This window comes from Leptidea sinapis, chromosome 26 (assembly GCF_905404315.1).
Source record: "Leptidea sinapis chromosome 26, ilLepSina1.1, whole genome shotgun sequence".
Taxonomy (NCBI): Eukaryota; Metazoa; Arthropoda; class Insecta; order Lepidoptera; family Pieridae; genus Leptidea; species Leptidea sinapis.
This window is the reverse complement of record NC_066290.1, coordinates 12975598-13077637: the sequence shown is the minus strand read 5'-3', so window position 1 is coordinate 13077637 and position 102040 is coordinate 12975598. Positions and strand designations below refer to the sequence as shown.

General features: G+C 35.0%; 3 protein-coding genes and 1 long non-coding RNA gene across 9 annotated transcripts; 2 read left to right on the top strand and 2 right to left on the bottom strand.

Annotated features, from left to right (window-relative positions):
* The first annotated feature begins 8636 nt into the window (after positions 1 to 8636).
* LOC126972458 (dipeptidase 1-like) lies at positions 8637 to 61327 on the top strand. Its single transcript, XM_050819242.1, has 2 exons — positions 8637 to 8898; positions 59665 to 61327. The coding sequence occupies exons 1-2, from the start codon at positions 8740 to 8742 to the stop codon at positions 61006 to 61008; spliced, it is 1503 nt and encodes a 500-aa protein (XP_050675199.1). The 5' UTR covers positions 8637 to 8739; the 3' UTR covers positions 61009 to 61327.
* Positions 61328 to 64455: 3128 nt separating this feature from the next.
* On the bottom strand, positions 64456 to 65668 carry LOC126972519 (uncharacterized). Its single transcript, XR_007731151.1, has 3 exons — positions 65626 to 65668; positions 65108 to 65278; positions 64456 to 64557 (listed from the first exon to the last, which is right to left on the bottom strand). It is a non-coding gene; the product is annotated as an uncharacterized LOC126972519 (long non-coding RNA).
* Positions 65669 to 66036: 368 nt separating this feature from the next.
* LOC126972486 (uncharacterized) lies at positions 66037 to 94955 on the top strand. 5 transcript variants are annotated; one of them, XM_050819287.1, is made up of 7 exons: positions 66037 to 66328; positions 66411 to 66440; positions 67416 to 67867; positions 70231 to 70386; positions 71831 to 71924; positions 75565 to 75649; positions 77994 to 78173. In XM_050819287.1, the coding sequence occupies exons 2-7, from the start codon at positions 66425 to 66427 to the stop codon at positions 78028 to 78030; spliced, it is 840 nt and encodes a 279-aa protein (XP_050675244.1). In that variant the 5' UTR covers positions 66037 to 66328; positions 66411 to 66424; the 3' UTR covers positions 78031 to 78173. The 5 variants fall into 5 exon arrangements, with proteins under 5 accessions (XP_050675244.1, XP_050675248.1, XP_050675247.1 ...); XM_050819291.1 differs by lacking the exons at positions 75565 to 75649; positions 77994 to 78173 and adding an exon at positions 94910 to 94955 and having other exon boundaries at positions 66039 to 66328; XM_050819290.1 differs by lacking the exons at positions 75565 to 75649; positions 77994 to 78173 and adding an exon at positions 89961 to 90770 and having other exon boundaries at positions 66039 to 66328.
* LOC126972460 (sodium/potassium-transporting ATPase subunit alpha-B-like) lies at positions 85509 to 101003 on the bottom strand. Of its 2 annotated transcripts, none has more exons than XM_050819244.1 (9): positions 100943 to 101003; positions 100402 to 100550; positions 99343 to 99544; positions 98595 to 98749; positions 95943 to 96129; positions 94634 to 94873; positions 94288 to 94476; positions 92829 to 92946; positions 85509 to 85838 (listed from the first exon to the last, which is right to left on the bottom strand). In XM_050819244.1, exons 2-9 carry the CDS (start codon positions 100429 to 100431, stop codon positions 85706 to 85708), a joined length of 1254 nt encoding a protein of 417 aa, XP_050675201.1. In that variant the 5' UTR covers positions 100432 to 100550; positions 100943 to 101003; the 3' UTR covers positions 85509 to 85705. The 2 variants fall into 2 exon arrangements, with proteins under 2 accessions (XP_050675201.1, XP_050675202.1); XM_050819245.1 differs by lacking the exon at positions 100943 to 101003 and adding an exon at positions 100635 to 100726.
* Between the last annotated feature and the right edge of the window lie 1037 nt (positions 101004 to 102040).

Genomic DNA, 102040 nt, shown 5'->3' with positions numbered 1-102040 from the left:
TCGCATCGTAGCACGGGTATTGCAATAGCCGACATCCACGGGACAAACAGTGTAATTTATATGCAGCTTTGCAGAAATTACTGGCGACACATACGAAGACGCTTGCTCAAAGCATTGAGAATGCCAAATGTCTGGCGTACTATCAACCGTGAACCACACATTCACATTATATTACATAATCCGACTGTTTTAACTATTTAATTCTTGTTAAAAACAGGAAAACTAAATAACATGTAAATGAACTGACCGATACGATAAATGGAATAAATAAAAATTAAATAAAGATTTTAGTAAACTACTTTTTTAAGTATTGAAACGCGTGTAAATTTAACTGTATTTGTTTTATTATTAGGTATTTAAGTTTAGTTCGAATACAAATTTCCGTCTGCTATGTTTGTGATCATTTTTTTTATCAGTTTCTTTGATAAAAGTTCCTAGTTGTTATGAATTTTTAATGAAAATAAGGGACTAGCCGAGCAAGACGTTCAGCTGATGGTAATTGATACACCCTGCCCATTATAATGCAGTGCCGTTCAGGATTCTAGAAAAATCCCAAAAATTCTGAGGGGCACATCTCATTTTTAACATAATATTATGTCTTAGTATATATATGCTCATATTAATACTTTTATATAAATTTTGTGTGTGTTGACGCCGCCACTGTCAAACCTACCTTTAATATTAATAAAATACTATTATTTGTATGTGCCAACTATTGATAGGTTTGAAGTCGGTGCCGAGCCAAATGTAATAGTAGGTACCTACACTTGCCACGCGTAGCTTTGAGCGGGATAGCTTCATCTAGAACAAAACAACCCAAGTGGGCAGACGTCGTTGATAATTACAGTAAGTAAGCTGTTTATAATATTAAGTTTTAGTTTGTATAGGGCTCGGCATCGACTTAAAATCTGTCAATAGGTGGCACATACAAATTGTGTGTGTGTATCTAGTTGGAGCGCACCGCAGACCAATCCAAAATCTAAGGCTTTATATTAAAATGTGTAAGCACCCGCCGTGCTCGACAAAATTCTTTAAAAGGAATCAAACGTATGATTAATTCGATCGCCCACAAGCTGTTCAATAATAAGTTTAATTGTACGATATTACATTGTAATCATATTTTTTATTTAAAAAAAAGAAGCCTGTTGAGTTTGGTCTAAGGCGTACCTTTTCGAATTGGTGGTAGTTCTTGACTTTCTATAAGTGATATCATATCCCATTTTGAATATAAATATTTGATTATTTTTTATGGAATAGGAGGACAAACGAGCGTACGGGTCACCTGTTGTTAAGTGATCACCGCCGCCCACAATCTCTTGCAACATCAGAGGAATCACAGGAGCGTTGCCGGCCTTTAAGGAAGGTGTACGCTTTTTTTGAAGGTACCCATGTCGTATCGTCCCGGAAACACCGCACAAGGAAGTTCATTCTACAGCTTTGTAGTACGTGGAAGAAAGCTCCTTGAAAACCGCACTGTGGAGGACCGCCACACATCCAGATGCTGGGGATGATATCCTAACTTGTGGCGTGTCGTGCGAAGGTGGAATTCGGCGGCAGGAATCAGGTTCAACAGCTCTTTGGAACACTCCCCGTGATAAATGCGGTAGAAGACACACAATGAAGCGACGTCTCTACGCAACGCCAAGTGATCCAGCCGTTCACAGAGCACTGGGTCCCCGACAATTAGAACTGCTCTGCGTTGCACGCGGTCAAATGGATCGAGCTGATACTCGGGTGCGCCAGACCAGAGATGACAGCAATACTCCATGTGTGGCCGGACCTGCGCTTTGTAGAGCGCTAGAATGTGGGCCGGCTTGAAGTATTGCCGTGCTCTATTAATGACGCCCAGTTTCTTTGAAGCCAATTTGGGTAAGAATTGAATAAATATCTCTGTTAGAGATATTTCTCGCAAGCTTTCTTTGTCAATACGTAAGTATATTGTAGCTAAAAAAGAATAATTACCTACCTACATAGTTATTTTAACCAAAGCGATTTCATCATTATTTCTTATTTGAGATCTCTTTGTCGCTTTGTAAAAGTGGAAGTAAGAATGAAATTGGTCGGTTCCATTCTATTCCAAAACATGATTGTACCACCTTGATAGGAATCTCTTGTGGATGTTGGGGACGGCTTTGCATGCCTGGAGTTTGCCAAACTCTAACCCTGATAGAGTCTCCCAGGGTAAAAAGAGCTACTTAATATAGAATTGGAGAAAATGTTGATAAAGTGAGTGCATGATGCACATACTTTTGATTTCTTTTAAATAATTTTGTCGAGCACGGGGTGTGCTTACACGTTTTAATATAAAGCCTTAGATTATGGATTGGTCTCCGGTGCGCTCCAACTAGATACCGCACATCTAAGAACAATAGCTTTCTTATTACGGCAACTATTAGATGCTTCAGTGCGTGGCATCTTGAGACTCAATGGCATCTATCAATTTTTGGAACATACGCTTCGTGTTATTTTACATATTTTATATTGGATACAGCACCTTACTAATTTAGCCATTGTAAAATACTCTATTTGATTGAAAAGAGTGGCCGTTGAGATTCTTGTATGTTCTTCTAACGAGCTCAACTTTTTCCGAACATATGTTATTTAATAGAAATATTTATAGTGACGATTCAAAAGTGCTTCGTTCAAGACTTATTGAATAAAGTTTATTTGATTTTGACAATCAACTAAGGCGCCTATTTCTGCCATGTAGCAGTAATGTGTAAACATAACTGTGTTTTGGTGTGAAGGGCGCCGTAGGTAGTGAGAGCTAGTTTGGGTTTTTCAAGAATCCTGAGCGGCACTGCATTGTAATGGTTAGGACTTATCAATTACCATCAGTAGAACGTCCTGCTCGTTCCGTCCCTTATTTTCATAAAAAAAAAGAAAGAACACTTCATTTGGCCGAAAATTACACTTATGGATGTCAAAATTATAACATTTTGAAACATAAGTTTCTTGTTTGAGATCTCTTTGTCGCTTTGTAAAAGTGTAATTAAAAATGAAATTGGTCGGTTCCATTCCATTCCAAAACATGATTGTACCACCTTGATAGGAATGCACCTTGATGTGGATGTTGGGGATGGCTTTGCTTGCCTGGAGTTTGCCAAACTCTTACCCTGATAGAGTCTCAATAACCGACTTCAAAAAACACTATTCCAAAACAACAGATAATATGCACTAAAAAGTATTAAAAATGATTGTGTATTTTATACAATCTAATTAATTAATCTAGGTAATTCTTGTTACGATTATTGTTATTTTTGGAATCGGTGTCCTTCCGCCGCGACCCACTCTCGCCTCTCGCCTCTCGCCTCCTCACGACTCAAACACATCTCATCTATAACTCAATTCAATTTCAATTTCAAATATTCTTTATTACAAATAAGATTAATTACAGACTTATTAGCTAGTATGTGTAACCTAGTTAATAAATATAATGATATTTTTGAAATACATATTTTTTAAAAGTGCCAAGACTCATTTAAAATTTATAAGATGTACCTATAACTATGTACATGGGTAATACTAAAAATTTTTAGAAATGGCCAGTTAGTAACAGTACAAATGAAAACTTTTTTTGAATTTAAATTGTAGTCTTCTTTGGTAACCTAATGTAGTATATTGCATTCATTCAATCTAAAACTCTTGTTACACGTGAAAATGAACCTAACGCAAGAAAATTGTCGGTCAATGATTTATTATGATTTTCGTTGTGAGCTTACTCAATAACAAAGCTATGATAGGCTGCGATTAGCATTTCTTAATGAAGCCCCATCTCGTGCCACTATTTACAATTGGTTTAACGAGTTTAAGCGTGGACGTGGACAATCTCTATGGTGATCCACGTGAGGTACGTCCTTTAACAGCGACTACTGAAGATAACAACAAAACAAGAACGAAGATAAGAGAGTGACCTATCAGCAGATACGGGCAAGCCTAGGCATTGGTACGAGTCCAGTTCAAAAAATATTACAAGAACATTAAGGCGCCAGGAAGCATTGTACCAGATGGATTCCCCATACTTTAATCGACGACCAGAAACACCTACGCATGGACCGGTGTCGCCAAATGTTAGGTAAGTTCAACGGCGGTGACTCAAATGCTGTATTTGACATCGTCACAGGTGATGAAAGCTGGACATATTGCTACGAACCCGAAACCAAAAGACAATCTGCTCGGTGGGTGTTTCCTTTCGAGGATCGGCCAACTAAGGTAAAGAAAGGAAGAAGTCAAGGAAAAAAGATGATTCTTTGGTCGGAAAGGTCATTTCGCGACAGTTTTGCTAGAAGATGTAAGGACAGTTACTGCAGACTGGTATATCCATCGCTGTTTGCCTGTTGTCTTGAAAAGGATCTTTTTGTAAAAGCATATGCACAATGTACATCGCCCCACAAAAGGCTTACTAACTCGACTTAACCGAGTAGTCATAACAAGTTTAAAATATATTTGTTCCTGATGTTAAAATTATGATAATCACAGTTTCTAGTAAATTCACTAATTTAAAAGTAAAAATCGAAAAATCAACTTGGTTTTCACCAGGTTTGATGTTGATTATTCTTAAAAGTCAAAGTCAAATAAACTTTATTCTAAACTAAGCGCATTTAACAATTAATTTAAACTTTATCGTCACTATAAATATTTCTTTTAAATTACTGAATCTACCATATGTTCCAAAAAGTAGAGCCCGTGAGAAACTCAACTCTTTTCAATCAGATAGAGTATTTTACAATGGCTGTAATATAAATAACAAATTAGTTTGTTAGGTGCTGCATCCAATATATGAATGGTGTTTAAATAATATCAAATATTTCATAAAATGTTATAAAGAATTATCGTATGTTGGAAGCATCAACCTTTAGAGCTTGAACTCATTGTTTGTGTAAGGATGCTTCGTGAACATGATGGTCGTGATTACTGTCATAATTATTAGTAATCGCATACAACAAATACAATAATTTATTAACTATCATTGGACATAGTTCCTGAAAAGCGGACCAAACCATAAACATCACATTTTAAGGAATTCGTTTTTAAAGTTGAATAAATATTAGTGTATTCCATATATGTGGGTTGGGCTACTAAGTCATGGTTTCATTTAAAGAGTAACAGTAGGGCTGCCATTTTGTCAGTCCGTTAATATGAGTCACGTGACCAGTTTTGTGTTCTTAACTCAATTTCGTCATGATTAGAATTACGTCCAATTATTTTTTAAGATACGTATGTTATATCGACGCGGAAACAATGCACAGATAATTCCACTGCTTAAGGCGTTAATACAATCCAGTGACCTTGCTCATAAGGCGAGGGCGGGTGACAAGGACGTACGATTATATATATATATATAGGTTGAAATAATTATTAATTAATAATAATTGATGAATGGCGACCACGTACTGTAAGACGCAGTGTTGGCAGGCCCCTCACAAGATGGACCGACGATCTGGTCAAGATCGCTGGAATACGTTGGATAAGGGCAGCGCAGGACCGATCGTCGTGGAAATCTTTAGGGGAGGCGTTTGTCCAGCAGTGGACGTCTTCCGGCTGATGATGATGATGATGACTAAAAATAATTAAGATAACCAATCACCCGATGTTCTTTTCTTTCTGCATTTATAGAAACGAAAAATAACTTATTTGATGGCCACATGAACGTTTAGGCTTAAACTAAATATTCCCAGGTCAATTTATGATTTTTTAGTTACAACCTTAAATAATTTATAAGTCTAGATAGACAGTGAAAGCTGTGAACATGTCGAAAAAAATATCGCAGAACTGGTAGCCTTTATTTCCAGCAACACACACACATTGACACAAACTGACTGACGTATCTCGAGTGTAGACGTAGCTGTCATGAACACTAAAGTAATAAATCTGGCCCGTTGTTATGTGTTGCGTTATAGCTAGAGGCTCTACAAATTAAATTTGTTACTAAAAGTTCCGTCTAAGCGCTCTTACCAACTGAGCCAACCGTTCGAACGGTTTTACAAATATAATTTGTATAATAAATCCCATATGTGAGGAATATCACATTAAAAGACTAATTGTTTAGGTAGAGGCTCTATCTAAAAAGGCATTAATGGCACAAAAGGCATTTATTTTCTCAAAATTGATTCCTTTGGATTTGTTTTGGATGTCATTTCTAACATACTAGATACTACTACCGCTTCGGAAACAAATGGCGCTCTGAGAGAGAAGAAGCGGCGCAAGAAACTCTACCAGCATTCTTTTTTGCGCTCTTTTTAATAAAATATACAATATTGTACAGTCATTGCTACTGCTATAAAATAATCATAATCTAGTCCCAGGCTGTCCGATCACTTATTATATTCAGCTGTGGAGTAATAGGATTTACGACAGAGCCATTTTTTAATAAAACATTTAAATTTATATATAGATAATGCCTGAACAGTGGCTGGGACTTTATTATAAAAGTGTATACATTTATCCTTAAAGCTATTATGTATATTTTGAAGCCTACTAGAATTAGCTACAAGCGATCCCTCATTTCTAGTGTTATAATAATTACACAACACTATTAAGAGCAAAAAGGTGACGATTTTTGTGAACGTTTATTAAATTATCATAAATGTACTGACAATACAACAGTCATAATATTTATTTTTCTAATTTTTTCTTTGTAAGACTGTCTATAACCAAGCTGACAAATAGCACGATAACACTAAGATTTTTAGTTACAACATATGATTTGAAAAAATAAAAAGTACAACAACCATCTAACATAATATTATATTATTCACTATACTATATTAAATATAGTGTATATATTTATAACTGGTAGAGATATTAGAGAAAAACGGCGTCTAACTACAGTGGATTTTCAGTATTTTCAATTCAGGCCTAAAATGTACGCGGAAGAATGACCTTGAAACCCGTATTGTGTAGCAACGCCACAGATCTAAACAAAACTGATTGTTACCAGATCAAACAGTACCTCGGAATATTTCCGGATATTCATTCAACCTCTTTGCACATTGGAGAATAAATCTAACATAAAAAATTAAAGTAAAACTCAATTTTAATATGCACTTGTTGAATTCAAGTAATATTTCCCCAAATCCTTGTCATTTAGCTGTATTTATAATATGTGCTTTAGTCGCTTAAGTATTGTGATAAATACGAAACTGTAAATAAAGATCTGGTTACTTCCATTCTTCTACTTCAATCTTTCCATTAAGTTAATTCTATACTGGGGAATTTGTTTATGCATATCGATTTATCTGTTAAGTGTAAATGCATGTATATTTTTACATGGCTTATAGATAATTGTTTTTTATTCCATAAATGAAAGGTTGACACATAAGATTAAAATATCCGGACGACCGAGCCTTGCTCGGATTTTTAGGAATGTACAAAACTTGAACAAAAAAAAACTAATTGGACATCTCGATTCGAACCGGGGTCTTCTGCTTTCCGGATCACCCAATGAGCTTTTATAGTCTTGTATCTAGTAGCGAAATTCACCTTTGTATTGTAATGTTATTGTAGCTGTTTCTCATTAAAACACGGATAAAACTACATTTTTTTAAATTGAAACCTAGTTAGATCGATTTCTCGCCCCCGAAACTACCTCTATACCAAATTTTATTAAAATCGTTGGAGCCGTTTCCGAGATTCCGAGAAGAACTGCTCATTTAAAGATATTAGATAAATTGACTTTAGAAAAATATATCAATTCTAGTTTTTAAATAATGACATCTAATAATCTATATATATATGAGATTTCCACGTATGTAGTCACTCATCGCGATATCTCTGGAACCATTAGAGCTAAAGACTTGAAATTTGCTAGGAATATTCTTTACATCGAGTAGAGGTCAGCTAAGAACGGATTTTCCAAAATTCCATCCGCAAGAGTTTTTTTTTATTATGAACAGAACAACGTCTGTCAGGTCAGCAACATACATATAATTAAAATTGACCCAAGTGCTTAAAATATAGAGATTCTTAATGTTAAATCAATTATAATAATAACTAGAATTTTGTAATGAAATTAAAAATGAATTAATACTTATTAATAATTTTGCACGCCAGAAAGGGATTACATTGATTATTAAATTATGTACACCCATTGTTACATGTTTTCTGGCAAAATAAAGGATTTATTTATTATTTATGAGACATTTAATGTGTATATTTAATATCATTCGAATTTCAGACACATTTTCTAACAAACTGCATTAAAACTGAAGCAACGAATAACTTACAGCACTCCAGAGACATATTTTTGCGGAGATAAAGTGAAATTTATGAACATTTCGCGAAACATGTTTTAAAAGTTACCTTTCATTTACCGAGATAGAGTTTCGCGTTGTATTCTATTCGCAATAATTGTAGCTAGCTATCACGGTTTCGAAATCTGGGCTTTATTTTCGGTTGGTAGTAGTTGTAGGTCAATTTTGTTGGATGGATTGGTTACCTGCACAGATTAGATGCTATGTTTAACGATTGTGCATCTGAGTGATTGTCCGGTGGCCGGGTCGCGGGGCGCGGGGCTACAAGCGCCGCGCGGGGGTCGTCACGTGGAGCTCGGGGCGCCGGCGCGGCCGGGTCGCCCGGGCGCTAGGGCTCGTCGCTGTCGGCCGCGGCATTCTTGCGGCGGCAGCATGAGCCACGTCGCTGCCTGTCGGGGCCGGGCGCGCGAGTCGGCCGCCGCGAGCCCGGAGCCCGAGGGGCCCGCGCGCCCGGGGCCCCGCTAGCAGCGCGGGTGCCCCCGCCCCCATGGAGCCACCCTGGGAGATCGAGCTGGAGCTGCGGAGGCACATCGAGAGCTGCGCCTGCACCTGCGACCACATGGGCTACGGCAACTACATGGACTACCAGGTGGCAGCCCCCGCACACGCCTGCATCTGCCGCGCGATCACCTCCCCCCACGCGCACGTACGTCCCACCAAACACCACTAATAATAATAAGACTTTATTTATTTCCCTGCATAGTACATATTAAATGATAACAATTGGTAAATTATAACGCTTAGATTAATCAAATTTCTAGTTATAAACTCATTTTGTAATTAGTTTTATTATTATAAAACTAACACCACTACCTAGCCTCTTACATCAACGAGAAAAACACATTTAAAAAAATAACGTGAATAATTAAATAACCTCTTAATTGGCACATAAAAACACTATATATATATATTGTTTTTGATGAAAAAAAAGCCCGCTGAGTTTGTTGCGCCCGTTCTTCTCAGGTCTGAGGCCTTCGTTTTGGAATGGGTGGTAGTTTTTTGACTTTCAATAAGTGATGTTACATCCTATTTTGAATAAAAATATTTGAATTTGAATATAAAACAATTAAAAACCAGCGACCCCTGACTCGCTGGTGACCATACAGGCTGTTGTGCACGCGAAACGTCGAATAAACATTAACTTCCGCAATGACTATGTTATTCAAAAACAGTCATTAGACATTATTAATCCTTAACATAATACTTAAAATAGTTTTTTACTTAAATGTGTTACTTACCTATGTTGATTTTAGAAAATATTGATAGCATGATTTTTATTTTTGATTAAACAAAATAGTTTTTACAATATCCTTACGTGTTGCTGCGTTTGTACACCATTCCTTTTCACTTGTACTGTACTCGCGCTCCCTAAAGTTCAATTTGCTTTGGTGTAGCTTTGTGTTACACTTTCAGTTTCTATGTTTTGATTTGTCTAATGGATACACAATTATATGCCGTATTGATAACTTGTATGACAACCAATTTGAAGATACTATTGAATTTTGAAACTTATACATAACAAATATACAAGTAAGTATTTACTTTCATAAAATACGCTTTTTTCTCTCATTGTACTTTCCGTACTTTTATGTTCCTACAAGTAGATGTGTGTTTTTTGTTTTTTTTTTTTTTTCAATTTTCATCTGGATGTGTGGTGGTCCTCCACAGTTCGGTTTTCAAGGAGCTTTCTTCCACGTAATCTTTACGCGCGATTGAAATTTATTGCTTATCTGAAAACTCATAGACAAAATATGTTATTTTCGTTTGCCCATGTTTGTCCCACCTATTCTAGGACATCCAGTATATAACAAATATTCTTAAAAAGTTGAAAGACAAGAAGATTTAATATATACCATTAATTATATACTTAAGAACATTAATTAAAGCCGTGTTATTAATAAATAATTGAATAAAAATAATTCAATTATTAATATCACATAGATCAATATAACGTTGTTATTGAATATTAAACGAATATGGCTGTATGGGCTCGGACCTTTTGCCTGTCCGATGGACGAAGAAAAATTAACTAATGTCGCAAACGTCAGACTGAGATCTTTTATTTATTATTTATTACAAAGTAGTCATAAATGAACAAATACACTTGGAGATTTTCATAAAATATTACTGGGCAAATTGACCATTAAATTATATTGGTAAAAAATTGTTTCAATTGACTTTTTTCTGCCGGAAGTACTAACGTTATTTCCGTCAGAGATATATTCTGAGATACCCCAAAGTCACGCCTAAAGAAGTTTTACTTCAAATATATAGCTTTTTAAAAATGTACATAAAATGATACTCTTTTTTTGAGGCACGTATTTAGCTTCTTTGATATCAGATTACTCTATTTCTTCTAATAAAATTTGGCATCCCTTATTGTTTCATGCTTCAGCTAACATAACCTCTTCTAACTCATTATGTCTACTGAACCACAACCAGTGGAAGAGAATTAAATAAATATCAATATATATCAAAAGATAACAATATTCTGTCACGGTAGTTATATATTATTGACGTGTTGAGATTTCATCAATATTCAAATGAATATCTTAAATTATTTATTTATAATTTTACAGCGATACAATTGGAATAAGTGTAAAAAAAACATTGTAGATAATATGGCCAAATACACGGTACCAAATATTCAAATACACACTTCCACTAAACTAGTTTTAACCGGATATTTTTCGGAACAATACTAATTGATAAATCTATACTTATAATATATTCAAACGAATATCTTAATTTATTTATTTATAATTTTACAGCGATACAATTGGAATAAGTGTAAAAAAAAACATTGTTGAAACAATATGGCCAAATACCCGGTTCCAAATATTCAAATACACAATTCCACTAAACTAGTTTTAACCGGATATTTTTGGGATCAATACTAATTGATATATCTATACTAATAATATATTCAAACGAATATTTTTGTATATTTATTTATAATTTTACAGCTATACAATTGGAATAAATATAAAAAAAAATAGATAATATGGCCAAATATCCGTTACCAAATATTCAAATTCACACTTAGATCAAACTAGTTGTAACCAGATATTTTTCGAATCAATTGATAAATGTATACTAATAAATTAAAAAGACGTCAAGTTTGTGAGGTTGTAAGGGGTATATGGTATCACCAATAGAAAGCCACATTATTTGCGAATGTCCATAGACTATATATTATCCCGAAAAGTGAAAAGACTTTTTCGTGGTAGTCGGTTTTGCGATGTAAGTCAAAAAAACAGTCGAATGGAAATGTTTCTTACGAACGCTGCCTTTCAAATTCAAATTAAAAAAAAATATTCAAAAAACGATATAAAATCACTGAAAATCAAAAACTACCACCCATTCCAAAAGGTATGCCTCAGACCTGAGAAGAACGGGCGCAACAAACTCAGCGGATCTTGTTTTTTTTTATAAAAATTTGGTTACAATGTAAAATCGTACAATCTTAATTTACCATGAGAGATATATTATTGTTTTATATAACACCAGCTAATATTGGTATTGCGGACAAATCAAATCAAATGAAAAATATTTTATTTCGTAGGTAAATTGCATCACACTTAAAATATGTCATTATAAAGTGAAACTTTTGTTACATCGTCTTAAAGTTTTTCGTCTGTGTGTTGCATGTCGTGTGACGGTCGAGCGGCGCCTATAGTTCGCAGCAGCTGACCGTGTAGTGTATAGACTATTACTCATTTGTGCATTTCAAATTTCATCATTTTTAATCCTTTTCAATCAATATTTTTAACCAGGCGTAAGACAGTTAAGAGGGTCAACAAAAATATTAGTTGGAGACTTAGTCTACTTTTATTATTTCCCATTATCATTCCAATTTTCCAAGTATAAAATTAAGATTGATAAAGCGATTTTTATACCCTTAATGGAATTTTATTCCAAAATTTTTTAGTTAAATGTCTATAATGTGAAAAAAAGTTTCACTTTTACCATGGTTTCATAAAACCTCACAATTCTTTTATTTTCATACAGCTCGTTAGGAAGGCAGATATCCTTAGACAAGAACGAGCAAGAAACTCTAAGGTTGCTCTTTTCAAAACAGAATGGTATCACAAGTTCTTATTTTCAATTAAATTTACAAATAATTTCAATTACAATATATGCAAAGTGATGCAACAAAATACACAAACGTCAATTACTAAATGCCTTACACGAGTAAGTCAAAAAAATGTAAATTAATAAGTAAAAACATAGTTATACTTATTGAGTACATACTTAAAGTACAGTAGATGTATCAATCCACACATACCGTAAATAAAATAAAGGCATTATGCGAATTAAAAGAACGACCCAATGCATTATTTTTACGTGTTAGAAATTCGCTTTCTTTTCGGTCATAATGCGAGCGAACACGACATACTCAAGTTACACATAAAAGCAATTTCGGCCTGTATTAACACTAGCAAATATCTTATTAAGACAGATAGACGACTTTGATGTATCACTCATAATAGATCTGTCGACCACTTAAGTCTATTTTCGCTTGGCAGGTATAGTTAAGTACACTTATATCTACAGGTTCTATGAACGCGAAAGAGATCGTGAATTTTTAAAGCAAAACTGCTTTGTTGGAGTCGGCTCGTCGCCAGTCATGTTTTGAAAGCTCTACAAGATTTTTCACTGTTTTCTAGGATATGTCTTTAGCTTGTTTTGATGGATGTAACCTTTTTTGCTTGGATTATTTTACTTTTAAGCTAATTCACTCTCAATCTTTATTTCTTAATTACATCGTTGGAATATATTGTTTGTTGATTTAATATGAATGGCTCGAAAGAATGTTGTTTGATAAGTACTTTGTCGGGCCATAAATACTCTTACAATTAAAAATAAACAAAACATTAGATTTGAATTTGGAATCTGTCATTTTTATATGATTGTTCATTGCACAGAATAGGTAAAAGACATCTAATGTCTTTTTAAACTGTACTGTGGTTCATTGAGTATTGTCATATGTCGCTAATACATTGTACAATATTTTGCGATATTAAAATGGAGTGTGGTGATAAAGAGAACCGAATCGCTGTGATTGCATTACATAAAGTAGGTATGGAGCCAAATGCAATTTTTAAAACTCTCCATACGCTTGGTATTAGTAAAATGTTTGTGTACCGGGCTATAAGTACAATGTGACCTCCTCTGTTTGTGACAGAAAAACATCTGGCCGTCCACGTAGTTCGTTCGAAAAAGTTGGTCAAAGCAGTAAGGGAAAGAATTCGAAAGCACAAGAATTTATCTCGGGAGATGAAGATAGCACTTAGATCCATGTCACGTATTTTAAAAGATGACTTAGGACTTGCAGCTTATAAGAGACATACTAGTCATTTGTTAACTGATAATTTAAAAAAGAATAGGGTGGTAAAATCGAAACAACTACTGAAGCGGTACGCAAAGAGAGGTCACATAAAAATTTTGTTTACGGATGTGAATTTTTTACAACTGAGCAACATTTTAAAAAACAAAATGACCTTATTTATGCTCAAAGCTCTAAGGAAGCTTCCCAATTAGTCCACAGAGTACATCGTGGGCACTATCCGACTTCAGTGATGGTTTTGTGGGGTATTAGCTACGAAGGAGTGACTGAGCCATGCTTTGGTAAAAAAAGTATCAAAACATCGGCACAAGTGTATCAAGATACCATTCTCTAGAAGGTAGCGAAGCCCTATGACAACACCATGTTCAATAACCAAGATGATCCTTCCAGCAAGACTCGGCGCTGGGTCATAGAGCTCGGTCTTGGTTGGAAACTAACGTTTCGGACTTCAACAGAGCTGAAGACTGGCCGTCGTCTAGTCTCGATCTTAATCCGCTGGATTATGATTGGTCAGTCTTAGAGAGTACGGCTTGCTCTTAACGCCATGATAATTTGGAGTCCCTAAAACAATCCGTACGATTGGCAGTACAGAATTTTCTCATGGAAATAGTGCGTGCTGCTATTGATAACTGGCCTTAATGTTTAAAGGACTGTATGGAGACAACTTTGAATAAGTTTTTACATTTTAAATCGTAATAAATATTTATGTATTAAACTAACACAGAAGCAGAAATAGGCGCCGTTGTGGTACCCATAATCTAGCCGGCATCCTGTGTATTGAAGCCTCCCACTGGTAACTGTTAAAATATCTAAAAGCCCCGTGTAGTAATTTTTATCCAAATCATTCGACCCAAATCTGAAATCAGTAATAAACATAATATATATATATATATATATATAAGATAATAATTAAATATTCTCCAATCAACTACGCGCCTTCATATTTTTCGTTGGCGTCGCCGTTGAAAAAATTAAAAAACTCGATATTTTCACATTGCACAAAAATATTTGCAATAAACTTTTCGCCCGCTCTTAGTTAACACACGCTTTGTATGAAAACAATACATCGCTGTGGCTGCACTGCCCTATATTAAAACCCGTATTGTATGACCCCCGAGATCTTTATTGTTACAACTATGATAATGTGTAAAACTGTATGAAACGAAGGTCAGTTCAAGGTCATTGGGTTTTGAGATCGAATAAGGTTCCATAAGATGGAACGAATTAAAAGCACATATAAATCTTATCCACAAGTTAGGATATCATCCCTACCATCTGGATGTGAGGCGGTCCTCCACAGTGCGGTTTTCAAGGAGCTTTCTTCCACGTACTAAAAAGCCGTGGAATGAGCTTCCTTGTGCGGAGATTCCGGGACGATACGACATGGGTACCTTCAAAAAAAGCGCATACACCTTCCTTAAAGGCCGGCAACGCTCTTGTGATTCCTCTGGTGTTGCAAGAGAATGTACACACTTGTGTGATCACTTAACACCAGGTGACCCGTACGCTCGTTTGTCCTCCTATTCCATAAAAAAAATGTATTGGTGGTGCAATAGATACAACCGTTGACTTTCACCGCTGGGCCCCGGTTCGATTCCTGCTCGCCACGTAGCAATGTGCTTTCTGGATATAGCGAAGATCGTGTATGCCACAAAGCACTTCTCTCAAAACTTCCATCATGTGAGTGTCCCGATTACATATATACGTTCGTATTTTATAGTGTCCGTGTATACAAAATGCCGGGGACAAATATATGTATGTATCCAGTAATTACTCAATTTAATTCAAACAAAACAAATCTTATAACTATATTTACCTACAATACTAAGACTACATAAAATTAAAACTATCATTACGTGGAAGCGTTCCTAAAATGCCACATTTCCGCGCTGGATAGCTAGGCTGATCCGTTGACCGAGATAGCTGCCAGCGCTTGGGTTTCCAGTAGCCTTATTGAGCCGCGAAGATAGTATTTTGAACATTCTCCGCGCCTCTGAGCCCCACGGGCCAAGTGTCTCGACATCAAAGGGCATAAAGATGTATGACTCACTGAGATCGACATATTTGCGACGCTTGCCATCTTCGGCAGGAAGCAGCAGCCCCAGCACCAACTGACGTAACTTGGACATGAGAAGGAGCCAGAGTATCGACGCAAGTCGCGTCCCACACCAGCGCCCTTCCCCGTGCCCAAGCCACCAGCGTTATTCCATCAGGACGCTTGCCATCGCGGCGGATAATACCATTTGGCTCTAAAACAGCTGGTATATTAAGAGCGGCAAAAGAGTAATGTATACATTATATACTTAGGTACTATAACAATAATATGCCTCAACCTCTTTAAACCTCCATAACTTTTGTCCATCGCTGCTGAGCCCTTTTTAATTTATGTTCTAGAGAATATCTACTTTTAAGAGGCTCCTTTGCACAGAATGCCGGCTAGATTATGGGTACCACAACGGCGCCTATTTCTGCCGTGAAGCAGTAATGTGTAAGCTTTACTGTGTTTCTGTCTGAAGGGCGCCGTAACTATTTTATTAAATTACTGGGCAAATGAGACTGAGAAAATATCATCGTATGTCTTAAGGTGACGAGCGCAATTGTGCGCTCTGAATTTTTGGGCTTTTCAAGAATCCTGGAGGCACTGCATTGTAATAGACAGGGCGTATCGGTCACCATCAGCTGAACGTCCTGCTCGTATGGTCCCGTATTTTTATAAATATAAAAATACATTTTATGTCCATCTCCTTTGAATAATTAAAAAAAAGAAATCAGAAGTTCTTAATTTGGCCATTAATATTTATGGCCAGACTAAATATACATATTATATATTGTAAAAAAAGTAGTTGTATTTCGTGGGTATATTTAACCTAGCCTTGATGAAAGTTTCAATTTTGTCGTGTCGTTTTAAGAACCGTTTTTAAACTTATAACTAATTAAAACATACCTCAGTATCGTACCAAACTAAAAATTATGTTGGGTACGGTACCTGTTTACCCTGCCCAACTAACTTTTGCTACTATCTCCGTATTCTCTTAATAATAAAGGACCTTGTGAAAAAGCAGAAATCACCTAAAAACTTAAGCGCTTAAAAAATAAAGCGATCTGATGGAAATCTTGTAAAATCCTGTGTTGTAGCTTCTGTCTCACTCACACGAGAAAAAGAAAAACTTATGCGAGTCTTATGTAAAGAAATGAGAACGAGTGATTAGAATTTTTGTTTCGCCATGCGTGCCGGTTTTTTCAAGGCCAGCACACCCGGTGTGCTAAACAAACTTGACAGCGCTGCACAGAAAACTTGTGAAACGTGTGAAATATCCACTATTTACTCAACATCAGTGACAATTTTAAGTAGAATCGAAGGAAATATGGTGCGATGTTGTGTTTTACGATGTAAAAGTTGACGACCTGTATAGCCGAGTGGTTAGCGATCCTACCTACTAAGCTAGATGTCCCGGGATCAAATCCCGGTAGGTGCAAGCATTTATATGATGAATATGGATGTTTGTTTCCGAGTCATGAATGTTTAAATGTATTTATGTATGTTTATATGAATTTATGAATGTTTAAGTAAGTATATTGTATTAAATATATCATTGTCTTGTAACCCATAACACAGGCTATAGATGCTTAACTTGGGGCAAGATAATTTGTGTAAAAAGTGTGTCAAGTGTGTCAAAAGTGATAGTGAAAGAACACTTGTGTTTTATTATGTACCTATTGTATCTATATATACATATAGGATATTATCTGTCTCATGTTGGCCACGCCATACCGATGTCTAATTACTATACTTAGTCTATGTTTTCTCCGTTATATCAAACTAATAGAAACATATATTGAATAGCTGCTTATGATAAAGTTTGTAAATATGTGAGCGAAATCCTTTGGCCGTGTCAGTAACGTGTACATAATGAGGGGACGCTTAATCAAGGCGAGAGAATGTTCATTGTTCATTCTTTAACGATGAGCAGTTAGGGTTCAATAAATGCTGTCTATTAAAAGATATTGTTATTTCATGTATGTGCGAGTTTTGTTCTAACAGGCTGTGTTGTTTTTGAAGTGAAAAACCGCGTCGCGTTGGACTCTTTTTGGTAGAAAAATTTATGGGTTCGCGCTACCGACATGATCATAACTGGCGCACGTTATAAATAAAAAATAATTATATGTATAGTTTGACACTTATTGGATGGGTGAAATCTTATAGCAGTATATCTGTAGCTATACAGCTGACGTATTGTGCAACATTGGTGCTGGGTATATATTTTAAGTGAAATTGAATGGATTTAGTGAAAAGTTCAATGTATTCAATTATTTTAACAATGAACAGTATATATACTGTGCATTGTTAAAATAATGTTATTTTGTTTGATTAATATATAACCTAAAATAGGGTTTAAAAATAAATTTGTTTTTAACATTAAAAAATTTAAATTTTTTATACTAAAAGTTTTAAGTTTTCACTGCTATCGACAGTCTACAACTGCTATGAAAGACATTACTATCACCGCTACGATATTTATATTCTCCTAGCGTCTATGTAGTGACGTCAGAATATATTAAGGTATGCTCGCGTCATACATAAGACAATCTCCTCTTTAACTATGATCGCCTGGTATCAAACTGTATACTGTATAATACTTCCTATCTCATTCTCTCGCCAGCTGAATCCTATACATGTGCCTGTTTGTGTCTCTATTGTCTCGTTTTTTCGTTACATCGAGTTTTAAATCACAGAGATTGTAAAGAAGTTTTACTTCAAAAATCTGCTGTATACCAAAAATCGATAGAGTAGAGGAGTCCAATATATTTTTAACCTTATATACTTATTTATCTACTTAGTAGGAGTGCTGTACATACAATTTTAATACATGTTTGTTATTTGTGTTTTTAATAGAATTCAAGAGTTTTTTTATGACATTGAGGGACGAGACGATCAGGATGTTCAGCTGATGGTAATTGATACGCTCTGCCCATTAAGTATAATGCAGTGCCACTCAAGATTCTCGAAAAATCGAAAAAATTCTTCAATTTTACAATAGAATACCAGCGGGTGGCTAACTAAAACACAAAAATCTAATGGAAAAACAAAGTTACAATTTCATGGGTCTTAAACCCTTTAAAAGTGTTTTATTTATTTTAAAATGTGTAACACTCGCATTGATCAAAGAAAATACTATAATATTATTTATTTATATTAATTATGCCTACTTTTTATACCATCCATTGTACAAAAAGGATATACTTTATTTCACGCCCATAGACAACAAAATACCACCATTTGTATAAAATATTGTATAGCACCTCTGACAATAAGTAGTTAAATTAACTAAAACGGCGATTCACTCGATTGTGTGAACCTTGCAGTCATTGATAGATTGACAGATGACGGCTATAATCTTGTAAGAAAACGGAGATAGCCGAAATCCAATACTATTTAGGAACTGTTCGCTTTTAAACTTAGCCGGATTATACTTCGTCGCCAATAGCCATATAGATAGTTTAGTATGAAACGTGCAGTTCAATTTCAATATTTACTTATGCAGTCCCACCTCTTATGACGTATCTACATCCTCTTTGCAAACTATGGCATCGAATTTCTATGAATCTGTCGCGAGCATACAAATGGAAATAAGGTTATATAAGCAATTAATTCACTGTAGGTTCAGTTAAGTAAAATGGAGACAGTTTGAAAGATAAACATTTTAACATAAAGTGAAATGTTCGAACAATTATCAATATTTACTTACTTGAACTAGTTTTTGTTTGTAGAATGAAGTTTAACTTATTTTGTGTGGAGTTCTGGTGTTTTAACCAATCTATCTTATTTTATTTCGCGGTACAATACCATAATATCATTAGCTTAGATTAAGGATTGGTCCCCGCTGCTCTCCAACTAGATACCGCAGGCGTAGTCGCAAAATGCGGCAACTAATAATACGCCCAAGTGGGCGTACTCGAGGAAGCCTCGAACAATGTGTGACGTTGACGTTGACATATGGCACATGTGCTGTTAAACTTAGCTAATAATAATTGATACTAAAATGGGCGGGTTGCGTAGTAAAACTTTGTAAAAATAATACTAAAAGAAATAAGAAAGACACTGGGATCACATTTCATCAGTAAGAATTTCGTATCTTATTAATTTCAATGTAAAATTACACGAAGCGTATGTTACAACATTTTAAAGATGCCACACGTACAAGCATCTAATAGTTGCCGTAATAAAAAGCTATTGTTCTTATGTAGTGCGGTATCTAGTTGGAGCGCAGCGGAGACTAATCCTTAATCAAAGATCACAATTTTAGGGTTATGTTCGGTAAAGCGGCTTTAGTACAGTTCAGTACAGCCCTGTTTTCATTGTGACCAATGTGATCTATTGTGATAGCCACTGCTAATGTGATATTGATTCTTTTCATGAATCTTATTATATTTTTGCAGTGAGGTGACGTATCTCAATAAATTGAAGAATTGGTCTTCCCAAAGAGATGATTCGCTTATGACAAAAAACCACATTCAGAGAGGATGTGTAACGGGGTTTTATCTGCACTATTAATTATCACAGGCTTACCAAATGTAATTTTTACTAATGATTTTCTTATTTTTCACTTTGGAATGGGGCGACCGCCTCTAGGCTATATAATTAATAAATTTAAGAAATAGAGTTCTCAATTCTGAAGCATATCGTCTTTTCGATTATAAAATCCTATTTTGATAGCGTTTGAGATTAAGGCAATAAATGGATAAATATCCGTTTTCTATTGAATTGAAAACTTCATAAGCATCGTTGTGATTTGAAAGTCGATGAAACGAAAAAGCGAGACAGTAAAAGGAGACAGACATATAAATTCATAAGATTATATAAGTGATAAGTGTTTTGGTACTAGGTGAATCAAAAATTTTTGAAGGTGACTACCACGTGTGACTTGCACACATGTTACTTAATTTTCAATTGACAATCCATTAAAAGTGTATACATTTCCTATACTTCATCTAAAACACACTTAAATTATTTGTAACTATATTCATACCATTTCTCAATCACCATAGTAACACTAAATTAATTTGTACCTCTCATAATGGGAGAGCTTTTAGCTTGTATCGTCGTCTTTGAAGCGTATGTTCTTCCTCTTAGCACTACCCACTACCACATCGTATCAAATTGATTTGAATTTGGAGACCTACATATTGTTCAAATGTTAATTAAATAGAAATTACAAAATATTAAACCGGTTGTTTTTAGAGTAACTTTATACTTTTAAATATTGCGAGGTTTTTTCTTTATGAAAATAAGGGACGAGATGAACAGGACGTTCAGCTACTTAGCTTAGGTAATTGATACGATCTACCCATTATAATGCAGTGCCGCTCAAGATTCTTGAAAATCCCCTAAAATTAAGATGTTAAGTCTCATTTGCCCAGTAATTTCACTAGCTACGGCGTCCTTCAGACCGAAACACAGCAATGCTTACACATTACTGCTTCACGGCAGAAATAGTCGCCGCTGTGGTACCCATAATCTAGCCGACATGCCGTGCAAAGGAGCCTCCCACTGGTAAATTGTATCACTTTATTTTTTATATTGTAATGATGATTTAAAAGAGTGGCAATGAGTTTTATGCCACTTCTTCTCATTAAAGCTCAACCTTTTCCGAAGCGGTAGTAAATTGAAAAAGAAAAAAAACTTATATTAATGAGTGTCACTTTCTCGACGATGAATAAACTGATCTAATTTGACGTATTTTTTTTTATATAATTTATTATTAGCCACTCAACGCGGCTAAATAAGTATTAAATTAACATAGATGAAATTTTTATGTTTTAAAATCTAGATTTATGTTCAAAAAATACTTTTTTTTATTAAAAAGGCATTTATTTTCTCAAAATTGATCCCTTAGAATTATTTAGACCCATCTTGTGAGGGGCCTGCCAACACTGCGTCTTACAGTACGTGGTCGCCATTCATCAATTATTATTAATTAATAATTATTTCAACCTATATATATATATATATATATAATCGTACGTCCTTGTCACCCGCCCTCGCCTTATGAGCAAGGTCACTGGATTGTATTAACGCCTTAAGCAGTGGAATTATCTGTGCATTGTTTCCGCGTCGATATAACATACGCATCTTAAAAAATAATTGGACGTAATTCTAATCATGACGAAATTGAGTTAAGAACACAAAAATGGTCACGTGATTCATATTAACGGACTGACAAAAAATGGCAGCCCTACTGTCACTCTTTAAATGATATCATGACTTAGTAGGCCAACCCACAAGTACGAAATATACTAATATTTAGTAAACTTTAAAAACGAATTCCTTAAAATGTGATGTTGAATGATGTGATGAACTACGTCCATTTTCGATGTCATTTCTAATACTACAGCTTCGGAAACAAATGGCATGGCGCTCTGAGAGAGAAGACGGCGCAAGAAACTCTCCGAGCATTCTTTTTTTGCGCTCTTTTTAATAAAACATACAATATTGTACTGTCATTGTTACTGCTATAAAATAATGATAATCTAGTGCCAAACTGTCACTTACGTATGCAGCTGTGGAGTAATAGGATTTACGAAAGAGCCATTTTTTTAATAAAATATTTAAATTAATTTATAGATACTGCCTGAACAGTGGCTGGGACTTTATTATAAAAGTGTACACATTTGCCCTTAAAGCTATTATGTATCTTATGAAGCCTACTAGAATTAGTAACCAGTGATTTGTGTTTTTTTTTATGAAAATAAGGGACGAGACGAGCAGGACGTTCAGCTGATGGTAATTGATACGCCCTACCCATTACAATGCAGTGCCGCTCAGGATTCTTGATAAACCCAAAAAATCTGAGCGGAACTACAATTACGCTCGTCACCTTATATATTGAGACATAAGATGTTAAGTATCGTTTGCCCAGTAATTTCACTAGCAACGGCGCACATTACTGCTTCACGGCAGAAATAGGCGCCGTTGGGGTACCCATAATCTAGCCGGCATCCTGTGCAAAGGAGCCTCCACAACGGTGCCAATCACATTACTGGGTTTCGGTCTGAAGGGCACCGTAGCTAGTGAAATTACTGGGCAAATGAAACTTAATATCTTATGTCTCAAGGTGACGAGCGCAATTGTAGTGCCGCTCAGAATTATTGGGTTTCTTAAGAATCCTGAGCGGCAATGCATTGTAATGGGCATAAGGCGTATCAATTACCATCAGCTGAACGTCCTGCTCGCCTCGTCCCTTATTTTAATAAAAAAATACATATACCCTTAAAGCTATTATGTATCTTATGAAGCCTACTAGAAGTAGTTACAAGAAATCCAATATTTCTAGTGTTATAATAATGACAATCACTATTAAGAGCAAAAAGGTGACGATTTTTGTGAACGTATATTAAATTTACATAAATGTACTGTACAATACAACAGTCATAATATTTATTTTTGTTATTCTTTTTTTTTATGGAATAGGAGGACAAACGAGCGTACGGGTCACCTGTTGTTAAGTGATCACCGCCGCCCACAATCTCTTGCAACACCTGAGGAATTACAGGAGCGTTGCCGGCCTTTAAGGAATGTGTACGCGCTTATTTTGAAGATACCCATGTCGTATCGTCCTGGAAACACCGCACAAGGAAGTTCATTCCACAGCTTTGTAGTACGTGGAAGAAAGCTCCTTGCAAACCGCAATGTAGAGGACCGCTACACATCCAGATGGTGGGGATGATATCCTAACTTGTGGCGTGTCGTGCGAAGGTGGAATTCGGCAGGAATCAGGAAACTGTCTCCTTTTTTTTGGATCGGATGGACAAGGGCTGACTTCCATGAGTCAGGAACTACGCCTTTTGAATAAGAGTGAGAGAGTCGTCTGCATAGCAATGTATATTGGAGGTGTCCAACATATCATTGATATGCGGAAGAAACAGCGTGGGAGATAGCACACAGCCTTGGGGCACTCCAGCAATCACGGGCTTCGGGGTCGAGCAATATCCGTCGACAACGACCTGAATGCTGCGCCCAGAGAGGAAGCTGGAGGTCCACTTACAAAAGCTCTCGGGAAGCCCAAATGATGTAAGTTTTGAGAGGAGTGCCTTGTGCCATACACGATCATAGGCCTTCGCTATATCCAGGCTAACTGCCAGGCCTTCCCCCTTGCTTTCAATAGCCACCGCCCATCTATGTGGTAGGTATACCAGAAGATCACCTGCCGAAATCAGTACTGTCGGTCGTTGCTCAACTGGTGACCATCATATTAAGAATTATTGTAAGATAATAAGATTCTTAAAATACAATTATTCACGCGTAACAGTATGCAAAAGATTTACATGGTCAGCGCATTTGATAGAATATAACAATTAAAATAATAAATAATTTCGTCTTTGTACTGCGCAATTTGCGGATTTGAGAATCTGAATGAGAGGCTTGCAAGCTTCATCATTGTTAAGCACATTGAGCTGTTTCATAACCGGGTCATTACGACAGAGACATTCGAATATACTTGTGCTTAAAAGCTACGGATATTACTCGAGTATTCATTCATTTTTATTGTAATTACTTTTTAATTTTATGCTAATGTATTTAGCGACTGTTTGTAACATTATGTTTTCTGTGTGGTTTCAACTAAAGACTTGATGTTATGTAGGAACGTTAAAATATATTGTGACTATAACTTTCGTTTGGGATTTTAATCTGGAGGCACCGTAGTGCCCACGCCGAGTCGTTTTCTCGAATGCAGCTCAAGCCATTTTTGAACCTCTAAAACTTCGTTATTGATAAAACTAGAAGCCTGAAACAATGTAATTTAATGTAATATGTATTACCTGTGAGATACATTGTGTTTTCAATGAAAATAAAAGATACGTCGTGTTTTCATGCGATGGCCAAGACAATCTATTTATTTAAAAACAAAAAAATTTCTATATATTTATTCAAACAAAAGAAATCTTATAATTATATTTACAATACTGTGATTACATTAAAATAAAACTATCATTACGGGGAAGCGTAGCAAGAATACTGGCAGCATTTCCGCGTTGGATAGCAAGGCTGATCCGTTGAGCGAAATAGCTGCCAGCGCTTGGGTTTCCAGTAGCCCTATTGAGGCCAGAATATAGTACTTTGAACATTCTCCTCGAATTTGAGCCCCACGGGTCAAGTGTCTCGACACCAAACGGCACAAAGATGTATGAGTCACTGAGACCAACATATTTGCGACGCTTGCTGTCTTCGGCGGTCAAAGCAGCAGCCCCAGCATCAACTGACGTAGCTTGGACATAAGAAGGAGCCCGAGTGTCGACGCAAGTCGCGTCCCACATCAGCGCCATTCTCCGTGCCCAAGCCACCAGTGACATTAAAAAAAACATAAAATATTTTAATATTGATAATATTTTCACTAATAAGATTTTGTTAGGTTAGCTAACTATAACCTAATACATAAGGACCCTTAATTAGGAAAAGAATAAATTGACCAACTTGGTATTTTTTACAAGTTATAATTTTGATGGCTGCTACTGTTAAGGGTAGAAGTAGAGTTACCTGTACTTCTGTCTGTCAGTGACCTGTATTAGAAAACGCAATAATAAGACAGCTATATTTTTTTGCCTTTATGTAAATGTTATTATTGTCGTAAATACATATTGTATTTTTAATTTGCATATATATAATATAGCTTGTATTTGTTGTGCTTTTTGTGTTGAGTATAGCTTGCTTGCTTCGAGAAACTGTGTATAAACACAGTTTCTCGAAGTAAAATTCAAGGAAATAAATATTATGATTGTTCATTGTCAGTAAATTTACGAAAATTTAATAAACGTTCACAAAAATCGTCACCTTTTTGCTCTAAATAGTTATTTTTATTATTATAACACTATAAATTTGGGTATTGTAATTCCTACCTATCGTAAATCCTACTACTCCATAGCTGAATATCTAAGTTATTATCTAAATAGCTATTCTTTTACTATACATATAACACTTTTCTCGCTAGTTGAGGTGAAAAGTTGTATATTTCACACAAGAGCAAATTTTTTTTGTCTCGTGCCTTTAAATCACTCACTACCTCAGTAGTCTATATTAGAATCACTCGCTACGCTCGTGATTCAATTCTAGACTACTTCGCCAATTCGTGATTTAAAGTCAGCACTCACAGCAAAAAACAACTTTGCTCACTTGTTGAACCAATAACTATAATGCCTTTTTATGTTGTTATACGATATAAAGAAAAATGCACATCTCCCCAACATTCATAGATAATTTAAACGATTTAGATCGATTGTGACAGCTGTGAACCAGTGTAAAAATAATAGCAGCGAATTGTAAGCCTCTATGTTTACCAACGCACGCACACAACAAAAAAAGTGACCCACATATCACGAGTGTAAAACTTAGCTCTTTCTATAAACATAAACGGGGCTTTTGTTTGATCCAGAATATTTAAAATGGTTTAGATATTCTTATATAGAATATACAAATTTATTATTCAAACAAAACAAATCTTATAACTATATTTACAATACTATGACTACATAAAATTACAACTATCATTACGTGGAAGCGTACCAAGAATACTGGCAGCATTACCGCGTTGGATAGCAAGGCTGATCCGTTGACCGAAATAGCTGCCAGCGCTTGGGTTTCCAGTAGCCTTATTGAGGCGCGAATATAGTATTTTGAACATTCTCCGCGTCTCGACACCAAACGGCACAAAGATGTATGACTCACTGAGACCAACATATTTGCGACGCTTCCTGTCTTCGGCAGTCAAAGCAGTGGGGGGCCTACCAACACTGCGTCTTCCGGTACGTGGTCGCCATTCGAGGCCAGATGGCCAGTGGGGCAGAAAAGGGGCACAGAAAGGGCTTAGACAGATGTCTAAGCTAACTTTCTGTGCCCGAATTATCGGCTTGCTGTTTCAAATTTTTGTGTATACAAAATACACAAAGCAGAGTAGAGAAAAAATATTGAAATCAGTTTATTTTTGTTTTTATACAAATAGTTTGAAACACTTATCTGAAAGAGCGGATGCTGGCAGATTGCCTGTGAACACGCCCTATTATTAAGAAGGGAATAATGTATAGAACTCTCGATTATGTCCAATATGTTAAGAATTTTTGTATAACTAATGTGTAATTGTTATCTTTTGTTGTCCTTTGTAGGTAGGTGACGTAATTATCATATACGTAGGGTAGGTGACGATTATGTTGAAGTTACCAATACGCTACCCATTTTTAGCTGTTATGTACATACAATCTCTGAAAAACTTTAATATATTATATTGTATTTTCTTTGATTAACGCGAGTATGACACATTTACATAAATTACTTTTTTTTTATAGTATTTTATAGCACGCGTTTTGATCTTTAAAAAGTAATTAATCTATGTATTGTAGTTTAAAAGAAGACAGGCTTCAAAAAATAGAAATGACTTTAAATATGTAGAGTTATAAAACATGTATATTTTTAGGTTTTGAAGCTATAAATATTTTAATAGTATTTAAAACATAGATATATATTTATCATATTGACAATCGTGGTATTGTATTGTATGCTGATGACACATCTTTACTTTTTCAAGTTTCGTAGGCAATTGTGTTATATTATTGTGTAAACGATTTGAAAGAGCGAAGTTAGGAACGTTAAATTAACGTTTATGCAAAAAGGGGCCCAGAATTGATCCCTGGGGCACTAGCGACTACTGAACCCTCTGCTTTCACACATTTGACATCAACACTCTGTACCTAACACTCTACAACTCAAATATGATTTTAAATGATCCAGAGCTTCACCTCTAACATCATAATGTTATAATTACCAAACAGACATCATGGTGAATACAGTAAAATGCTTTAGATAAGTCGCAAAAGACCCCAAGCGCATTTTGCGAATCCTCCCAAGCTTCAGCATCGATAGTGGAACGACCCCTTGTGAAGCCGTACTGTTTATCGGAAAGTAGCTTATTTTCACTAACATGTTGTAGCATTTGTTTCATTATAATTTTTTCAAAAATTTTAATAAATAATACACGTATATACAATCCTTTTCACTCCATCAAACGACATATTCAATTCAATTGTAGGTGACCAAAAACCCAGCCTCACAGGTAGAGGTTACTAAAACATTAATGACTTTCTTAATTATACCACAGATGGATATTACATTCTTACCAAATTTTTATGCAAAAAAAAGAAGAATTCGAATTGGTGGTAGTTTTTGACTCTCAATAAGTGATATCATATCCTATTCCGGATAAAAATATTTCGTTAAATACTGTAAATAATAATATAATAAAAAAAATACTGACATACTCTTATACAAATTATCTTGCCCCAAACTAGGTATAGCCTGTACTATGAGTACAAGACAACGATATATTTAATACAATATACACACTTAAACATACATAAATACATATAAACATCCATGACTCATAAAACAAACACTCACTTTCATTATTTAAACGTTTGCACCTACCGGGGTTCGAACCCGGGATCTCTAGCTCAGTAGGGTCACTTACCACTGGGCTATAGGTGTCATATTTGAATTTGATCTAGATAGATCGCAGCAATATCGTTTCTTTAGCCGTACATACAGATTGGCGAAAATTTTATTTCAAAGTCGTTTTTTTATAATTTTTAATTAAAAAAAGTTTCAAGGAAAACAGTTTACGTTTCGGATAATGAGGCCAGCCCTGTGATATCTCCCCTTAATCACGGCAGGTAAATGCTTATCCCAGTCCTCCTTAATATAAAATATTCCCTCAGGCATTATATTGCTTCCTTTACTGCCGATGCTTGAGCGTAAAGGATTACTTACTTCAGAGTTGTTTGTTTTGGAAGAACGCCGTTTACTAAACACTTTTCACATATGTAGGGAATGAAGCTTTATTCGAAACTTCAAAAAGTTTTATTAATTTTGTTAAATTTCAAAGGGGAGAATCTTGTCTCGACCTTTGATTAGTTAATTTATTAATTTATCTAGTCAACTAATCGAAATATTTCTTATTTTGATAAAGATCAAGTTCGCATGGGACTAGTAATGGCTAAATAGGAGAGATTTTAAGGTTTTGTTAGACCAAATTTGTATCACCCTATTAAATGGCAAATAAATGAATGAATATTGAATATTGAAAGTCGTCTAAATAATTAAATATATTATAGCAGCAATGTTTTTTTCATTAATTATTCAAATTCAAAATAGGACTTAAAATCACTTGGCTTAAAATATTTTTTTCAAAAATTTGTCGGCATCACCGAAAAAGATCTACAGTTTTTCGGGTCAGAAGTATGTGGAAATAGGCCATGTTCAATACAGCTATTAAAAACTATTGATAGTCTTTTTTCATCATAGATCTTTTTTCATTTGTAGAAATCTGAAAGTTTTTATTATTTCTGCTGGGCTAAGAGAATTTAAATTCAAATTTTGTTTAAATTCTTGAACATTGTCCACAAGAAGTGAATCAGTAACAATGGTGGAGGAGACAAAGTGCTTGTGATTGAAAATGGAATGTCAGTTTAAGTATTGTTTATTATTAATTAGATTATATTCAAAATTGCAGTCATTCACTCTTCCAGATTCCCAGATTATAACTTACCAAGTCATTTTTCACACTGTCGTCTCATATTGGTCATTTGTCATAATGCCAAGGTATTATGATCTATGTATATTATAAAATCAATGATCCTAAAGAATCATTGAGAGCAAAATTCAAAGAAATTAACATCTTGACTGTTGCTACTCAATATATTCTTGATAATGTAATGTATGTTAGGCACATAAGTGAATTTGATAAAAACAGTCATAACCATAATGTTAACACCAGGAACAGACAAAATCTTGTAATGCCTACTTCTCGGCTAAGTCGAGTTAATAAGTAACTTTTGTGGGGCGATGTATATGCTTTTACAAGAAGATCCCACAAAATGTTCAAAACAAAAGTATTATTTTATTCGTTATTCAAAAGAATTATTAAAGAACGTTTCTGTGGTATAGGTTACTATAACATAAATGACTTTTTTAATGATACAATAGATTGGGAATGGAGCGACCGCCCTCAGCCCATAAATAATAAGTTAACTTGTATTATTGTATTGTTACAATATTACTTTTTATCATATTTTTTCGATGAAAAAAAAGCACGCTGAATTTGTTGCGCCCATTCTTCTTAGGTCTGAGGCATTCATTTAGGAATGGGTGGCAGTTTGTGACTTTCAATATGTGATGTCACTTCCTATTTTGAATAAAAATATTTGAATTTGAATTTATGTTTATTACCCAATTAATCACTAATAAGGTACGACGATGAGTTCAACGGAATGAGTACTTGACGTTGAGTATTTTTGTTGCATAACTTTACATAATAAATTCTTATAAAAATAATTTATAAAAAGACGAAGCTGTAAATGTTGATTTAAAATAGTGGCAATGTGTTTATTGCAACTTCTTCTCATCAAAGTTCAACCTTTTCCGAAGTGGTGGTAAATGGTAAAAAAAAATAAACTTTTGACAATCATAAGTGTCATTTCTTTGACCTAGACTTTATATATATATATTATTTAAACAAAACAAATCTAATAACTATATAATAATAATAATAATCAGAAAATAAACAGCTTCAATAATAATAGTAAAAAAAAACATAAAATATACCCCATTTATTATGATAAAAAAAAACTTTTATAACTCCCATTAAATTCAATCTAGTTTAGTTTATTCTCTGTTTGTAATATTTGTAGACGGTCACTTTTAAGACCTATAAATAAAGGAACCGTGTTGTCTACGGCTGCTGTCAACAGGTTCACTTGGTAGGTACCTACTGAAAATCAGTGTTGGAATTGGGGTGATCCTTATTTCAATTCCAAAAAATGCTGAGTGGGTGAACTTTTCGTGACGCCGTATTTTTAAATTTGTTACATTTTCTATGTATATAATATTTGTGTTGTCATGAATAAATGAATACTTAACTTTACTTTACTTTACTATATTTTCAATACTATGACTACATAAAATTAAAACTATTATTACGTGGAAGCGTACCAAGAATACTGGCAGCATTTCCGCGTTGGATAGCTAGGCTGATCCGTTGACCGAGCTAGGTAGCTGTCAGTGCTTGGGTTTCCAGTAGCCATATTGAGGCGCGAAGACAGTATTTTGAACATTCTACTCGCCTCTGGGCCCCACGGGCCAAGCGTCTCGACACCAAACGGCACAAAGATATATTTACATTTTGTTTTGAATCTGGGCACCGATCAATACCATAATCACTTGTAAATTCGTTAACACCGATGAAATGACTCACTCTGAGCTTGTTGGTTAACTGAAACGTGACATTGGTGAGTTGTGGTGCCCCTTCCACAGAAGCAACTAGAAAGAATAGAATAGATTAATATAATATATTCTAGGAAAAGTTGTTGACTGATAATGATTATCTGTGGATTCTATAATCCTAATAATGTAGAATGCAAAACAACGGCACTGAAAGTACCTAAATAAAGACACCAATTCGTTGTTTGTCTAAAATAAACTGCAGCGTGCTTATAAGCTCCAGTTGCCACCTAATTTTAAAACATGGCCTATTTAAAAATGCGGTCATCCAAAAACGGGCCTGACATCAACAGTGCCCCGATGTAAATAACTGTCGCTTGCTCAGCATATTGTGTTAAAACGATATTTTAACAGTTAACCATTGACGTAAATTATTATCATTACTTAACTTACTTAACGTAATAAGTAACATTGTACGTCAATGCAATTAACAGATATATTACTTATCCCAAGTTATATTGAGTTGGGGTTCATTTTGAAATGACAACTCACATTATTTTGCGGGTGTTAATGCTGTTTCGCTCCATTGGGTAGAGACGGCTCTATATATCTACCCCCTTATTAATAATAGTCTGCTAACTTAAAGCATTGCTAATTCTCACCCTATCTTCTTCTATTGACCTAAGTCAGAATGAGAAAAAAACACTCCTAAGCGGCTGTTTAAAGTTAGCGGACCATTATGAATAAGGGGGCTAATATATAAAATTCTCGTGTCATAGTGTACGTAATTGAACTCCTCCGAAACGGCTCGACTGATTTTCGCAAGTCTTAGCGTGCATATCGGCTAGGGTGAGGAATCGGACAATATCAATTTTTCATCCCCCTAAATTTTATTTTTGTTTTTTTGGACCTAATTTGTTGTTTTTATTTTTTTATGATTCAGCATTGAAAAATAGACACAACTTAAAATTTTCGCCTTTCTACGATCTACAACTACTTTTTATCGCGATTTTTATCATATTCTGTTCCATCCACATATTCGCTATAGGGTTGCAAGATGGCAATCGAGTACAATAATAATTGTAGTACGATAATTTTGGTAGGTCTGAGAATCGGTTGCATCTACTTTTTACACCCTAAAAAATTTTAATTACTTTATATATAAAATTCTTGTGTCACGGTGTACGTAATTGAACTCTTCCGAAACGGCTCGACGGATTCTCGTGAAACTAAGCGTGCATATCGGGTAGGTCTGAGAATCGGCCAACATCTATTTTTCATACCTCTAAATAAGAGATAAGGGTGACCAATCCCATAAGTTTATTTTTTATTTTTTTGACAATTTATTTTATTTTATTATGATTAAGCATTTAAAAATACATACAACATCAAATTTTAATCTGTCTACGATCAATACCTGTTTTTGTATTGCGATTTTTATATTATTCTGTTCCATCCACAGATCCGCAATAGGGTTGCAAGATGGCAGTCGTTTATAATGATTATTGTAGTACGATAAATTTTATGTACGATCTATTTGGTAGGTTTGAGAATTGTTTACTTTTTAATACCCCAAAAATTTTAATTTATTTTATTACTTTATATATATATTCGACGACCCATATAGCCGAATGGTTAGTGACCCTGACTACTAAGCTAGAGGTCCCGGGTTCGAATCCCGGTAGGTGCAATCATTTATATGATTGTAAAATTAGGATGTTTGTTTCCGAGTCATGGATGTTTATATGTATTTATGTATAATTAAGTAAGTATATTGTATTAAATATATCGTTGTCTTGTACCCATAGTACAAGCTATGCCTAGTTTGGGGCAAGATAATTTGTGTAAAACTGTGTCAATATTAATTTGGCAATACAACGTTTGCTGGGTCTTAAAGGCCGGCAAATGCTCCTGTGATTGCTCTGGTGGGCGGCAATGATCACTTAACATTAGGTGACCCGTACGCTCGTTTGTCCTCATCTTCCATAAAAAAACATAGTTGTGCGTGCATATAAACAATAAACAATCATTTTTAATTCGAGCAAACATCTTAGGCTTATTTCTTAAAGCCCCACATTAAAATTCTACACAATACACTTCATACAAAAAGCGATATTTTCATAAACAAGCCTAGAATGTTCGAATGCAATGAAAGAAATCTCGGAGCATGAATCGTAACCTCTCTACATCCTTGAAAGGGGCCGGGTTTCGTCTTGCTGAGCGAATTCTTACCTTATTTCCTTCAATAGAACATCTTGAAGCGATGAAAACATTGTAATCCTACAGGCACCCATTGCAACGTTCGGGTTTTTTCCTCCATTCAAATTATGATAGTGAGCAGATTGTCAGTTAGAGTTAAGTAAATTATAGAAATACTAGATTTAACTCGCGACTTCGTCCGCATTGAATAGTCTACTTTGGGCAATTTTTTTTTATCTTTTAGGATACTTTTCAAATAATACACATACAAATTTCCAAGCGCATATCCCTTGTAACTGTGGACAATCTCTTTAATAGTATTTCCTTTAACTTCCTATTCCATCCCCGTGTAGGTCAAACTTTCAAAAATGCTCGAACAAATGCTTATATATTATTTCTTATCAAGTGCCAAAATACACAGTTTCATGTCCTTCGATAATGACGGTTTTCTATTCAAACTGCCATCCCCTATTTCAACCCCTCCACTTATTTATTTTTACAATAAAACGTAGTATGGCCTTTTTGAAGCTCTAGTCTCTCTCTTTACAATTTTTTTTCGAAATCGGTTCATTGGTTTACGAGTGAAAGCGTAACAAACAAACTTACATTACATGATAAAGTATATTATGTATTATACATTCTCTTAGTTGTTAATAAATATTTGATAAATAAAATCGTACATGATTTATAGGTTTAGAGAGAATGTGGCAACTGTGAACATGTCGAATAAAAGAGCGGTGAACTATTACCCTCTATTTTCAATCACGCACGCACTCTAAATCATACATACGGGACGCTCGACAGAAGTGATTTTGAACTTAAACTAATCTTAAGTTGAACTATAATATTGAAATTGTTTAACTTGATAAAAGCTTAGGTTTTTACTTAATAAAATCTTTTATTGATTAAAAAATATATTTTATTCTCAGTTACAAGTCTTGAATTTTGTGTATGTACATTATTAGTATCATTGTTTATTCCCTTAAAAGTAACAATTGGTTAGAGTGAGAGAGGAAGAGCCTGCCTACCGCTGCCGTATGCGTGAGAGAAAGGGAAGCCAGACAGACTGGCGTCGTTACGCGTTTCGTTACGAAGCGGTTTACGCTCCCATAAGAAGTTATCACCATAAAAATAAAATTAATTACTAGAGTACTACTCTATTAACGCAGCCGGATCTTGTACTATTACATCGACAACCAGTTCAATCATGTTAATTTTTTTTAGATTTATAGTACAGCGTAAGATGTAGTTAGTGACCTCATTCGCCAGAACAAATTAATGATAATTTTTGTTGATAGTATGGATATATCATAATCAATATTTTATGATATATTTAGCTACCAGTTGACCCGACAGACGTTGGTATGTATATAATAAATAAAATAATGTTTTTATATGAATTAGTCAATAATATATCATAACATCAAAAATTACTTCGTAAAATATGCACCCTGCTGTCGTAATGAAATTGTTTCACTGCAGAACTGTCAAACCGTGCGTCAATAAATTCCCTCACAGAAATAATGTATGGACACATCAAAGGAAAAACAAATTTGATGTTTTTTCGAAGAAGCTGGGCGACATAAATAGAGCACGGCAATATTTCGAATTAAGCCCACATTCTAGCGCTCTACAAAGCGCAAGTCCGACCACATATGGAGTATTGCTGTCATCTTTGGTCTGGCGCACCCCAGCATCAGCTCGATCTATTTGACCACGAGCAATGCAGAGCAGCTCGAATTTTCGGGGATCCAGTGCTCTGTGAACGGCTGGATCATTTGGCGTTGCTTAGAGACGTCGCTTCATTGTGTGTCTTCAACCGCATAAATCACAGGGAATGTTCCGAAGAGCTATTTCACCTAATTCCTGCCGCCGAATTCCACCTTCGCTCAACACGCCACAAGTTAGGATATCATCCTCACTATATGGCGGTATCCCACAGTGCGGTTTTCAAGTAGCTATCTCCCACATACTACAAAGCTGTGGAATGAGCTTCCTTGTGCGGTGTTTCCGGGACGACACGAGATGGGTACCTTACCAAAGAAATACACCTCGTACACCTTCCTTAAAGGCCGGCAACTTTCCTGTGATTCCTCTGGTACTGCAAGTGAATGTGGACTGCGGTGATCACTTAACACCAGGTGACCCGTACGCTCGTTTGTCCCACTTTTCCATAGTCAAAAATATCAGTGATTCTTTGTAATTTGTAGCAACACTCGTATTTTTATATTAAATTGTCTTTAGAGTGTACAATATTAAAATTGTAAAACAAGCCACGGCTGAAGGGACATAAAGGTTCTATAAAAGAGTGATCCGCTTGGATGGATGGTTCCGTGGCTCCACGGCTTGTGGGCGACAATGGGAGCGCAAATTTCACGCAACATTATCACTTTTATTTATTCGGTGACATAATACTTATAGTGAAAGCTACGAGCTGAAGCGGGTTAAATATATTGTTTTTTTTTATAATATTTTTTTTTATGGCGCTATATAAAAATATAAAGGCGTTAAGGCATTAAGCCAGTTACCTTGCTCATAGTGCAACTCTCCTTCCCACAAGCACACAGCCGGTCCGAGGTTCGAGTCTCCTTAGGAAACGCTACGCGACTGTTGTTGCGTAGTATTTGCGGCCTCCACGGCCCATGTCCTATATCGCTGTAAAAGCCAGGGCTAACAGCATAGAGGAGGTTTTAGTCGGTATGGGGTGTCCACTTACGCGGACACTTGAGTCCGACATATTACGCCCCGCTCCGGGGCGTAAATACGTAACTGTATTTCCTCCTCTAAAAAAAAAGAAAAATCATAGGGCAAGGGTGAGTTACTAGGGCGTACGAGCATATAATATACAGGTTAAAATAATTGTTTTAACTTATTAGAAAAATCCATCGCCAGTAGGTATTTAAATTCAGATCTCTGTTCAATATGTTATGTTTTTAAAGTGATAACCATCACTTCTAGGTTAAGATTAAGTGCGAAATCTCAAGTCAATTTCCTAATATGCAAATATTGGTGTTGAGCAGGTTATCAACTGTAAAGTAGATCCTGTAGATGAACCCACAACCTGAGAGTTGAACAAAGCATACAATATTTTTTAGCGAAACGTTACTCGAACGGCTAGCTCAGTTGGTTAGAGCACCGGCAGGGAACGCCGGAGTTCGTGGGTTCGAGTACCGCATCGTTCTTAAAATTTTATTTTTCAAATTTTATCTCTGTTCCAATCATATGATTTATCCAATATTTTCTTAGAACCTACAAGAGTAATCGAAAGTTGTATTGATAATATATCAGGGCGGACAGACACACAGACGAATCTATAAGAGTTCCGTTTTTTACCATTTAGCTATGGAAATGTGAAAAACATAACGACGAATTGAGAACCTCCTTTTTTTGAAGTCGGTTAAAAATAAAACCGTTTTTAGTTAACTCTAATGAATTTTCCGTATTAAAAGTCAAAGGCCTTAAGATATAAGATATATCTTAAGGCATTTGACTTTTAACACACAGCGACAAAATTTGTTTCTATGAAGTTAGTCGTATAATCTATATATATATATAAAAATGAATTGCTGTTCGTTAGTCTCGCTAAAATTCGAGAACGGCTGGACCGATTTGACTAATTTTGGTCTTGAATTATTTGTGGAAGTCAAGAGAATGTTTAAAAAGAGTTGAATAAATATGAAAATACTCGGTATTAAATAATACCAACAATTTTGTTTTTCCTTTGATGTGTCCTCCGACGTTCAGAAATCAAACTGAAAGAATAGTTTCGAATAGGTGCAACCGGTAGCAATCGAATATAATAATAATTATTGTAGTACGATATATTTTATGTTCAATTTAACATTTGGAAGACATCTGAGAATCGGTCGCCATCTATTTTATACACCCCAAAAAATTAAATTATTATTTTTTTTCTTGTAAGTACTTTATATAGCAATACAACGTTTGCTGAGTCAGCTAGTCTAATATATAAAATTCTCATGTCGCGGTGTTTGTAGTTAAACTGCTTCAAAGCGGCTTTACCGATTCTCATGAAATTTTGAGTGCATATTGGGTAGGTCTGAAATCGGACAACATCTATTTTTCATCCCCTAAATGTTAAGGGTGGTCCGAAAAATTTTTTTTACATTTTTTTTAAATTTGTTTGATTATGAGTCAGCATTAAAAAATACATACAACTTCAAATTTTCACCCATCTACGATCAACAGTTACTTTTGTATCGCGATTTTAATATCGGCAATACAACGTTTGCTGGGTCAGCTAGTATCCCCATAATACATAATACAGTTTGGAGTGATATTTATATTCAAATAGTTATTTAGATAGATAGATGTAATAATAGTAAACGTATATACTTTTATAATATAGTCCCAGCCACTGTTCAGGCATTATCTATAAATAAATTTAATTGTTTAATTAAAAAATGTCTCAGTTGTAAATCATACTACTCAACAGCTGAATATCTAAGTGATCCGACAGCCTGGGACTAGATTATGATTATTTTATAGCAAAACACCAATGACAGTACAATATTGTATATTTTATAAAAAAGACCGCAAAAAAAGAATGCTGGGAGAGTTTCTTGCGCCGCTTCTTCTCTCTCGGAGCGCCATTTGTTTCCGAAGCGGTGGTAGTATCTATTATATTAGAACTGATATCAAAAGAATTCTAAAGGAATCAATTTTAAGGCGAACAGTAAGCAGAAAACACGCAAACATGGTGCTTTTAGACAAGTGCAAATAAAGATGATTTGATTTGATTTGAAGTTTTGTGGTGAAAGTATAGCATTTGGAGCTATGAACACTACTTAATCCTGTTACACACATCCTTAAGTCTTATTTGTAGGTTGCTAATGCTTGCTGTTGGTTATAGTTAATACTGCCGAGCCTTTTTGAACTACCACTTTTCTTTGAAGTTAAACAAGTTTTTTGGCATGTGTTGACGCATTTTTTTGGTACTTCTCTCATAAAAGTTATTCTTATAGCTTGTACTTTTTTGTGTAGGTTCATTTATTCAGATTAGTAGTGAATAACGAGGATTGCAAGCATATAAACTGTTTTCCACGCAAGCATTTTGAAAATATTGGCTTTGTTACATAGATGGCGGGCCGGCAGCGGTGAACTCATATCGCTCAAGGTCGCTGGCATTTAGTGTCGCCTTAAGGAAATAAATTATTTTTATGCCTTTTAATGGAATGAACAGAAATTTCTTAATTCAAATAGATACAATTTGTACACGAATGAGAGTCAATTTTTCATGCCATTGATTCAAGAGACCTTATGATACATTTTCTCATGAATGAGTGACCAGTTTTATGAAGTCTGAAAGTTAGTTAGTGGGAGGCTCCTTTTGCACAGGATGCCGGCTAGATTATGGGTACCACAACGGCGCCTATTTCTGCCGTGAAGCAGTAATGTGTAAGCATAACTGTGTTTCGGTTTGAAGGACGCTGTAGCTAGTGAAATTACTGGACTAATGAGACTTAACATCTTATGTCCCAAGGTGTCGAGCGCAATTGTGGTGCCGCTCAGAATTTTTGTGTTTTATCAAGAATCCTGAGCGGCACTGCATTGTAATAATAGTAATAATATTGACACACTTTTTACACAAATTATCTTGCCCCAAGTTAAGCATATATATTCATATATATACATAAATTCATATAACATATATATAACATATATATAAACATACATAAATACATTTACATAATACATCCGGGCAATGTAATGCGCAGGGCGTATCAGTTACCATCAGCTGAACGTCCTGCTCGTCTCGTTCTTTATTTTCATAAAAAAAAGACCTTGTTCTGAGAAGAACCGACGAGAAACTCACCAAGTTTTATCCTTCCTTTACAGTTTTCAGAGTTATCGTCTATATATTCCTGAACTTTATAATACGCTTTCTTCATTAAAATTTCCTTAATATAAAGCTTAAATCTATATAACGGAAGTTTATTTACATGATACTCGTATGTGAGTTTATTATTCACTAGCTGACCCAGTAATACAGCGTGTATTGCCATATAAAGTAATAAGAAAAATAAACAATATTTAAAATTTTTTGGGGTAAATTAGAAATAGATGACGACTTAGGATTAAAACTTAAGATTTATCCATCTACATAAAAATAATCTGATGGATAGTTAACAACTTTAGTTAATCTACCAACTATAGGGAGCTAAAATTAAGCATGTTTTTTACCTCGTGAGAAAGTTAGAAAGATATAAAGATTCTAATTAGTTATTCATTTTAAACTATTCTTTTATGTTGATTTCTGAACGACGGGGGACACATAAAAGGGAAAAAAAATTGTTTTTATTAAATTCCGAGCATTATTCTATTTATTCACCTTTTAAGCCTTCTCTGGAATTCCACAAATAATTCAAGACCAAAATTAGACATATCGGCTTTGTACAATTCTCGAGTTTTAACCAGACTAACGAACAGTAATTCATTTATATATATATAGATTTGTATACATTTTACTTTGACTTTTGAGTTGCCAGTGATGACATACGGAATGCAGACGTGGTCGCTAACTATGGGCCTTATGAGGATACTCGTTGTCGGTCAGAGGGCTATGCTTGGAGTTTCCCTATGAGATCGAATCAGAAATGAGGAGATACGATATGAGTAGATATGAGTAAAGCCAAAGTCACCGATATCGCGCAGATGGTTGCGAAACTGAAGTGTCATTGAGCGGGCACATAATAGATGGCCGGTGGGGCAGTAAAGTCCTTGATTGGCGACCACGTATCCATCTTGTGGGGCCCTACCAACACACGTAGTGTTCGACGATCTGGTCTAGATCAGCGGAACACATTGGATGAGGGCTGATGGATCTTTGGGGGAGACCTTTGTCCAGCAGTGGACGTCTTTCGGCTGAAATGATGATTATGTTCCTTTTTCAATTTCCAATTTTCAAGTCTGAAAGTTGGAATAATAGCAACTCTAATTTTCTTGTGTTTATATTGTGATAATCACTTTCTAAACTGTTTGTATTTTTCTATGTAATGTTTATTCAAAATAGGATGTGACATCACTTATTGAAAGTCAAAAACTACCACCCATTCCAAAACGAATGCCTCATCCGAGAAGAATGAGAAACAAACTCAGCGGGCTTTTTTTTATCAAAAAATATGTTTACAAAGCAATATTGTACAATTAAACTTATTATTTAATAGCCTGAGGGTGGTCGCTTCATTCCCAATCTGTGGTATCATTAAAAAAGTCATTTATGTTATTGTAACGTTTACCACACAAACGATTTTATCAATTCTATTGAATTGAACTTTTGTTTTGAACATTTTCTGGGATGTTGTTGTAAAAGCATATACATCGCCTCACAAAATGCTTACTAACTCGACTTCATCGAGTAGTAGGCATTATAAGTTTGTGTCTGATCCTGGCGTTAACGTGTTTATGACAGTTTTTATCAAATTCACTTATGTGCCTATAAACATACATTACATAATCGAGAATATAAAATTCTTTCTCCGCGTCTAATGTCGACTCTTAGCCGACCGGAAAACACCGAGTATCAAATCTTTCATTTAATTCGTTAAACAATGTTTAATGAGACATTCTTATTTTAAATCACTTAAATATACTTCTTACAGATTGTAATCATTAAGTGTGACTTTATTTCTGTGACTATTACAGATATCTATACATCTATACATATAAATAAAATTTTAGTGTCTGTTTGTAATACTGAAATAACTGTTTTGTACTATATGTATATAAATATATATACACCAAAATAACATTTTTTACCATTTTTGTCTGTCTGTAGGTCTGTTTGTTCCGGCTAATCTCTGAAATGGCTGGACCGATTTTGACGGGACTTTTATTGGCAGGTAGCTGATGTAATAGAGAGTAACTTAGGCTACGTTTATTTTAGAGAAATAAAATAATGTTGCCATGTCCAAGAAACGGTCTAACTCTAAAAATAATTTATATGACAAAACAACGTTTGGCGGGTCAGCTAGTTATGAATAAACTTTAAGCTGACATCGAAAGTACATTACCTAATCAGAAAAATGGCGTCAATAACTTTTTAAAAACCAAACGAGATGTATCCAAAATTTTGATATTCAATACTCCCATCATAGATTAAGGATCTGGTATCCGCTGCGCTCCAACTAGATACCGCACTACCTATGAACAATAGCTTCTTTATTACGCCAACTATTAGATGCTTGTGTGCGTGAAATCTTGACACTCAATGGCATCTTTCAAATTTTGTGACATACTCTTCGTGTTATTTTACATTGAAATTCATAAAATACAAAATATTTACTGATGATATGACGTGATCCCAGTGTCTTTCTTATTTCTTGTAGTATATTATTTAAAAAAAGTTTTACTACGCAATCCGGCCTTTTAATTTCAATTATTAGCAAAGTATAATAGAACATGTGGCACGTCAACGGCACACATTGTTCGAGACTGGCTCGAGTACGCCCACTTGGGTGTAGTATTAGTTGCCGCTCTTTGCGACTACGCCTGCGGTATCTAGTTGGAGAGCAGCGGGGACCAATCCTTAATCTGAGCTTATGATATTATGTCACTGCAACGCGAAATAAAATAAGATAGATTGGTTAAAACACCAAAACTCCACACAAAATAAGTTAAACTTCATTCTACAAACAAAAACTAGTTAGTACGCCCACATGGACGTAGCATTAGTTGCCGCACTTTGCGACTACGCCTGCGGTGTCTAGATGGAGCGCAGCGGAGACCAATCCTTAATTTAGACTCCCATACATGTAATAGTTATTAAATAATCACCTAATGACACTTAACGGTAACACCCTGTATATTTTGATAGCCACTCTCGTTAAATATTTTTGTTTCATAATTTATGTATTGTTTGAAAGTAATAATAATAATATTGACACACTTTTTACACAAATTATCTTGCCCCAAATTAAGCATATACAGCCTGTGTTATGGGTTACAAGACAATGATATATTTAATACAATATACTTACTTAAACATACATAAATACATATAAACATACATAAATACATTTAAACATCCATGACTCGGAAACAAACATCCATATTCATCATATAAATGCTTGCACCTACCGGGATTCTAACCCGGGACCTCTAGCTTTGTTGGTAGGATCGCTAACCACTCGGCTATACAGGTCGTCACTCGGCTATACAGGTCGTCACTATATCGTCGTCAATTGTATATTAATATTTTTTCCTATATTTTAAATATTTCTAAAGTGCATAAGCTTCGTATACTAGCGTAGGTAATAGACGAGCCTTGTGTGAGAGTGAGATAACTATCTAACCTAGGTGTGACAAAGACACGGAATAGATGGACCGTGAAACCGTTTCGAAATAATTTAGTGTCCATTAGTCTCCTGTCAAATTGGACCGCATTTTAATTTTAGTGTTTATATCGTAATTGTTCTGTTTTTAAACGGATATTAAAAAATATATAAATATGTCGAGTTCAAATTCAAATTCAAATTCAAAAACACTTTATTCATGTAGGTCACAAAAATGACACTTATGAATGTCAAAAAATTTATATAAATATTGTTTCTTATTGAATTTACCGCTACTTCGTAAAGGGTTAAGCTAATGAGAAGAAGTAGCAAGAAACTCATTGCCACTCTTTTAAGTCAAGATTTACATTTTAGTTGTTTTACAAATCATTTCAATTACAATATATGCAAAGTGACGCAACAAAAATACTCAAAAGTCAAAAACTGAAAGGCTTACATGAGTAAGTCAAAAAAAGAAAAAAAAAAGTAAATTAATACTTATAAACACAAGAGTTATTGAGTATAGTAGATGCATCAATCCACACATACCGTGAATAAATAGAGGCATTATGAGAGCATTTCATAAAATAAAATATATAATAACTTTAACTTTAAAGGAAATAATAATAATAAAAAAAAACACATCAAGCAGACCTCCCGGTAACAAGATCATCCAGCCCCCACGAGTAGCACCCGTTCACGAGCATGACGCATGGACCAGCCATCGCCTCCCTCGACCATATTTTAGGGAAGGGAACGACCCGCCCCACGTCGCCACCGTTCTGTGTTAGATTGTGTTCTTATCAACAATGCAAATAAAGAAACATTTCACAGATAAATTCTGATTACGTGGTGCTTATTTTCGTAGAACATATTCAATAAAATATTTTGTATTACATTTTATATGTACAGTAAATACTATATTTTGTAAATATAACATTAATTAAAAAAAAATGTGTTAGAATATTGTACATATGACACCGTTTATCAATATTTGTCATAGGAATTGTCCAAAAGCAAAATACTACACACTTCACTAACTCACTCACACATCTATAAAACTAGCACACATTTTTAACTGACTTCAAAAAGGAGGTTATCAAATTCGATCGGTATTTTTTTTATGTATGCACATCGATTATTCTGAGATTTATCATCCGATTCACTTAATTAATCCTTTTGTTTGATGTGAAATAGATGCCATTTGGCCAACAAAAATTTTTACATAGTTTGGCCCAGTAGTTTTCATTTTATAAACTTTTATATGAAAATTTTCGTCTACCTGGATGACATAATTGTTTCTGTGTATGGCTTTTTTTTTGGAATTTTCATTCAGGTTGATTATATTATTATTACGTAAAAAATATAAAAAATACTACGTTTAAAAAAACCAACTTCAAAAACTGAAAAGTGTCAAATAACTATTATTTGTATGTGCTACATATTTATAGTTTTGAAGTCGATGCCGAGCCAAATTTTTTTCCGAGCCATTTTTTTTTAATTTAGTCTCGCCGTAAGGAGAGTGTTTAATAATAGCTAGTAAAATGCTTACATAATGCCTTTATTTTATTTACGGTATGTGTGGATTGATACATCTACTGAATTGTACATTAAGTATGTACTCAATAACTATGTTTTTACTTATTAATTTACATTTTTTTGAGTTACTCGTGTAAGGCTTGTTTGTAATTGTAAATTTAATTGAAAATAAGAACCTGTAATACCATTCTGTTTTGAAAAGAGCAACCTTAAGAGTTTCTTGCTCGATCTTCTCTAAGGAAATCTGCCTTCAAAGTCAAAGTCAAAAATATTTTATTGACATAAAATCAAAAGATTGCTCAATGTCAATCACAAAAAATAAAATTCATATACATATATATTAATTACACAAAAGTTAAAACAACACAAGGCTGAACCATAAAATCCATAAAAAAAAACTATAATACTATTCAATTCCATATTGTAATATCGTTTACGTAATCTTCAATACTGTAATAAGCCTTCGACATAAGTCTGCGTTTAATAAAAGATTTAAAATTATTTATTGATAATTCTGATAAACGTTTTGGTAATTTTTTGTAAAATTTAATACCATCGCATGGAAAAGAATTTTTTACAGAGCCTAGTAGGGGGCACTATAAGCTTGTAGTTATTTCTAGTGTTCAAATTATGTTTGTCGCTTATTTTACTGTATAAATTATAATGTTTATGTACGTGCAGGAGATTGCTATAAATATATTGGCCGTACATGGTCATAATATGAATATCTTTAAATTTTTCCCTTAGAGATTCTCCTCGGCTCATATGGGCTTCCGAACGAGCTATAGGAAAAAATGAAATATTTCGAGTGTAATGCAATTTACCTACGAAATAAAATATTTTTTTTGTTGTTTGTCTATTACGCTAGTATACTTACGGCCGTTCCCAATATTCAGTCTATCTCTTACCTGAGATAAAAACAATAAACTTATTGACGGTAACTTACCTTATTCGTACACGCTGTCTGTCAATGGGACGACGCGGACGTATAGCTTACCAGCGATAGAAGTTTGTATGGAAATTGCAATTCACGCGTCCCAATATAAGGCGATAAGAATGACTTATCGGGTATATTGGGACAGCTTCAGAGTTTTGACAGCTACTTACTGACAGTAGAAGGTAGTAATTTATCTCTCGATAGTATATTGGGAACGGCCGTTAGTTTATGGTAAAGTGCCACTCTATAGATATATTATCAAATAGCCATATCAGTTTGTATCTACCCCAATAGGTAACGATATTCTCTCGATGTAGGCTGCAGCCGTGAACCGGGCGACCCGGTATCTCACTTACAGCGAATCGATGCAGCTGTCCCCGTTTGTGTCATAAAAATAATCTCGAATGCAATCCCGTTTCCATTCCTTTCACTTGTTAAGAAAGTTCGATAGGGATACTACATTATAGTGTAACGGCCTTACAAATAAAATTGGCATAAACTTATAACTAATCATAAAAAAAGAAAATGTAAAATTTTTACAAAAAGACATTTTGTTTACGATTGGTTAATTCGGACGTATGTATAACGTTTCCCGCGTTTATTTGCAAGGCAGCTTGTCATTCGGAAAACTTCTTATCATTGGATTGACAGTGTTGTCAACGATATTGTGAACATTTTGCATATTCTTTGTTTATGCTTAGTTTTAACTTTATACCAAGTTTATTTGTGAGGCCGTAAGTGTTAAAACTCTAAATCATTGTGTAATCACAACCATCATGTTCACGAAGCATTCTTACACAATTAATTCAAGCTCTAAAGGTTGATGCATCCAATATACGAAAATTTATATTTATACAGTTTATTTTATTACTTTTTATGAATATATGATAGTTTAAACGATTTTTAGCTTGAGCATGATCAATATATACCTTACAAACTAATTCGTTATGTATGTAAGTATATCACAACTAGTGTAAAATAATCTATTTGTTTTAAAAGAGTTCTTGTTGAATTTATTGTATGTTATTCTTCGAGCTCTACTTTTTCCGAACTAGGTATGGTATTGCAATTAGATTAAGCCGTTTTGAATAAAGTTTATTTGAGTTTGAATTAGAAATAAAATTATTTAAAGGATTAAATCTGGATTAAAAACATTGTTTAATTATCCCGATTTACCTTAGCTTTACTATATAGTCAATATGTGTCGGGATAAATGCCTGCTTTTAATTACTTTTTAACAAAAATTTTATGTCGAAAATTATGCATTTTAGTCATAGCTATGGAATACAATACCGGGGAACCGAATTATCGGTATTCTGCAAAATTTTTGCGCTACTAATCTCGGTTGAAAAATTTTGTGGGATAACACCAGCTTACTGAAACTCTAAAGAAAAAAGTTGATTGTATGAGACGTGCAGTCATTGATAGATTGACAGATGACGGCTATAATCTTGTAAAAAACGGAGATAGCCAAAATCCGCTACGTTATAAGCAACTGTTCGCTTTCAAACTTAGCCAGTATATGCTTCGTCGCCATAATATTGCAATTACTAATTCAAACTTATGTCAAATGACTGCACGTTTTATACAAAACTAAATTTCAAACTTTAATTTGGCAGTCCCGCCTGTTATTACGTAGTATTTACATACTCTTTGCAACACGGCGTTAAGCGTTTTCGCTAATTAGGCGCGAAAATTTGAAAAGTAAAGTTTGAATGCATTTTTAGGGTACATATTGATTTTGCAGATTCTATGGTTAATATAGGATCTAATTGAGACATTTTTCAAAAATAGGTCTAAGTATTAGTTAATTTCTTCTACTAATAAAATGATCATTTGCTTACTCGATGTATGTAAATTATATCATTCCCATCTGGATACAAATATATTTACAGTGAAGCTATTGACATTGATGAGCGAAGCAGTTTTAATAGGCCATATTTACTGGATTTCATTTGGGAAGTACATACTTTAGAAAATTAAAACATCTGGAGATGAAACAAGATTAACAGATAATATATTACTTGCTGACCCAGCAAACGTTGTATTGCCATACACAGTAATAAAAAAAATCAATAATTAGAATTTTTGGGGGTATATAGAAATAGATGACGACCGATTCTCAGACCTACCAATTATATCGTACATAAAATTTATCGTACTACAATAATCATTATATTCGATTGCCATCTTGCAACTCTATTGCGTGTCTGTGGATGGAATAGAATAATATTAAAATCGCGATACAAAAATAGGAGTTGATCGTAGAAGGTTGAAAATTTAGGGTTGTATGTATTTTTTAATGTTATATCAAAAAAAAATATCTAAAAATTAGGTGTGAACTACCCTTAACATTTTGGGGGATGAAAAATAGATGTTGTTCGATTCTCATACCTATGTTTATGCACACAAAATTTCTTGTGAATCGGTCAAGCCATTTCGGAGGAGTTTAACTACAAACACCGCGACACGAGAGTTTTATATATTGGATCTATGGTATACAGTGTGCTTTAGTTTTTCTAAATAGTATAAAAGTATCGTACGATATGAAATATTACAAGTACCTTCACAAATTACATAACAGTTATTCGTTTAGTTACCACATAAACACATCTCAGCTAACTCCAAGGGTTCGTAACCCCTTGTTAGCTTAGTTATTCACACAACTTAACACAATATATATTACTTAAGTTGTTACGTTTACGCGCAGATGGAGGCTTAATCCGTCCGTATTCTTGCCTGGGAATGTCTACACTGCTGTCTCTTAATATTAGATTTTCATTTTAGGTGATTCTCAGAAAATAAAAAAAAAGTGTGTGCATGTAAGCTTTATGCGTGATTGAAGTAAAACTTAATAATAATTAACTTTTGGAATAATTAACAGATACATAAATACATAATAATTATATACATTTTTTTTTTATGGAATAGGAGGACAAACGAGCGTACGGGTTACCTGGTGTTAAGTGATCACCGCCGCCCACATTCTCTTGCAACACCAGAGGAATCACAAGAGCGTTGCCGGCCTTTAAGGAAGGTGTACGCGCTTTTTCTGAAGGTACCCATGTCGTATCGTCCCGGAAACACCGCACAAGGAAGCTCATTCCACAGCTTTGTAGTACGAGGGAGAAAGCTTCTTGAAAACCGCACTGTGGAGGACCGCCACACATCCAGATGGTGGGGATGATATCCTAACTTGTGGCGTGTCGTGCGATGGTGAAATTCGACGATGGTGAGTGCGATGGTACAATTATTAAAGCCGTTTTACCAACTAACCGCTCACGTATTGCTCAAGAGCGAGGAGCATTGTTAGATTTTTTCTCTCTAAACGCTAAGATATAATAAATAAAAAATATGCCTTTATTGCTGTTACTAATAATAACAGTTTTTAAATATATATCCTCATCTAATTCCCAGAAAATGTTCAAAACAAAAGTATTACGTTATTCAAAAGAATTGTTAAAAAACGTTTGCGTGGTAAAGGTTACTATAACATAAATGTCTTTCTTAATGATACCACAGATTGGGAATGGAGCGACCGCCCTCAGGCTATTAAATAATAAGTTTAATTGTACAATGTTACTTTGTAAATGTTACTTTAATTGTAAAACATATTTTTGATGAAAAAAAAAAGCCCGCTGAGTTTGTTGCGTCCATTCTTCTCAGGCCTGAGGCATTCACTTTGGAATGGGTGGTAGTTTTTTTGACTTTCAATAAGTGATTTCACATCCTATATTAAATAAAAATATTTGAATTTGAATAATTGCTTACGATTTTTTTAACAGCTTGTCCTTCAACATAGACCTCCTCCAAAGACTTCCTTCTTTCTCTCTCTCTCGCCATTCTTATCCATTCTGGGCCAGCCACTCTCTTAAGGACATCCTCCTATCGTTTTATTTATCGCCCTTTGCTCCTTTTGCATTCTCATGGATACCACTCCGATATGACTTTTGTCCATTTTTCGCTTTTGTCACGTAGCATATGTCCCGCTCATTTCCACTTTAATGATTTGCACACAGTTTTGACATCTTTGAATTTAGTTGTACTCTTAATTTTTGTTTGTTTTTTTTTAAACGCTAACATATATAACTTCATCTCTTGAGAAAATTTATTGCATAGGTTTAAAGATATTTATTTCTCATTAAAAACATAATATTGTCACTAACATGAGAACATAAAATGATTTAATAATTTATCTGCCGTTCTTTGCATGTTCAATTCATACTATATCTAGGTACTTAGTATTTACACTTCACAAAATTTATAATTACACACTTATACAGGTCACTGTCACATAACAAACTATGTATTTCAGACATGTTTTTTTATAAAAACTATGAAATAATGTGGTCTGATTTCATTCTCTACCTAGAATAAAAAAAAAAATCTTTAAAATTATATTATTTTAACAAGTTAGTGATCACCGCCTTCCACAATCACAGGAGCGTTGTCGTTGATGACCTTTCAAAAATGTACCCATTTTGAAGTTACCCATATACGATATGGTAAAGTATCGGAAACATTCGATCAACAACAAAACTTTCGTTGATCGCTTTGTAAAACAGCTACATAACCTTATACCGGTTTTTATTAATTTATTTATTTGGCACTTCAGCAGAATACATATTAATACCATGGACTAGTAAAAAAATAAGGACTCCGCGTCACCTAACATAACAGTGTAGCACCAAAACAAGCCGATTAACGTGTAAATACATAGCCCCACGTACACACTTACACTACTACTGGCTGATAGGCGGCCATTATGAGAATTGTCATCGTCTGTGACAGATCAGTTTGCGTCTCAATAAAATATTTTAAAAATGCCGTCGTGCATTGTGAAAAAGTGTAAAAACGATACAATATAAGTATTAGTGGCCATATATGATTACTTAAAGGAGAAAAAAATGTGTAACTAGTATCCCCCGTAACTGCACACACACTAGCATAACGGTGCTTCACTTGCTAATATCACGGCGCGGAGTCCTTCTTTTTTATTCATCCGTGATTAATACAATAATTACAAACATAAATATGTTATATGGCATCACATACAATTATCTTACTACTCACGTGCCCCATATCCACACGGTCCTTTTTATGGTCCTAAATTAGATTTTATAAGCGGTCTGCTTGGTCTGGTTTTTAACATTGAAACATCCGTGGTTCTCCACGGCGAAATATTTTAACTCGTCATTGTGTGGTAACATCACGGTAAAAGTGAAGCTGTTTTTCATATTATAGACATTTAACTAAAAATTTGGAATAATATTCTATTAAGGGTATAAAAATCGCTTTATCAATCTTACTTTGCACAAAAGTTTCACTTTAATAATAATTAAATAATTAAATTCGCTTTCCTTATTGTATAGATTTGAACAAAATGTGTTCAGAGAAACGTTGAAAGTGCACGTTGAATAGGGTAACTAGCGTTTTCCAGCCAGTTTCGGTTTCTCTCACTGCAGCTCTGTTTGTAAAGTCTTAATTCAGTAAGCGCTTTTACGAACTTCAATCGCACTATTTATGTGATGTATACAGTAATACTAATTTCAACTATTATGAGCTCCAAGTTTATATTATTACCGAGTAATTTGTGGAAATTAAAATTATATTTTGTAAAATACAACCGGTTGAGTGATATATATAAAGTTTTGCGAGCTAGGGGTGCGTTTTTGGTCCAGTTCTGGGTACATCTGAGATAGACAAATAAATACAGATTTATGAAAAATCCAGCGAACCAATGTTCAGTATAAATAAATTTGATATGTCTGTGTATAACATAAAAATAAAATTTTGGTACCTCAAAACATACAACATATAAAAAGACGCGTGTAAAGCATACTTGTCACTGAGGATTTTTTAATTACTTGTAATAAGCCTTTCCGAATTTTAACACCATTTTCTACTTTACTATTAACTAAATAAAAAAAAAATACGATGATGTATATTATGGCAGGTAATAAAATTATATTACTACTATTTTCCAAAACTCTTCCATTACTAAGGTATTAATAGTTCAAGAGCCAAATAAAAAAAAAACTTACTGATTAATACTTTCAAATACCTTTACTAATACTAAACATCATAGTTAATTATTTCTTTTTTGTGTTTTAATAATTGTTTATTGAAACACAAAATTAATTATTAATGTGTATAACACTTTTTCTATGTATTTAGCATTGTATACCTCAAAGTTTTACATAGTAAGATGTGGATAGCGTATCTGACTACAATTTTATTAGTTTTATATGTAATTTCTTTATGTTGTACTTTGTATGTTATAGATGTTGCTTTTCCTAATAAAGAATAAAATAAACGAATAAAAATGAGATACTACCAAAAGAGTACACAATTTAATTTGTACCAAAATTTATCAACAAACATACTAAATATATGGATCATGTATTTTAGCGGTGAAAAAAAGTCTCTAGAGATACAAACAAAGCACAAATGAGTCCCAAAACATTGTCAGAAACCACCAATTGACCTATAGGCTCATCGGATGAATCAAAATATTCCGACAAGATCCTTCAAATCTTCATATTCTATAAAATAAAATCCATAGTAGATGTACAAGAACTACGGAAAGTAGAACGACTTGATGGAGTCTCGTTATTAATAATTGCTGATATAAAATTTTACTAGTACATTGTTTTACCCAGTGCTCTAGGAGTTTAGTTAGTGGTTTATCTAATCGGAACGATTTACCGGCTGGATGGACACTGATTTTATCTGAAGCATTGAAAGCATCATGTCATTCTTGCTAGGAGCACGCTTGTACGATGTTATCTAAGCCCTTCTACAATTTCTTGCTTCATTTAATTTAATTTAAACCCGATCTGCGTGAAATAAATTCAGTTTATTCGTAAAACATTCGCTGTACAAGGATTAAAATGCGGATTTGAGAGTTTTAACCTAGAACACTTCACCCACTCGGCTTGCGCGACTGAGTGCTTTCCCAATGAGCTATCGTTAAATTTATGCAAATTCCAGTTCAATAACGGTATAAAATGTACGCACTGTTGTGTGGATTTATTGGAATTAGCCGACCGTATCAGTGATTTCGTTTAATAACACAACGTTAATTAAATTTAAATATTCGATTCAATCCATTTCCATGCTTTAACGTATGTTCGTGCATACTTTTGCATAATTTTGAGTCCGCTTAAAATATCACTATTATCTTATTACCAATTGGATTGCAAAGAATATTTCTGTATTTACAATCTTTGCTTTTATTCTTTTAATGATTGTTTTAAATTGTTTATTGTCAATTGTTTTAAAGTAGCACAATAACTTTAAATATCATGTCACAAATTTTTTGAAGACAATAGCAACACATTATTATCTACTTATAGTAGAAGCATTTACAACAAAAGTAGATGTATTACTAGTAAATTACCCAAAATTCTGGATTGATTCAAATTCAAATTGTAAGAAACACCTAAGCTTAATCGTTTTTACCAGGTCGTCAATGAATACAATATTTGTCTAATGTTTACTGCGTTGAAATCCCGGCTAGAGGGAGGCTTTCACGCCTGTTCTCTGTGTAAGTGGGTCAGAGGCTATTCAGGCCCCCAGCCACCCCATATTATGTGTGCCCCTTGCATAATTGAACCTGCGGCGAATTATTGTCATTCTGTTGAAACCTACAGATGCAGCACTTGAAATCTATTACCTTGTCCCCGAAGCCAAGTGGATTGCTTACGCATATTTTAAATTTTATGTTCCAAATCGAATTTGAATAATTGTTATTACTAAGCGATAACAATGGACAGCCATATTTACAATTGTCTGAATGGCGACGAGGATATGCGATTAATGAATTGGTTTTAGTAAGAAAGTTTTAGTAAACTTAGAATTGTTTCTGGTGTTATAGAGCGGATATATTTAAGATATGAATGCCGGTTATAGATACATCAAAGATTCTATCCCAGTCTCAGAACGACGAGCGCTGTGCCATGTGATTGGGATAGCATCAAAATTCAAATAGATACAAAAAAAAGTCTCATGATTACAATTTTTGAGTACTAGCACTGATTTGTAATTTTTTTTTATGGAATAGGAGGACAATCGAGCGTACGGGTCACCTGTTGTTAAGTGATCACCGCCGCCCACAATCCATTTGCAACACCAGAGGAATCACAGGAGCGTTGCCGGCCTTTAAGAAAGGTGTAAGCGCTTTTTTTGAAGGTACCCATGTCGTATCATGTAATGCTGATTTTGTAAATAAACATCGAAACTCCGTCGATAAACTGAACAATTCCTCTTTTAAATATTATAAGTAAAACAATAGCAGTGAATGAAACAAGATGTCGCTCTTGCAAATCTTAACAATTTGTTATGTTTTTTAAACTGATAAACCTCACTTCTAGGATTAATACACAAATAAAATCTGAAAACAAAGTTATTATTTATTAAATAAAGAATTAACTGTACAAATATTAGCTAAAGTTTATTGAATGCATCAACCTTTACACCTTGAATTCATAATTATTAATCGCATCCAACAAATACAATGATTTAACAATAACAAAATTTTAATTAAACAAACAGCAACGTTGTGTTGGAAGTCAGTAGTCGAGAGAGTCACAATTTATATTTTTAACCGACTTCTAAAAGGAGGAGGTCTTCAATTCGATTGGTATTTTACTTATGAATCAATTTACATGATTCTTCTTTACTTTCATGCGGAATAGTTGCCTATTGGTCTCATAAAAATTTCACATAGTTTGGCCCCGAATAATTTTATGAATTGAAAAATGAATTCATGTTTACGTGGATGATATCATTTTATTTTGTGTAGGGGAGACCGAGGTGAGTCGAAACAATTTACACATTTTCTTTCTTATACCAAATACTATATTGAAATCATATTATATTAGTACCACTCGATAGGTTATTCTTAACTCTTGTGAATGACTAACATAAAGAAATTGTAAATAATGTGGTGAAGAAACGACGTCACCGTAACAGGTCAACTTGTTTCAACTTCCCTCATACCGTGGTAAGAATAGAGTTGAAAGATATGATTTTTTTTTATTTAATTTTAAATTAAATAAGTACACTTTTAACTTATTGATATATCTTGCCAAACTTTAACAGTTTCTTGGCAAGTTAATGCGCTTAAAAAAAAATTAAATATGTGTACATACTTAACTACTACTTACTTTAAACTAAACTATTAGGACTTACAACTAAACATTATTAGAATTATTAAAATTAGACACAAGAAAACATTTACTAAATCTATATACTAAATTAGCATATAGCATTGTTGAATAACATTGAACAACATTCAGTGGGAGTTATTCAATGCTATTCAACAGCGCATTTTTCATCTTAAATTTAACTGCATTTTTATTTAGTTTGGGAACACTCCTCAGCCACGCTATCTCGTTGTATATGACTGGCACCACATATTCATTCAATCTTTTGCCTTAGTAATTTTTAATCTTTGGAACCATTAACTTTCCCTCCCTCACGCTTCTGGAGTTATATTTATTTTGTATAGGAACTTTCAAACTATCATTAAAATAAAAATCTCCTCCAAATTTGGAGGTATTTATTAAAAGTAAACTTTTCAAGTACGAATCACACTTTGTTCAGGTAGTAACTGTAAGCCGCGTCACGAACACTTTTATAATCGCAAAGCTACTTCTTCTGCTGTGAGCTCATCGCGAATTTCGTGAATCGTCATACCTCTGTCAGTCATACTTTTGTAATCAGTACGCTATCTCAAACATAATAAACAAAATTAAATCACCAAAAAAGTTGAAACAGCCTGTTTCAAATATCCTCAGTAAGAAAAAACCTCCCAATTTTTATTTCATCCTTAATAAAGAAAGAAATTGTCTTGAAGAAAAGAAAAATAAAAAAAAAATCAAGGCCTTTGTCCAGCAGTGGACGTTTTCCGGCTGATGATGATGATGATGACGAAAGAAAGAAATAAACAGAAATCAATTCTAACAAAAATGAATAATAAATCTTCAGTTAATGAGATTTGGAAACATATTATACAACTTAAACCAAAATACAGAACCCGTAGCGAAATATAGGCATCGTAAAAAATCGATAAAAAATTGCTTTCCACGATTTTTGTCACATGGCACGCAGAATTCCACAACCACGCGACTTACTCCACCGACGGGAATTGACATGTCAGCCCGCCGAGGGAAGTCATTGAAAAGCGACGTTACCAACTCGATATTTAAGTTCCCGGAAATGGGTACTTTTCAAATCACCTTTATTTAATCCCCTGGGTCCCCCTACAGCTCTTTTAGAAGTTTTCGTTTAGGTTTAGTATAATATTATTAGCCCGTGTCCCAAAATGTGGGACTTACCTGTCATTCATAGTTAACAATCGTTTATCACGATATTTATGGAACTATCTCACAAGAACGTGAAAAAGAGTATCAAACAGCATTTTTTCGCAGTCGATATATTTTTCAAGCAATAACGGCAGATGTCTAACTGTGCCGAACTTAGAACAATGATAGCAAATCTAGCAGTGAAACAGCGGACTCATGAATTAATCTTCACCATTATTGCTCCATGATAACGTGAGACCTCATACAGCACGAGAAACCGTTTTAACTCTAGAAGAACTGCAATTAGAAACCATTCGTCACCCTCCGTATTCGCCAGACCTTGCTACAACGGACTACCATTTTTTTCGTGATTTGTACAATTTTCTACGTGACAAAAAGTTTTCTTTTCAGGAGGCAGTACAAAATGCTTTCACACAGTTTGCCGAATCTAGATTACCACAATTCTGTCGCAAAGGCATAAATGACCTTCCTATTAGATGGCAGCAATGTAAAGATAATAATAGGTATTATTTTGAAATCGGCAATTTCCTACTTTAACCCCTAAAAGACATATATTAATTTGTGCAGATTGAATCCAAGAAGTAAAGAAAGCAAATGACTTTAAATAACAAATTGTTTAGATTTAAAAGAACAGCATCTCAAGTCAATTTCCTATTATGCAATTATTGGATTTGGGCAAGTAATCAATTTTAAAGTAGATTTTTGTACGCTGTAGATGGTGCCATAACCCAAGAGCCACAACGTACCAAGATTTTCGGATCATGCGTCATTCTTACACCTGGCTTAGTTGGTAATAGCACTGGGGAGAATCCCGAGAGGCCCGAATTCAAATTTCACATTGTCCATTAAATTTTGGTACAAATTGAATCTAAATAATACATATGTATATGATAAAAAGCTGTAGAAAAGATCGAGAATTATAATTGTTATTAAAGCAAGCGGCTTGAAAGGACCAACGCGTTCTCCGTTAGTAAATAATAAACATTTGTTCAGCGAGACAATGAGTTTAATTACTACCTCCCACATATTACTCGACTCATTAATATTGTATGAAGTGTTTTAAACAAACAGCTTTTGTTTTTCTGCGGGCTTTTATTGCCTAGGTATAAGTAATCACTAATGGTATTAAATGAACAAAGTTATTCAGTTAACTTTGTGTTTGTAAGGTGGTACTTTTTTAATCTTATATATAAAATTCTCGTGTCCCGGTGTCTGTTACCAAACTCCAACGAGACGGCTTAACCGATTTATATGAAATTTTGTGTGCATATCTGATAGGTCTGAGTATTGGCCAGCATCTATTTTTCATACCCCTAAATGATAGACCCACCCCTAAATATATATTTATTATTTTCCACGATTTTTATATTATTCTGTTCTATCCACAAATCCACTATAGGGTTGTATGATGGCATTCGAATACAAAAATTGTATTACGATATATTTGGTAGGTCTGAGAATCGGTTGCATCTCATCATATTTTTATACCCCAAAAAGTTTAATTATTGATTTTTTTTAAATTAATTTATATGGCAATACAACGTTTGCTGGGACAGCTAGTGATATATGTAAATATATATTAATATATAGTAAGGCTTGCATAATGCCTTTATTTATTACCGGTTTGTGTGGATTCATGAATCTGCTGTACTCAATAACTCTTGTGTTTTTAATAATTAATACACTGTCTTTTTTTGTCTTACTCGTGTAAGCTATTAAGTATTTGACGTTTGAGTATTTCTGTTGCATCACTTTGCATGTATTGTAATTGAAGTTAAAACTTCTACTACCTAATCCGTTTTGAAAAGAGCCTTAGAGTTTCTTGCTCGTTCTTCTCTAAGGAAATATGCCTTCCGAAGAGCTGTATGAAAAAAAATACATATTTCAAGTATAATATGATATAACCTATGAAATAAAATATTTTTGATTTGATTCACATATTCTTCTAATTAACTAGATAGATCTGTTGTCTCTCGCCTGTCTCCTTTTTTTATGACAGATAGGGACGAGATGAGCAGGACGTTCAGCTGATAACACTGATGTAGTGATCGCCGGCAACCGTTCTCTGCCCCTGCCGCACCACCTCTCTGCACTTGTGACACGGAGATCTATAAGCAAAACTTATATATTATTTACTTAAATTCAAATATTTTTATTCAACATCACTTATTGAACGTCAAAAATTACCACCCATTCAAAATAGACTGCCTCAGACCTGAGAAGAACGGCCGCAAGAAACTCAGCGGGCTTTTTTCTTTATAAAAATATGGATTACAATGTAATATCGTAGAATAAATATTTATAATTAAAGAGTCTGAGGGTGTTCGCTTTGTTCATTCTGTGGTATCATTAAGAAAATCGTTAGTGCTATAGTAACTTTCAACACACAAATGTTTTTTAACAATTCTTTCAAATTTCGTAACACATTTGTTTTGTACTTTTTCTGGAATCATATTGTACAAGCATATACATGGCCCAATACAAGACTTACTAATCGATTTAACCGAGTAGTAGGCATAACAAGTTCATGTTTGTTCCTCGTGTTAACATTATGGTTGTCACAGTTTCTAGCAAATTCCTCAATGGGCTTATGAACATAATATAGAACATTATCAAGAATATATTGAGAAGCAACAGTCAAAATGTTTATTTCTTTAAATTTTTCTCTTAATGATTCTTTAGGACCTAGGTTATAAATAATAGCGAATAGCCCTCTTCTGGAGCCCGAAGATGGTATTAATATCAGTCGCACTGCCCCATAACAATATACCATAGGACATAATGCTATGAAAATAACTAAAGTAGGTACTAATCCCGCCTTACCTATGTCAGTTAATTGTCTAATTTTTTTAACCTCAAATGCTGCAGAACTAAGCCTTTTCGCAAATCCTTCAATATGGGGCATTGCAATTTGGAATCGAGAGTAATGCCAAGAAAAATAGCAGATTCCACTGGTTATACCACCTCTTCGATATTTTCGACATAATTGGCGCGGTTAATTTAATATATTTAGTTTTATGATTATTTAAAAATAAGCGCCAAACCAGTAGGTACACGATGTCAGATAGAGCATTGTTTACTTCGTCATATAAGACTTGGCTTCTTTTCACTTTGAATATGAGTGAAGTGTCACCCTCAAACAATACCACTTACCATACAAAACAAAACCATTTAAAAGAAATTTAAAATTGGATCATCACTAAAATTTTATATAAAACTAGCTATGAACACCTGCTCCGCTGGGTCATTTTTGATTGTACCTATACAATTACTTACTTCACAATTTTTTCATTTAAATAAATTTCTAGATCATTCTAAAATTTTTCTAAAACATTTGCTTTTGATTAGCATAAGGGCTTTCATTTGAAAACATTCCAAATAATTCTAGAAATCTATAGATTATTCTAGAGTTCTCTAGAACAATCAAAAACATTTTAGATTAATGATGATCACACATTTTTAGAAATCACATGTTTCACCACCATATTTTCTATACCCTTACAGCCTATAGGTATCTTCTTGCAACCACCATAGTGCACGATGGTAGCCTTGTACCTATTGGGACATTATGAACACTATGCGTCTGCGACGTGCAGTTTAACTGCAAAGTGAAAAAAATATAATATGTACACACAACTCTCTCTATATATATATATATATATAGAGTTGTGTGTATATATATATATATATATATATATATATATATATATATATATATATATATATAGCTGACCCAGCAAACGATGTGTTGCCAGTTAAAGTCATAAATATATAATATAATATCGTACATAAAATTTAACGTACTGCAATTATTGTATTCGATTGCCATCTGTGGTTGGAACAGAATAATATAAAAATCGTAATTAAAAAACAGGTGCTGATCGTAGAAGGGAAAAATTTGAATTGTATGTATTTTTCAATGCAGAATCATAATAAAATAAATATAAAAAATTGTAAAATAAATAAAAAAAAACCTATTTAAGGTGGGGACCCTTATCATTTAGGGATATGAATAGATGTTGGCCGATTCTCAGACCTATCCGATATGCACACAAAATTTTATATAAATCGGTTTAGCGGTCTCTGAAGAGTTTGGTGACAAACACCGCGACACGAGTATTTTATATATTAGATAGATATATAGATTATAACATAAGACGGATTACGGATTACTCGTAGATACTTTCTCGGTACATATGCCAAAAATATCAAACCATTGAAAATAATACAACATTGTGTTGGTACAAGATATTAAACCATGCTCTATAATATTTAATATGTGATCATCTCATATTTAAGCAACAAATATAATAAAACTAATTGGAATCGTAAGTCGTGACCTAGTCGTCGCCCCATTGAGGCTAACAGATCTTAACGAAATTGTCAACATTCAAATAAATTGGCAATAACTGCAATAATATGGCATACTTGTATTAAGTTTAATGTAATATCTATATACAAGTAATAGTAAGAGCAGTATTGACATATTTTTTGTTTTATTTTCAGGCTGCAGTACCAGAGGGCATGACATTCCCGGGGTCGATCCCGGACGTTGCGGAGCGGTGTGGTCGCTGGGCGCCGGACTCTCTCTCGGCATCGGCGTCAGGGAGCTCTGACGAAAAGCCAATGCCTAGGCGGCCACGCTGGCGGATCGCTCTCGCCGGCCTGGTGGTCTTGGCCGGCCTCGGAGCTGCTCTCGCCTTGCCCCTGGCCCTCGGAGGCGGCGGCCGAGCCACGCCCGATCAGCGTCTCACTACTATACGAAGAATGTTACGTGACTCCCCACTCGTCGATGGCCACAATGATTTGGCGTGGAACGTTCGAAAGTTCTTACATAATAAAATAAGTGACTTTAACCTAAGTGCCGGCTTACATGAAATCGAACCGTGGGCTCGTTCGCGCTGGTCGCATACTGACATCCCGCGGCTCCGACTCGGCCAAGTCGGCGCTCAGTTCTGGTCAGCTTACGTGCCGTGCGGGGCGCGGGACAAGGACGCCGTGCAGCTGGCTCTCGAACAGATTGACGTGATCAAGAGGATAGTGGACATGAACGCCGCACACTTAGCTTTAGTTACTGACGCTTCAGAGTTATTAGAAGCGCACCGCGAGGGTCGGATCGCGTCGCTCATCGGAGTCGAAGGCGGGCACGCCCTGGGCGATTCCCTTGCGGTGCTGCGTGCTTTCTATCAACTAGGTGCTAGATATCTTACAGTTACGCACACATGTGATACGAAATGGGCGCGGGCCGCTGGCACCTCGGGTGGGCTCTCAGAGTTCGGACGCGCCGTCGTTCGCGAAATGAATCGTCTCGGCATGCTAGTGGACTTGTCTCATGCCAGTGAAGAAACAGCCCGAGACGCACTTGAAACATCTCAAGCTCCAGTTGTATTCTCTCATTCCGGTGCTGCATCGATATGCAATTCATCCCGTAATGTCCCAGATTATCTCTTGAGAATGGTAGCTGCGAATGGAGGTGTGGTAATGATTAACTTCTATGCGAAGTTGGTAACGTGTGGCGACCGGGCGACTGTGGAAGATGTGGTGGCACACATTAACCATGTTCGGGAAGTTGCTGGGGTGGAGCATGTGGGTCTGGGCGCCGGGTACGACGGTATCGATGCTCCTCCCGAGGGACTGGAAGACGTGTCACGCTACCCGCACCTACTGGCGGAGCTGCTGCGCGATCCGGACTGGAGCGAGGAAGACGTCCGAAAGCTGGCAGGGATGAACGTGGTGCGGGTGATACAGGAGGTGGAACGCGTGCGAGACCAGTGGCGGCGCGCGGCCGTGCTCCCGGGGGAGGAGTCTGCCGGCGTCCGTCGCGGCGACTGCGTGTACGGGCCCGCGTGACGCAGGCTGAGAGCCGCGCACTCCCGCGGCCCTGGCCCTCCTCATACTGCTCAATATTGACATTTGTTGAACGTAGTTATATATGTATATTAGTGTCCAAATGTGATTTAGAAAATAAAGTAATCTCAACCTGACCTCGATGCACAAATTGTTTAGCTAAGGAGCCGCCCGCGCTGGGCGTTTCGTTTCGGTGTCGGCGAGCAGTCCCGTGACCCTTCGTAACTAAGGTACCTGACACTCCATCCACGCACACGACTTCGTAGACGAAAGCCCAATGCGTTTCGGATTTATAAGATGATGAGCCAATGTGAAGATATAAAAGAGAATAATGTGTTTATAGAAAAATAAATATTCTTTATTTATATATGTCTGTCATTTAACATTTCCTTCTCCAGCAATGCTATTTAGGCTCCATTTTGAATTGTATATCGTTACATCTAACGAGCGACGCACTTTGAAGAGAAGACCAAATTGGCATCTTAAGAACTAGTACTCAGTTATGCAAGAAAATACGTCAATTCAAGCCAGCGCCTGCAACTATATAAGGCACAAATTCAAACTTATGAGGCTGGAGCACTGATCTCCCGTCAGGGTGGGCATCAGTGGGCCCAGTATCAGCCTGCATACAACTGAGAGCGTCTCAAATTATCTTCGATCAAGTTACTCATGGCTTGATAATTTGGCGTTGCTGATATGCATCTTCTACCGCATATATCACGGGGAGTGCTCAAAGGTTCTTCCGGTTAACACTATCAGTAGAATTTTAAGAGGGGACGCTAGCAGCGTTATTCCATACAAACGTATACCCCTTTTTTCTCCCTGGATAATGCTTCTAGAGAGGAGATTTTTTGTCAAAAAATTTAGATATGCTGTGTCTGTACGTTTTGTTTTTTTCAATCAACTAACTACGAAAGAAAATATGACTCTTCAAACATCGTAGAAAATGCCATTTTTTACCGCCCTGTTCAGGCGAATACGTAACAATTTTGAAAGGTTTTTAAGAAAAAAAGAAAACGTACGGACATAGCCTCATTCTTCCTGAAAATATTGTATCAAAATTATTTTTGAAAGGTTCAATATTCTAGAGGAAAACAGGGGAATACGAAACCTCTATTTAGTCAAAATTTTGTAGGTAAAATCGGTCTGAGCTGTATTTCGCTAGGCTGGAATGCAAAATAATCACGTTGATATCTGGCATTCCTTATAGAATTGAAGTAGGTACCTTAAATAATAATAATAACTTTATTTCTCAAATATAACAAGAAATAATAGTATTAGAAGTTCAAAATATTATATTTCTAAATTATATTATTAACTACTTACATACAATACAGGCAGCAAAGACAGCTAAACTAGAATGAACTGTGTTTCACCTGCCAGTGACTTCTCGTTACCAGACCTACTTACCTACATAGTCAAATCAAATTATCAAAATCAGATAAATTAAAAAATACTGAAATACCTACTTTAATTAAAAAATGCAATAAAATAGGCGACCGACTACCCATATAGCCTAGTGCTTAGTGACCCTGACTACTAAGCTAGAGGTCCCGAGTTCTAATCCCGGTAGATGCAATCATTCATATGATGAATATGGATGTTTGTTTCCGAGTCACGGATGTTTATATTGTATTAAATATATCGTTGTCTTGTACCCATAGTGCAGTCTATGCCTAGTTTGGGGCAAGATAATTTGTGTAAAAGTGTGTCAATATTATTATTATTATAAAAAATATTAATTATTATTCACAACAATACAATGTTTATAACATGGACTGATTACACGAAGTAACTTTGGATAGCTACGCTGATCCATTGGGCAAATTAACTGTATGCGCTTGGTTCTCCTGTAGCCATATTAACATACTCCGCGCCCCTGGGACCCACGGGGCCAAGTGTCTCGACACCAAACGGCACAAAGATGTAAGTATTAACTAACTGATACCGATAGGTTTGCTGTCTTTGGCAGTAGAAGCAAAAGGAAAAAAAATTAACAAAAAAACAACCGACTTAAGAAACACTATTCCAAAACAAAAGATATATAATATGCACTAAAAAGTTTAAAAATAATTGCGTATTTTTTGCGCAAAAAAAGAATTATCAAAATCGGTTCACTCAGTCGAAAGTTCTGAGGTAACAAACATAAAAAGAAAAGAATCCCCTCCTTTTTTGAAGTCGGTTAAAATACTAAACTAAACTAAAGAAAATAATCAATTGTTATAAAAATGTAAATAATAGAATCCTTTTATACTTTGTACTACTTTTTGTATACATTTTTTTTATGAAATTCAATTCTAATTCTAATATTGTTATTCAAAAAATAATAATGATATAATATCACTTATTGACAGTACTACTACTAGTAGTAACTACCTACCACCCATTCGAAAAAATACGCCTCAGACCTGAGAAGAACGGGCGCATGAAACTCAGCGGGATTTTTCATAAAAAATTTGGTTACAATTTAATATCGTACAATAAAATTTAATCCCTAATAGCCCGAGAGCGGTTGCCCCAATCCCTCTGTGGTATTATTACAAAAGTCATTTATGCTATAGTAGTAACCGTTACCACACAAACGTTATATAACAATTATTACAAATTCCGTAATACATATTTTGGACATTTTCTCGGATCTTGTTTTAAAAGCAAATACTTCGTCCTCAAAAGACTTGCTAACTCGACGTAGCCAGTAGTAGGAATAATAAGTATTTTTTTATAAAAATAAGGGACGAGACGAGCAGGACGTTCAGCTGATGGTAATTGATACGCGCTGTCCATTACAATGCAGTGCCGCTCAGGCTTCTTGAAAAACCCAAATCAAAAGCCAAACAAACAAAGGAAGAACATGGAGCAAAAATATATATAAATAGTTTTTTCACAATAAAATAATATGTATAATAAAGTTTCGAAATATTTTTATAAAGTACTTAAGCCCACATTTTTTAATCTTAATTAATTTTATCGATAGTGTGAAAAGCTTAGCAACAAAAACTAGTTAAAAAACTAGTACAAAATATATTCGTATTTGTTTATATTTTCATTCGAATCCTATGGATACAGATTATTTATGTGATAACAATTGATTATTTTTTCTATGTATTAATGTCTAAGACTTAAGGGATAATTCTAAAATATTGCATTATAAGTAAAATAAATATTTGAAGTCGTACTCAAGTGTGAAATGTGTTATTCTGAAGGTTTTCTTTCATTGATGAGTTACATCCAGGTACAGCGCACTTAACCATTTCCAACCACTTCCATCTAATCTTTTAATACTACGGAATCTTTCCACGAAAGCGAGATTTGTTTTGCTAACAACAAACATCAGGCCATTACAGGCCGATAGCGTGTACGGAAATGGTCTCGTCAGTCTATCTCGCTCGCATTCTTATACTATATGCTGACTCTTTCGCATTGCTAATCTTTGGTATAATACATCTATGGGCGGAAGACACGAATCTCTTGACATTGTTGGTTAATCTACAAGCTTTCTTTGTGAGTCTTACTCTTGAGAATTATTTTATTTCTGGCTAACTTTGAAGATTCCTGCAATTTAAAAACAGTTAATAGGTACCTACCTACGTAGGTACGAAAAATATATATTTATGTTAGTCGTTTACTAATAAATTAAATTGATTCAATATCAGAATAACAAAAAAATCTATAATTTTGGTTGTCGTTTTCGGGTAATCTCCGAACGATACAACAATCAATTTTCACGAGACATTCCGATGAAATAATAACTAAACTGTAATAAAGAAAATATATAAAAAAAAAATCGATTAGACAGAAATGGTAGCGTTTATTTTCAACAGGGTAACAAGAGCTCTTAAAATGGATCTTATTTTGTATTAAACTTTTCGCATATAAGTAGGATAACTTTAGAATATGGTCAGCACAATATATTCTCTACAAAGAACTTTTGTTCTCTTGCCCTAAAAATAAGAATTTGAAACAAAATGCTTTGAGCTATGCCGAGAATGTTTTGAAGGCTTCCATTTTTTTTGTATAGAGCCGTCATTCAGATATCTTTAAACTTTTGAAACGCTGGGAACCGATATTGATAATTCTATTTTATTTGAAAGCTGGTGCTTACCGTGTGACCTCACGGGAAGTGATTTGGTCCAGATCTGCGACCTGATCAGATCATCCAAGATAGGTTTGTTACTACATAGTTATAGGTGAGATCTGCTTGAGTCGTGGAGGCGAGAGGCGAGAGCAGGTCGCGGCGTAAGGACACCAATTCCAAAAATAACAATAATCGTAACTAGAATTAGATTAATTAATTAGATTATATAAAAATACGCAATTATTTATATACTTTTTAGTGCACATTATACATATTGTTTGGAATAGTGTTTTTGAAGTCGGTTGTTTTTTTGTTAATTGATTTCAAGCCAAGTCATATTTACTGCATACTACGATGTTCATCGTATCGATAACAAAATTGCCCAACTCTACGAAACCGATATTTAGCGTATTTTTCTAAAATAATGGTTTTGATTTGAGTTTATATATTTAAATAGGAAAATATCAAACATAAGTGTTTCACAAAGTTAATTTAAAATCCCATATTTTATAACACATAAATCAAAAATAGCTCAAAACACTAACCTGTGAAATGACGAACTACCGTCCTCATCTGATTTGTCACTGCTACAGCCATAACCAACGCAAGCAATGTAATTTTTTATAAAATTCGTTTTCGAAACGAACAATATAAACAAAAATATACTTTTTTTCGCTTTAAAACAGTATTTAGTGGTCACCAGACTGGTGATCAAAATGAAATAAAATAGCTTAAAGTTATTGTTTTGTATTTCAAGAGAGACAAGATGATGTCTGTCTCTTTTTAGTACATTGCGTTTCGCTTTCGTTAGAATAGTCAAGCCAGTGCTGTACTGCTAAACTTATTGTTACTCCTCTGGGCTGGCACGTCGTTTTGACAGTTTCCTCATTGATATTATGAATTGTCAATGTCAATATTCAATACTCAATACTCAATTCTGTAAAATTTTGTTGTTCAACATAAATCTAAAATCATACCTATTTCTTAATTTTTTTTATTCAATTTTTTATCACTTATCCTGTTGGGAAATAACCAGTGTTCTTTTTATACTAATAAATATTGTCGAATTGTTTTACTTTTATTTGTACTGAAACAATAGTATTTGAAGCAGTATATGCAAACTATTATTTAAAAACCAATGAATTGTGTCCTTAGAAGTTTCAAGATTTTTCTCAACTATGCTTAATCATTACTTTAATTGATAATGTTCCGTTCCACCAAATAAATCTCGTGGAAAATTTCCACTCGGTAAGTACACCAAATTTAATTATTATAATATTTGAGATTGCACATCAACATTATAAAAGAATAAAACCTTTCTTGCATGCAGCCTTGTGTTATAGGATGGATCCCAAACAAGGTTTGTTTTATAAATAAAAATACCAGGAATGTTCTTTACCACCTGAATAGTTACACTACTTCTTGTAGGTAATATTAACCACTTGTTTTAGTTGTGATTGTTTAAATGTATGTTAATTAGTTGACCAAATCATAGATCCATTATGTTTCCTTGTTAAAGTACTGCTTCTTCATATAAAAACAAAGCATATTATTAGTAAATACCTATATATAATTAGCTAGGAAATGTAATACAAAACTGTATAGGCAAAATACAAAAAAAAATCTTAAATTCTTAAATAACTTTAGAAAGACTTAAAACTGATATAGCAAAGAGAGAAAACTAGTAATATATAAGGTGTCCTGTCCATCAAGGAAAACAAATATATCTGTATGACAGGCGTTTTTACCTATGGGTATTAACGGCACACTTTTTGTCAATCAAAGTTTTACAGCACACTAGTAAAAATAGAGGCGGGTAGAGGGTTCCGTACAGTATACCCATAATATGTATAACATAAAGGATAGCAGAGGCTTATTAATAGAGTCTTGTTGACACCTTTAAGTACGAAACCCCAAAAAGAAATGTAAACAAAAATATATGGTTACAAATTAAATCTTCATTTTTTTTATGTAATTCAAATCACACACATCAATCGTCAGTTTTTTTTCTTCTACTTTCTCATTAAAATAGCTATTCCTGATTTCAATGCAGCAATTGCGGTACACCTGAAAATATATGCGGCATACTGGTTGAAAATGTCTGCCCTAGCATCTTGTAATAAACCTATGAGATATGTATACTTAATGTGTTTTTGCGTTAGAACTGTAAATATTATAGGCGTCATTAATGCATTATAGTAGTTTTAGCTGTATTGCAAACAATTAACCCCATATTGTTTGATATTTTATATGCGAGTGACTCTTTTATGATTAGTTTTGTAAGCACAAATTGTATACAAAAACAGTTTATTTAATTAATTGTTGTATTTCACAGATACATTTAATGAGACAGTCTCTACATTATTAGAACGCAAGGTTCGTGGTTGGCTAAGTGGTGTTATTGACGACATGCGCCGTAGCAGTCCTGTACAGCAGTGGTTAGATTCATTGCCAGAATCAGGACCACCTGAATCTGAAATTGTTGAAAGTGAGAATGTGGAAACTGAAAAATTAGAAATTGGATCAACATCAAAAACAAAAACAAATGAAAAGGCAGATGATTCAATTACCGAAAATACTGTCATAGAAATTGCTAATGATATTTTACAAGATGACAAGATTTTGGAGGTTCCGGAACAAAATGAATGGAAAAGAAAATCTTTGGAAAGTGGTGTACTTAATACAAAGAAGAATGCTCAAACGAAATTGCAAAGAGACTTCTCAGTTCAATCGGAGGGATGTAGTCCTAGGTTAAAGAATCCTTTACTAAGAGACCATTCACTTCAGGTAAATTGCTTTTCACCTTCCAAAATTGGCAGTGCCCCAGGTCATTACATTTTTCAGATACACCAAAACCGAGAGTGTGTATGGCACACTATTCCCTCACCAAGCTCTGCCTTTTTTTATAAGATGTTTTATTTTGCATGGTCTTATAGCTTGTATCTTTTAGATACATTCAAATCATCCTAATTATAAGCACTCTATTAATACACGTAAAATAATACACATTGACAGAACGCTTCCCGCGCGCCATAATCACGCTAATCTCAGCCGTACCACGCGCGATCAGTCAGAGAGAACGGAAAGGTTAATAGGCATCCAATTAATTAATCCCCTTTAAATTTACTAAGCTTACCATCAATTTGACACATAATCAACTTGAGATGTCACTCTATACTCTTGGAATATCTATGAGTTTATGGTATAATGTTATGGACGATGATAAAAAAAACCCAAGCCCGGTGCAAACAAAATTTCACCCATATTAAAGTTATAAATGAGTAAGTAAATACTACATAGGGGGCATCATAGAAATTGATGGCTAAGAATATATTGCTATTCGAATTTTGACTGGGTCAGTATTCAATGTACTCACTAGTAATTTACACATTTTGCCATCGATTTCGATGATGCCCCCTATGCAGTATTTATTTACTCATTTATACCTTTAATATGAGTAACATTTCGTTTGCACCGGGCCTGGGTTTTTTTCCCATACAATTTGAGCATTGTCCTTTATATATTAATTCCAATAGTCAGGGAGACCACTTAAAATTGTTTATCAGTTACGAACCTCACAAATTACATAAATAATTCGTTATATTATAACACTAGCTGACCCGGCAAACGTTGTTTTGCCATATAAAATATAATTCACGCGATAGTTTTATAAGTAATAAAATATTGCCTATATTATAGCCTGTACATCATTTTGTTCTATTGTCAATAGTTTTTGCAGCGCACGCAAAAATAGGTTTTCGATTTTACACCTTGTGTTACAAAATAGCAATTTTATTACGGATCCCTAATTTTGAAAAAAAAACATGCCTATAGCCGTCGTCGATAAATGGACTACCCAACACTGAAAGAATCATTCAAATCGGACCAGTAGTACCAGAGATTAGCGCGTTCAAACAAACAAACAAACACTGCAGCTTTATAATATTATAGTATAGATAAATGGTAAGAGGTACTGGACCTTTACAAAGTTGTGTTATACAAGAGTTTGACTCCATCCATTCTTAAAGGTTGCCATCATTTTGGTGATTCTGCAGGTTACGAGAGAGCATTTGTGGTGGTGGTCACTTACTATCAGGTGAACAGCTTCTTCGTTTGTCATATTCATGGTTTAAATTAGTAATAATATAATTACAGAAATTAAATTTGAAAAAAAACTTTATGAACGGTGTGGTACTCGAACCCGTCATCGTCATCTCGCGTTACGTGCAAGCACTCTTCCACTGAGCCACCCGTTCGAGTGACGTAAAGTTCATAAATATTGATGTAATTGTGCAACTTTCAGATTGTGGCTTCATTTACTAGTCTACTTTACAATATTGATATCCTGCTTAACCCCAATATAAACATATTAAGAAATTGACTTGAGATGTCACTCTTTCAAATCTAAACAATTAAGAGACTGAGCCAACCGTTCGAGTGACATAATGTTCATAAATTTTGATAATTTGTCTTTGTTAAAATTTCAAATTCAAATACACTTTATTCATATAGGTCACGGAAATGACACTTATGAATGTCAAAAAAATAATAAAAATATTGTTTATTGTTGAATTTACCGCTACTTCGTAAAGGGTTGAGCTAATGAGAAGAAGTAGCAAGAAACTCATTGCCACTCTTTTAAGTCAAGATTTACATTTTAATTGTTTTACAAATCATTTCAATTACAATATTATATGCAAAGTGATGCAACAAAAATACTCAAATGTCAAAAACTGAAATCTTACACATGCAAATCAAAAAAAAGGAAATAAAAGTAAGTTAATACTTATAAACACAAGAGTTATTGAGTATAGTAGATGCATCAATCCACACATACCGTAAATAAATAGAGGCATTATGTGAGCATTTCATAAAATAAATAATAACTTTAACTTGACAGGAAATAATAATATAATAATAATAATAATAAAAAACACATCAAGCAGACCTCCCGGTTACAATATAATCCAGCCACCACAAGTAGCACCCGTTCCTGAGCATGACACATGGACCAGCAATCGCCTCCCTCAACGTTCAACTCTTATCTTTAATTTGTGTAAATAATCTCAGAAGTGAGGGTTATCACTTTAAAAATAACAAATTGTTAATAATATGATTACTAGCTATTTAAAATCTTTTAAAAATTTCAGTCAGATGGAAGTGGTTCAAGCGGAAGTTCGATACTGAATGTTCTAGGAGCAAGGAGAGTGGATGCAGAATCTGTGCTTCTAGCATTAGGATTTGGACCAAGTGAAAAGCAGCAAAAATTGCAGAGAATACCTGATAGATTTTTAAGGCCATCAAAAGTACGTAAGATAGATTTTCCTGTGTATTCAACATTGTTTAATTCATCAATGTGCATTATTATTGTAACTGTTTATATGATACTTGATTTTGGACCATCAAATTCTTAGAAATGCTTTAAACTAGGAGCCAGCCACATAATTATCGATTGCATGGTAATGATGGAATGGTTTGAGCACCTTATCTTTTATTTTATTGATTTAATTTTATATTGTAATAATCTAAATACTGTAATAACATATAAAATTTAGAATGACTCTTACTGATAACACATTTTTTTTTGGTATCAGGTCTTTGCAGTATTAATATCACAATATCCGGACGACCGAGCCTTGCTCGGATTTTTAAGAACAAAACTTGAACAAAAAAAAACTAATAGGACATCTGGATTCGAACCGGGGTCTTCTGCTTTCCGGATCACCCAATGTCCCATCTGAGCTATAATAGTCTTGTATATAGTGGCGAAATTTACCTTTGTATTCTAATGTTATTGTAGCTGTTTCTCATTCAAAAATGGATAAAACCATTTTTTTTAATTGAAACCTAGCTAGATCGATTTATCACCCCCGAAATCCCCTGCATACTTAAATTTATGAAAATCGTTAGAGCCGTTTCCGAGATTCAGATTATATATATACAAGAATTGCTCGTTTAAAGATATAAGATATATATTTTCAAGAAATAGTTCTTCTGATTACATCTCTTTTGCTCCCATATATGCTTATAATATACTAGCTGACTCGACACACGTTGTACCGTACATAATAAATAAAATAATGTTTTTTATGAATTGTCAATAATATTTCAAAACATCAAGTATATTTCGTAAAATATGCTCCCTGTTGTTATAATGAAATTGTCTCACAGCACAACTGTAAAACCGTGCGTCAATAAATTTTCTCATAGAAAGAATGTCCATACAAAACAAATATTGAAAATAGATCTATCTCTCAAGTTGGACTAAACTGCACTCCATGAAGATTACTTCACCCCCATTAAAATCCGTTCATTAGTTTAGGAGTCCATCGCGGACAAACAACGTGTCACGTAATTTATATATATTAAAATTATAACGCCTCTCGTCACAGTTTTTTTTCAATACAAGGACACTTTCCGAGGTGTACTTAAAGAATATTAAAGCTAGCATAATTGTGCTTCGATCTGAAGCTGTAGCTTGTGAAATGACTGGGCAAATGAGACTTAACATCTTATGTCTCAAGGTGACGAGCGCAATTATAGTGAAGCTCAGTATTTTTGGGGTTTTTCAAGAATCTTGTGCGGCACTGCAATGTAATGTAATGCATAGGACGTATCAAATCCCATCAGCTGAATGTCCTGCTCGTCTCGAGCCTTTGTCATAAAAAAAAATGTAGTTTCACCAATTTGATACTACTTAATAATCCATAAATATGTATATATATAAATTATATTGTTTATTATTTTCAGCTGAAGGGAATAAGCACAGAACAATTTATCAAGCATGAACAACATTCGATGAGAATGCATGACTGTGGAGTATTTGGATATAGAGGCCTTACAGGTAAGTGTATATAGTTACAATAAGAGTTCAAAGCTTAAACACTAACCGCGTTATTTGTAACAAAAGGCTTATCGAAGTAGTATTGTTTGCGGACGGCACTTCACTGATTTTCAAAGTGAAAAGAAACCAAGCTATGTATGACGAAGTGAACGATATTTTATCTGACATCGTGTACTGGTTTAGCGCTAATAACCTATTGTTAAATAGCAAGAAAACTAAATACATTAAATTTACCGTACCAAATGTCAAAAATGTAAATGCAAATGTTTTGTTAAACGGTGAGGTGATAGAAACGGTGGAATCTGCTATATTTCTTGGCATAACTCTAGATTCCAAATTACAATGGGGCCCCCATATTGAAGGATTGGTGAACAGACTTAGTTCTGCAGCATACGCGGTTAAAAAGATTAGACAATTAACTGACATAGATACGGCACGACTAGTATACTTTAGTTATTTCCATAGTATTATGTCCTATGGTATATTGCTATGGGGCAACGCTGCCGATGTTAATACTGTGTTTGTGCTGCAGAAGAGGGCTATTCGCGCTATTTATAACCTAGGTCCTAAAGAATCATTGAGAGCAAAATTTAAAGAAATTAACATCTTGACTGTTGCTTCTCAATATATTCTTGATAATGTAATGTATGTTCATAGGCACATAAGTGAATTTGCCAGAAAATGTCATAACCATAATGTTAACACCAGGAACAGACAAAAAATTATGATGCCTACTACTCGGCTAAGTCGAGTTAGTAAGTCTTTTGTGGGGCGATGTATATGCTTTTACAACAATATCCCAGAAAATGTTCAAAACAAAAGTATAACGTTATTCAAAAGAATTGTTAAAAAACGTTTGTGTGGTAAAGGTTACTATAACATAAATGACTTTCTTAATGATACCACAGATTGGGAATGGAGTGACCGCCCTCAGGCTATTAAAAGTTTAATTGTACAATATTACTTTGTAAACATATTTATTCGATGAAAAAAAAAAGCCCGCTGAGTTTGTTGCGCCCATTCTTCTCAGGTCTGAGGCATTCATTTTGGAATGGGTGGTAGTTTTTGACTTTCAATAAGTGATGTCACATCCTATTTTGAATAAAAATATTTGAATTTGAAGGTATAAACTTATATTAGTTAAAACGTGTTTTAAGCCTATCGAATGTTCGAAAAAGTTCCTTATTGATAAATGTTAATAAATCTCCGATAACTAATACGTCTGTTTAGTACGCAATGTTGCCATTTGTACAAAATAACATGATTCTAACAGATTTAACGAGGAACTGTCTTTGGAAATAGACATGTTTTCAATGTCCATGGTTTGTCAGTTGTTATAAGTCCATGTCGGAATAAGCTTAAACTTCAAAAATCAAAGTTCTGAGTAGTGAGCCTAGTCTGTAGGCACCTGTATTTAAATAAGTGTTAAGTTTTTGCATGCCTTTAATATAAGCACACTTTGTAATATTTAAGATCTGGGCATACAATATTCGAAAGCAAATAAATAATTTCATTTCATTTCAAATATAATATTAAATGTCATATGTCATTATTAAATCAAAACTGTATAAATTATTAACTTATTAGCAATATTTTATAACATAAATTGTCTTATAATTAATTGTTGAGTCCACATTAAACTTATTAAATATTGACCGAAGAGCGCTCGAAATTCGGCCATTTATGAAAATATAAGTTTTTGATTGAAATGAAATGTTTATCTCCCATTTATACACTCTTAAAGAGAGATATGTGAATGAGAGGGGCAATCATCACCAATTAATGCTAACTGAAATATCTGACAACTATCTAATGCAGGGTTTTCACTATCTGAGTTAACTCTTATTGTGATTTATACACATTAATTCATTCAATTTTAAAATAAAATGTTGCGTACACTGTTACTAATAGAACCGCGTCCTAGTCTACTCTGATTGGTTGTCGTTGTATGAATCAGGTGGGAGCAAGTTTTTATTCTTAGGATAGTGAAAACCCGGCTTAATTGATTTAGCCACTGAGAGAATCGTAATAATCACACAAATTAACAAAAGCTGAACATATAATCGTTAAAAATGCTAATTGTAATAAATATAGTAGAGCTGTTTCTATAAATAATTATCTATATATAAATATAATATCCGGACGACCGAGCCTTGCTCGGATTTTTAAGAATGTACAAAACTTGAACAAAAAAAAAACTAATAGGACATCTGGATTCGAACCGGGGTCTGCTTTCCGGATCACCCAATGTCCCATCTGAGCTATAATAGTCTTGTATATAGTGGCGAAATTTACCTTTGTATTCTAATGTTATTGTAGCTGTTTCTCAGTCAAACATGGATAAAACCATTTTTTTTTAATTGAAACCTAGCTAGATCGATTTATCACCCCCGAAATCCCCTGCATACTTAATTTTATGAAAATCGTTGGAGCCGTTTCCGAGATTCAGATTATATATATATACAAGAATTGCTCGTTTAAAGATATAAGATATATAAGAGATTTCCACGTATATAGACTCATCACGATATCTCTGGAACCATAAGCCGTAGAGACTTGAAATTTGGTAGGAATATTCCATTCGCCGAGTAGAGGCCAGCCGGATTTTACGAAATTCCACCCGCAAGAGTTTTTTTTTATTATGAACAGAATAACGTCTGTCGGGTCTAATTTATTATGTACATAACAATGTGGTTATCTATGTACTTAAACCAAGCTTTAAGCTTATCTAAGAAGGAAGGAAATATTATGTATGACTAACAAAACCTAATATAACTACATAATAATAACTATTCATAAATGTCATGAATACTGTACCGACAGTAAAATAATATTATTTGAAGCAGTTATAGCATTTAGACTGGGTTAGTAAGAACAAGCTCTTCTAGAATTCCTCAGTATATGAAATTTAATAACCTAAGCTTAACAATTAATTGTTGTAATAATTACTTTAATTTTTAATATATTCTTGATAATGTAATGGATGTTTATAGGCACATAAGTGAATTTGCTAGAAACTGTCATAACCATAATGCTAACACCAGGAACAGGTCCATAAACTTATAATGCCTACTTATAATACCTTAATATAATACATAGACACCAGGAGAACATAAATATGGTATTGGTGATAGTAATGTCTCTCATAGCGGTTGAAATCATAACGTGTTGAAATCCTAGCAACACATACCAGGAGTTTATATACAGTTCAATTCTGACATATGTACTTTGTACGCACGCAATTTTTTTTTTATATTAATAATTATTAAGTTTTATTATTGATTTATTTATTATAAAAATACAAGGCTTCAATGCAATAAAAACCACTGCAGTTTATACTATTGCTGCTTTAGTTTACAGACTCACAAGAACTAATGAATAAATTAAAATGAATGAAATCTAAGTTAATACTTAATATATAACATTAATTAATTCAATTCAATTCAAATATTTTTATTCAAAATAGGATGTGACATCACTTATTGAAAGTCAAAAACTACATGGTTGCCTGGGCTTATGAGAATAGGAACGAAATATTATTTAAATGTAAATCATTTATTTATATATTGGGAAAAGGGCTGTTTGTGTAACATAATATATTGCTTAATAATTACTAATACCACTAACAAATTACTAACAGCGAACTGCACGCCTGTGTGTCGTTTCATGAAACCGGTTACGTCCGGTTATCACCGAACATATGAAGTGCCACAAATAGCTGTGCAGTAAGTACTTATTATATCTATTATGGAGCTTCTAGACGATCAATATTTCAGTTGCAATGTGTGGCTGCAGACAATGCACTAACGGCCGTTCCCAGTATTCAGTCTATCTCTTACTTGAGATAAAAATCGTAACAATCGTTGACTTTTCTGTCCCAATAAACTTATCGACGGTAACCATATCCATACACGCTTTCTGTCAATAGGACGCCGTATAGTTTACCAGCTATAGTTTATATGGAAATTGCAATTCACGCGTCCCAATATAAGGCGATAAGAATGTCTTATCGGGTATATTAGGACAGCTTCAGGTTATTGACAGCTAAATACTGACAGTAGAAGGTAGAAATTTATCTCTATCTGTGGATAGTATATTGGGAACGGCCGTAAAGCAATTATGGCTAATTTCAGAGTTGGGTATCGAAAACACTGCGGTATATTGACTGACAGTTTCTATGTTGTTTCAGCCATCTCTTTTAATCTTAGATCGTTTATACGTCTAGATAGACTATGATAGCTGTAAAAACGTCGAAAAATATTGTGTTTTGGACTAACCTCTATTAAGACCAATTCACGCACACTAAACTAATATTCCTGGCCTGTTTTTGTCGGTTGTCTAACAGCATGAGACTATCTAGACATATTAATTGTCTAAGCTTGTTATTATATTCTGTGATATTTAAGATATAGTCTTAAATTTCTGTCGATTACAAGTCTGACGACTGAAAAATATTGGCCGTTTAGAAGACCCTTTACTAATAATTTTTATATGTAACATACACAAGGTTATAATGGTCTTTTTGATGTATTTTTTGATGTATTTAAATAGAAAATATATAAATAAATAAAAAAATAAAAAATAAATCAATGGGTTTTTAAGGAAAACTGAATTGCCCATTGTCATTTTCATTTTCAAACTACTTTAAAACCTTGGGATCAACTGCATGTTCCTATATCGTGCTATCAACATCTTAATAATATATATAAATCCAGTGTCCTGATGTTCCAGTGAACTCTTAAACTAATGAACGGATTTTAATGGGGATTACTTCATGGAGTGCAGTTTAGTCGCAACTTGAGAGATAGGATAGTTTTATTTCGGTTTGAGACCCATAATTATTATGTAATTCCAATATTTGTTTTGTATGGACATATTTTCTGTAAGAGAATTTATTGACGCACGGTTTGACAGTTCTGCTGTGAAACAATTTAATTATACAGGGAGCATATTATTTTAACGAAATAATTCTCGATGTTATGAAATATTATTTACAAATTCATGCAAAACAGTGTTTAGTTTATTATGTACAGAACAACGTCTGTCGGGTCGATGTACCAGTACTTCCGCTGTCAGAGACCATAGATTGTTAGGATGGCCTGTTAGACTACTAATGATTCTTTTTATGGATGGATAACAAAAATAAGAAACAGGTGATCAAAGAAGAATTGCCGGCCTTTTAAAAAAAAATACGGGTTTTTTTTAAGGTACCTATGTAGTATCGCTCTAGAAACACTGCAAAAGGAAGCTCATTCTATGATTATTTGTTCGTGGAAGAAAACTTTATTGAATACTGCAATGTAGAAGAACGGCAGATGGTGGAGATGATATCCAAGTTTAAGTGGAATTCGGAACAGAATTGCAATTATGAGAACATATTACTTATTATTAAAAAATGGAAAATGTCAAACAATTGTTCTTTTTTTTATAATACTGACACACTTTTAAACAAATTATCTTGCCCCAAATTAAGCATGTGTTATGGGTTACAAGACAACGATATATTTAATACAATATACTTACTTAAACATACAATATCCGGACGACCGAGCCTTGCTCGGATTTTTAAGAATGTACAAGACTTGAACAAAAAAAAACTAATAGGACATCTGGATTCGAACCGGGGTCTTCTGCTTTCCGGATCACCCAATGTCCCATCTGAGCTATAATAGTCTTGTATATAGTGGCGAAATTTACCTTTGTATTCTAATGTTATTGTAGCTGTTTCTCATTCAAACATGGATAAAACCATTTTTTTTAAATTGAAACCTAGCTAGATCAATTTATCACCCCCGAAATCCCCTGCATACTTAATTTTATGAAAATCGTTGGAGCCGTTTCCGAGATATATATATACAAGAATTGCTCGTTTAAAGATATAAGAGATAAACATATAAACATCCATGACTCGGAAACAAACATCAATATTCATCATATAAATGCTTGCACCTACCGGGATTCGAACCCGGGACCTCTATATTAGTAGGTAGGATCGCCAACCACTCGGCTATACAGGTCGTCTAAAAAGTCGTCTTTAAAGAAGTGTCTTAAAGTTGTTTCATTTTACAGGGAATCCCCATGTACCACCATCGACAATTGTAGCTAAGATTATAGATTGTCTTTTACAAGATGAAGTCTGCCGCGAAGAAGCGCTGATGAAGACCAGACATTCGATCGCGGACATGAGGAGTGCGCCCGCGATCCACGCACATATCCTCGCCAGACTTAGAAGTACATAATATATCTAAAAAGTATCAAAACTATATTCTGAATCAAACAAAGTATCAACCATGTTTCTTGCAAATTCTTGAAGTCATACTTCTTTTAGGAAGGTTAGGGAAAAATTATCATAGTGAATTTTTACGATGTGTCAACTAGACCATTTGTATCATACTTAATAATTATTTGTTGTAATAATAATTTCATTAGTTTTATGTATTACTTCTTTTACAATATTGTTCTTTCTACAAATCTAAAATAGCACGAGAAATTAAATTTTTAAGGGGTTTTTACGACAAAGAAGGATAACTTCTTTCGTGCGTACATAATTGCATACACTTTTTTTTTTTCGAAAATAAGCAAACAAATTTTCGTATTCTGGCCGAATGCTTGATAAGCAAGACCCATATGTCGGACTCATATCGATATCCATTTCCGACTTAAAACTTCCTCTACGCTGTTGGCTTATAGCTTTTTTAGCGATATCTTTGTAAGTTTTATTATCGGGCTTAAATATACGGATCAGTCTTATAAAAATTATGTACTTAATCAATGTACTGACACGAATACAATTTAAATGCTGAATCTCAAAAATGTACTTACTATATAATATATATAAAAAATGTACGAAAGCTTAGTACATTATCGTATTAGCACTACAATACAAAAATGGTTACTTAAATAAACGTAGGTAGAGCTATTTAACCTTAACCATAATGTATAAGCCAGTGGCTCGTATTATACTGCCTTTCTGGTACTTATTTTGAATAAAAGTTTAAAAAGATATGCAGGCGGGGGCGACTTCTCTGTATGTCTATAAAACGTGACCAATCCCCGTGGTATAAAGTAATCGCACAGCACAACACTTAAGTTACTAATTAGTAATTATATTGAGGCGGTTCTGCCAATGCCAATCTAATCGTGCGCGTTCGTGTCGGCAGCAGTTTCTAGCGGTTTTGTTTTATAATACAGCTGACGCGAAGTGGTTCCCATTCTTCCCATCTACCCCAGGTGAAGCGCGGTTACGCTTAAGATTAGGCATTTTAAGTAAATGGCGCGTGCACATAAAAAAAACGTAAATCACCTAAATAAAACAATTTTCCATAATATAATTTCAGAACAAGTGTAAGTAATCTAGTAGCCGCGCGAACGTAGGCACTGATACCTACTTGTCCCACGCCGCACCATAGCCGTTCATAACTCGTAGATGATTAATATTTTTTCATTTAAGTATGTTTTAAAGCAGTCAGGGTAAATAAAAAAAAATCCCAAATCACTTTATGTAACAGATTTTACAATTACAACTTTCAAATGGTAATATTTTAACACTGCAGAATAATTATTAATGTAATCCCGAGTAACACATTTATATACCTTACGCCATCCCCACTCATCTACTCGCCTCAAACTTCACATCGCTACACTAGCGCCTCCTCTCCGCCACTCGCTCCTCACTTCACTTTACTCGTTACGACGTCTAATTATTTTGTTTGAAAACTTCAATTATTGATTTTATAGATTTTTTATGATTACGGTTAAGTAGTTCTACTTGTGTATTTACAAATGAACGTGGCGCTGCATTTATCTGTCGCCTTTGTAGCGTCACGCTGTATATATTATATTACTATTAGCCATAGAAATGCCACTTTTGCGTGTTGGCTAAAATATTGCTTCCATGGCACTGTATAAATACCACTGGACAGGCTGTTCCATATGTTTGACGGTAATTTATTTGTATCTCTTTGAAGCGCCACCCGCGAGCGTCCAGAGAACTAGTTTTGACCTATAATACAAATGGCTGCGAGAGAAGCGTACTATACTCTGAAGTATTTTTGCATTTTGAAATAATTTCGGTCGTTTTCCTTGTTATTTATACTTCAGGAGTAAACATAATAATGTACACAATTTTTTTGTAAATAGTTTATCACAATCTGTCGATGTTTGCTGAGGTTGTCATCACTAGTTTTAGTTTCGCAGACTCTCGCTACATGGCCAGCAGCGCCAAAATGGCGAATATCAAACAGGAACAAAATCACTTTGACAGCCGCCAGTCCAGTGGTAAATAGTAGGGGTCAGTGTTCCATAATGTCTGTGTAGTTTTATCGAGTTTTTGGCTCGCACGTTCCATTAATTCTTGAGTTGAGCATTTCATGTATGTTAAACCAGATTTAAATAGAATTTTTTACTGATGTTACAAATCTCGTTAAATGTCATATTTTGGCCATGTTTTTGTTTGAATGTTAGTTTTTATTTTAAATGCTTTAGATTTTTTAGCAGTTAAGTAGTTAATTAAAGTTCAATGTTAATGTTTTTAACTAATGTATATTTTGTGTCAATTTGTTAAATTTACGTGCACGCTTGCTCATTCTTATTGATCAAGCTGTTAAAATACTTGATTCCATATAAACGACTAAGAAATATTTTGTTTAGGCGCTTTAAGTCTTAAATTCCAATCGCTTGTATTGGTTTCAAAATGAATGTCAGTTAACCGCGAACTTCAAGTTCATAGTGTATGTTTTCTAGTGAAGAATATCATGAAATTTTGATTTTAACCTCGTCAATAAATAGGTAAAAAATATTTATTTAAATCGGCTTTACTTACGATTTATCTGTACAGACAATTTTCGGATCAGCTTCGAGCAAGTTGCGGCTTGACAGATCAGGGGGGCGCAGTACGAGCGCATACCTGTAGTGCGAGACGGGGCGTAACCGCGAACTCACTGCATAAACCCTGATGCAGGACGCCCGAATGGTTCGAAACTAGTCGCTACTAACTCCGATGAATCATGTCGATTTAAATAAATAGAGTTATTAAATTCCCGCGGCAGTTATAACAATTTTAAGATAATATTTTGGATACGACGTATAGTCTCCGAAATATTAAGCTGTTCAGACTTTGACGTCACTACGCTACATTAAATCACAGCGGTGCGTGATATTATGACGTCAGAGAATTTTTGCAGCGCATATAAATAATATAACGGCAGTACTACGCGTTACCACACAGGCTTAGTGATATTCAGCATTGTGGGCCGAAGACTTATGTAACAAATTATGTCGTAAAATTAGTATATCATATCACTGTCACTTTTTGTCGAATGCGACAACCAATCCCTTTTCAGTACCGCATTAATGGTAAGCTCATAAGTAGACGAAATTCAATGAAAGACCTGGGTGTGACATTTGACCAAAAGCTTACCTTTCACGACCATATAATAACAGTCACTCAAGAGTCCTTTATGAGACTGGGTTTCGTATTAAGGAAAGCGCGCGATTTCCACAGCGTCAATATTATACAACTGCTTTACAGTACCCTTGTGCGTAGTAAGCTTGAAGCGAGCTCGTGCGTATGGAATCCCTACGAAGTAACCTACTCCCTTATGCTGGAGAAAGTACAAAACGCATTTTTGCGTTTCCTGTATAAGCGGAAACTAGGTACCCGTACTTGTACCCGACGGCGTATCTCGTCGGTTGCCTTGGATACAACACTCTGGAAACCAGACGGGCTCTCGACCAGGCAACTACCTTGCTGAAAGTTAGCCGTGGCTTAATAGATGCCCCTGATATTCATAACTAGCTGACCCGGCAAACGTTGTTATGCCATTTAAAGAATAATTCACGCGATAGTTTTATAAGTAATAATAAGTAAGTAATTATAGCCTGTACATCATTTTGTTCTATTGTCAATAGTTTTTGCAGCGCACGCAAAAATAGGTTTTAGATTTTACACCTTGTGTTACAAAATAGCAATTTTATTACGGACCCCTAATTTTGAAAAAAAAAACAGTCTATAGCCTTCCTCGATAAATGGACTACCCAACACTGAAAGAATCATTCAATTCGGACCAGTAGTACCAGAGATTAGCGCGTTCAAACAAACAAACACTGCAGCTTTATAATATTAAGTATAGATGAGCTGATTCGATTGTATACACCTGACAATTATATTCGTTGTAGAAATCACCGTCTGCTGGCGGTAACCGCGTGTCGCACGGTAGCACGCACTGCAGCGCCCGTGCCGCGAGTCTTGAAATTGTTTAATCACCTCGTAGAAGCCCGCCCTGATTGTGATCTATTTACTAATAGACTTGAAGTGTTAATGAACTCGCATAATAGCGTCTAACAATTATAGTTTAATGTACTTGATTATTGTAATTGGTGTTGTAACCGTTTTAATCAAAATAAATAAATAAAAATGGTTTGATCAGCCAATGGCCAGGCCTGTATTGATACATATTTAAAATCTGTCTCTCCCAATAGTTTAAAATATTAGACAAAAAGTTGCATATGGGTAGAAGGTAAGTAGCACATAAATTATCGCAAATCGTGCGTAAATCATAATATTATCGTAATATTTTTGTTGTGTAAGTTTAACGTTAATTATAAATGTTTACGCAATCTCAAATTTAAAATAAGTATGGGTAGGTAATTAAGCTAAAATCAATATTTTTCCTCTTATCAATTAAAACAATTTTGAATGAATAATATAGTTAAATAAAATATTTAGTATTTAAATGTATACACAGCAAAATGATAATTAAATTTAGTTGTATGAATTTATATCAGACATATTATGTTGGCATGATTTATTTATTTTCTTGTTTTATATTTTCTATTTTCGTATTTATATTGGCTATGACTATGGCTGAAGGAACGCATCATGAAGCGGGGGAGGAGTATTGCCGATATTGCGCGCTCGCTCACTCTTACCATACGAATAGGCATGCACGGTTTAATTCCGGATTATAGAAATCAAAGTTCATCAAATAAAAAATGAAGTATTTATTATGTTTAATGTTATTTATTTAAACTTTTCATTTTATATACTATATTAGATTTTTTATGGTAGTAAGGGACGACACGAGCAGGACGTTCAGCTGATGGTAATTGATACGCCCTGCCTATTACAATGCAGTGCCGCTCTGGATTCTTAAAAAAACCCAAAAATTCTGAGCGGCACTACTATTATTGCGCTCGTCACCTTGAGAGATAAGATGTTAAGTCTCGTTCGTAAGTAATTTCACCAGCTACGGCGCCTAGTTATAATAAATAAAGTGATTTATCTAACCATTGAAATAGAATATACCAAACCTATCATAACTCTCTTGTCGCTTTGTAAAGTCGCCAATTTTGGTACTTAAATATTGTTTTTTATAACTTAATTAGGTATAGGTACTTAGAAATTGTCCCTTAATACCGTTGAATGCTTAATGTATAAGTAACTTTAAAAAAATGATTCTATTTCACTTGACGATGTTTAAAACTGTCTATATCTTATAAATAGTAACCAGTAATGTGCTCTGTAAATACCGAATTTTTACATATATAATATATAGGTATACATTGTCATACATATAGATAATCTTAACCCTAGAATTAAACGTTTTAATATCATTTACAACAGACGCCATATGTATTCCATTAATTTAAAACATGTTACTTATAACTTTGGTAAAATAGTTATACGATATTATTATAAATAATGCAGATAAGCAAGTGATATAATCATTATGTTTTCTTGGTGTAAATTCATTTTATTTCAAGCAATATTACGTTATAACATATATGGCATTTGTAAGAAAATCACCAAAATTCTCGTTCGCTGTGAAGTTGTCACACGCACCTGTTGCAGCCTAGGATGAAGTATGAACTGAATCTGTCATGTGTGTACAGTCGTAAAATAAATATATATAAATAACCCTTTAACCCTGACAGATCAAAAAGTACCACATGGTATGGACAAGCTTGGTTTCCGAGGTTGATAATTTGAACTTTCTTCTAATGAGTTAATATACTGGTGATAATAATCAATAGACAAATTATTTTAAATGAAAATGTGGAATTATTTATTACACATTAATTCTTTTTTTTATATTCCCAGAAATGTTGTATGTTTTTATCGTTCATGCATAGTATTGTTCGTTTGTCACATCCAGATATATGCTTCATCGTAGGCACATCCCGCATTAGACCCTTCCAGGCCGTTTTTTATTACTACACAACAATTAACAGCAAATTCGCAGCAAACTACACGATTCTGATGTAATTTTTTAAAAGTACAGAATAAATGTTTACGCAATCTCAAATTTTAAATAAGTATGGGTAGGTAATTAAACTAGAATCAATAATTTTTCTCTTATCAATTAAAACGATTTTGAATGAATAATGTAATTAAATAAAATATTTAGTATTTAAATGTATACACAGCAAAATGATGATTAAATTTTATTGTATGAAGTTATGTCAGACATATTATGTTGGCATGATTACTTTATTTTCTTGTTTTATATTTTGGTGTTAAATGCAATTTTATTGCGAGTATTTGACATTAGTATAAAGTATACCATTTTGTGTAAACGTAAACAAATATTTAACAATGTGGTACATTAGATTAAATTTGTAACCAAAATTTATGAACAATGCGGGACTCGAACCTCTCGGGTTCCGTCCGAGATCGTGGGTTCGATCCGCATCGTTCACAAATTTTGATTACAAATTTAATATAATTAATCCCAGAAGTAAGGATATCACTTTAGAAATTACAAATTGTTTGTGACTGAGTCCAAACAATAAAAGTTTACTATTCATTATTACCTATATGTTCTCTGTGCCTTATCTTTGTAAATACCTATTTTGGTGTACTCGTTGTAAGCAATGCGTCTTAATGTTATCATTGATTCCTCATAATATTATACTTAAATTATAAATTCTATCACTGGGTCAAATAAAATTTATTGTTAGTTAAAGTGCAATATTTTAAGTGTTGTGAAAATAAATTCATTTCCTTAAATATTTCTGTATTTTTATTTTTATCATTTGTAAGCCACAATTGAAGCAATGAGTAGAAGTCTTAACAGCTTCACTTTCTAAATAATCGTAGAGTATCTAAATTAACTATTTAGCATTTATTGAGCCTTGTTCTCTTCGCCAACTCAAGGTAGCCCCATTAAAATTCAAATATTTTTATTCAAAATATATATATATATATATATATATATATATAATATATTCATATGAAATCACTTATTTAAAGCCAAAAACTACCACCCATTCGAAAAAGTATGCCTTAGATCTGAGTAGAACGGGCAAAAACGCAGCGGGATAGTAAGTTAATATTATTTATTATAATATGTTATATAAATCATAAGACCATATTATTATCAACTCTGTAATAATAAAAGTATTAGTATCTACATGATTCTTGCTTAGTAAAATAGAAGTTTATTAAACCAGCCATTAAACTTTTCTTTTCGGATACAGTATTTTCTGAACTCATCAAAAGCTAGCATAAGAACGGAAAATGGAACCGCCAGGAACCACCTGCAAAATATAATGTTTTTTTATTGTAACTGCTCTAAAACAAGTCATGTCTATTCTATTTCTTATAATTCTTCAAAACTACACTTAATGAAGGCATCTTGTATTTCTAATTTATTAATATTATTTGAGTTGCTTAAGAAATTGATATCCGAATCACTCTGATCTCGGTTTACGGCCGTTTTCAATAACCTATCTATCCTTAGTTTAACTTACTAGAGGTAGACAAATCTATCCTTTTACCCTTACTTACATTTCAATAACCTATCGCCATAAAGCATTGGACTATTACTATATTGGACATAACTATGGATAGATAAGATCTTGTCATTAAACGGTGACAGCAATGTATCCGTAGCTAGAGATATGTAGCTGTACCTACAACCAATAATATCAATTAACACAAATGTCTAATACCTAACTTGTAACGTAGCATTATAGATCGTAGAAATAGTAATCGTGCATAATAACAGTTATTATGCACGATTTATAAGCGTAATTAATAAGCGTATGCCGAAAGATTCGTTCTGATAAGAACATTTTATTGTATATAACGTAATATTAGCTCTGATAAGAACATTTTATTTTATATAACGTAATATTAGCTCTGATAAGAACCATTTCATAATGCTGTACATCAACTCATAGAATGATACAGATCACCAGTAGTCATCTCAGTGAAGTTTCAAGCATCGTACTTTCTCTCGACGATCGCAGATATATCACGTGATCAGTCATATGCTCCGCGTTATACAACCGAACAGCAAGGCCGAGCGGACTCGACTGACGAGTGAAGCGTCGGGGGTCGATCGCTATTCATGCAATTTTAATCAATGAGCAACAACGTAGGTGCGGAATGCTCATTGACATCGTATGATCGAGGTTCGACGCGAGTTTACACAAACTGCGATAGCATTAGTTTTAGAGCGAGATAGAACATATAATATTATTCTCAATTCTTATTGAATGAAACGTTTTACTATTGGTTAAAATGTAAGCTTTAATATTGGTGTGTATTTTCTGAACTTGTAAATATTTTTTAAGTAACGATTGTAATAACAGAAACTTCTTTATCATCGTTGTGATTTGAAAGTCGATGAAACGAAAAAGCGACAGTAAAAAGAGCAGTCACATCAATTCATAATATTTAACATGGAAGCATAATACAATGTTTTGGTACCAGGCGATCATAGTTAAAGAAGAGATTGTCTTAAGTATGGCGCGAGTATACCTTAATATATTCTGACTCCAAGACGCACGACGTATTACTACATAGACACCAGGAGAACATAATATTATATATATTAGTGGTGGTAGGAATTTCTTTCATAGCGGTTGAAATCATGTGTCATCCTAGCAACACGTACCATGAATTCATATGCAGTTTAGAGGTTCATGCACCATGCAGGTTTCACTTCTGACATGTGTACTTTGTATGCACGCAATGTTTTTGTTGCGCTGTGTGTGAGCGGATACGGAAACATTTTTATAGGGAGTAAGAAAGAGAGAACAATTGGTTCTAATAGCGGTGCAAAACAAACTGTGGTGATCATATTACAAGAAAAAGTACGAACTATTTATAGAAAAAGTGCAGAAGGCCTTCCTAAGATACCTGTACAAACGTTGCTATGGATATTATCCTTTTATGTATCCAAGCAAATTTCTCTTAGGTTGTTTAGGTTTCAATTCCCTGGAGGTCAGGCGGACTTGCGACCAGCTAAAAATTATGTGTCGAGTTTTACGAGGAGAGGTTCCAGATCTTCATGAGCAATTGTATCGTATACGTGTCCCTAAATTCAATAATCTTCGCCCACGAAATAATAATCTTTCCGTGGTCCCGCTAAATGGCACCGTTGCGCGAGCTATGGCAACTATACCGCGTTCATTAGCGTCTTCCAACGCGCTCTGGGACAAAAATGCTCAACGGGATCCATTCAATGATGGGTGGACTTCCCTAGTTTCTGAAATACTAAGGTACGCGGAGAGTATTGATATTGTATAATTAATTCAATTATTCTTTAATATTCCCCTTTTTGTTTGTAATTTTTCCTTTTAGTGTTTCGTCTAATTAGTGTAAGTGGCACTGCCGTGCTAATTGTACAATAAATAAATAAATATTGAGCACATCGCAGCTACATTCGGCGCCTGTAGACAAGTGGCAAGCTCTCCAAGATTTCAGCAGGAACAATTGTATTGGATAAATTGAGTATTGAAGAGAGATGGTAGTCCCATCTCATCATCCTTTCTACCTACTCTAGTACAAGTCATGTCTTCTATTAGTAACCGTCGGAAATATATTTGTGGTGATTGCATCCACATTAAGTGGCAACCCAGTATTGTTTGGAGTGACAACTGAGCACATAAGAGAGAGGGAGAAAGATATAGACCCCAGATACTTGACAAGAAAGGACGCGAGTCGCGAAGACAGATGCTAACTTTTTCCCCGCGAGTGTCATAGTCTTTAACTTGCATTATATAAATTATAATTAATAAGTCACGTAGAAAAACTTACTTCTTTTATTATTCACGAGTGCAAACGCAATAAACAAAAGTAAGGATCGAGTCGGTGATTTAATTTACAAGCTATTTTCAATATTTATGTGGTTATTTTTAATAACCTACCAGTCTACTCTTATCATCAAGTATCAAACCTAAATACAAATCAAAGCCTTTATTGCGACAAAATTGGTAGTATGCGTTTAGAAAATGATCAATGGAAATTGATAATATATTATGAAATGGATGGCAAGGCATTGAACTATTAAATGAATACATCAGACACCTCGATAGCTCATGTTTCAATCAACGTAATGATAACAATAACTTAAAGGTTATATCACAGTGTGACGTTGTCCTACTCCAATTACATCACGGATTCGCCGAGCTTGAGCACTACAATGGAATCCTGCTCGGTCAGCAACTCACACGGCGCGGCACGCAACTGCGCCGCGGTTTTATCAACGGGGTCGGTTCTATCGCAAACACTTTATTTGGTGTCCTTGACGAAAGCTTCGCCGAACAATATGAAAGAGATATACAAAATGTAAGGGATAATCAAAAACATTTGGCCTTACTATGGAAAAATCAAACTTCCGTCGTAGAAGCGGAGTTCAACTTGATCAAAAGAGTCGAAACAGCCATTGTATCCATTGATAAGCAGCATAAAAGTTTTAACCAGCACATTAACGCCCTGGAACGTGAGATGAAAGAACGCGCAACAGCTCTACAGTATGGAATAAAGACGAGTGACTTTATTTTATGATCTGTTATCGCTAACGGTGTACTATCAAGCCTGAAAAGCATTCAAGAGACGTTAGTCGATTCTATTACCGACATTTACCTTGGAAAGTTTAACTTCCACCTCCTTACGCCTGATCAGTTAAGGAATGGGTTAAATATCATTACCGGACTATTATCAAAAGATCTGAGTTTGCCCTTGAATAATATTCAGTCCGACCTATCAAAAATCTACCATCTGCTTACCGTTAAAGCGAGAGCCTTAAAGAATTTTATCATTTTTGAAGTTAATATCTCTTCAGTTAAAAGAGACAATTATGATATTTATAAACTGATTTCCATCCCACTTAAAGCCAATAAAAATATGATTCAATTAGTTCCAATATCAAGTTACGTAGCGATAAATATACAGAAAGATTCCTACGTACCTATGCCAGAAAGAGACAGACAAGCATGAGTTAAATACGATACTGATACATACACGTGCCCTTTGAAACAACCTATTTATCAGATGAGAATTTGTGTTTGAGAAATCAGTTAACAAATCGATGCGAAACAACAAATTCTATTAGTCGCAATTCTTGGACAGAATTAAGTAATTTAAATACTTATTTATTTTTCTTTTGCGATCAATGTACTATACGAATCATATGGTAGAGTCATGTTACCGCCGAGCAACTTATGATGGCTGGAATTATTACACTAAGCGATGATTGCATCAAGGGTGATTCCTTCACATTGTTTCCACACAGAAAATTATCAAATATAGTTCATCAGTCAACTGATGTTATAAAAATAGATATTCCACCTATCAATGACATCATGAACATCTCGATACCATCATCAGCTATCGAGACAATAAATATCACGAACCCTGTAGAGGTCGACTTAGAGCGAATAAGTCAACAAATAAAAGACATGAAGGAGTCCGCTTCTGAGGGAGTCCTCCTCCTCGCGTCGGTTTCCTCAGTGCTGAGGGTCGTGATCATCTCGACAGAGTCCTTTTTTGCGTATTATTTGCCGCCATCTGCCCCTGTCGGAAGCAGAGTGTAAAGCGTCGTGGACAGTGGTTTCAAGGGCAGTGCGAATCTGATCGGTCCATCGCATGGGGCTCCTTCCTCTTGGTCGTCTTCCCTCCACCTTCCCTGTTACCATCAGTCTCTCCAGGTTGTCTTCATCCCTTCTGGCGATGTGACCGAAGTATTCTAGGACCCTACGCAAGCAGATGGTAGAGAGCCTAGTCACAATGCCCAGCTGTTTCAGGATCGACACATTAGTTCGGTGTGCAGTCCAAGGTATGCCCAACATCCTTCTCCAGCACCACATTTCGAAGGCATCGAGGGAGTCCTAGCAGATCGATTATCATACCATGACGTGCATCATTACGTGGCTATTTACGAGGTAGGCTCTTGCTGTATAGTCACTGTAGTGGTCATCGTCGTTCGGAGCCGGTGGCGCCGCGTCGGGCAGGCGAGGGTGGAGCCTCAGCCGCCCGCCTCACCGGCTAGCATGCATGTTAGCCGCCCCCGGCTAGCGTCGGCTAGTGTTACCGCTGGCCGTCCCCAGAACACGGTATTTAGTGTTAGTGAAAGTGTCGCAAATCAGTGTAGTGCCGCGAACGCTAATCAATGTAGTATCGAAATGAGCGATTTAAATAGAAAAAGTGTCAGTGCATTAAAAAGTGCCAATCAGTTACCAAGTGCGCGTTATGTTAATAGGAGTACGTCGCCAATCTTTCGTAGAGACATTAGCTCATTGTTATATTAAGAAACATTGTTTAATCACCTTGTAATCAAAATATAATGTTTGTTATTTAAGCCTGTTATCATGTCATGCACTCGCATCACTATCATTCATCTCCCATGTTTCGGCCCGGGAGCATGTACGGGCCAACGCACGTACATTTGTTATTTCAGCACTTTTACGCCACATGCATTAATTTAGGTCATTTAGACAGCAGTTCGTCATCGGCAATCAATCATGCCGCGCGTAACTCATAAACATATCATTTAAGAATCTATCAATATATCATTTATCAACTATCAATATATCACCTATCAAAGACTTTTACTTCTCTCGGTCTTATCATTAAAGTTGTAACTCATACATCTTTTTTATCATATTTCCCCGACACGACATAATATTAATATCAAAAGCTTCTTTTAAATCCATATAGCTTGGGCTAGTAAAGTATGGTGAAGTTAGATCCGAGTCTTTTATTATATAATGGGGTAAAACCGGCAAGAGGCTCACGTGATGAGAAGTGGTGGGGCAACCGCTCATGGACATCCGTAACACCAGGGGTCAAGAGCGGCGTTGTCGGCCTTTAAGTTGGGAGTATCCTCTACTCCCTAACGGCCGTTCCCAATATACTATCTACAGACAGAGATAAATTACTACCTTCTACTGTCAGTAATTAGCTGTCAATAATCTGAAGCTGTCCCAATATACCCCATAAGTCATTCTTATCGCCAGTTCACTTTTGCAATTTCCATACAAACTCCAATCCCTGGTAAGCTATACGTCGTCCCATTGGTATATATAGATAAGGTGAGTTACCGTCGATAAAGTTATTGGGACAGAAAAGTCAACGATAGTTACATTTTTTATCTCAAGTAGGTCACAAACGGAGATAGACTGAATTTTGAGAACGGCCGTAAGTTGTATCGGTTCGGGAAAGCAGCAGTTAATAGATGATTCCACAAAGTGGCGGTGCGACGGAATACATTTTTTGCAAAACACGCAGTTGTAGAATGCCAGACGTCAACAGGATGCGGGTGGAACTTAGCATTTTGCCGTAATGTCCAGTGGTGGAATCCGGCTGCTGTTTAACCTGAAAAACTACTTTGAGCACTCCAAGATTCAGATAACCCGCATCTCTATGCAACGCCAACGAATCAAGCCTAGCGCATATTATGACTTGACTGTCGATGATGACAAGATTGGGTGATCCGGAAAGCAGAAGACCCCGGTTCGAATCCAGGTGTCCTATTAGTTTTTTTTTGTTCAAGTTTTATACCTTGTTAAAAATCCGAGCAAGGCTCGGTCGTCCAGGTACTATCCATAAACACAAGAATAAAGAAGTGTAAGTAAATTTAAACTATAAGACAATGAATACGATAAAATTCACTGAGTTGGCATTTGACGTTGTGTTTTAATTTTGCACAAATGTCTCGATACACAAGGAACTAGGTATCATGCAGGGTTTTTCTGCCATAGTAGAATCCCGCAAACTTGCTTTCGTCTAGTCTAATTCTCTGTCTAATTAGTCTTAAATTAAACGGTTTGAATTGTCACTAAATATTTCTTTTAAATTACTGAATCTACCATATGTTCGGAAAATGTTGAGCTCGTGAGAAGAGCCTGGCACCAAAAGCCTGTTAACGAGTTGACGCATAGACTAGCTATCGTTCTGTTCGCACATATTTGAGGGAAGGAGACGACCCGGCACATGACGCCGCCGCAAGCGTAGAGTGTCTTGTAGCCCAGGTTAACGTGGAAGGCCACCCATGCGATCTATCATTGGGTCCAACTCCACAATTCAATTTTGCTCTGTGCGATCCCATTCACAAGTACACCCGGATGACCTCTAACAGAAAGAGCCACTTCTTGACAAGCACGACTGTTGTGGCAAGAAAATAACGAGAAGATGAAAATCAGACATCAAATAAAAAAATTATATTCATATTTGCCCTGTGCTTCCCCGGGGAATAAAAAGAACAGGGAAGTCCCAGGTCCAAGGGTGTCGTAAGTGGCGACTAAGGGCATTCACCAGTAGAAGGCTCCTTTTCACAGGATTCCTGCTAGGTTATTGGTACCAAAACGGCTCCTATTTCTGCCGTGAAGTCTGAAGTGCACCGTAGCTAGTGAAATTACTGGGAAAATGCGACTTAACATCATGTCTCAAGGTGACGAGCACAATTGTAGTGCCGTTAAGAAATTTTGGATTATTCAAGAATCCTAAGCGACACTGTATAGGGCAGGGCGTATCAATTACCATCAGCTGAACGTCCTGCTCGTTGCGTCCCTTATTGTCATAAAAAAAATCATTCGATCTTGAAATTGCATACTCAAAGTATTTAAACTCTCCTGTAAAACTGCTCGAATATGAATAAATTCGTATTTCCGTACCATCTCAATTTCAAAGGATATGTCCTGAAGAAATTATTCACTCCTGGTGTATAACATACTGCAGCGGCAACAATTATCTCGACAACTAATCCGATATTTAGAATTCTATTTTTCATACCTGTTAATTATAAAATGTATGATAAGTTTGACTGGTACTGAATTTAAGATTCATATTCAAATATTTTTATTCAAAATAGAATTTAAAATCTCTTAGATATTGAATATCAAAAACTACCACCCATTCGGAAATGCGTCGGATCTGAGAAGAACGGGTGCAAGAAACTCAGAGGGCTTCTTTTGTTATTTAATAAATAAAATATGTAACAATATTATTGTATAGTAAATTTATTATTATTAAAAAGCCCGAGAGCCATGATACCACACAAACGTTTTGTAACAATTCTTTTGTATTTCGTAAATTTTCTGGGATCATATTAATGTAAAAATGTACAACATTTTTTGTGTAACTTATGATGACATAATAATTTTACAAACGGGGAATCCCCAATAATCTGTCCGTCAATTCAATGTAGTCGTACTTCTAATAGCTGCATCGAATTCCAAACGTCATTTATCCTTTAGGATCTTTCTTTCAATGCAAACACCACCGAACTATTGAATGAGCTTCCTTGTGCGGTTTTTCTAGGACATGGATATCATCATAAAAAGCGCGTACACATTTTTTTTAAGGAAATGGAGGAAATCGAGAATACAGGTCACCTGATGTTTAGTGATCACCACCCCCCACACTCTCTTGCAAAACCAGAGGAATCACAGGAGGTTTTGAATACCCATGTCGTATCGATATGGAAACACCGCAGTAAGAAGGAACCTTTCTAAATGGCCGACAACGATACCGTGATTCCTCTGGCGGCGGTGATCACTTGACATAACGCTCGCTTATCCTCCTCTCCCATAAAAAAGAGACTATCCAGAATCATAAATTATATTCACAAAAATCCATTAAGTCTCTAAGAAAGGTAACAGTATCATATTTTTGATAGTGATCGAATGTGGAGAATCCATGGGCGGTTACCTCACTATATGATAGTCCATTGCGATAATCACTCCTCATTCCGTGCGCCTATTGCCCGTTCCCCCCTCTTATATAAACAAAATAAGCTTCGCATCTCGAAGGACAACATTTTCTACTTTTTAAAAACTATCCCTGCCAATTATTTACTTACATAATTTATACATCTAGAGAGAGCCTCTTTCTGCGAGACAACCGCCGAAAACGGGCCAGGTTTATTACTTAAGTGTGCGTGACAAGCTACGTCTTACACTCGCGATTAGATACGATTAGATACTGCGATAGCAGTGTAAGATACTTTGTGTTTGTGTGCGTGTAGTGCTCAAAATAGAGGTTAACTTTCAACCCCACGACGTTTTCGCAGCTGTCCCAGCCTATCTAACCAACTAAGATAGGTCTTTAAACATATTTTGTTGTAATACTGACCGACTTGAAAAATGGAGTTGTATCTGGTTTTGCAAATAATTCCATTCATCATTTGCGTTATGACGATAGCTACGAAAAAAGCTGCTTGGCACACGCGTTCCAATTCCTTCCTCTTCCCGTAAGTCCACTCCTGACCAAGTGAATCCTCAACGTCACTCACCGCCTCGTTATCCCATCTCTCTCTTATACCTTATTTTAAATATGTGAGTAATTACAATCATAGATATTTATCTGACTTTTTATGCATACAATTAATATATTCTCATATATTCATCTAAAATAATCCCTCCAAAATATTCTTAACCCCACTTCAATATATATTTACAGGTACTAGAAATATACCTACCAAATAATTGGCGTGGGTAGAATCCGTGTTCAGCCATGACTATAAAGTATGCGTATATGCCCGCAGCAAACTCTATTAGACCAAGATGTCCATAGACCAGTCTTAGCATTGATGCAGATACGAGAGAATCAGATTTACGTGGAGGCCTATCCATAATGTCTTGCTCAGCTTTTTCATGTGATAAAGAAACTGCTGGCCACATGTCCGTCCCAAGGTCTACACATAATATTGTCATCACTCCTAAAAACGTATTTAAAAGCATATTTATTTTTCCAGAAAATCATTAAAATTCAAATATTGGGACATTTCAAGCTACAAGTACAGCAAAAAAAATATGACTTTCTGAAATTTATTCATATTTGGCTTAATTGTACTTCTAGTACACGGACGAGTAAAAAAAGAAGGACTCCGCGCCGTGATATTAGCAAGTGATGCACCTTTATGCTAGTGTGTGTGCGGTTACGGGGTGTACCAGTTACACAATTTTTACTTTTACACTTCTTTTTTGTACTTACTCGTTACCGGCTTGTTTTGGTGCCTCACTGTTATGTAAGGTGATACGGAGTCCTTTCCTTTTTTACTGATCCGTGTTCTAGTAGTTATTAATGTGGAAAAACAATATTTTTTTGTGTGATGTTTATTTGTCAAGTAATTGGCTATTATTATTGGCTTCTAAAGAATTGTCGTTAGGTAATGTATTTCGTATTATCTGGAAATAGTTTTTCGAATTTTGAAATATAAAATATGGCGGATTAAATAGACTATTTGTTGTTTCTTTTTAGATACAAAATGATCTGTCCTGCGCTGCCCTCGTCCAACCTATTCCGGCGATCTTTACGAGATCATTAGTTCAACTTTTGGGGTACCTACCAACTCTTCCTGTACGTGGTCGCAATTCGGGGACTTTACTGCCCGAATGGCCATCTGTTCGTTGAGCTATGTGCTCTACTCACTGCCACTTCAGTTTCGCAAATATCTGAGCTATGTTCTCCTACGGATCTCCTCATTTCTGATTTGATCTCGCAGGGAAAATCCGAGCATAGCCCTCTGAGCGATCATGAGTTTCCTCATAAGGCTTAGACAGGCATAGACTTAGCGTCCAAGTCTGCGTTCGGTATGTTATCACTGACAACACACACTGGTAAAAAACCTTCGTCTTCAGGCATTATGGTATTTAGGTCGAGAAAATTCTACGAAGCTTCCCGAACGCACCAAGCGTTTTTAAGTTTTAAGTTTAAGCCTATTTGAATGAAGTTTATTTGGATTTGACTCCTTACCTAGTTTTAATTTAAATAAACTTCTAACTTACCGAGCGGTAGAGGTATCGAGAATAAAATAAACATGAGAACTGGTATTACTTCCGGCACGTTCGATATAAGTATGTAGCAAACTGACTTCTTTAAATTGTCAAATATTTTGCGTCCTTCTTCAATCCCCGTTACAATCGTTGCGAAATTATCGTCCATTAAAATGATATCTGCCGTTTGCTTCGACACCTTGAACACATACAAGCTGCTTAAGCTAATCGTCAGCATTTCAAATTGCAAATAGAAGAAAAAGAAAATGCTGGCACATTTTGTCACAGAGCTTACGGTGGCATGCTTAAAGCCTATATTTTTTTCTCTCCAGAGACCAGTGGGCTCCTTTACACAGGAAGCCGGCTAGATAATGGGTACCACAACGGCACCTATTTCTGCCGTGAAGCAGTAAACATTACTGTGTTTCGGTCTGAAGGGATGAAATAGTGAAATTACTGGACAAATGAGACTTAACATCTTATGTCTCAAGGTGACGAGCGCAATTGTAGTGCCGCTCAGATTTTTTTGGGTTTTCCCTTCCTGAGCGGCACTGCATTGTAATGGGTAGGGCGTATTAATTACCATCAGCTGAACGTTCTGCTCGTCTCGTCAATTATCAAACGAAATCGTCAATTAAGTTCGCGTTTTTCTTCAGGTAAAGTATGTTTCAAGTCGCAAGTAGCTAGAAGTGTTGCCAATAAAAAGATTACTGAGTCATGAACTTGTAGACAAAACTTTTGTAACTTTTTTAAACAATGATATTATGGTTTTAGATACCTTCTAACTGCTTAAGCTAAAAGTCAGCATTTTAAGTTGCAAATCGAATAAAAACTATAATTAAGGGTGACATGCGTAACATTAGAGTGGTTATGTTATGTTACCAGTGGGAGGCTCCTTTGCACAGGATGTCGGCTAGATTATGGGCGCCTATTTCTGCCGTGAAGCAGTAATGTGTAAGCATTATATCATCTTATATCACAAGGAGACGAGCGCAATTGTAGTGCCGCTCAGAATTGTTGGGTTTTTCAAGAATCCTGAGTAGCACTGCATTGTAATGGGCGGAGCGTATCAATTACCATCAGCTGATCGTCCTGATGGTCTCGTTCCTTATTGTCATAAAAAGATCTGGATCGCCTGTAACTTTGTACATAAACTTCTTTAAATGTAGTGATGATCAGGAGCATTGAGTTCTTCGCTTTACTTCAGATAAGGTATCTCACAAGTAGCTAGAAATATTGCCAATGAAAGTATGAGAGCCGTGAGTCAATACTGTGTGTTTAATCAAGATGCACTTCGACTGTTACAATAAATAAATGCTTTTCCTTACAATTAGTATATACATGCCTACTTACTAAACACTTAATTGATTTAATCTATTCTATTATTTGAACTATCGGCAACTGGATGTTTGTGTAGGACAGCTTGTCTATGGACAAAGGCCTCCTCTAAAGATTTCCACGTATTCCTGTCTCTCGCTAAACGGGTCCATATCGGACCAGCCACTTTCTTGAAGTCATCTTCCCATCTTTTGCTTTGTCTGCCTCTATTTCTTTTGCCATCTCTTGCGTACCATTCTGTTATTAACTTAGTCCATTTTTCTTTACTGTCTCGTAACATATGTCCCGTCCAACGCCATTTAAGCTGTCTGCATGCAGTGTGTGCATTTTTGAATTTTGTTTTCGTTTTTATTTCTTGTAAAATTACTTTATCAATTCTTTGTATACCTAAAATACTCCTCTCCATTCCATTCTTCGACTGTTAAGTCATGTAGATTCGTTAAACAATGTTGGAGCGTATGTAAATGACACTGCCAAAGTAACGCCACACTCGCATATCTTTATTTAATCAAGAAATCTATCATAAAGGTTACTTTTGTAGCGAATTTTAGGATACAGAAACGCAAAAACATGTTCCACCAAAACGTATGGTGCAGACTTAGGCTTGCATCATATTAGCTGTTATAGTTTAAGTCAAATTTAACGTTAACAGTAACGCTACTTTGATATAGACTGCGAAATGTGTTGCATTATCGTATTTCTTGGCATAGTTAAAGTCAAAAAGTGAAATATTAACGGCTGTTGCCAATATACTATCTACAGATAGAGATAAATTACTACCTTCTACCGTCAGTAATTAGCTGTCAAAAATCTGAAGCTGTCCCAATTAACCGATAAGTCATTCTTATCGCCTTATATTGGGACGCATGAATTGCAATTTCCATACAAACTTCTGTCGCTGGTAAGCTATACGTCGACTCATTTACAGACAGCGTGTACGGATAAGGTGAGTTACCGTCGATAATTTTATTGGAACAGAAAAGTCAACGATAGTTACGATTTTTATCTCAAGTAAGAGATAGACTGAATATTGGGAACAAGTAAGTCAATATCGAATATTTCTTTTTGTCTTAAACTTTTGACAAGTCACTATTTAACTTTAACCGGCGAAGATTGGACGGTTGCGGTTAGCAGTATGACGTCAACTAAATATTGTAAAATGGTGCAACTCAAATTTTGCTTTACCGGTAGGTACTTTAACATGTTTGTTATTGCTAAAGTTTGCTTAAAATTCGATACGAAAAGTGAAATACAAAATATCTAAGTAAATGCCAATAGTCGAACGACTGTGTAATTAGGAGATAATTGTTTTTGTTGAGTACAAACTTGTGATCCAGTGATTCCCATGGAGATTCCAATATCGGCCCTTCGGAGAGCTGGTGCATCATTTACTCCATCACCCGTCACAGCCACGATGCTTCCCTGGCGCTGGCAGGCTTCTACTATTTGGAGCTTTTGAGTTGGAGATGTGCGGGCGAAAACTTTAAATTGAAATATTTTTATTAGAATTACTGTTTTTATTTAAATAAGGGACGAGACGAGCAGGACGTTCAGTTGATGTTAACTGATACTGAAAAACCCAAATATTCTGAGTGGCACTACAAATGCCCTCGTCACCTTGAGACATAAGATCTCATTTGCCCAGTAATTTCACTAGCTACGGCGCCCTTCAGACCGAAATACAATAATGCTTCACATTATTGCTTCCACGACAGAAAAAAGCGCTGTTGTGGTAGTCATAATCTAGCCGTGCAAAGCAGCCTCCCTCCTGGTCCCTCTCCTTGCCCATCACGTTGAGCTGAAACCGCTAAATGAGAGTTTAATCACACACAATCACGGTCCTGTTTATCCAAAATTATCCCCCTTAAGCTCTCGCATAAAATCAACATACAACAAGTCAACTTTTTTTTATGGAATAGGAGGACGAACGAGCGTACGGGTGGTAAGTAATCACCGCCGCCCACATTAAATATCTTTTGAAAGACCGCTCTCATATTTTGTTGGGGGGATGGGGAGGGGGGGGGGAGGGGGAGGGGGGATGGCCTCCGGTCCTCGACACTAACCTACAACTTACCGATTTCGTAATGTTTTTCAAGCATGAGATACAGAAGGTCGGGCGTCATGTTCCTCAGCTCCGTGCCCGTTATGACGTGGCACTTGTCCGTGGTTGCTATGCCCACCTCCTCAGCCACGGCCCGTGCGGTTCCGGGATGGTCTCCGGTCACCATCATGACACGCACGCCAGCTTCACGCACGCGCTGTATCGCTGAACGGACCTGATGTTAAGATGCAATATTTACCAACATGGGTACACACCTTTAAACAAAACTCGTACACTTTTCTAAAAGGCTGGCAACGCTCCTGTGATTCTTCCAGTTTTAAACGAGAACGTGGGCAGCGGTGATCACTTGACACTCCTCTTCCATAAATAATACAAAATTCGGCACTAAGGGTTTCAATTAAATTTATAATGATATTTAGAAAAGATGATTGCGAAACTGAAGTGGCAGTGGGCAGGATACATAGTTCAACGAACAGATGGCCGTTGGGGCAGTAAAGTCCTCGAATGGCGACCACATACCGGAAGACGTAGTGTTGGTAGCCCCCCACAAGATGGACCGACGATCTGGTCAAGATGGCCGGAATACGTTGGATGAGGGCAGCGCAGGACCGATCGTCGTGGAATTCTTTGAGGGAGGCCTTTGTCCAGCAGTGGACGTCTTCCGGCTGATGATAATGACTTAGAAAAGAAATAGAAAACACATTATTAGCAACAAAAATACCCATAAAACAACAATTTACTATATTAATTAAAATCTTAACATACTTAATTAAATAAGGTAAGTAACAATTAATATATCAAAATTAAAAAAAAATTAAGGCCTGACTCAGTATAATGTTATGTTATTGCAGAAGACACCAACACAACACTAGTTTTCAGCAGCCCTTCGAGACGTATGGAGTACACAGTTGCTAAAGTCTATTGACATTCTATTTATGGGGGTGAAAAATTTAGCAAGGTGTCATCTGTGTGAAAGCTTTTTTTCCGAGTTTTCTTTACATGTATAATAGAAACGTTAATGATATTGTCTTTGGGCAACACTAATTTTAAATAATGTGAACGTAAACATACCTCTTCTCTTGGTGGATCTATGAGCCCCATTAAACCCAGAAAGCGAAGTTTTTCTACTGGAAAGTTGACATCGTCTGTGTCAAACACAAAGTCACTTGGATATTGTTTCGGGTCGAGGACAAGGTCGGCAAACGCTAGTATTCGTTCTCCTGAAATTGGAAAAATACTTTCGTCGTTTTACAAAGTATTTATAGCACAATCACCGTAAAGTTATGTAACTATAATACTCAAACGTCAAACACTCAAGCTCTTTTCAGCCTAAGCTATACTATTGTGAAATATAGCATATAAGGACCTGATTCTATACTATATAGCATGGCTTTCACATTACGCTATACATATAATCGCAAATCAAATCAAATCAAAATCACTTTATTCACGTAGGTCACGGAAATGACACTTATGAATGTCAAAAAAAAGCAAAAGCAAGTATTTATTGTATATGGCAAGCTCAGTTGACCGCGATCGGTATTTATTATTATATACTGGATAATCTGGAAAACTCATCGAGCGACGATGACAGTGAGGAATTTGACACTACCTTTGTATTCTATTACTTATTTAAAATAAAACAACTCTAACCATACTTGCTTCGATTAATATTACATTTTATCAGTCGCCATCTTGTGATGCTAACACATAGAAGCATAGACCATCATCTGGTCACAGATTACATTATAATTATGACTAACATAGATATGTAACATCTCCCTCTTTATTATTATTAAAAGTAGGTATACATTATTATTAATAGTAGATTAAAATTGTTCAAATTTACATGCAATAACTATTGTATTATGCTATTATTATTAATTATTTATGTCTGTAACCATAATCCATTACTGTGTTTCGGTCTGAAGGGCGAATAGCTAGTGAAATTACTGGTCAAATGAGACTTAACATCTTATGTTTCAAGGGGACGAGCGCAATTGTAGTGCCGCTCAGAATTTTTGGGTTTTTCAAGAATCCTGCTCGTCTTGTCCCTTATTATCATAATATACTCACGATATAGCACAGCATGAACTCAGCACATGTTCGATTTTATTGCGTATAGTAAGCCAATAATATATAGTACGGTGTAGTGTGAACTGTCCATAATAATGTATGGTGCGCGACATTGTAGAGCTATGAACTATACCTATGCTATTATATTATCGCGTAGTTTGAAAAGGGTTTCAATGTAACACACGGGTAAGTTTAAAAAATGAATTTAAATTAATTAAAGATTAACAACAAAAAGTAACATTCAGTAATTCGTAACATCATTTAGTAGTATTTTCTTTGATTAACGCGATGTTACACATTTAAATAAAACATTTTAAAGGATTAAAATGCGTGTTATTGTAACGCGTGTTCTTACATTAGATTTTTGCGTAAAAGTTACATTTTTTTATTATATTAGTTTACCCAACGCTTCGAGACCTTTCGTGAAAAACGTGAACTACCAATTAAGCGCTTTTTAATCCTATAGAAAGGGAAATTGTATTTAGTGTTTGTTTCAATCTAATAAGCTTCACAAACAAAAAAGTTAGATTAGGTATCAAATAGTAGACGCTAAAATCTTCGCGGTCAATAAAATTTGTTTTATAGATAATAATCTTATACATCAAACCGGTATATGCCATGTCTTCAATAACCC

Coding starts and splice junctions, on each gene's coding strand:
- LOC126972458 (XM_050819242.1), top strand. CDS start 8,740: ATGGAGCCACCCTGGGAGATCGAGCTGGAGCTGCGGAGGCACATCGAG. Junction 8,899..59,664: donor TCACCTCCCCCCACGCGCAC/GTACGTCCCACC, acceptor TTTTATTTTCAG/GCTGCAGTACCAGAGGGCAT.
- LOC126972486 (XM_050819286.1), top strand. Junction 67,868..70,230: donor TAAGAGACCATTCACTTCAG/GTAAATTGCTTT, acceptor TAAAAATTTCAG/TCAGATGGAAGTGGTTCAAG. Junction 70,387..71,830: donor GATTTTTAAGGCCATCAAAA/GTACGTAAGATA, acceptor TATTATTTTCAG/CTGAAGGGAATAAGCACAGA.
- LOC126972460 (XM_050819244.1), bottom strand. CDS start 100,431: ATGGGGCTCATAGATCCACCAAGAGAAGAG. Junction 98,750..99,342: donor TGAAAAACATTACGAAATCG/GTAAGTTGTAGG, acceptor TTCAATTTAAAG/TTTTCGCCCGCACATCTCCA. Junction 94,477..94,633: donor CTACCCACGCCAATTATTTG/GTAGGTATATTT, acceptor ATTTAAAATAAG/GTATAAGAGAGAGATGGGAT.